The 144,179-nt window shown below is 41.0% G+C and overlaps 1 pseudogene across 3 annotated transcripts; it reads left to right on the forward strand.

The window, feature by feature from the left end:
- The first annotated feature begins 21,018 nt into the window (after positions 1-21,018).
- LOC307217352 (heparan sulfate glucosamine 3-O-sulfotransferase 1 pseudogene) lies at positions 21,019-102,975 on the forward strand (annotated as a pseudogene). Of its 3 annotated transcripts, XR_013844016.1 has the most exons (4): positions 21,019-21,570; positions 41,129-41,209; positions 65,821-65,952; positions 101,085-102,975. The product of XR_013844016.1 is annotated as a heparan sulfate glucosamine 3-O-sulfotransferase 1 pseudogene (transcript). The 3 variants fall into 3 exon arrangements; XR_013844018.1 differs by lacking the exon at positions 41,129-41,209; XR_013844019.1 differs by lacking the exons at positions 21,019-21,570; positions 41,129-41,209; positions 65,821-65,952 and adding an exon at positions 77,081-77,258.
- The last annotated feature ends 41,204 nt before the right edge of the window (positions 102,976-144,179 follow it).

Here is a 144,179-nt window from a genome sequence, read left to right on the forward strand (position 1 = left end):
AAACCACAGACCCTAGGACTTGCCGATCAGAAGGTTGGTTCGAATCCCCGCGACGGGGTGAGCTTCCGTTGCTCGGTCCCTGCTCCTGCCAACCTAGCATGTCAAAGTGCAAGTAGATAAATAGGTACCGCTCCAGCGGGAAGGTAAACGGTGTTTCCGTGCGCTGCTCTGGTTTGCCAGAAGCAGCTTAGTCATGCTGGCCACATGACCCAGAAGCTGTATGCCAGCTCCCTCGGCCAATAAAGCGAGATGAGCACCTCAACCCCAGAGTCGGTCACGACTGGACCTAATGGTCAGGGGTCCCTTTACCTTTATAACAGACGCACTGGACAGAAAAGAAAACCCAAATGGGGCCTGCAACAAAATGTTGCTGTTCACTCCTCCACAATACTACATGTGAGTCCTCCTCCCGTCCTTCCTTTCCCATTCTCACATCATCAGTCTATGTCAGTGATGATTCTGGAAGGCTGTGATTACCTTTCAAGAGCCATTCATGTGGTCATGGAAAACCACTGCAAGCCACCTGGCCATTAAATAGGCCAGTGGTCTGATGCAGTTCAGCAGCAGCTTCATATGACTGTATGATTCAGATTTGGTTTGTTGAGTTACAAACGGGAGCTGCAACAAGCTGCTGTAGTGTGGGGAGTGTGGCTGCTAAGGTTTCCAAGCACTCCGTCACCCCACTCCCATTTCTATGTTTGATTCCCCGACAGTCAGTAGTCCATAGCTACTAAGCAGTCCTCACTGGGCTGTTTTCAGATGGCCCTCTATGGTTTTGTCCCCTAAAGATTGGCTTGTACCCGGTGTACAGCTAAGTAACCATCCCATCAATGCAAGGATTGGTGCTTGTGCAACGGGGCTTCACCTCTTCTCCTTGCCCTATTCCATGGTACCTCGGGTTATAGATGCTTCAGGTTACAGGTGCTTCAGGCTACAGACTCCGCTAACCCAGAAATAGTACCTCGGGTTAAGAACTTTGCTTCAGGATGAGAACAGAAATTGCGCCGCCACGGCGGGAGGCCCCATCAGCTAAAGTGGTACCTCAGGTTAAGAACAGTTTCAGGTTAAGAACGGACCTACAGAACGAATTAAGTTCTTATCCTGAGTTACCACTGTATGCTATTTTGGGGTTTTCCCCCAACCCTGCAGAGCAGATTTGGGAGAGAGTGTTGGGCAGCAATCCTTGTACTGATTGAATGTTTACTTTGTAGTACAATGGAAACAAGCATTTTTTTTTTGTATTTCAGGTTCTCTCATGCTTGCTGATATCTCCCTCTTGCACGTGGATGGTGCCATTTTCGCTACATAAGCAATGATGCGCACGTCCAAAACGTTGGAATTATATGGGGTGATTTCTGAACCTCTTCCTGCTCACCTCTCAAGGCAGAAACTTTCGTCTATGTTATGAAGAGATTTCCCCTGTGTTCAGTTGATCGGTATCTTTTCCATTGTTGATACAAATGACTAATAAATACAAAACAAGGTATGTTTTGCAGCATAACTTTATAACTTCCCACAGCCTTGTTATCTTGAGTGTTCAGCCACCATTATCAGTTAACCTACATTTTTTCGAGCATCAGCGCTGAAATCCCTGTGACTATTTGCTTATAAGTGGCACATATTTAATATTTAAGCACTTTCAGCAAATCTTTGAGACAATTATCTGATAATGAGCAGCCCACATGCCAGCAAGCTAGTCTACAGTACTTCACAAATGCATGAAAATATTAACCTTTAACAAGGAAGAAAAAAGGCCACGCAAGCATCATCTCACCCAAAGTACTTTCAACAACTGAATGTATTATATTTACAGAAATGTCTTAGGCAAAGGTGCTGTTTCTATAAAAAGTACCAAGTAGCTTTGCTACAATGGAATTTGCTTTGAAAACAAAAATAAATGAAGAAGAATCATGTTTCTAGAATAGTTACGGACACAGATAAGCACACATGTAATTCCAAAATCATGCCAGGTCATCTGTGTTCTTGTATTTTGAATTCCAGCAAATTAAGCCATTTTTATTTTTGTGGCGTTTGAACTCATTCATGCAAAAAATAAATTCATGCATATGAACCATGGTTTATGTAGTCTTAAATCCAAGAAAACCTATGCTACACTGCAGCTGTAACTATAAAAACATGTGTGCCCTTATACAGAAAGGAAGTGAAGAGGGAAAGCTGTGCCTGCTAAATTTCTGCCTGTTACACAAGCTGTTAAAGGCACAAAACATCTGTCTGGCAGAAAAGCACTGCTGTATGCCCTTCTGAAAGCCGAGGGATTTAGGGGCCCATCCAGGGCTGGAAGATTTGCCAGTATAAATATGTCACTCTCACCTTGTCATGTAATTGATCAGAAAAACCTCCAGGTGACCAGCGTTGCATCCTCTTGTCTCAGCAGGCAACACAGGCAATCTATTTTAAAGTGTAATAACTGGCTGTTGTCTACCATTTCAAATAGTAGTATAGGTGTTTGTTATCCTGCATAATGGCAAAGCTTTGGTACAAAAAAGAGAGATGGATTTAGACTCGTTGACATAAAATCTTACTGATGCCGTTGAAAGATTCATAGGTACAGGCTACTTTGAACTGTTGAATAGACAGGCATGACTGTGATCTGATGAATCCTATCCTTTAATGTAGAGGTGTGGGAATAAAGCCCAGAGGAAGAAATATTTTTAAAGAGGGGGTACACTGGGACATAAAAAGTATTACTGATTTAGATTATAAACACAAGTTTAAGAAAGCACAAGAATTCAGGGAGGAACTGCCTATAAAGTGACTATTACTGATTCTCCTGGGGACCAGCACCAATGGCTTACTCTAGAAATATTAAGGGCAAGTTGTGACAAGACTAAGGCTGCACTACAAATCCCCAATCTGCCATATTAGGGCTGGGGTTGGGGGGCGTCTGCCTGCAGAGTGATGATTGGGGCCCAATCCTAGCAGAGCATGATTTTGCCCTCCCTCGCTACCCCCTCCCCAGCCAGCATGAGGGGTGCAGGTGTGGATGTCGCAGTAGCTATCCTGCTCCATCACACCCCAGTGCTGTCCAGCTGGGGTTAGGATGGCTCTGTAAGGCTGAAAGCTTATACAAACCTACCTAGGTGTGAGGCTTTCTCTTCTGGGATGAAGCCTAGCAGCTGCTGTTCCTTCTCTGAACAGTTAGCCAGCCACTTGCTCCAATCGGCAGGAGAAAAGAGAAGGGAAGTTGGAAGGGCCTAACATGGCTTCATCCGCCATCTTCCCTTCCCCAGTTGCCCAGGCGGGCCTGTTCTGCCTTCCTTCTCCCCCTCTTCCAATTGACCTAAAAAGGAAGGAGAGCACTATAGGTGTGGGAGAGGTGTAGCAGGAGTGGGGGCATGGAAGTAGGTGCACTTCATTGATCACTGGCTGGCCTGCTGACTCGCTAACTCCGACAGCAGCAGGAGTAATGAAGAAGAAGAAGAAGAAGAAGAAGAAGAAGAAGAAGAAGAAGAGTAGTTTGGATTTGATATCCTGCTTTATCACTACCCTAAGGAGTCTCAAAGTGGCTAACATTCTCCTTTCCCTTCCTCCCCCACAACAAACACTCTGTGAGGTGAGTGGTGCTGAGAGACTTCAAAGAGGTGTGACTAGCCCAAGGTCACCCAGCAGCTGAATGTGGAGGAGTGGAGACGCGAACCCGGGTCCCCAGATTACGAGTCTACTGCTCTTAACCACTACACCACACTGCCTCTGGTGTTGAGCAGCTGGGGTGTTGAGTTGCCATACTGTGGGAGCACATCAACTTGCTTTCCATTTCCATCCTAGGGGTACCGAAATGGCGGTGACGGGGGCTAGAGGAAGGGGGATGTCCCTTCCCACCTACCATGTAAACCATGTTTTCTGTGAGCCATCACCTCACCTCAGTGACACAGCAGGTAGAGGCCTACCCAGCAGAAGTAGCAGCAGGTAAGGAGGTGGAAAAATAGGGAAGTAAGGAGACATGATGTACATAGGTGTGTGCATGTCAATGGATTAATCGGTATGTGTGTGAGAGTGAGTGAGTGAGGGGTGTGCTTCTCTAGAGTATAACTTACCTTGTGACTGGTTCCACCCCCACCTCACCACCATTTTGTGACTAGCTCTGTTCTGAACCACCATTTTAATTGTGTGAAAGTTCAGCGCTCCCAAGTGACCCCTCGCACCACAAAGTTTGAGAACCCCTGCTACCAAATAGAACAGTTTGGCAGAACAATGTGGATTAAGTCTTTATTTTCTATTTTACTGCATTTCTGAGTCGGCAAGCCTTCTATTTTTCTTTGAACAAAAGGCAATTGATTTTGCATATTAAAAAAAACTCCCATTGAGTTCAGCAGAAACTCACACACAAAATCTATGCAACCTTGAAGGTTACATAGATTTTTTTTTTAAGTTTGGAAATTTTTTTAAGATGCCATTTGGACAGAAGGTTTTACAGAGGACAGCTGAAATAACAAACATTTAAGCAAAAATCCAAGGATATACAACTAGCATAATGGCTAACAGTGCAATCCGATGTAAGTCCAATTGAATGCAGTGGACTTTGTTTCCAGAAAAGTGCATAAAAGATTGCAGTCTAAGAGCCTGCGGTATGAAAAGGAAGCTCCTGGTTTAAATCTCCTATTGTGGATTCACTGCATTTGAGCATTTCAAGCCACTCTATTTTAGCCTTGGATTCCCATCTGAGGCATCAGAATAAAAGCTGTGAACTGCTTTACAGGGTCAGTGTAAGAAATGCAAAAATATAATGCACATGAATCACTTTGAAAGTGGTCTAATTGCTAAGCATTGTCATTTACTTCAGAGTGAAGGAACACGTAGCTCTTTGTTTGACTCCACAGTCCAAGGCAGTAATGCTTCTGAATATCAGTTGGAAACTATGGCAAGGAAGAGCAGTTTTGTCCTTGCGTCCTGCCTGAAGGTTTCCCACTGGCATCAGGTTGGCCACTGTGAGAATAGGATGCTGGACTAGATGGGGCATTGGCCCTGTTAATATTTTCATTCTCCATTGCTGTTGGATCTCGTGATCCACCATTTACATTCCATTGTAATAGGAGTAAGAACAGAAGACAGACACTGTACTCCCATCCTATGTGCTTTTGTACCTGCTCTCCTTGTTCGTTGCTTTTGGACAGAGCAGACGTTTGTGAAGCTGCTGCTCACGCTAGCCAAGAAGGCTTTTCCAATGCTCTCATGTTCTTACATTCCAACTCCCATCAGGCCAAGCCAGCACGGTTAATACAGTCGAACCTTGGAAGTTGAACGGAATCCACTTCGGAAATTTGTTCCACTTCCAAAACATTCAGAAACCAAGGTGCGGCTTCTGATTGGCTGCAGGTAGCTCCTGCAGCCAATCAGAAACTATGGAACCCGCGCCAGACATTTGAGTTCCAAAGAATGTTCGCAAACCGGAACACTTACTTCCAGGTTTGTGGTGTTCAGGAATCAAACGTTCGACTCGCAAGGCGTTCAACTTCTGAGGTATGACTGTAGTCAGGGATGGTGGGAGTTGGAGTCCAACTACAACATCTGGAGAGCCATAGGTTCCCACATCCCTGATTTAGTTGACACAAGACATGTCTGCCAAAAATATTCAGGTTAAGTTCACATAGCATGCTGCCTAATAGATGTTTGTGGAGGTTTAATCACTGGCTACCTGAAGTGTTAGTGAGAGATGAGAGGAGCTGATAAAAGCTGGGGTCTCCTAGGTTATAGACCTGGAGAGAGAATTCAACCTCTTGTTGCAGACATGTATGGCCTTTACATTTGTCATTAAGGATGTCAGCTTTCACAGCATTCCTATCATGTGTGTGCCTGTGTGAAAGTGGATGGAAAATTATATGATTGTTTAACTCTCTGACATCTGCTGGGAGCTTATTCCACAGGGCGGGTGCGACTGTTGAAAAGGCCTTATGCCTGGTTCCCTGTAGTTTCATATATTGCAGTGAGGGAAGCACCAGAAGGCCCTTGGTGCTAGACCTCTGTCTGGGCTGAATGACAGGGGTAGAGATGCTCCTTCAGGCATACACGGCTGAAGCCATGTAGGGCTTTAAAGGTCAGCACCAACACTTTGAATTGTGCTTGGAAAAGATTTATATACCACTGTTCCAATGCATTCAGATTGCTCACAGCACCTTATAACAGACATGAAAATAGTGGCTTAATTTTGGGAGGTGAAAACAGGACTTTAAACCCAGCATTTGCAAAACCTACCATGATCTGTCGTGAACATGCCCTGACACACCCCTTTCTCCCTTCTATCACCGTTGACAAAGGGGGAAACTTCCATGGCTGCACAAAGAAGTGTCCATGGGCAGATATCCTGCTCTGTTCACAGAGCTCCATCTGCACCAGCAGTGGGAGGAAGAGGGATCAACAAAGTCCTATGGCCTTGAAAACACCATCCCATCATAGTGTTCCTGCAATTAGTGTTTTAATTAGTACTAAACACAAGAGAGAAACTTTGGGTTTTTAAAAAGTAATAGTTCACCTTTTTTAGGTCAGTAATGTAGTTTTGTTAGAACTTCAGCACCACCCCCCAGCCCACCCGCAAATGTTGATGTCTTGTTGAAGGTGTTAGCAGCCCCAGCTTCTATTTCCAGATCCAGAGAATGAAGCAGATGGAGAAGGGGAGAGAGAAAGGCAGGAAAAGAAGAACAAGTGAGGTGAGGTGTTGCTTCACAGCGGGGAGGATTATAACAGATAAAAGAACTGATGCAAATGTTAGACAAGCAGGAAGGTCACAGCTAGTCACACAGGTAATAAACACCTTTATTTATTTATTTATTTATTTATTTATTTATTTATTTAAAATATCAAGGTAAGCATTCCACATTATTCCAACATTTCTAGGGTCTGCTTTCATGTCTAGAATTTCCAACCCACGGCAACCTCCTTGGTTCCCAGTGAGGCCTCTCCGCATCCCAATTTTTTTAAAAGATGAAATTGTGTTGTTGTTGTTGTTGTTTGTGGAAGGCGCAAGGGATGCCTGGTTACTGTTATTTAATATGAATTTGCAAAAATCCAAATATCTATTTGCATATGTAAATCAATTTAATCATGTGCAAATTTCATAAAATTGATGGTTTTTAGCACTGCTGTTGAGATGAAATAACAATCACCATTTATGGAGGGGACACACACACACACACAACCTGCTCTCACTCTCGCTCTGAATATATATATATATATATATATATATTTAAATTAGGACATTTGAAGCCTTTCATGTAGCAATCATAGCTGTGAGATATTTTTCTCATTATCAACTTTCAAAGAAGCAATCCATGTGTTTCCTTGCAGGCAGCTTTGAACCTCATGACCTGTATTAATATATGGTTTGTTTTTCAGTCGGAAACTCAATATAGCTCAGTTAAGCTAAACTTGTTCTCTTGCAATCTAGCATGTGAAAAGACTCCGTTGCCATATCCTTTTGCAGCAATGAAAGCTGTTTGTGGTTTGGGCTGCCAGGGCTAAAGCCTATAGGACAGCTTTTACCAAGCTGGTGCCCTCCAAATGTTGCAGTGTATGACTCCCATCAGCCCTAGCCGACTGTACTGCCAGGGACTGATGGGAATTGTAGTCCAAAACAAGGTTGGGTCGATGGTGGAGGGTGCCACAGGGAGGTGATTTAAATTTTTGTATCACCTTGTATCAGGTAGGACAGGATGCAAATGTCAATCAGTAAAGTATACCATCATGCAAAGAAGACCTTTTGCACAACAACTGACATGTGTACATTTCATGTAGAAATCAGGCAATATATTTTCATATATTTTTAAGGGGATAGGATTGGATGGGTGGTCACTTACTATAAAGGACACTCCTTAAATCTCTTTTTTTTCCAAAATACATTTGAAAGTCTCCCAAAAGATGTTCCGCCAAGTCCTGTCAAATTGCCAGCAGTTTTTAAAAGAGTGGTAGAATAATCTGAGTCTCCAGTTCTGGGCGCTGAAACTAATTCCATCCCAAGGACATATATTGTTTTCAGAATCAAAGTATAGCCAGATTGGTGCATGATGCATGCTTAGTTACTGTGAAGATGTATGTTGATCTGCTTCCTTCTCAAAGTGAAAGGACAAAGTTATTACGTAAAGGCATGTACTAATTTTGCAGGAAGGCCTTAAAATGACACTGATTTCAGTAAACTAACTAACTAACTAACTAACCCATTCATTGTCATTATTTTCCCTCCCATCATAGTATATTCATAACACTTCACAATTTCTCACATTCCTTTAAATTAAAATGGGTATATTTGTGCAGGAAGCAAAGATAAAGCCTTTGATCTAATGGAGCCTACCATTTACCTTTTGATATGCATTATTATTATTATTATTATTATTATTATTATTATTATTTTAGGAAAGAGATTTCTTTCAAAATATACTTCTTCTACATATCCAGTCCTGTTGCCAGGATCTCCCAAATGCTACCACAAATAAATTCAAGTCTTAAGCATGCCAATCAAATCCCAATTTTTACCTTTAAAAAAAATTAAACGATGGTAACCCAATCATGAAGATAAAATGGGAAATCAAAATGGTGTTCTGTTTTTTCATGTGGGAACTTTCCTACACGTGCTAAGATTAAGCAAACAAAAGTCAAAACAAATAAGTTGAAGGGACAGTATATTAGCAGATTCAAAAATATAATCTTTTATCAGTCAGCCTCTAGCCTACCTCACTGACTGATGGGGCTCCACATTCTCTTTTCGAAAGCAGTAATGCCAGCAAGATTTCCCTTTGTTCTCCACATTTCTTTCTTCTGCAAGTATCCTTGTCATCTGTTACACCATAATGAATCTTTTACTTGATAAAGAGGATAATGATCATTCCCCAATGCCTGGATAAATAAGATTCCCAGCTTCAATTTTCTCAGCACCAAAAAATTAATGTGGAACAATTTTTTAAAATAAGGTATCTCTTCCATAACCCTCTCACACAAAGATGGAAATATGTGTCTCCTTCATGTCATTATACATACAGTCAGTCTTGGACTTAAATTAGCTCTTGTGAGACAAGGTGACCTCTGGAGAATCTGGAACAGCAGAACTACCAGTGGACTCAAAGGCAACTGAGTCCCCTGGATGGTGGGCTTGGGGAAAGTATAAATAAAAATGTGTTTCCTTATTGGAAGCATGTTTACCCCACTCACAGAGGAACTTACAAACATCAGTAAGAAGACAGCCGTCAGACTTCCAATCGAAAAGGGAAGGCACAAAAGGGAAAGGTTTGGGGAAGGAGGAAGGAAGGAAAAAGCAACCTTAAAACGCTAGTTCTTACAATAAACTTTGCAACAAATAACTAGTGTTTGCTTTCTTCCTGTCTCCCAAATCCCTTTTTTTCCCTTACCCATAAAGAATGTAACAGGCAAGCAAACACAATTACACTGAAGAACTGAAGTGTGCTGCTAACCCTGGTTGTCCTGCTTGGAAAGATATGCCTAGATAACTGCAACAGCCCAGCCTAACAATGCAAAGGATGCTGCTATGATAATATAGGTCATCTCTCAGTGTGACTTGAAGCAAATCCCTCTCTGGCCTCTTAGTAACATGATAAAGTATAGCCTGGGTATGTAAACAAGACCAGCTCCTCAAGGCCCAACAGACAGACCCTAAGAACTTTGCTCCCTTTGCAAATCCTCAAAGTCTACAGTACTAATGTTCACAGTCCCATTACTTTTTACCAAGAGAGTTCATGTCCCTTCTTGCGGTTTCTCCTACCTTCCTGAGTCATATTCTCCGATCAGGCCAACTGTTCAATCAGGACATGCAATTTTTGTTAAGGAGATGTGTTTCCTTTGTGCTTTCTTAAGATCCAGGCTGCAAAATACATCCCCAAGAGATATTTTGAAAGGCAGGAAAATAAGGGTTTTGGGTTAGGAGGAGAAAGAACTCTTGCTCTACTCCTGAGTCTTTCCACAAAAAACGAAAAATTGGGGGGGGGGGGGAATCACCTCCAGCCAGGGGAAGTGCTTTGCCAACAAGACTGGATAATAATCCTTCAAGGCCTGCATTTGAGACCCTTCCTTTAAAGTTGCTATTACACTGCAATTATTGTATGATCTCCAGCCCCTTTCTATGAAATGCCCACAAATGTATCCCACCTACACACCTCTGTCACTTAGCAGCATTAGTGACCGAGAATTTTGAAGTCTTATCATCACCCACTCCTTATCCAGGACATGCACATTGCTGCTTACCTCTTCATAAGGCTAATCACCATTCAAGTGATCATATATATAGTACTATATCACTCATATGAATTGATATATACAGTATTTGATAGAGCCAAGAGGTGTCAAGGGCCCAACTATGTATCAATAGGATATGGACCTGAATATATAATTGGTGGTCAGACACAAGGTATGAGACCATGGTTTTGCTGCTCTGTTTCCTGTTCTGAATTCAATGAGCTCAGAACTGGGCTGGATCTAGACGCATCAATGAAACATTTCAGTTTAAAGCGTTGTGAATTTAAACAGGGAAAACAGGTAGAGAAAAACAGGACTCCACACCGCCATCTGGTGGCACATACAACACATATAAATCGCTTTTTCTTTACCAACACTGCTTCCTCACTTACCATGACTAGAGGATAAGGACAATAAAGAGTACAGCTCATGCACCGAATATCCTTTCATTTTTAAAAAGTAGTTTTAGAACAGAAATACCATGTAATTGTGATTTTCTAAAGAGATGAGCAGGGGATCTTACAGACTGATATTATAGTACAGCATACACCAGCCTGGACTACAATTTTCATCAGTCTAGTTGTAGACTAAATTTTAGACCCTAAAACATCTGGAGGGCACTGGGTTGGCCAAGGTTGGCCTATTACACCACATTACCATGGGAAAGTGCTTCTTGCCAGAATACACAAAGAGGGTTATAGATTGATGTAACATTTAAACCAAATCCTAATGTAGATGGAACCTCTGGGCAGCACTCCAAGAGCTTCTTCTCGCTACTATTATTCCGTTTGTTCTGGACAGCAATTAAACAGCTGCTACTGTGGCAAATCTTCCAGTGCTAAGCAACCATCCCTCTTCTATGTGTCCAGAGAGTGTTTAATGCCTTGTTTTCATATGCAAACAAAATTCTATGAGCTGTTACGCAAGGACTATCTAGGAGAAATTTGCTTGGTTTGCATTTCAGGGAAAACCTACTTAAGTATATGTGTTTTCCACACAGACCAAACAGCAGCTATCCTCTGAAATCCACACGTCTCCAAATTCTGCTCTGCAAGTTCTCCAACCAAAAATGCATACAGAAATGTGTGAAAATGCACACAATAGTAAAAAACAATGTACACAATAGGAAACCTAAATACACGAAAAGCATGCTTATGAGAATTGTGCACAAAAAAATTGCAAACCAATGTGGAAACGGGGCAAATGGAATTTAAGAGTGAAAAAGAGAGAGAAGCCGCAACTGATAGATTCTTCACTCCTAGTGTATATGTGCTGTGTTACATCATTAGCTTGGTGTGTATGTAGCTAACACAAAGTGATGGACTGGATCAGGAATATGGTGTGGAAGCAGGGGGCTTTAACCCTTTGCCATCTGCTGGATGGCTGGAATCCTGCCCACCTCTGCTATTTACAACAGGAGGTAAGCCTCTCATTGGTGCCAGAGAGAGCTTTTCTCTCGTTCTAAATAGCAGAAGTGTGCAGGAAACCCTTACCCACTATGGTACATAAAAGGCTCTCCCCTTGCCAACTTTCCTTTAAAAGATGTTGTGTGCTAGGGCATCCCATGTGGCAAATATCTTCTCTAGTTTGGACCTAATTCACTGGGGAAATCTACTCAGTAGCATGGTTAATTTCAGCAAATTGCACTGTACCAGTTCTTGCCTTCTTCCTTTGCTTATGAATAAATTAAGAGCAACAGAGCCACAAACAGGAAAGAAAACATAAGGCATCATAATGATACAACAATTGGCAAGAACATAGCCTGACATTCAGTACAGTTGGGATTCTTCCTTGCCAGTTACATTGAGTAAGCTTCAGGCACCTGATGCCATCTAGTCTGATCTTGTATTGCAAAGGCCAGTTCAGTTTCCCCTTGTTATTGAGATGTCAATGAGCAATGAAGAGACAGCAGAATTCTGCCTATCATAAAAGACAAAATCCAACCATATCTCATTGCAGGAGATAGATATATTCAAAACTGCCTGATGCTGAGCATTATTAACAGAATCTTTTATCCTTTAAATTGGTGTTTTGCAAAACCATCAGACCAGTTTAAAACCAAAGAGTTGGCACATCTGTTAACAAGTCAAGTTCATCCTCTTACCCTCCTTGCTTTTCTCCTCCTTCTCTTCCCTTTTCCACCCTTTATTTTATTCTCTCTCTGCCTGTGTTTGTTAGGCAGTTAAATTTTCAAATAGCTACCCTCTTTTGAAGTGCTAATGTCAGCACTGCTGTTTCTGTTGCATTTAACTTTGCCGGCTGTCAGGTTTCACTATGACTCTTTTGTTTTGTGTTTGTTATTTTTTAATTATCAGGAGAAAAGCAACACAACAAAAAAGAAACTCTAATTAAGATTTGTGAATAAATGCTAAATCCCAGCAGCCCTACTACCTCAGGCTATGATCTTTTCAGATCTCACACGCAAGGAAGGTTGTGCCCAGCTAAGTAATTGGATTGGAGGCCTTACAGGGAAACCAAGGGCATTTGATGTGGAGCTGAAGATTTGAAACTTGTTAGCAGATATCATGTAGTCACTATGAGTGGGAGTCCCTGAGTCCCTGATTCAAATCCCACCTTAGCCATTTAATGGGGCAGGGATCACAGCTCAATGGTAGAGCACATCCTTTGCATGAAGAAGGTTCAATCCTTGGCATTGCCCATGAACAAGCAGCAGGTGATGGCAATGGCCACCACCACCTGCAAAATATGGAGAATAATGCTGCCCTCAGCATTTAAAAGGTAAAGGGACCCCCTGACAATTAGGTCTAGTTGCGGATGACTCTGGGGTTGCGGTGCTCATCTTGCTTTATTGGCCAAGGGAGCCGGCGTACAGCTTCTGGGTCATGTGGCCAGCATGACTAAGCCGCTTCTGGCGAACCAGAGCAGCGCACGGAAACACTGTTTACCTTCCCATTGGAGTAGTACCTATTTATCTACTTGTACTTTGATGTGCTTTTGAACTGCTAGGTTGGCAGGAGCATGGACCGAGCAACGGGAGCTTACCCTATCATGGGGATTCGAACCGCCGACCTTCTGATTGGCAAGTCCTAGGCCACTGTAGTATTATTAAGCTAAGCCTTAGAAACATAAGGATACTGTGACTGAGCTATCCCCACTGATGTTAATAGATTGAATTTTTGCTGAGCTGTTCTCTATTGAAATGATGAATGTGTATATTGTGATTCTCTCTCTTTCTCTCTGTGAGTGCAATAAATATCCCAATTTTTAAGACGTGTGAGTGTAAATCACTGGGTAAATTTGCCAAGACATGCTATTGCCAATGTCTAAAGATTGTAATTCACAAATCTCCTAGAACATGTGTATGTAAAACGTATGTCTACTGAAGTTTGCTAACAGAATCCCACCTGCACTGGGGTGCAAGGGAACAGAATCCTCACATATGCACTATGTTCAAGGGTCCTTACCTGGGGAAGCAGAAGCAGCACAGACCCTCTAAGCACCCCTATTTTCCAGGGGCAGTCCCAGATTTGCAGAAGCTGTCCCAGTTTCTGATTTGATTCTTGAATGTCCTGCATTTCCTTAGGATGGGGAAGCAGGAGCAGCACAGACCCTCTAAGCACCCCTATTTTCCAGGGGCAGTCCCAGATTTGCAGAAGCTGTCCCAGTTTCTGATTTGATTCTTGAATGTCCTGCATTTCCTTAGGATGTCCCTATTTTCATCGGAGAAATGTTGGAAGGTATGGCAGTGAAATGCCATTTTTATAACTTTTCTGTTACCTCTGCATAGATTTGCTTCTGCTGTACTACCAGTAACAACTATGCTGTAGGGTTTACATAGCTAAACAATACATCACCTGCGGTATTCAATAAAATCAGTGACATTTGGACATCGAAATAAGACCTTAGCCCCTAATCCAGCCAACACTTGGAGTTAATTTTGCTGTTGTGGTAGAGCATTTATATTCACACTCAACAACAGCATAACTCTTTGAGCAGACTATTCTTCCAGCAGAAAGGCTATACAATAGTTATTTATATGTTAATGTGTATAGCACTTTTGGGACTTATGGATTAACTATAAACATGTGGTTTTATTAAAGCAACTATCATAGTATAAAGTTACTACATTAATCCACATTGGCAGGGAGTGCAAAGGTTGTGGTAGGAGCTGCATTCTAGCAAAGCAAGCAATGTAATTCATGACTGTGCTATGCTGCTAATTTTCAGCAGCACAGAAGAATCTGCTCAGTAAAATGGAAAGCCTATGATTGTGCTGTGAGCAATTTATCAGGGAGCAGCTACAATTCTCATTTGTTAATATTGTATGCTTTACAGCCCCACAGTAATCATATTGCAGAACTTCAGCATTTTCCAGTCTCTTCAAATTTTAATTTATTATGGAAGTTTAATCAGTTAGCTTGGTGCAATGATTTCACAGAGGAACTGGGTGAAAAAGGTCATACGAGATACTTTCAGATCTTGTGACATTTTCTCAGGCTATATGGGAACCCACAGAAGTGGAGATACAACCACCTTATATGACTGAAGACCAGGATCATTCATGGGGTGCATATTCTTCCCACATAAGGAACTGAGATTTGCAAAAAATTGTCTTGGAATGCATTGTAGGATTGCAACTAGGACTGATCAACTGCAGGCTAATTGAAATGTACATCTTCAATCCCTTTGCTAATGATCCATGAATGAGAATCATAGGTCATGTTAAAACAACCATTTTTTTGAGAAAAGGCCAGGTGTTATCTGCATTTGGTGCCCTGTCTTGTATCTCTTGTTTTCTTTTACTTCAATTGTTTCCCTCTAATAGCAAACTTGGCTTCGTGTGTGTGTGTGTGTGTCTGTATGTGTATGTGTATGTGTATGTAAACAGGGAACTTAAGGGTTCAAAACAATGACAAAACCAGCACAATGAGAATTGGACATTCTTAGTAGCCACCAAATGTTGAGTGTCAGGTCACATCCACACCAGATATTAAAGCACTCTTATACCACTGTAACAGTCATGGCTTCCCCCAAGGAATCCTGGGAACTGTGGTTTCCTAAGGATGCTGACCTCACAGAACTACAGTTCCCAGCACCCTTAAACTACATTTCCCAGGGTTCTCCATAAGTGTTAAGGTGATATTTGAATGCTTTAAATGTATAGAGTGGATGTGACCTCAGATGGGGGGGGGGCAGAGGAGAAAGTGGAAGTGGAAGGAGGGTGAGTGGAATGCCCTGCTTCATCCCCTTATATCTTATGGGAACCAAGCAGAGGCTGTAGCTTACCAGGCTCTTACCAAGAGCCAGTGGTGTAGCGTGGGTTGCCAGCACCCGGGGCTGCATGGAGAGGGGAGTACACATGTGCATTCAACTGCCCCTAATGACATACAAGTCACCCAGGAGATCACAGTCACAGAAATAAGAAAAGAGTCGTTCTGTTGTCTTGAGAGGTCACTCAATACAGCTGCACTGTATTGAGGTAGCACTGGGTTTTGAAATTTTGCATCCCTAACAACCAGCCGTATGGACCTCCACTCACTGCTATGTCACTGCCTAGAGCACATGTTTCAGGATAGATTTTACACTGCAGATTCCAAAAAAATAATAATCCTTAATTTCTTACTTGACTCAACATTGAAAATCTTGCAAGGATAATTTTCCTTTAACGTTTTGCACTTGGGTGTGGATATCCACATATGTGACAAGACTGGCACATGGAAAATTTCCATTTGATTGGAAATGTGCAGAACTTGGCATGTGCAGCAGCTGTCATTAAATAATTTACACACACATGCAGTTTGATCAGCATATATCAGGCTACCACCGATAATATAAGATTGCATTTTCTCTATCCATCTAAGCGGCCCAGGAATGCCAGTTGGCATTGAGAGTACACAGTTTGTTTATTTAATTATTGTACAACTAAATAAAAATAAAGCTGTTCAAAGTAGACTACGAGTTACAGAAGAAATGTAGGTTGGGTTACCCACCTTAAAACCTACTGAAGCAATTGTATGTCCATTTTTATGGCACACACTTAGCCATTGAACTACATTCTCAGTGCAAATTGGATGTGAATTTGTAAAATCGGGAAGGATCTCTTTTTTTGAAAAAAAAAGTGGGAAGCAGAGTAATTGAAGAACTGTGTGACAATTCTGAAATTGTCCCTAATTTGACAGGGAATGTCAAATTTTATATCATTAACATTAACCATTCAAGACAGGCATAAATCAACTCAGAATATATGTTTTTACTGGCATGCTCCCAGTATTTCCAGTCTGTCACTTTAATATTCATAAGACTTTCTAACTGGCTGCATGTCTTCTGTGGAAAACATTATTTCACTATAATTAAGAGGTCAAGGATTATAGTGCTTAATTACTAAAGAAACATTATACAAAATGTATTTCTCTGGAGGTGTTAAAAGGTTAGTGTTGTGTAAATGCCAACCTCCTGGGTTCTGATATTGTAAAGTTCATCTGTCTTTTACAAAATCTACACACAATATTTAGATATCAGCTTGAAGATACAGAGCTGTGCTTTAGGAAACCTAGGCCAATACAGTGTAAATTCCACCAGCTCCCATTAGATTACATCAAAAATTAATTCCAAAGGAACACCCACATTAGGGTCTGTCACAAGATTATCTTGAGCAATTATCTTTTCTGCTCAAAGTCCATACCAACTGAAGGGTTAACAAGGCTGATTTCACAGTCTTGTGCATGTCTATTCAAAGGTTCACTGGAATTTATTTATGGATATGTATGCACAGAGCTGCAGTCTCAGCTTATCTAGTCCCTTAAACTTTAGAAGAACATCTTACTAAAGCAGGCAGCATGAGGTATTGGGGAAAACACCTCCTGAAACTAACATGTTGGTAGTGTGGCCAGCAGTATTATAAGACTTAGAGATGTGGGAACATAAAAATTCATTTAAAAGAAAAATATATGAGGAAGGAATATTTGAGAGGGATTTTTTCTTTCTTTCTTTTTCACCACTGAATAATGTTTGGAAGGCACTTGATGATAAGGTAGGGTTGGGAATTTGCAGCTCTGCAGATGTTGTTGGACTACAACTCCCATTATTCCTGACCATCGGCTATGCTAGATGGAGCTGATGGGAGATGGAATCCAGCACCATTTGGAGAGCCATAGATTATCCATCCCTGTTATAAGGAAACTAAAATCCTTCCCCACTTGTTTGAGAGTACCGTAAGTCCCACTCAATATAACAAAGCTTACTTCTGAGTAGAAATTGTTAGTTAGCAAAAGCCCAACCCAGTAGGCTGTAAATCTGTATCTAAATAAATCATATTCCCAACCACCAGTAGTTCAGTCTTATCTGGTTTAAGTTTCAGCTTAATCATCCTTATCCAGCCATACTGTTGGTCTCTGATGCTGCTCAGAATTTAGTCTGTTGCACCAGATAAAATATATTCTGTGGTGCCTTTGGTACTAGAGCATCAACTGTATCAATTCCAGGTGACAAGATGCATCAAAAATGAATTATTCCTGTTTTCTTCTGGAACTAGATTTAATAAGTCATAGTTCATTTCCCAACCTAGGAATTTATTTAAAAGATTTTTACACTGCTTTTCCAAATAATTCAAAATGAATCACAGCATGAAATAACAAAAGAAAGATACCTTCCCTCTTGGTTAGTTCCCTGTAGCTGAATTAGACTGGTTTTCAGGGACCATCAACACATTATTTCCACAATCATAGGTGTCTGGATGTCTGGAACTTTTCATACTGTGGTAATTCATCTTTCCAATGCTTCTTCATTGTCATGTGTGGTCAGTATTTAGAAACCAAATCTCTCCTGCTACCCAAGCAAGGAACTCATATGGTTTGTAGTCTATAAGGTTCACTTTCAGCTGTGAAAATATAGTTTTATGTGCAGAAGACATAGATTTCCATATGCAAAAGAGGACAGGACTCCAGCAGCTGTAATGGAAGAGGGAATTTCAGCATATGGCCACCTTATTGCTGTGCTTGCCTAACAGCATAAGCCTATCCACATCAATTCAGGTGTAAGGTCCATTGAATTCAACATGGCGTATTTCCAAACAGGCCAAGTGGGGTTTACTTTGAGTAAACATGCATGCAGACATATACAGCTGTGTATGGGATGTAGGGATGAGAAACATGTGGCCCTCCAGATGTTATTTGTCTGCAACACTCACCATTGGCCTCATTGGTTGCCCCTTAAGAGAGATAGAGTCCAACAACATCAGGAGGCCACAGGTTCCCCACTCCTGTTCTAAAAACTCCTCCTAGGAACTTGGTTCTGCTGAAAGCAATGGAAGATATATCCAGATGAAGGTTTTCATTAATGTGTTTGGTTTAGGGTGTGACTAAAGTGTATTACTGTATATGTATGCTTAATGTCTACAGCCATATTTATTCAGTTTTCTATCTCAGTTAACTTCATGGCTTGTAGATTTGTCGGACATCGGCTGCAACAAGAGGAAATTAAAGCAAAAATGTTAGGGTGGGGTGGGGAGTAAAAAAACTCCCCAACAAATTATACTTTTTTAAAGTGGATCATTTAAAACCTTCTTCTCTATCTACAAGAATTTAATTGTCCTCGGAATAACTGCTTTCTCAAACTGGGTTTAAATTTAAGCTTTCAAGCATGAAATAATGAAATATAGAGTTTTGAATTTAACAATACAAGTAGAAGTGAAATTTGACTCTAGGATTTCAAGCCATAGCTGTCTTTTCTACAGGAAACAAATAAAAATTTATATTAAAGGGTGTGGGAGAAAGAAATGAGAGAAAACTATAAAAAGCTAATAAATACTGTAGAGGCAAAAATCCTCTGAGAGCAGTCCCTCCCCTCCTCCCCACATCTATTTTGTGTTGTTTTGCTACCGTCTTACAATGGAATTTAAATATGCAATCATTAAAAGTACTTCACATGTTGCTAGACTCCAGCTTCCATCATCCCTGACCACTGGTTGCGCTGTCTGGGACTTAAGGGTGTTGGGAGCTCAGCAAACATAAGGAAGACCACAGGTTCCCTGTCCTTGGCCAAGGTTGAATAGTGATTGGTTTGGGGGAGGGGGGAGGACAGCTGACAGTTACTGCAGGTGCAGGTGGCACTGTGGTCTAAACCACAGAGCCTAGGGCTTGCCAATCAGAAGGTCGAGGTTTGAATCCTCGCGACGGGGTGAGCTCCTGTTGCTCGGTCCCAGCTCCTGCCAATCTAGCAGTTCGAAAACATGACAAAGTGCAAGTAAATAGGTACTGCTCTGGCAGGAAGGTAAACGGCATTTCCATGCGCTGCTCTGGTTCACCAGAAGCGGCTTAGTCATGCTGGCCACATGACCTGGAAGCTGTACGCCGGCTCCCACGGCCAATAAAGCGAGATGAGCATCGCAACCCCAGAGTTGTTTGCGACTGGACCTAACGGTCAGGGGTACCTTTACCTTTACCTAAGTGCACTGCAACAGTTTTATAGCTCAGTCGTATGCAAGTCTACTCAGAACTAAGCCCCACAGACTGTAGTGGGAAGGGTGTATAGGGTTGTAGCTTAGGTCAACCAAAGTTGCAGAGACGGCAGAATGCCAATGGTATAGGAGCTAAGACAATGGGACCTGCTTGCTGGATACCCCACACACAACCTACAAAAAGAAAAAGAAAATATTTTCGGGAAGACCAGCATCTTAACTAAGCACCAAAGACCAGCAAGGATGTAGCTAGCAGAGAGCTTTTTCACAGTGTGGGTGCCACAGTGTCGGGTGTCCACCATAGACAATGCTCTTCTCTCATAGATGGGACATGGAGGACCATCTTTTCCATGTATCTGAGACAGAAGAAGGTGGTATCCATGGAGAAGGTGTACCTTAAGGTTCACATGGCCCAAACTATGTAGGGCCTTAAATCACATCACCAGCACTTCAACTGTGCTCACAGCAATAAAATGCTGAAAGACATGTTTGGCCATTGTTGTTGGGAACAGGGCCCAATCATCACTTTTGGGGGACGGGGAACAATCTTGCAACATGGCCACCCTCCCACACACATTCTGCAACCCCATCCCATAATACACTCATGATTCTTAAAAGTTTCTATTTCTGTTCTGAAATTTGGTTTTTTACATTTCTGAAATGAAATCGCACATTGGGTCCAATGGAGCTCCCGTATGTGTGGGATTATAGTTTAAGTAATACTGCTACCTATTGACATCAGGCAGGTGCCTTCATTGTACTTATTCTTTCTGGTACCTGCTGAAACATTTTTGTTTAGGAAAGCCAATCCAAACCCATCAAACGTGTTTTAATCTGGTTTTCAGTTTTATCTTTAATTTCATTTTAAAAAATGTTTTAAATAACTGTTCTAACTTTTTATTTTACTGAGAATTTTATTCTTTTTGTAAACCGCTTTGAGGTTTTATTTCAATTAAGTGAGGGACGCAGCGTATTCTTATTTTATGCCACGGTGCCTGAGGGCGGGAAAGAGAGATGGGAGAACCTGTGGCTCTCCAAGTGTGGTGACCACTGGCCATGCAGGCTGATACTGAGGGGAGCCGGAGTCCAGCAACATCTGGAGGGCCGCTTCACTTCCAAGCACCCTAACACTCCGCGCTCCTTCCTCGCTGACCGCGATCCTGCCTCTGATTGGCCGCCCAATTTCGCTTCACCCCCTTGACGAACCTTGGTCAAATCCGCGCTTGCATCGCGTGCGAGACGCTGCCCTCTTTATCTTTCTTTCTCTCTCCCCCCACCCGCCCCGCAAGAGCCAAGCTCTGCGCTCTTTTCCCAGGAGGAGCCGAGGGCGCCTGCGAGGGAGTCACCTGCCCCCGAAGCTCCTCCCCTTTTCCCAGCCCGGTCCCGCCCTAGCCTTAGCCGGGCAAAGGAAGAGGCGAGGCGCCCCTGTGTGCGTGCGTGTGTGTGGCACGCGCCGGGCGCCGGCCGTCAAGTGCCGCGCGCTCCAGCTGGCTGGCGAAGCGCGAGGGCAGCAGCCGGCACGCTCTTCCCCTCCCGCTGAGCGCCAAGGCGGGAGAATGCGAGAGTCATGAATCCATTAATGAACTCCGCGCGCGTCGGAGTTCCAGCGGGGACCACGCTCGCGTTTCCTCCGAGCCCTTCGCTTTCTCTCTCTCTCTCTCTTCTGGTCCCCCCCCCCCCTTTTCCCCAACCCCAGCACCCGCCGCTTTCTGTGGTTCTGGTCACTGGGACTGATTAATGAATCATGAGGTGGCTGCTGTTAATGCATTTATCTGGGACAGACTGTACCGCAGCCTTCAGCCTTCACACGGCGGGGTGAAGCGAGCGCGCGAGAGAGCGAGGCTCCCGCTTCCTCGGCGGGCTCCGACACCTGCAGCCGACCCCGCTGCTCTCCTCGCCCGCCTGCCTCCCGCCATAGAGAGAGAGGAGCTGAAGAACCGCCGCTCTCCATGGCTCCTGAGGAGGTAAGAACGTCAAGGGTCTTTCTTTTTTGGGGTCTCTTCCCCATCCGACGCCCCCGAAAGAAGCCAGTTTTCTCTTCCAGGGAAGGAAGAACCTGGAATTTCGAGGGGAAGCCACGGAAGGGGTGCTTGGCATGGGGGGCGTCGTCGACGCCAACTGCTTCCCTCAGGGTTTGGCTGCCTCAAGTCACGGGGAGGGAGAGGAGTCCACGTGTAAATGGGTCGCGCGGGTGTGTGAAAACGATGTCCGCCCCCCCCCCCTCACAAAAAAATAATAATCCCTCCGCGGAGCCGTGAGAACCCGCCTTTGCCTGGCGCAGGCTGAGTTTCGACTTCTCTCCGCTGGTGCTGACAGGGGACAAAAATACCTTGTCCCTTTGAATAAGGGATGGGGAAACCCAGGGCAAACTTGCGGGTCATTGGGCGATGGCATCGGGGTGGGTGGGTGGCTAGGAAGTGTACTAAACGCAGCTGAGGCTCTCTGACTTCCTGTTCCCTTCCTTACACAAGAGTAACGAAGGCTTGCCAATGAATTTACATACTGGGAATTGGCTTGGAAGAAAGAGGGAAATGCCAGTTCACCTCTCCATCCCATAAGAATGACACCCTCTAGAATCATAGTGAATACATTTTATTTTTGGCGGTGATGCTTTAGCCCCCTCTCCCGCCCTGCATATAGCAGATCTCCGGAGAACTGTGTTAAAATTCCTACTTGGGGGAAAAAAGAGTGGTGCCGTTTGAAGTGGTGTCAATTGCAGGCTAACTAATTTAGTTTGCAGTAAGCTGCAGTCATTTGTTGCAAGCCTGGAGTGAGCGAGAGTTGTCTTTTCTAATCTAAGCACAGATAATTTACTTCACTTGCTTAATTTATAAGAGGTCAACTGCCCCCGGGGTTCATACCTGCCTAGTTGTTGTGCATCCTGATCCAGTAGCTCAACTGCTTCCTTCCAGATGTGTTGAGGATGCTGCTGCTGGTTCTGCAGCTTGGGAAAGGAACTCTGCATGTGCTCAGATGTGTGCTATGCTTAGTGCTTCATGTGTTCCATGACTGAGCCCCAGCACTGAAAACAGTTTCTCTATTTGAGCTATGCTCTTCATTGAGCACTGATTCACATGCATTAGTCAATGTAAAATGGGCTGCTACTTTTTAAAGAAGTGAAATCTGTGTCAGACTTAAACTATAGCATGATTGTCATTAAATAGGCGATGTGTTGAATTTCAATTGGTTCTTTAAAAGGTAATCATGTATATTCAAGCGCTCTATTCAGTATAATGGGTAAGAACTTGTAGACACTCCTAGAAGTGCTGTCTTGTAAAGCTGCCATATATTGTTCAATATCATCCTATCCATTTAATAGGTCACACTCCTTGTGTGTGTGTTTTTTTATCATGCATTCTTCATTCAGTTTGTGATTAAACTAAAATGAATGATTTTGGCAGTGCATTTTGCTTATGGTTAAGCTATGGGTTCTTTTGGTGGTCTGACTTTTTGACCTGGTCATTCCCTTAAAATCTGTTTTACAAAGCCCATTGTATGGGGAAGGGATGGAATGTACCGTAATTGAACATCAGCAAAACTTGCGTTTGTCGTAATGGCATATTTTACAGAGAAATCTGCAAAGCATCTGTTAAAAGCAATGGCATAAAACCTGTCTAAAATGAGCAATGTCAGTTCAAGTTTGGTTGTGCAGCTTTGCAATATCCAGTATTTATGCGGACACCTGAGAGAAGAGACTCTGAAAGTTCTTCCCTAGTGTTACAAAATCAGCCTTTATCTTGGAACCAAATATGACAGCCAGTTCCTTGGTGTGACAGCAAAACCCATCCTGTCACCTTAAGAAGAAAAACTTATTCAACATGATCCATCTGATATGTCACCTTTGGTTGTGGCCATTTCTAATTCTTGAAAGGGAACCATGAAAGATGAACATAAATAACTGAACATGTCAGACAGTGTAATTCTTCCTAATTTCAAGAAGCTAGCTGCTAAATTATGAGCACCATGTGTAACTACCTTCCTGAGAGTAAATTCATTTGCTCCAGTGGACTTTATTGCTTGGTAAATGTGGTTAGGATCAAGTTACAGAGTCTATTGTACAGTGCTAAACCTCCTTTCAGTTTGTGTCTGTTTAGATAGACAGCTCCCAGCTGTTTACAGCTGTAACTTCACCAAGAGGCAAAATTACAAATACTGTAGTTTCCCCAAAGGACATTTTCAGGTTGCTCTTGATGCATTAAATATGCCACTATTACCTATTCATTGTAGACAATCCAGAATCTCCTTTCAATGTTTGCAGAGACAACACATTTCCCCATTGGTGGATGTGATGTGCTTTATAGCTGGGGAAATGCAGTTCTTCTTCCACCTTGCAAAAGCTTTGCTTGTGGCATCTGTTAGCTGTGGTCTATGTTGCCATAAACAATGGCTGCACACAACTTTCCCCTTCATGTGCCTATCATTTTGTGAACTCCAATTTTTCAGTCTTAAAAATGACCCCAGTGACTATGAACTGGTATGCTACTAAAGAACGTGTGAAGAGCCCTACTGGACCAGAACAAAGGCCCATCTAGCCCAGCATCCTGTGCTCACAGTGGCCAACCAGATGCCTATGGGAAGACCCAAAGCAGGACATGAGTACACTGGCATTCTCCTGCACTTTATTTCCAGTGGTTGGTATTCAGTGTCATACTTTGGTGTTGGAATGCTCATCCAGTGGTGCTTTGAAAGGGTAAACTGCTGTATTTCTGCTAACTGCCCCCATTGTTTCTATTTTAACTGTAAGCCACCTTAAGTCAATTTCAGGGGGAAAGGCTGGATATAAATAAATAACATAATAATCGTTTATGTTACTGTTCTTGGCTTGGATTTTTCATTGTTCGTTTATGGCTGAAGTCTTTATGGGGGTGCTGAAGTCTTTATGGGGTGTGTGTGTGTGTGTTTAAAGTTCCAGACAGCATGACAGTTTCCCCCTTTCCTTGCAACAAGGGTGGGTGGTCCCCATTCCAATCCATCATGTGGGAATGAAGTGCTGTGCATGTTCTGCTAGATAGGGGTTAGTGTTAACGACAGCAAAAATAAAAATGTGATAATCACCTAGTTATGCCACTACTGGTATGCCAGCTTTACTGTTATTTTACAGCAGGGGTGGGAAATTGGAACTGACCAGAGGACTGGATTCACAGCTGGCCAACCCTCTGTGAGCTACATTGATCAGTGGGTGGGGCTTCCCAACTGTCAATCACCTGATGTCATGTGGCTGCAGTTCCCAACCTCTGCGGCTACAAAGGAAGATTCTTTACAGTGAGCCCAATAAACAAGTACACAATTCTCCTCTGTTTCCCAGCTTTCAACAGTCAGAGGTTTAGCAATACCTTTAGCACCATTATTAACATTCACTTTTAGAAAGTGAAGGAGGTTATTATTTCACATATATTGGCCATGCTGAGATGTGAGTTTCTGGAAGCCCTGCTCACATTTTTCTGTCAAGAAGGGAGACAAATCTTGTGGCAGTGGGGGCATCGTGGAACTTTATCACCGAGAGAGGTGTTGTGGCAATGACATGTATGTTGCTACCTTCCTGTGGCTGCAGTGATGGGACCACTCTATGTGGGATTTTTTTAAAAAAAATGGGCCAGGGCTGTGTCAATCCAGGAATGTTGGGGTTCTTGTGACCTAGAAGACTGTGCGCGGGAAAGTTGCTAAACTCAAAACTCTGAATGATACCTGCAAAAGTCTTCCATTCATGTCTGAGGCATGATCTAGGCCAGCGGATGGAAGGAACCTGTGGCCCTATAGATGTTGCTGAACTACAACTTCTATCATCCCTGATGATTGGCCATGCTAGCTGGGGCTGATGGGAGCTGGAGTTCAGTGATGGAGTTCAGAGGGCTATAGGGTTCCAACTTCTAATCTAGACAAACAGTTAATTGTGTGATAAAACTGGACCAGGGATTTTCTCTTGGGTGCACTTCTTGAAGTTCGCCTTCAATGTGTGGTGTAGCTACTTAGGTTAGTAGCAAAAGGAACCATGTTCAGAATGGTAATCATAAATCCCACTGCACATGTAGAAGCTCACCACATGGTCCCTCAAATCATAACAGGGTATTTTTAAAAATAAAACCACAAGTGATGATTTTGTAGAATGTGCCCTTCGTTACTACTAATTTCCCCTATCTAACAGTGGTGCAGTTCAGAGCATTGAAACAACATGGCAGATCACATGGAGTATAACAGATGTGAGGTTTGTGATTTGTTGTAAGCCAGTTATAATGAAAAAGTTCCACTTTTGATGTCGCTGTGAGTTTTGCACTTAAAAAAAAAAGAGTCAGGATTTCATATTCACACACAATATAATGAATGTTCTTAAAGAATGAGGCAGACCACCCTACAGAGACACAAGTTTCTTCTTGTTTACCTCCACCCATTTCTTTCGTATCTCATAAATGGGTTAGAATACAAACTGCAGTTCTCCCTCTCTCTGCTGCCATATTCTAATAACATGATTGTTGGTTTGACTGTTCCCGTTTATTATGGTATTTAAAAGTTATTGGAACCCACTGGAAAAACTGGCCCTGTTTATGCTTGCTTGACTCTCTCTCTCTCTCTCTCTCTCTCTCTCTCTCACTCACTCACTCTGTTTCTTCCCTTTTGCTGCTCTCCCTGCCCTAATGTCTGGCATGAGAATATACTTGACTCATTTGAGTTTTGTCTTGGTTATATTTGTGAAAGGATCAAAACCCATTAATTTCTTGCCTTTGGGGAAATTTGCTGTGACAGTGTTGGAGAACTTTGTAGCTATTGAGCTTTTCAATAGACTGGAATTTAGTCTGTGAATTAAGTTGAGTGTGACTGGCATATACTGTACTAATATGCCAGGATAGGGAAACTTAGTGAGTTTCTGATACAAAAAGGGGGCTGAAAATTTATTTTTCTTATAGTAACAGAACAGAAAAGCAAACATGACTAGTTGGCTAATTAGTGTGCTTTTATTTTAGTGTTGTTTCTCACCTTTTGTTTTCCATGCAAGTTAGAGCTCATTGGACAACAAGTATAGTTGAATATATTACCTTTTGTATTGCTGATCAATCCATATCAATACCTTTCTGTAATGATGTGTGACAAAACAGTTCTATCTTGCTTTATCAACTCTTGCAGTTTTGTTTGTCTTTTTAAATCTTAAAAACCTGGTGCTACATGTTTGCAGATGATTCATGGTTTAAAAGGAGCTGAGCAGAGTGAAACTAGCCACAACATTGCTCAACAAACTGTAAATGATACACAATTCACCTTAAGACTACCGGTCTGTTTGGGTGATGATATGAGCATGTTCTCTCTAGCTATCTAGTTTTGAGTTGAACATTATTCACTGGTGCTTGGCATCATAAATTGTACGTCAGTATGTTTAGAGATTAACATGTCAGTAATATGTTTCTCAGGGGTCAGCTGCAACCATACATTTTTTAAGAATTGTGTGTGCACAGAACCTTACTAGATGGCATCATCTGTCTTCAAACTGCAAACCTGACAGTTCAGGAGTGCTTAGCTGAGCTATTTACTCTTTGATAGCTTTTCTTTTTACTGTCTTACAGGTTAGAACAACCATTTCAACTTCTGTTGCAAAACAAAGTTGTCTGCTATTGCAAACATTTCTTACAAAAACATATTAAGTCTGTGAGCATGTTAACTGTACAGAGTGCTCATTTGTAGGCCAGCAAGTCTGCACATGGGTTAGGGAGAAAATACTTTGAAACTTGCAATTTAAGTGATCTCTCTCTTTTCCTTAGCTGCTGGTGCCTGCTTTTACTGGCGCAATCTCCAAACCCTTGTTCACATTCATTCCCTTTGATCATCATAATCCTGTGTTTTTAAAAAGGTTGAAATGCTTTAAGTAACATAAGTTATAGAAGCAGAATGTATACAAGATACTCAGATTTTATATATAAAAAAATTATTATTCTTATTAGAAAGTAGGATTTTCATAACTTGTGGAGATTTTATAACTATATAGGTAAGCCTTCTTAGCAGTTAATGTCTATGCAACATTCTTTCTGTGTTTGTGTAACATTTTAAAACGGTTCTAGATTCAGGTAGGTAGCTGTGTTGGTCTGATGCAGTAGAAATATATATATATATATATATATAGTGTGTGTGTGTATATATATACACACACATATATATATATATATACAGTATATATATATACACATACACATGCGCACACACACACACATATATAAAATAAATTGTCCAGCAGCACCTTAGAGACCAGAACGGTAGACTCGTAATCTGGGGAACCGGGTTCGAGTCTCCGTTCCTCCACATGCAGCTGCTGGGTGACCTTGGGCCAGTCACACTTCTTTGAAGTCTCTCAGCCTCACTCACCTCACAGAGTGTTTGTTGTGGGGGAGGAAGGGAAAGGAGAATGTTAGCCGCTTTGAGACTCCTGAAGGGGAGTGAAAGGCGGGATATCAAATCCAAACTCCTCCTCTTCTTCTTCTTCTTCTTCTTCTTCTTCTTCTTCTTCTTCTTGGTATGAGCTTTCGTGTGCATGCATGCTTATGGTGTTTCCTGTCATTTAGTGGGTTGAGGCAGGGAGACCCAGCCGTAAAGTTTCCTAGTACAGTACTGTATTCATAACAAACCATGAAACAACCGTAAGTTATAATAAGCTGTTCCTGAGCAAGCATCATAAAAAATCAAAGCAGTTTACAACAACTGTGTATGAGTTATAAAAGCCACATAAAAAAATGTAAAACGTATCACCAGCTATTATAGAAACTTTGTAGCCTAATTGTCTGCATAAGACTGGCAGCAAAGGGAAGTTTTCAGCAAATGTTTAAAGGTCAATATAGAAGACAACTGCTGAGTCACTATTGGGAGACCATTCCGCAGGACTGTGCCAATGACACTAAAGGCTCTATTTCTTGTCAGTGTCAAATGAACCTTACTAACTCAGGGTTAAATGGAGATCATTCACTGTGGTGTGGCTCATAGAGTGTTGAATCAGGAAGCCTGCTATAAAGCTCCCTCAAGGACCTTGGGACTTTTTTGCAGGCTGATCTATTTCATATGGTGATTTTGTATGTGTGTGTAGATATAGGGATTGCATTCAGTGCTGAACCAGTGGGGTTACGCTGAACCAGTGGGACTTCCATTCCCTCTCTTCTACTGTGTGCCACCAAAATCTACTCCAAAGGGTGAAGTTTCCAAAGCTGATTGTGAGAGTGCATGAGAGACTGGAAGGGACAGAGGATGTCCCATTGCAGGCACAGAAGTCACTTGAACCAGCAGAGTTGCAGCCTTGGATCCCTAGATATAGATCAGTGATGGCCAAACTTGGCCCTCCAGCTGTTTTGAAACTACAATTCCCATCATCCCTGACCACTGGTCCTGTTATCTAGGGATGATGGGAGTTGTAGTCTCAAAACAGCTGGAGAGCCAAGTTTGGCCATCACTGATATAGATGATGGGGCAGAAGAGAATACCATATACACAGCTGTGAAATATCCCAGATGGCCCAGCTTGTATTTAGCCATTTAATGGAGAACTCTCCAAATAGAGAAGTCTCCAAAGAGGATCAAGGGAAAGCCACTTTGGTATCCATTTATGGACAAGTGATGTGATGGAAATTTTTGGGAGGCTGCTAAGTTTAAGTGTTATCATGGTGCCTGATGTAAAAACCTTCAGCTCAGCCTGGCTTTCCTTGCATAGCTGAGCTCCTGGCTGAAATAGGGGTGGGAGAGAGAAAAGGGGCAAAAAAAGATATGTGTGGGTTAGTTCTCTGTTTATCTGCCTGCTTGTTTTAATATTAAGTTGTTGGGAATGGATTGTATTTTTATGGACTATTGATTTTTGATCCATCCTTACGCTTGACTTTTTGATCCATCCTGTTTTATTAATATACAAGAAAATATATTTTTATAATAAAAGGCTAAAATAAGGAGAACAGCTCCTGTTCTTAACTGTCTTGGCAGTGCTCTTTATTTATAGACTCAGCCTGCTTGAACTAATGACTAATTAGCCCTGGGAATTTGGAAGCTAGTAATGCTACTGGCTTCCCACCTTCCATGGGAAAGCTATCATTTGGATAAGAAGCCTCGGCCTCTGACACAGCCCTTGGAGCAAGGCAGCACAATACGATTTATAGTAGTGAATATAGGCAGTTTTCAACATATAAGTCACTGTGCCCATTTTCCAGGTATTTCGTCTCTGTTGTTTCTCAGTCAGAGCAATGCTGGTGCTGGCGCCTTTCTACATTACCAGCTTTTCAGGCTCTGTGGGCAGAAACACACCTTCTAAGTTGAGATACCCATAATATGTAGCTCTCCACCCCCCCCCCCGAGATGTATGCTTGGACCTCCTCTTTCATCACTTCCGCTCTGTTTAAGTAAATTGTGGATATACGATTCTTAATTTTATTTATGAATTGCTTTCTGCAAAGCATATCAAAGCCATTTCACAATAAAACAATCACATATATAAAAACAGCTAAAGCAATTACATGTTTTAAAACAATTTAAAATTCAGTACAGTTACTGACTGTGATAAGAAAATTATCCACTTAGAAGGTTTGTTGAAAAGAAGAAAATATTTGACAGGCACCGTAAGGACAACAAAGGCAGTGGCTGTCTGATGTAAAGGGAAAGAGCTCCAAAGGGCAGCTGCCACCACACCAAAGGCCTGATTCCTACATTCTGCAGCATGGACTTCTTGTTAAGATGATATGGTTTTAGGGCTCCCTCTCCTGCAGAGTGCAGTGGTCAGCTGGGTATATAAAGGATGAAACTCTCTTTTAGGTGTCCTGGTCTCAAGCTGTAAAGGCCTTTGTACATCAGCACCTTGAAGTTAGCTCAGTGGCTACTTGGCAGGGCCATGTAATTCTTATAGCAGCGGCATAACATTTTGACAGTATTCTGCTCTTTGAGCCCCAATTTGTTGTTGGCTCCAAATTAACTGCTTTGTTTGCTGCTGGTTTGATTGTTCTTGTTATATGATTTCATTATTGGTGTTAGCCACCTTGAGTACTGCCTAGGAACACGAAGAGCACTTAAAGATGGTGATAAAAATGGCTACCAAGGTAGAGTAAAAAGTATGTGGGTAGAAAGAACTTAAGATGGAGCTCACCTATTCTACTTGTCCCTTCCATGACCCTCTGGGCCCAAAAGAAAAAAATAAAGTCACATGAGTCCTCTGGAATCAGTTTGATGAGATAGAAGATAATCTTGCTGCAGGTTGGCTACCTTTTGGCTAACCAATTTCCTCAAGGTAGCTAGCTTTTGTGCAGGAAGAAAGATAGAAGAGTACTTGAAAATTGAAAGGGGAATCTGCAATTCTTATTCAAACAGAATGGGATATTTGAATGAAAGCCATTGTTTTTAGCATAGATCAATGTATATACCAATTTATAAGTTTAAAGTATAATATTGAAGATTGGTAGAGAAGAAAATACGACAAATATTAAACCTGGGATTTTGTTCTTCCATTTTTTTTTATTTTGCAGTATAGAAGTTGTTTAGTATACATTTCAGCAGGTGTGCTTCTACAGCATTAACCTTTGCAAAATAAGCTTTCTTCTAACTTCCATGAAATTATTTTCTTAGCTATAGCAGGAACTGTTTTGAAGACTTGCAAGAATAGCTATTGTTCTCCCCATTGCTCTTTAAAATGTATACTTATTGCAGCTGCTCTCAGCTTTGTCTTCATGGAGTGATGCTGAAAGTGCTTCAGTACTTTGATAGACTTTTGTATGACAGCAGGTGAAAACAGAATAGTCTCAGTCAGTTCTTTTTCTGAGGCTTTGAGAAGGAACTTTGTGCAGCAGCGAGAGAGCCTTTGTTCTACACACCCAGGAAGACAGTGCTGTCCTTTGTATTTCCAAGATTAACTTTCCAGCCATAACACAATCTTTCATAAATTATACTCTGTGAAAATAAGTGAAGTAGGTTTTGTTGATACAAGCAAATGAGTGAGCTTTTGAAATGCTGACTAACGCTGACTACATAGAGAAATGTTACTTAAGTCTGCTTGTAATGTCTCTTCACAGAATTAATGCACAGATTCCTAATTTAGATTTTACAGATCACTCATTCTTTCTTGCTATATATGATTGCAATGTTCAAACCTCTCTGACAACAATGAGACGTGATCTAGGACAGGAGAAGTCCTGGTCCAGTGTGTGCTCTGAACCAAAGGAAATAAGTCACATTCATATATTGTAGGGACACATTTGAGTCCAGATTAAAATCATATCAATTAATAATCCCAAATAACAAGCCCCAGTTGAGCAGTTGCAACTCATTAGTTAAATATCAAGGTGAAAGAGAGCCTTGTATACATTAATGAACTTGCAGGACCTGAGGCATCAACTCCTACAAGGGTTGTTCATGTACAGTATTTTTTAAAAAGAATAGCTATATGGTCATCACAGGATAGATAGCCTTATAAAAACTATTAAGTTGTACATAGTGTATATTGTCAATGGACAACATGGAATCTGTACCTTGTGCATCCAAATGTCACTTTTAACTTCGTTGTCAGAGACCTGGCATAGTATATTTATAATCCATAGGCTCTCAACTGGTGCATGAAGTAATATGCAATGTGGGAAGTCTATTCTTTCCTTGACATGTAAGGAAACAAAAATAATTGGGACTGAAATGGAGGATAGCAATTTTTTTGAGGAAATTTAGAGAATGCTGACAAATGCAAGAGCACATGAATATGAATTGGAACTGGAAGGCGAAGGTGACAAGGATACAAAAAAACTCACAGTTGGATATGCCACAGGAAGAAAATGGTGAAAGGCAATGTACTTTTACTACAAGACCTAATAGAAGAAAACAGGAGTTATATAGCTATTAATTCCATGGTGGCAACCGCAGTTAAGAAAATTACTTGGCAAATCTACCTTTTAAATCTTATTATTGTCTTCTTTGCCTTCATGTTTATTAGAGAATGTTTTACAGTAGTTCTCTTAAGACTACAATCTCAGGCAAGTTTATCCTGAAGAAAACTGCATCAAGACAGATGAGCCTTTCTTTCTAGTCCCATTACATAGGCTTCCATCACTCTCTTTCTCTCTTACTGTATTTATACAGTCCTTTTCAACTGCTTCCATTCTCTGCACTGTTTGAACCTTCTACATTGCTGTTTGCATTCTCTTCCCATTTGACAATACACCTTCAAAAGTTTTTGTTACTTTAATTTTGGAAACATTTATAGTTCTACCCCAGTACACACACTCTTTTGTGTGTATTGTACTATAATTGCTTTTTCATAACTGTACTTAAATCCAGGACTGTTTTCCTTCTTCCTTGCTCACTGCTTTTGCTTTAGATTTAGCACTTAGCATGCTAAAAAAAAAACCCTAAACCCTTCTTTTCCTCATTGAATTTGTCATAAAGAAGCATATTTATTTAGAAAGAAAATACCACTGCGTTTAATGGTGCATATTCCCTACAGTCTGCTTAGAAAGTTAAGCCCACAATCCTCAATTGTCAGTGTTCCCCTTTCTTCAGTGATAAAGACTCCCCCCCCCCAATTTTTTTATTATCAAGGTATCATTTTTGTGTGTATGAATGTTGTGGGGAATGAGAGTGAAGGTTGAACAGAGTGAAGGGGTTTACTTCTTCAACTCCTTCCCTATTATTGAATCCAGATAAGTTTTCCTGTTCACTCCAGAGCTTTTTTAAAAAGCAAATTTGTACCAAAACCTCCAAGTCCCCTTCTCTATCACAAGTCTTCAGTCCCACACTCTTTGTTGGTTCATTTTGTTGCTAGCTGATTCATGCATGGAACACCCATTTTACTAATTTGGGGTGGGGGGCAATAAATTAATGCATGCTTTCTGAACAAGTCCTTCAAACACCACAGATCATTTACACACAAGTTACTTTATTTATTTGCTTATTAAATTTGTATGCCGCCCTTCATCCGAAGATCACAGGGCAGTTCACAACATAAAAATACAAAATGAGAAGACACAATACATAATAAAACAAAAACAAAGCAATACCCCCCCCATACATTTAAAAGGCCATAGACTGTTAATCAGCCAAAGGCCTGGTTATAGACAAACGTTTTTACCTGGTGCCTCAAGTTATACAATGAAGGTGCCAGGCAAGACTCCCTGGGTGCATAAATGCCAATCTGCACCTTGAGTGCCTGTTATAATAACCATATGTTATTAGTCAATGTTACCAATAAGCTTGGATTAATCGGAACTCTTCATGTGCCCCAAGACTCTGTATGTAATTTAGCTTTGCTTGGAGCAGTGAGTGCAAGGATAGTGTAATTGTGGTCAAATCAGAGACAGCAGGTATAGTCTAAGCCAAGTGTGATCCTGACAGGATGATGGTAAGCCACAGGCATGAGAAGGTCTTCATAAACCTAATTAACCCCCCAGAACATTGTGCCATATCCAATGCAAGGAATTCCCAAGTCCAGTAATTAATAATCTCTAGTAAATGATGGCTTCCTTCCAGCAAGCATACACCTAGCTAATTAAAGTAAGCACCCTAGCTAGCTTCTTCTGAAAAATCAAAGCTCAGTCCTTACCAGGATCACAGGGATACCTGCTAAACACAACCTGATTTGTTACAATGTCCATGTAACTCCTCCACAACTCTTTGGCAGGAAACACAATTGCTATAACTCATAACCATACAGGGTAGCTCATTAATCATGTCTCTGTTATTTAATGTTGCACATGCCCAGCTTAGACACTAATGAGATCAGTTTGCAAATTTAGATTTCTGCCTGTAGATAAACCGTATCCTATAACTAGACACCCTGAGTTTTTTCAACTTTTAGGACACATCCCTAGGTTGCTTTATACTTCTCCTTTTGAGATGCTCTGACACTGTTAATTGTGGCAGGAACATCCCTCTTTTTTTCTCCAGCTTTAGTTAGCATTATCACCCTCTCCCTTGCCTTTTAGTCCATGTTTGTTGTTTTCCCCAGGACTAGTCAGTTTATGGTATAGAGGGCTCCAGCCAGTGTCTTTCTACAAGGAAGTTGCCCCGTTTCCCCCCCTAACTATTTAGGACTCCAGAGGCTTTTCAGCTGCCCCTTCCAGGACTTTGGCAAGGAGAAGGATTATTTTAACTTTAGAGTCTCATACAACACATCCTGCTGACATTTTCAAGTCAGCTGTAGCCATCTATGAATTGTGTACAGTAAAAACATAAAAACCTGAGTCTAACCTCTTCCTTCTTCTCCCATCTTCTCAATAGACAAGTAACCATTGTGTTCCATCCATCTCACTTCTGTCTGTGTTTGTGATTTCACAAGTCTTGCTCTAGTGAGAACCAAAGCTGAACTATTTGCATGTGAACTTTTAGCCTTCCTTGTTTATTTAATCTCCTGTTACAGAAATGCATGTCAGGCACATCTCTGCTTACAAACTGCTTAACTGTATGGTCTGGGCAGTGTGGGGTGGGTGTCCTTTACAATATGTAACAAATAATCTTTTTATTCTTTCATATTTTTGTACTTGCACTTCAAGTCACAAAGCTGTCTTTATTTCCTGTCAGTCATTTGGTGTAAATATATATTGTGGTTCGAGGACCCGACCCCCGCGAAGTAAAATGAAGACACAGGGACACGTGATATAAGGTTAATGGGCTAGAAAAGGCCACAACTTTATTGATTACAGCAATGAAAAGGTATTGGCTTAGGCATTGGATCGCGAAACAAGTGGGTTTATTCACCAGGGGTTCATCACCTGTTGATGCTAATCCAACTATAGGCTCACCCCTGCTGTCACCGAGGGTCGTGCCATGGCCTCCCGCCAAGCAGGCTTCGGACGGAATACACGACCGCCAGATTCCATTAACGGAATACCCCTAGAAATTGAAGGCATAGGCGATGGCCACACCTAGCACTTCGACACACCACAACACATTATTCCAATGCCTAACCTACCCACCAATACCACCAAAAAGTTGTGACGATTGCTACGAGGTAGGCGAAAAAACCAAAAAGCCTAATGCCAAATGGAAAAACTCCTACCAGGCCCCCCGGGCAACCGGGGCGACCAACCTAAGGTCCATAGCAAGGCCAATGACCTAAGCCCTAACTCAAAGGGAGTGGAGGGTGGGTGACTCGCCCAGGACGACAAAGAGAAATGAGGCCAGGGGGGAGGCTGGCACTGCAGCATAAAGGCTGCTGGACACGCCCCCCATGGCACCTGGTTGGACAGCCACTGGGGGGGGCGTGAGTGCCAGCCAGGTGTGCTGGAGGCAGGGGGCAACGCCCCCTGCTAGGAGCGGTGCTCGGGCTCCCGTCCACAACCACTCCCCTCTCTTTCAGGGAGGAGAGTCTTTGTGGTTCGAGGACCCGACCCCCGCGAAGTAAAATGAAGACACAGGGACACGTGATATAAGGTTAATGGGCTAGAAAAGGCCACAACTTTATTGATTACAGCAATGAAAAGGTATTGGCTTAGGCATTGGATCGCGAAACAAGTGGGTTTATTCACCAGGGGTTCATCACCTGTTGATGCTAATTCAACTATAGGCTCACCCCTGATGTCACCGAGGGTCGTGCCATGGCCTCCCGCCAAGCAGGCTTCGGACGGAATACACGACCGCCAGATTCCATTAACGGAATACCCCTAGAAATTGAAGGCATAGGCGATGGCCACACCTAGCACTTCGACACACCACAACACATTATTCCAATGCCTAACCGCCACCCGAGCTAAAGGCTCGCCGCCAATACCTTCAAAGCTGCAACCAATCCCAGATGCTTTTGCTGACACTAGCTAACCAAATGTCGTTCCCCAGATCCGATAAGTGGATGCCGTCATTCCGGTATGAGGCCAGGGGGGAGGCTGGCACTGCAGCATAAAGGCTGCTGGACACGCCCCCCATGGCACCTGGTTGGACAGCCACTGGGGGGGGCGTGAGTGCCAGCCAGGTGTGCTGGAGGCAGGGGGCAACGCCCCCTGCTAGGAGCGGTGCTCGGGCTCCCGTCCACAACCACTCCCCTCTCTTTCAGGGAGGAGAGTCTTTACACTAATAAAAAATTAGGTAGTTCTTGTTAATTCCCTTTGCTTATTCCCCATAGCTTGTAAAATAACATTGGCATTTATTGATCACAGTCTAACTCTCCAAGTTTGACCATTATGATACTGGTATATTTTGAAGTAATCTTAGGCTGTGCAGTAACGTCAACTACAGGAGAGGCCCCCAAATTAGTACTTCGATGTGTAAGACATGGGTCCACAGAGAGAGTAGGAGAGAGAGCACTCTGGTAACATCAGGGATTTTCCAGTTAATTGTTTCAACAGGGAGAAAAGCTTTTGGTGATCTGTGTAGTGTACATTTGTATGCACACATGAGATTATTTTACGTTTCAAGCAAAGAAAGGAAGGAAACGGTGTTTTGCTGCTCAGATCAGAAAGAGTAGCCTTTCATTTCTGAAGATCATGGATATCTCAGTCAGTTCCTTTGTAAGGAAGAGAAAATAATTAAAATAAGAGGACCAGATGCATACCCTTCCAGAATATGTGAAACTAGAGAGATTTTGACAGCTGTTTTTTCTCCCTCATCTGTATTATTTTTTTGGTCATTGTATACCCTTTTAAAAAAGTGATAATAACCATATTTGAAGCCCAAGTGTTATTGTTCCAGTTCATTTCTCAGAGACTGTGAAATCTCTTCATGAATAAGCTGGAGCAGAGCTTCCGATTCTTCACTTCAATATCATTTTGTTTAAATGTCTGGGAACTGGTGCATAGTCCTTTGGGGAGAACAAAGAGTGTTGGTGTATTTGCTCTTTACAGCAGACAAATCTCTTTGGAACGTTGAAACGTGAAGAATTGGGGAGAAATGACTATAAGGTTGACAGCAATGGCAATCAAGTCTGAACTGAAGCACCACTAACGGTATAGAACAAAGCAACTTCCAGTCTTTGATCTTTAGCCTTATTTTTCCAAACTAGAAAAAATATCTTCCCAAAATCTTATGAATGCATCTTGACAATGCTGCATTTGATAAAAGAAAATGCAGTAGTTTTCATCTGTTTCTTAAACAGAGATGTTTGGTTGTGCATAAAAATAATAACCATGATAGTGTAGCATCTGTATCTTTGGCAGGAGTCAATGGCTGTCAGTTGGCCTTGTTGGCAAAGCCAAAATTTGTGGTTGTTAGTGCCCCTCCCCATATTTCTTGGGAAAGGCTGGACAGGGCAATTCAGGCATGGCTGGTCACTGCTTCGCGAAGGTGAATAGAGCAACACCCAATGCCTGTGGTCTTTCCTTAGAGAAAAGTGGGTAAAGGGGGAGCCTGAGGAAAAGGCTTTGTAGAGGTAAGCATGCATTATTGGCACTGCTGGCCAAAGGCGGACTGGGTAGCACCCTTAGCATCTTCCCCACCTGCCACTCCAACTTTTTATTGGAGGGAGGGTTATTGATTTGTCTCTATGTGGTTAAGTAATGATGCCTTCACCATATACCTGCTTAGCAACCTCCCTAGCCTTCCTCTCAACCTGGGAGTTGGCAGGGATTGCTACATAGCAGCTCAGATGATTCCACCCATCTTTGCATCTCTAGTGTTTAGGGGAAGGACAGTTAATCCCATTTAGAGGGTAGTGGCTTATTTGCCATGACAGAGTTATTTGTTGAATCCTGGTCCCTTGATTACTATAGGGAAAGTGCAATATTTAAGCTCCTACACAGCTACTGGTTTTCAGCAAGATGCAGGTAAATATGAAGTGAAACTAAACTTCATCCTTTTCCAATTTTTAAAGTTGAACTGCCTTGGTATAGGGACCTGTCCCCCTCATTATATACCTGGATGGTTCTATATAAGTAGTAATAAATCATTTCAGCAGATGTTTGACCTACTTGTTCAAGAGTAGCAGCATGTGTTTCTGCTTGGACATTATGCAAGTGATAGGCATTTGCTTATGTTGTATCACAGCACTGCACTTCATAAATTACTTATTAAAAGGCATGTGTGATTATAAGAGTCAACTGCATAATTTCAGTTGCCACTAGCAGACAGTATGAGGCTTACAAAATTGTCAAGGTTGCAGAGGATAGGGTGAGTTGCCTATGTGTTTTTTTCCTTGCTGTGCTTGGAAGAGTGAAAGATCGATGCAACTCAGTAGTGCCTCATTGAAGCTTCCACCTTGGAAACACATTGAGGACATTGGGAAAGAAACATTTCTCATGACTGAGATATGAGAATTCTGTGTCTGGGGTAAATCATATATGCCTCCTATGGAGTGAAGTAGTGAGAATTGGAGTGTGGGGTCAAGTTTGTCTTTCATGGTCAGATTTGGAAGATGATGAAGTTGAGTGGAAACTTTGAAGCAGTTCTGATGGTGTACAGCTTTGATGGCACTCAGCAAATCATAACCATCTATAAGAAGCACAGTAATGTCACTAGGTTGTGTATTCTGCCATCACAACTTAGTTCTAAATATTATGGCACTGGATTTAAGAAAATATGGAAGGATAGAGACCCAAGAAGGCTTGGTGGAATATATTGATGCTGGCTGTAGTTCTTGAGGTACAGCCTCAAGCAGGGTTATGTACAGGCAAGTCACTCCATCTTTGCTGCTGTTTGCTTCTTCTCACCAGCCTGGTGAGAACTGCTGGGGAAAATATCTGGTTCTATAGCTTTCTCACCTATTTATCATCACCCATCATTCACTGGCCCTTTCTGGGAAGGGCAGACAAGCAGGTTCTTAGCAGTATTAAACCACAGTACTAGGGGCAGAGTGCTCACCTGTAGGGGTAGAGGCCTTGCTGAATGGCCAGCTAAACCAACCCTGCCATCAACCCTGCCAAATGTGTAGGAAGTGCATGAGTTGGGTTTATATGGTGGGTGTGGACAATCCCTGAATATTTAACTTCCACTGAAGGCTATTGAGCCATAAGTAGGACTGATTGTGATGTTCTAGTATGCCATGTTATTTCAATTGTTTCCCCTAGTTAAGACTCTAGAATCAAGTCCTCAGTATTATCAATGTGCATTATATTTTGTTCAAAAAAACAGTGCCAGGAGTAAAGAACACTGTATATTTGTATTCAAGGTCTTCAATTCTAGGAAAGCTTTCACATTTTAAAGTACATGAATCACAGGTGGTCTTTTGGGGTATCAGGATTTATTCTTAAACTAAAGTATGTGTTTAAATTACCCTGGCTGAATATAGCAAGTATGCCTATTGTTTAAAACTGAAATATGAAGTGACACAGTTTTATTAGAACAATGGAACTTTACTGCCAATGCAAATCCTGTTTTCCTCTTCATTTCAGTGAGACATGCTGGTCCATTCTATTCTGGAGGATTACCCTAGTTCTGCTGAATCTCAGAGCAGTTGCTTCCTAGCCATAGAATCATAGAATTGTAGAGCTGGAAGGACCCCCAGGGGTCATCTAGTCCAACGCCCTGCAATGCAGGAATCTCAGCTAAAGCATCCATGATACATTTATGAATAGCTAATCTGAGTTTACTTGTTTTTACATCTATAGTAATAATATATATTCCTAACTTTATTATTGGGTCCCTTTTATTTCATAACTTTTTAACAAATAAAGGGCCCCGGTTATATCCAAATAGTACCTGTACCATACCAATATAAATTTTCAGTCATGTACAAAATTGCTAAATAGCAAAGAGTACCAACAAGAGATCACCAGTAAAACGTCAATTTCACCAAGTTACTCCAAATGAATGGTAACTTCTAAATCCTTTGGGGAGAAGCTCACAATGAGAAATCTGTTTGAATGAACGATGAAGAACACTAGTCTTTCAGGACAGTTTGTTAGATGACATTCTTCCCGTTTTCTGTGTCATCTTCTGTAACACTGTTGTTTACAATGTAGTGTATAAAAACAAAAATGTAAAAATGAAATTACACACACATTTACTGATTACCAGCTGTGCTTTAAACCAAGTTGTCTGAAGCACTGTCTTTACTCTACAAGTCCAAGGAAAGACTGAATTCACTGAAGATCTCTTCTCAGCTGATAACTGCAGCAGTCTTCAGCAACCCATCTCTAGGGGCAATGTCTCATTTGTGTCATAATTGCATTATAATCATAAACATCCCACATATGTAAAAGAGACTTTGCTACTTGGACAGTTTCTAAAGCTGAAACACAATTGTTTACATTCAGACATACATATCCAATACGGGAACATATATACACAAGATTTTAAACAACTTTTTTTTAAGGAAATCATTAAGAGGGCTAAGTATTTGGCTGCAGGAGCTTCCTGCAGCCAATCAGAAGCCATGCTTTGGTTTCTGAATGTTTTGGAAGTTGAATGGACTTCTGGAACACATTCCATTCGACTTCCAAGGTACGACTGTATTGTACTAAATTCTGGCACTTAATACAAAATATTCTAAGACACTGGTATTTACCTATTATAGGATATTGGTGGGCATCTGCACAAAGTACTACATTTAGATATAGCTTACAATAAGAAGGGCCCCTCTAGTTACTAAAGGCTGTTTAAAATGTGGTATATGCTTATGTTACTTGCAGTCTTTACAAAGCAGTTAATTAATCCTAAGTAAGCTAACATTTTTGCTTTGCAGAACATCATGGCAAATGTAACTTATATGATCCTATGCCCTTGCCCAGATGTATGTGCCAGGCACACAAATAAGGCTTTAAAGGTAAGATCAAAGCTAACTTACTTGAAGCTCCATTAATTCTGTATTTTTAGAATGTAGTCATTTACCCGAGAATTTTGTCAGCCGTTCTGATGCACTGTGCACGCCGGTGCAATCCTGTATAATCAAAACCTATTGAAAAAGGCTGCAAAGACCCTGTTCTCCCCCCGCCCCACCCTTTTAGTGACATTTCAGTGACATCTTTGTGATGTTTCTAGGTCCCTTCCAAGTTCGGCACAATTCACGTATACATGGTTACACACATATTGAATGGGGACTGCCTGTGTCGAGAAATACAGCTCCAAGGCCCAATTCTGGGTGATGAAGTAGAAATTCCAAAGTACCTGAATGTCATCTTAGTGATGCCACTGCCTACACAATCAAATTACTGAAGTAATCTAATAATTTGAATCATTGCTTGTGATATTCATGTCTGTTTAGCACATCTGTAGTAGATATAATGTAATAATATGTCATTGGTAGCAGAAAGAAATTTCAAAGCTTTATACCCTAGCCTTGGGGAAAATAGAGGAAAAAATATTAGGAGTCTCCTGCATTCGGAAACTTTTCTAGATAAGCCAATCATTCTAAATCTCATCAAAATATTAATAAAATCCAATTTTGATGGCTGTGTATGTAGAAAATGGTATTGTACCTTTCTTATACTTTCATGGTGCTGCACTTAGAAAATTGTCCTTCGATCCCATAGGGAATTGTTCTACTTTGCTCCTATAATGAAGCAGTTCCTTTAATCAAGTGAAAGCCAATGGGGATAAAAAAACATCTAGCATGGTTTTATTTTGCCCAGTGGGGTACATTTTGGATTAACTCTGTCATGTACAACCAAGAAATGCAGTAAAAGCATTTTTAAAAATCAAAGTTGTAGAGCATATAGAGCTGTACCCCCCAAACCCTCCCAGAAATTCAGCTGAACTCTTTTAATCTAATCTTGAGCAGTGTTTGTGCTAAAATTAAAAAGTATTATTATTTTCCCCTGGAATACAGAATTAAAGGCAGTAGCAACAGCAAGTCTCATCCCTACCTCCGGGAACCTTAAAACCTCCTTTCACATGCTGGAGAATGAATGGTAAAATCCAAAGTTCGATTTGGAACTCCAACCCATTCTCCATTGCAATACTGTATTGCTGTATGGTTTCAGACATCAGCTTAACTTTGCATAGTAGTGCAAGGGTGACTATGTTTTGTGGTCTGTGAGTGTATTGGCATATTGAAGAAACTAAGGTCAGCACTACAACACTCACTGCAACCAAGCACAACCCAAGCCTGATCTATTGGCTACAGCTGAATGTTTCTATCAAGCCTATTTTCAGCAAGCGGATGGGGAGAAAGCCTATGCAAGGGTATATGTGCCCTTCAATACCATGTTGGTGACCCCCATAGTAGGATATCTATTCTGTGGCAAATGTTGCTTCCTTGAAGCCATTCAGGTATTTCACAATTGTGGAATATCAAGGAAAGCAATTGTGAACGCTGAAAGGATATGGTTTTCCTTATTTTCAAATAATATGATAATACTATTCTGCTGTATGCTCTCTCTGTCATCCTCCTCCTGGGCCATTAGTAGGCTTTTCTGCTATGGCTATTTCACTTAGGCTGCAATCCTATACAGACTGAAGAGTACCATTAAACTAAATGAGATTTATTTCTGAGTAGACATGTATAGAATTGCATTGTAAGCGTCACTGAGTTTTATTCAGTCCTACACCAGTGGGGTTCTGCTGGTGCAATGGGACTTCTATGTCTTCTCGTCTTCCCAAATCTGCTCTGTGGGGGGGGGGGAGGTCCCCCCAACCCCTTGGAGCCAATCATGAGGGCATGTGAGAGGATGAAGGAGACAGGTGTCATGGGCTGTCAAAGTCAGGTTGCATCTCGAGGCCCCAAGACCCACCCCCAAAATAAATACACACGGACACTTATATTAGTTTAAGTTTTGAGGCAAAAATTTTGGCCACATCTTTATTGAAATACAATCACATGAGCGGTATTGGCTTAGGCATTGACTCCCCACTATAACTGGCCCCACCTCTCAGGGTGATCGTCAAATGGGGTAAACCAAAGGAGGGAGCTAGGTCGATGAAGACCAACCTAAGCTCACCCCGGTGTTCCTGTGGTCCTGGCATGGCCCTAGCCCCTCAAGCGGACTTCAGACGAGATCCAGGACCCCCATATTCCTTTAACGGAATACCCAGTTCCTGGAGGGGCAGGTGATGGCCGCACCTCCCCTCCCCACAATCCAACTGAGCCAATGCCTAACCGCCACCTTACAAGTTGTGATGATTTGCTAAGGGGTAGGCAAAAACCAAATGGCTAAAGCCAATCTGCCAAATGGAAAAACTCCTGCCCAGCTCCTGTTCCAAAACAGGCGACCCAAACCAAAGCAAGGCCAAGCGACTCTGCCTAAACTAGGGAGGGTGGGCGGGTGTTCAACAGTGTGAAGCTCCTTGCATCACACTGCTGTTTTTAAATCCCCTGGGATCACGCCACTCACTGGCTATTGGCTAAAATCGCCTGGTGTGATCCCAGGGGAATGGCCAGGACTTCTTGCTCCTCCCCCCATTTTAACCCTATCAGGTGAGCTCTTGGGTCCCGTGAGCAACCAGGACCCTCTGTTATGAGGATCCCATATGACTGAGCCAGCCCATGACAATAGGAGAGAGCAAGGAAGTTCTATTGCACATATTTTATTTTATTTATTTATTCCATTTCTATATCACCCTTCATTTGGGGATCACTAGAATACATATTTTACATGTTTATACATATTTTACATAGTAATAAACAAAAACAATAGCCCCCCCATCACAGTTTAAAAGGCCCCATATTGTTAAATTAGCCAACGGCCTGTGAGAAGAGGAATGTTTTTGCCTGGTGCCTAGAGATATGTAACAGAGACAAAAGGTGAGCCTCCTTGGGGAAAGCACTCCACAAATGGGGAGCCACCACAGAAAAGGCCCATTCTTCTGTTGCCAGCCTCTGGAACTCTCATGGAGCAAGCACATAAAGAAGGGCCTCAGATGATGATCGCACGGTGCGGGTCAGTTCATATGGGAAGAAGCAGTCCTTGAGGTATTTGGAAGTCCCTTTTGCCATCAGAACTGCAGTGTTGGATAATAGACTATTGTATTCAGCATTCTTATGGCCTTATTTATTTCTTCTTGGGCTCTAGCCATGACACCCATCCCATTTTCTGTTCCTGCTTTGCCAGCAGTCACGTGGTTTCTGTGGAATAACCTCTTGGGTTGACTCTTGTCTGTTCTGACATGATTTCTGTTCATTACTCTGACTCGCTGCTGTGCCTTGCAGATGTCCTTCCCAGCTAAGATATCTGGACTAGCTGACTGAGATACTTCTTAATGTATTCTGACTCAAAAATTGAAGGTTCAGATAGAAGGATTGAGAGTTTCAAATATAGACATCCTGGTTAATGTGTAAAATGTAGAAATCTGGGGAGACTTTAAAAAGGTATATATCACACCTAAAAAGGAAGCTTAGTGACTTAAAACAGGATCAATAAATCCTTTTTAGATAGAAAGGGAAGATGCTACTAAAGTTGCATAGGGAAAGCTTTTGTCTTTTTTATGGTGTTAGGCTTGTGGTACTGAAAGAGAGGCTTCCACGTTTGCAAATTCTCCTAAATTAGAAGGAGCAATGTAGTCACATTTCGAGTTGAAGAACTTCAGTTCAGGTTAATAGCTGCCATATGCAGTCTAATATGTAATGGCTCTTGGGGGTAAAGATTAAAGTGAAATATGTGCTTAATGGAAAGGAATGAGAATTGGATAGAAATGGAATATGAAAGATTGTGTTTTTTATATTTAAAACCCCCCATAATATGCATTATAATTGCCCTACCCAGTATGACTGTGAGTATATTATAGGTTATGATTCGCATTCGTGCCTCCTGAAGATTTACTTAGATTAGTCAGATTGTTACAAACTTAACCTGCATGGTTTATGGTTTGTGCCTTCACGTTAGTCAATTACTTCACACAAAAGAACCTTTTCCTCAAGAGATATTCTGCCTATCAATCACTACTAGTTGCATGGGCTTGGCTAGGATTTTTGTTGGGGGGGGGCAGGACTGATGTGATTGGTCAGTTAGTTAAGTATTTCTATTGTTTTACTTGACCTGGGGGGCAGGTGCCCCCCACCCCCCACCCTTGGCTATACCCATGACTAGTTGTGATGTCTTATTCTGTCTCCAGGATCAGAGGCAGCAGACCTCTGAATAATAAATGGTTGGGAACCACAGCTGCAACATAGGTATCTGCCCTGGTCAGACCATTGTCCCATCTAGCTCACTACTGTTGACACTGACTGACAGTGACTCTCCAGGGTTTCAGTCAGGAAGTTTTTCACAGCCCTACTTGGAGATACTGTGGAATGAACTTAGGTACCTTCTGCATGCGAAATGTGTGCTTTACTACTAACCCATGGACCTTTCCCAATGGGAGAGTGCCGCTGCATTCATGTACTGGCTTGTGGGTTTCCCATAAACATAAACTTGACCAGCGTGTAAAGCAGGATGTTGGACTAGACATAGGCCTCTGATCTGATCTAGGAGAATTGATCTTATGATATTTTAAGGAAATTAAATGAAAAGCCTTTAGATAGAAATGTAAGTCAGTATCTAAAGAGCTGTATAACTGGTTCTTGTGGGTGGTAGGATATTGAAAACATGACAAAATACAACAAAATATAAATTGAATAAAGTTGAAACCAATCCACAGATGTTGTTGGTGTCTACCTATCTCAGGTGACAATGGAGTGCACCTCCAGGGGTGAAGTCAAACCACTGGAGAATCACAATACCTGCTGTGTTTGCAGAGACCGGTAACTCATAATTGCTGTTTCCCATGTTGTTTATGCTGTGTTAGCAGAACCAAAGTGACATCTCGGAGGTGCGCGCTTTCGCAGTGTATATGGAAGTACTAGGCTGCCCAAATGGCAAGACCGTTCTCTTAACCTTGCTGATGTGATCCAAAGGAAAGCAGAGCAATACATTTGGCACCAGCTTGGCTCCAGCAGTTGTCAGAAGGAGGCATACAAGACACCATCCAACCTCCTTAGGGACTCTACTCCAGATTTGTGTGATATTTACCCCTTAGCCTTTTCTTCCCCTGAAGATGTCCCACAAGGCAGTGGGTATGGATTTTTCCTGGGGTTTGCTCCATGGATCAGTATAGCCACAAGGCAGTGAGAGTTTGGATTTGATTTTCCTTCTCCTAAATGGGCTACCTTCCCAGGTAAATCCACATATAGTTATCCTAATACCATAGCAATGCTCATTCTCTGAGGCTGCAATCTTATAGAAACTGGAAGTCCCATTGAACTCAATGGTGCTTACTTGATTTGATTTTGATTAGACTCACATATCACTTTATACTTCAAAAAAACTCAGTGATTTGCAATTTGTATAGTACAACAAATTGCAAATCACTCTGAGACTTTTTTGAATGTATAATACAACAAAGGATGTGGGTGGCGCTGTGGTCTAAACAACAGTGCCTAGGACTTGCCAATCAGACGGTTGGTGGTCCAAATCCCCGTGACAGGGTGAGCTCCCGTTGCTCGGTCCCTGCTCCTGCCAACCTAGCAGTTTGAAAGCATGTTAAAGCGCAAGTAGATAAATAGGTACCGCTCTGGCAGGAAGGTAAACGGCGTTTCCGTGTGCAGCTCTGGTTCGCCAGAAGCGGCTTAGTCATGCTGGCCACATGACCCGGAAGCTGTATGCCAGCTCCCTCTGCCAGTAAAGCAAGATGAGCGCCGCAACCCCAGAGTCGTTCGCGACTGGAGCTAACGGTCAGGGGTACATTTACCTTTATAGTACAACAAAACACAATAAAAACATTAAATAATGCACATTATCAATACAGTAAACTTTAGAATAATGCATACTCAAACCCAAGTTAAATAACTTTAGCAATATCATTAATGTTGCCCATATTCCCATGTGAATAAAACATTTTTACCTGGCATAGAAATTAGTAAAGTATGCGTCCCTGAGAGAGTGTTCCAAGGGTAGAATTGCACAGTAACTTTTTCTGTTTGCCTCTTCCTACTGAGGATATAATAAAAGGATTCTATTGTTCTAGGAATGAATAAGTCTTGTTGTCCTAGAGGCTTTTTTTTGTATGTAAGCTCATTCATTACTCTGATGTGTCATAGTTTCCTGGTGCATGCATCAATTGTAGGTAATTATCTATTTACCAGTATTTTTAAAAAAATCTGTACAACTAATTCTGTGCATCCCACAGAAATTCCACCTTAGGTTTTGGGGGTTGTTCGTTTTGACAGCATCACGCCACCTTCTCCAATGTGAACTTCCATGATGCATGATGATATATTGTAGGAGTCTTCATTTCAAAGAAGAAAATGCTGAATCCCTCTAGGCATTCAATGGCACTAAAGAAGCTCTTTAGTTTAAACCACTAAGAAGAGGATAAGACTAGTCCACAAAAATGGTAGGAACTCTTCCAATGAGCCTTAATTGTAACATGGAGTTGTCTTCTAGGCTGCTGCTGCTTTTTCAAAATATTGACTTATACAAAATGGTCCCCACCTAGACTTCTGTATAGCTTGATAGCTGAAGGTACTTTGTTGCAACATTAGGATGTAGAAGGAAAATTTAAGTACCACATGTCTCCAGAGGAACTGGTCATGTCAAGTGCTGCACTGAAACTACTTACTGCTCATGTTAGTGGGGAGTTCACATTTTTTGCTCTCTTCCACACATAAGTAGTAAAGAGATATATATATATATATATATATATATATATATATATATGCGCAGCCTTTTCTGGTTATATTTTCCTTTGATGGATATATCAGAAATGACCTGTGGTACCCTTGTAATATGCTATTTGGACAAGACAGTCCTGGCTATGAATAGTCATTAGAGTTCACTAGCAGCAAAATGTATTTCTGAATTCATAAGACCTTTCCTCTAAACTATTTGGAGCTCTAAAGCAGGCATAGGCAAACTCAGCCCTCCAGATGTTTTGGGACTATAACTCCCATCATCCCTAGCTAACAGGACCAGTGGTCAGGGATAATGGGAATTGTAGTCCCAAAACATCTGGAGGACCAAGTTTGGGGATGCCTGCTCTAAAACATCTCTTCCACCATTCTCCCTCGCCACCTTAAGAACTGCTTGGTTTGGGGTTTTTTAATGGAGATTAACTCAATATTTTTGCTATATTAAACACACACACACACACACACACAACCACCACAAGAGTAGAACAATAGAATTAACACTTGTATAGGATAATGATTAATCTTGCATTACTGTAAGAATTGTTTTAGTGTAGAGAGGAAAGGGGAAATTAAATAAGATTAGAGAAGAGCAGGATATGTTTTAAAGCTAACTTTGAAGTAATTTGATCTTCCCACACACACATTATGCAGAATAAAACTGACAGGGATCATAGCACCCTTTTCGTAGAGATTTTTTAAAAGATGAAATCTACACCACCTACGTTGCAGATCTGAGATGCTCCTGCTTGTTATACAAGAACTACCTAAATCCTTTTAAAGTCTTATCTTCAGCATTGTCTTACCCATAAATATATACATATAATTATTGAACAATAACACAATATGCATATATGTCAGTCATTAAAACAAATTGGAATGCACCTGTTTTACCATACAAAGAACCAGATTGGGTGGTAGAATAGTCTTTATTGGCTATCTACTTATTTTGCTGAAGAAGTAAATCTTCAGTGCAGTTATGTATTAGTAGTTTGCATCACAAACAGCAATTCCACAGATAGTTTATTCCCCTCCCCTCCAAAAAAAAAAAAAAGTTTACAAGAATAGGAGGTAAACTTTTTGGTGTGCTCAACCTGGTTGTCAGGTCTGAGGCTGTAGCTGGACAAGCCACAACTGGGGTGGGGGGAAGCCTGATTCTGTTACAAGCAGCAAGGCCAGAGACAGAAGGCATGGTCATAGTCTGGCTGATGATCAGGTTACAGGGGATTTAGATAGGAATCACAAGGGACAGAAGCAGAAACATAGCTGAAGTCAGGCCAAAAGTCAGGCTCAGGAAATATGGTCTATATTACCAGTTGTAGTAACAAATGGTTCATACTAGCAAACAGGCTTGACCTCAGGGGTTTTATATGTTCTAGGGCAGTGTTTTCCAACCTTGGGCCTACAGCTGTTTTTGAACTACAACTCCCATCATCCCTGACTAGCAAGACCAGTGGCAAGGGATGATGGGAATTGTAGTCCAAAAACAGCTGGAGGCCCAAGGTTGGGAAATACTGTTCTAGGGTATGACATTGTGAAAGCAGGGCAAGGTTTCTGTCAGCTAATGCATTTTTGGGTGGAATTCTGAGGCACCTGAATATTGCTGTCCCAGGAGCTAAGATGCAAGAGATTGGCTGCTGGAAACCCTGTCTCAAGATCTACCCCCTCACCTTATAGTAGGACCTGCTGAGGTATTTTTTTACTAATACTTGGGGTGTGGTATGGATAGAGTTTGATAGAATTGTTTTCTGGTGGATTGCTTCACTGTTCATTCCACAGCATCACAAATTCAGGATCTTATACTAGTCCATGAAGATAGTGTTCTCCATATGTATGAAAGGGAATGCAATTTTTTTTTCATTTTTCAAGTGATGCAGTGCAGCATTGTGTCTTGCCCCATAGGCATCACTTCACCACATTCAGAAACTAATTTAATAAAGCCTGTTGAAGTGATATTATTCTTAGTTTCTGTGGATCTGCAACAAAGCTCATTGCATTTTGTTTGGCTTCATATCGATATTACAGTACTCGCATTATGTAAATGTCTCTTCCCCCTTTCCCCATTATATTACTTATATAAAGTATGCAAAATTATCAAATCTTATAATTCTTTTATGAGAATGTATTAAGTTTTTCCTGTCTTTCCCTTCTCATAGTCATAAACTTGGCATACTGCTAATCCCTTTTCATATAAAAGCATTAAACCTGTTTGAGCCATCTGACTGCAGAGCAACCTCATTCAACCAAATGACCTTGAGGGCATTCAAGTCATGGATGCTCTTGAGAATTCCTTTCCTCATCTCCCTTCCAGCCTCTGAAGCTGCATCTTTCACTGGTTCTTAAATACACGCTTGGCATGTGCTGCCTGTAATCCATAACTTGCTAAGCTTCTGCTTTTAATTATTCTGCTAATGTGGGCAAACAGAAACATTCTCTTTTAGCAGGAATGATGCAGTATGAGATAATTTGAATGTCTACATGGCAAATAGGAATGAATTGGATATCAAATTGGAGGATGGGTACACATTAAGTGGCATCAGTTATGAAATCAGTTTTATATCACTGATGATTTTTTCCACAAAACAATTTATCACATTTTATAGGACTATCATAATTTTCTGCTGAGAATGCTTTATGCCCTTTTAATCCATTTTTGGTAGGTATTGGTGGAGGGCTTTGGGAATATACCATATTTTTTGCTCTATAAGACTCACTCTTTCCCTCCTAAAAAGTAAGGGGAAATGTGTGTGCGTCTTATGGAGTGAATGCAGGCTGCGCAGCTATTCCAAAAGCCAGAACAGCAAGAGGGATTGCTGCTTTCGCTGCGCAGCGATCCCTCTTGTTGTTTTGGCTTCTGAGATTCAGAATATTTTTTTCTTGTTCTCCTCCTCCAAAAACTAGGTGCGTCTTTTGGTCTGGTGCGTCTTATAGAGCGAAAACTACAGTATATTGTACTATATATTTTGGAAACATGTTTGCTCACCTTGCAGTTGGACAGCACTTAAGATATAATAACCAGTTTTGCATTATGGTTCCTAAGATCAAGGAGCAGATTTTTGTTTCTTGGGAGAATATTTAACATCATTTTGAATAAAGATTGTGCATTGATTCTTTCACAACTACACTGATTTCAAGCACTGCTTCCCAAACTGCACTGCTTCTTAGAATTATCATGCACCAGATACAAGGCTGCTAGTATTTTCATAAGAAAAGATTTGCTAGTCTTTTCTAGCAGGAAAATCTTGCCTTGAATTTCTCTACCAAGGTAACAAATAACCAGACTGGAATAATATTCAGGTAGCTTTATTATAAGCATCCATACGTACAGTGGTACCTCGGGTTAAGAACTTAATTCGTTCTGGAAGTCTGTTCTTAACCTGAAACTGTTCTTAACCTGAGATACCACTTTAGCTAATGGGGCCTCCCGCTGCTGCCGCACCACGATTTCTGTTCTCATCCTGAAGCAAAGTTCTTAACCCGAGGTACTATTTCTGGGTTAGCGGAGTCTGTAACCTGAAGCGTCTGTAACCTGAAGCATCTGTAACCCGAGATACCACTGTACAGTGAATTACACAGGGTGGCGCTGTGGTCTAAACTGCTGAGCCTCTTGGGCTTGCCAATCGCAAAGTCAGCAGTTTGAATCTGCACAACAGGGTGAGCTCCCGTTGCTCTGTCCCAGGTTCTGCCAACCTAGCATACCGGTGCAAGTAGATGGATAGGCACCACTGCAGTGGGAAGGTAAACGGCTTTTCCATGCACTCTGGCACTTGTCATGGTCCTCCGTGTGCTAGAAGTGGTTTAGTCATGCTGGCCACATGACCTGGAAATCTGTCTGCAGACAAACGCTGGCTCCCTCGGACTGAAGGCGGAGATGAGCTCCACACAACAAAGTTGAATTCAACTGGACTTAACCATCTAGGGGTCCTTTATCTTTACCTTTTGCTTCTTGCAGATTCTTGCATCTAAAACAAATGGTTTTCATCTTTTATTTAGTTATTGTCTTTCAGGCTACAGTTTTTATAGGTAAACTCAAACATGGATTGTATGAGAACAAATATTATTCTAAGTACACCTAAATAGTATGAAAAATTGACACACAACCTTGTTTGTGCACTGTTTGTATGGCTTTCACCTCACTGTGAACCTTATAATGTAAGCTAAAACACTTGGTTCAGGCTTTCAGAATTCTCTTACGGAATGTCTAGTTTTCTCCACTCTACAGCTAACCTTTGGCTGTCCAGGTGTTTATATACTTTGGCTGAAACGGGCACCTGTTGAGATGTTGGTGCAGCACAGGTTAACTAACCCTGCCCTACTTAAATCCCTGGGTTTCCCTCCCCATCTATACATATAGTTTTTCTCTGCCCTTTGGTGATTTCATTATGTTCCATGGTTTACAAATGGTGCTGACTGTCAAAGTCTATTTTCCTGTTTCTGACGTATTTTGCCTTATGTTCATTTCCACTGCTTTTGTGTCTTGTAGGTTTCATTGTGCCAAGACCCTCTCCTTGAGCCGTTACACCTTTACTATTTTTAAAGTTATTCTTTAAATCCCACTTTTCCAGCAAAGCCTTTCCTTATTATCCCTAGATCTACCCAAATTGTGCTTCTGCTACCGCTTGATCCCCCATCCCATGGATACTATTGGGTTGTCAGTTTCTTGGGAATTGTCTTTCAGCTATAACCACTCTGAAGAGGATTGTGTTACTCCTTTAAAATACAGGTTGCTGATAAATATATTTTTTTAAAAAAACCAACCAGAAATGGTATCTCTGCTGCTCATCCTTGTGGTGAGCAAAGAGAAATTCTCCAGAGTTACCGGTACTTCACTGTACAAGCTGCCCCTTGCCAAGCATGCATGAAAGTTCTTATTCTGGAGAGCTACTGAGCAGTAGTAAATGCTGGTTCTTGTACACCTTCGTTCGTGGCTTAAAGGATAAGAAATGAAATTGAGGGATATCCCAAATGTTCAGTCTCATTGCTATAATCGTGTTAGCTGGGGATTTTTATTCACATTTATAAGGTACAAAAAGATATAGTCTGGCAGGACTTCCTGATGATAGTATGTCTTCTGGCAAGGATTCATTCCAAAATATAGGCTTTTGAAAGCAGATTGTCATTCCCTGCTTTGAGGGGAAATGTGCCCACAACAGAGTTACTAGGACAGTGTTTTGTGGTCATAAAATCAGAGAGGGAGAGGGAGAGAGAGAGAGAGAGAGAGAGAGAGAGAGAGGGAGGGAGAGAGAGAGAGAGAGAGAGAGAGAGAGAGAGAGAGAGAGAACCCTTTCAGAAAAGAAGCTTTTAATCCTTGATTAGTTGGCTAGGAAAATTGCAGACAGTTAATCTGCTGCCACCATTAAAAATTATGTCGGTTCTGACCTTTCATTTTCCTTTAGGGTAACTAGAACCATGAAAATTGGCTTGTCACACAGAGCTGCCTCCCTGGCCAAAGAGTAATACCCGTCAGTTTCCTTTAGGGATATGAATTTTTTCATTACAAAACGGAGTTACTGTGTACAGTTGTAGACAATGTTTTTAGTTTATAATTTCTTTGTACAATGCAAGTTTAGTTTTGTGCACAGTCAATGCAAAGGAAAAATAATAATTATATGGTTGTGCTGTTTACATTATCTAGATCATGAGCAAAGCACAAATTCCCCTTATAAGGAACATCCACTCAGCATCCATTGTAACACTGAGCCAATGATGTTTCAAGGACTAGAGAGGAAATTTTGCCCTCAGTAACTTCAAGTGTCAAAAATGTACTAGATGTAAGATTGCATCTAGGACACAAATTTCTACTTGGCATTCTTCCTCTTCTTTGTTATGTTTTCAGATGACTTAATATCAGATTTGAGCCTTGTTTTGTTGTAATTTGATTTGATGTGACATATATACATGAGGAAAAGAAGCAATTCACATTCTGTATACCTTGATAATACATTTAAAATAGATATTAGGAAAACATTAGGGGGGAAATGGAAGGGCATGCTGCAATATTCTGGATCTTATTCTGTATAGCTGATTCTAGATTAGAAATATTTATAGTGTAGGCTGCCTTTAGGAGATGTAGGCCTGACTTCATCAATCATTAAGAAAGATTCTGTACTTGCAGGTCACAACTATGGTGATGGAATCTTTCTAAAATAATATTCAAATAAGGAAAATAACGAGTCAGCATTGATTTATCTGTGATACTAGATGGCATAATTTCTTTTTCAAGAATAGCTATATGAAGAGGAAATTGTGACCTTAAGACTATCATTTCCATGTGTGCTACTAATTTTTTACTATCATTTCCTTATACACAAACATGATTTCAGTGTAGAATCCAAAGAGTGACTACAATGATGCACCCTATGCTATACTATCTCTTAATGGTTCTGTGATTCTATCCATGCAGAGTAGGTTCTCTTTCTACAATTTATTTGCACATGTCTCTCGCCTTTAAATTTGCAGGCTAGTTCACACATAAGTGTTCGTTACTTGATGACTGCAATTTCAGGTGGTGTCAAGCCTTGACTTAGCTCCAAGGCAGGATGCAACTAGAGTTCAGGCTTAGGTTGGAAAGAGCTGGCAGGGCATTAAATTGAGTACAGGAGGTCAAGCACTGGCTCAAGAAGATGTGGGTCAAAGGGTACAGAGTCAGAGACAGGTGAAAAGTTGAATTTCAAGGTAGCAGTAGATGGTTAGAGGGGCAAGAAGGAGATAGAAGATCAAAAGGCAAAAAGGGGTCATGAAAAGCAAGGCAACACAAACAAAACAGCAGTCGCTATGTAGTTTTTTTAGCACCTTTTACATTAGGCATAAATCTAGTCAGATTTAATCATATATATTCTTCTGCTTGTCTTAAATCATGTCCAGTATACAGAATGAAAATTCATATAGTACCATTTGTTAGGACAGTTGTCAGAAGCAGAACCATTTTAGCTTTGGTAATTCATTTCGAAAAGCAAAATCCTTTTGTGGTTGGCAAGAAAACTGAAAAATGTGTGAATTTTGTGCCCTGAGCAATGATTCTCTCAGATGCAGCATTCAGGATGTAGTTGTTAGACACAGAAGATAGACAATAAACTTAAAATATAAATCTGATTGTAGTTTGGTCTACTGACATAGACTTTCGTAGAGAGATATACATGTGATATAGGATTGTCAAATATTTAGTAAATTAGTTGATTAACTACACTCAATCTTGTTACTTCTGCTGCTCTGACAAAGCCCAGCTTCTCCCTCCTTAGAACTTTTTCTTAGTCTGTGTAGTTTCTATTCTATCCATCCCTGTACTGTTTTCTGCCTACTGCTTGTTGCTTCTGCCATCATGGCACCTACATGCATCCTTCCCAAATCCCACCCTTATTTACTGGCTCCCTTTTCCTGCTTCTTGTGAAACTGCTCCTCTTTCATCAAGAAAGTAATTGTCCTCCATTATATTTTCATCTCTTGATCTCCATCTATTTGTTCTCACCAAAATTCAACTCTTCCCCTTTAGATATTGCTTCTTCTGCCAGGCCCCTTGCTTTGAAGACCACTGCAGTGGCAGCAAAAGCCATTACTGTCTTTCTAAATTGTAATAGTTCCAGCCCCTTTTCAGCCTCTAGAGTTTATTCTATACGAATCTACTCCTCCTTGTTGCAGTCATTCACTCTACTCCATATTACAGTCTTACCTTGCCTCATAACCACATCTCTTATCAGATCTAATAAAAGGATGGTGATACTTTTTTACAATACTTTCAAGTGTCCAAAGCACTTTACGTGCATTATTTAGTTACAACACAACAGTGATAAGGTATCATTCCTTATATTGCTGATTGAGTGTGAGAGAAGACAGAGAGAATGGCATGGCAGAGGTAAGATTTGAACTGAGAACATTGTTTCATAGTTCAGCCTCTTAGCCTCTATGACACACTAACTCTCATCTGGATGCTTGACTCACCTTTTTCTTTTTTGACAAGACCCCCCATTTGTTACTTCATTATTTTAAGATTCTTCTCTGATCAAACTGCTCCTCAACCTTTGCCATGACTCATCTCATTGTCTTGAATTTTCACAAGGAACTGCTTGGCCTCTGTCTGATTCCTCATCTCCACATTAGTATAACAGTATTATACTCCCCACACTCTGCTGCTGGTAAAGTGGCCCTCAGTGGACTATAACCTTCACGGTACTAGGACAACTAGGATATGGTATTTTTGCCATGCCTATAATCAGTAAAATTTTGAACTTACCTCATAGATGCAAATTTTAAATATCCAGGATGTATTCAGTTGCTCCCTGACAGGGCTATCAAAATTATGATTCTTCCACAATGCATAAAAAGTTGTAATTTGATACAAATAGTCCAACAGATCCTGATTATTAGTAAACAGGATAAGTTTACTTCTCTCCCTGACATGAAGTGAGTCTCATAACAGTGACCAACAGATTGTTACAGGACGATCTAAAGCACAAAGAAGAAATAAATGTGCAAAGAAGCTAGGAGTATAAGTATTTTTTAAAAAAAACATATATGACTCGCCACTTCAAATTCATTAACAATATTCATTTTGGAGGAAGGCGGATTCTGTAGCATCCTGTACCATATTAAAATATAAGTTTCACTTATTAGTATACAATAAAACAGCAATCATACCATATCTCTAGAATAAAATATGTGGAATTTTAACAGCTTTTGCTGGGTTTTAATATCCATGCAATTATATCAATAATGTATGCAAGTTGTAAATGCCATCAAAGAAAAAACTCATGCTTTTGCATTTTCTTCTAACTTTTATCTCCGAAGAAAACTAATGTTAACAATTGTTTCTGAAACATCTTGAAGAAAGGAAGATCATAGAATCATAGAATCATAGTTGGAAGAGACCACAAGGGCCATCGAGTCCAGCCCCCTGCCAAGCAGGAAACACCATCAGAGCACTCCTGACATATGGTTGTCAAGCCTCTGCTTAAAGACCTCCAAAGAAGGAGACTCCACCACACTCCTTGGCAGCAAATTCCACTGTTGAACAGCTCTTACTGTCAGGAAGTTCTTCCTAATGTTTAGGTGGAATCTTTTTTCTTGTAGTTTGGAACCATTGCTCCGTGTCCGCTTCTCTGGAGCAGCAGAAAACAACCTTTCTCCCTCCTCTATGTGACATCCTTTTATATATTTGAACATGGCTATCATATCACCCCTTAACCTCCTCTTCTCCAGGCTAAACATGCCCAGCTCCCTTAGCCGTTCCTCATAAGGCATCGTTTCCAGGCCTTTGACCATTTTGGTTGCCCTCCTCTGGACACGTTCCAGTTTGTCAGTGTCCTTCTTGAACTGTGGTGCCCAGAACTGGACACAGTACTCCAGGTGAGGTCTGACCAGAGCAGAATACAGTGGCACTATTACTTCCCTTGATCTAGATGCTATACTCCTATTGATGCAGCCCAGAATTGCATTGGCTTTTTTAGCTGCCGCGTCACACTGTTGGCTCATGTCAAGTTTGCGGTCAACCAAGACTCCTAGATCCTTTTCACATGTACTGCTCTCAAGCCAGGTGTCACCCATCTTGTATTTGTGCCTCTCATTTTTTTTGCCCAAGTGCAATACTTTACATTTCTCCCTGTTAAAATTCATTTTGTTTGTTTTGGCCCAGTTTTCTAATCTCTCAAGGTCGTTTTGAACTGTCCTCTGGGGTGTTAGCCACCCCTTCCAGTTTGGTGTCATCTGCAAATTTGATCAGGATGCCCTTGAGTCCATCATCCAAGTCGTTGATAAAGATGCTGAATAAGATGGGGCCCAAGACAGAACCCTGTGGCACCCCACTAGTCACTCTTCTCCAGGATGAAGAGGAACCATTGATGAGCACCCTTTGGGTTCGGTCAGTCAGCCAGTTACAAATCCACTGAGTGGTAGCATAGTCAAGTCCACATTTTACCAGCTTCTTTACAAGAATATCATGGGGCACCTTGTCAAATGCCTTGCTGAAATCAAGGTAGGCTACATCCACTGCGTTCCCTTCATCTACCAGGCTTGTAATTTTGTCAAAAAACGAGATCAGGTTACTCTGACATGACTTATTTTTCAGAAATCCATGCTGACTATTGGTGATCACAGCATTCCTTTCTAGGTGCTCACAGACTGTTTGCTTAATGATCTGCTCCAGAATCTTCCCTGGTATTGATGTCAGACTGACTGGGTGGTAATTATTTGGGTCCTCTCTTTTCCCCTTTTTGAAAATAGGGACAACATTTGCCCTCCTCCAGTCTGCTGGGACTTCGCCTGTTCTCCAGGAATTCTCAAAGATGACTGCCAGTGGTTCTGAGATCACATCTGCCAGTTCTTTTAATACTCTTGGATGCAGTTCATCTGGCCCTGGAGACTTGAATACATCTAAACTAGCCAAGTATTCTTGTACTATCTCCTTAGTTATTCTGGGCTGTGTTTCCTCTGCTGAATCATTTGCTCCAAATTCTTCAGGTCGGGCATTGTTTTCTTTATCGGAGAAGACTGAGGCAAAGAAGGCATTGAGGAGTTCAGCCCTTTCTGTGTCCCCTGTTTGCATTTCACCATCTTCTCCTCTGAGAGAAGATCCAAATCAACCATCAAAGAAGGCTAGAAAACAGTGTTACTTAGTCATATGAAAATGTTGCTGGATTTATTGCAGAAATTCTAAACTTACACATCAGGTGTTACCAGTTAAAAGATATCTTTCCATTTGTTAAACACTGAAAACCAGTAGTTCTAAATCAGATTTAAGGGTCCACCATTAAACTCTTTCATCATTTTTTAAATGCTATTAGAGTTTATAACACCAGCGTGGTGTAGTGGTTAAGAGCGGTGGACTCGTAATCTGGTGAACTGGGTTCGTGTCCCCACTTCTCCACACGCAGCTGCTGGGTGACCTTGGACTAGTCACAACTTTCTGAAGTCTCTCAGCCTCATTCACCTCACAGAGTGTTTGTTGTGGGGGAGGAAGGGAAAGGAGATTGTTAGTCGCTTTGAGACTCCTTAAGGGGAGTGAAAGGTGGGATATCAAGTCCAAACTCCTCCTCCTCCTCTTCTAATATACAGATCAGCAACTGTTTGTTAAAGGTTCAAGCCTTACCCTCAGAGGAGTGCTACTTAGCTCAAAGGTTGGGAGCCTGTGGCCCTCCCGATATTGATGGATTCCTATATCATTTTATTCCTCAGAGTGGCTGGGGAAACCCAACCGGATGGGTGGGGTATAAATAATAATGGCGATGATGATGATGATTAATATTTATTATCATCCCATTTTCTGACAGGAGAGAATTTGGATACTGATATTAGATATTGCATTCCATGGCAGATTGGTAGTATTGGAACATTCAGATAACATTATGTATGAAAGAGGGATATTGGAGTGAAAACACATGAAAATAGTCCAATCTGAAACACAAAGCACTGGAAAACTTAGAGGATATTGTCCCTTTTCAAAATGCTTAACAAGTGAGGAAGGACTCTTTTGGCCAAATTGTCTGAAATATGGCAAGGATGATGCAGTAAAACAGCACCTGAAAATTCAGTGTTATAAGGATGGAAAACTTTGAGGGTGGGCATCAGAAGAAAGGCTGGGTCTTCCCTGTAATCAAAGTGGAAACAAAATAAATGAGAAACAAACAACAATAACAAATGAAATGATAATGGAAGTAAAACAAAACAAACGAGAACTATAATAAATGAAAGACAAAACAAATGGGAGTGTCACAAATAAAATGATAAATGAAACAAAAATGGTTTTACTTGAGGTGCATTTCCCTACAGCTGTCTCTGCTAAACTCTTTCTTTACCTGTTTGCTTTTCCACTCTAAAACTGCATCAGCATCCTGTATGGTCCAAATACATATTTGTAAACATGTATTTGGAAGCCTGTGGTGAGGTGGGGGGGTGACTTGGGGATTCAGGTTACAGACGTAGCAAAGTAAAATATTTAAATATTTTCTGTCCTGCCTCTACTTATGCACAACAAATCAACCCTTCCTGAGGGGTGAGGGAATAGTTAGGTCTTTAGGAACAGCTGGTCAGGTTACATTATGACATCTACTTAGTACTGTACGTACTGGACAGTTCTCAAAATCTAGAACTATTATCAGTTGTCTTTTGCTTCTTCAATCTTTATGCTGTGGTGTAATTGGCTGGATTCGGAGAATACCCTGTGGAAATTTTGCTTAATAAAGGCAAATGAATTATACTAGATTATAACGTACCTTCCTTGCCTGTCTTATTTGCTTGTGTAAGATTTTGAAATCACCAAATATCTACAAGTTGGCTCTTCACTAAGCCCACCCATATGTTATGATGGTGTTGACAATGTGAAAATTGTGTTCCCTAGCAGATATGTCTCCCTCTCATGCTTTCTTATCTGTAATAGAAAAGAAATACAGCATTTGTCCATGAGAGAGAGGGGAGAATGTAGAAACTTAGTGGTAATTGCTACTGATCAGCTATTGTAACCTACTACTCATCCAAAAAATTTTTATATAGCAATGTTATCAGTTGTCAGGAAATTATGAATAAGAATGTTTCTGGAATACTTTCCAGAAGATTTTGCTGTGCTGTATCAATCAAAGCAGATCTAGTGTGTCATGCTTAGTTGATTTATATATACCGGTATATATATATATTAAAAAAGAAAGCATGTCATGTTGATTTAAAATGGCCTATACAACATATTAAAATTTTCTACAAGCTAGCAAGAAGTAAGTGAACTAGAATATATGAATATATAGGGAAATCAACACCTGTGTAGTTTTAACTTTCAAACAAATTCAACGTTTTATGTAGGAATTCCAAGTTGTACTGTAATAGTTCTAAATATCTTGTAAATAATGACTTAGCAGTAGGACTTCTGTGCTGGGCATCTTTTCTATATTTTAAAGAAACCATCTACTTTTTTCTGAACTGGATTAAATGTGCAGAAATGATAACTCTTTCCAAGGGGTTGAATACTGCCAGCATTTAAAAGGGTGGTGGTTTTCCCTTACACTATGGGGATAGTTCTAAAAAGTATTCACTTAGTTCCTTCTTTTGTTTTTTGGGTGGTTTTAATTTCAGAAAAAGAGGTGCGTGGGTGGTGCATATGTTCTAGGAGCCTTTATTTGGGGGTGGGGTGACCTAAACAGGATTACATGTATTCCTTCATCATTACTAATCATTTGAAGAAACAATAAATTTCTGAAAATTGAATTATTTTTTGTAGAAAATCAAGCAGTGGGTTTTGTTTAGTTTTTTGAAAATGCGTCACCCTGTATTACTGAAATAAACACACCTGGGATAGCAATTAATTGTTTTGCATTTTATCAGTTTTTATGTCTGACTGTTTTCCCCTACTAAAACAAATCTCTATTGAATTTTGCCTCTGCGATTCACACTTTTGCGTTAAACTCATGCAAGCCTCCTGCTGCTTGGCCTTTACTTACTTGAGATAATAGACTGTAGGAGTTGATCAGGACAATTTGAAAGATCTGTGTTCAGCATAGTAGGGGGTGGCATAGACACTGAGGAACATATGAAACTAATGTTGTACATTCAGTTTCTTCTCTTCACATTCTGTCCTGCATTAACATTCACAGTTGGCACAACTAGCATGACAGAGCCTCAAAGGCAATTTTTATTTTCTGAGTTCAAGCAGCTGCATGAAACTGGGTTAAGCTATTACAGTTCTCTTGTTCTGCAACTCACCCCAAGGCTGGAAAGGCAATAATGGGATGACTTTGCTGGTCCAATTTCTGGTTCTGTCACAAGATTTCTTAAATCACCAGGACTATCGCTACATAAATTTTGGGAATACAAATACGCTGCCGTAGAATTTCCTCTGACAGTGAATGATAGAGCAAAATGAAAAATGAGGCTGTGCAATGACCATGAAGTCCCACACTGTACAATCAGAATGGCATGCTACAGTTCTTGGTTGCAAGTGACATGGGGAGTGGCAGATGCCTGTTTGAATGCTTCAGCATTTAAGCAGTTTCCTGCATATCGAAAAGTAACCAGAGGGACAGAGGGATTACATGCAAACACACCTGGCATAAGTAATCTGCCTAAGATGAAAGGTGGCAAAATATTTAGCCAAGTTTGGAAAGATCCTACCTCCATGCTGTGATTTCTGATACAGCAATTTAAGTGCCTTCTTCTTCTTGCACTGAAACATAACATTATCGATAACCAATTGGAAGCGCATAAGAACAGATGGAACGATCAATATGAGGATGGTTTAGAATAAAAATAGGCATTTGGGGACTATTTTCATTTGGACAGCAGCAGTTTTCCCTTAAAACCGACAAATTTTTATTTTACCATTTCTTCAGATATTTCTTGATCTGTTTTGTCGGTGGCAAAATGTGAAAAAATTGTTGAGATTGGGGGGACTTGAACTCCCAAGTAACAAAAGCATTTATGGCAAATGGGTATCTTATGTCAGATACAAATCTATTCTGTGTTCTCAGGCGTGGGTTAATGATCATTTCAGATCTTAAACAGTATGGAGGTTTGCCACTGGTTCAAAGCCAGGAGTTCTTCATTGAGCTTAAGGAGCACTGCAATTGAATCACAGAACATTAGGGCCACATCTGTGTATAAATTCAACTGGTGCACAATGACCTTCACCTGACAGTGATGCCTTAAAGGTATTTCTGGTGGGCAGGAGAAAGAGATAACCAACCTGATTTGTGCCACAGTGCAACCATGGTTTTCTGTCCAGGGCAATAGTCTATATAGTGGACCTTTTCGCATACAGTTGAGCTGAAGCTTATACAGAATGCCTTCCCAAATAATACACTTCCAGGGTTTAAAAAAGATAGCCCCACTCTAATGTATCAAAGGCTTTAAAGGTATCTAATAACAAAGTTACCAAAGGATTTTCGAATGCTTGCTATGGTGGATAAGTATGAGCACAATATCAAAATTTGGCAGCCAGGGACTGTTCTGATCTGCAAGGCCAAAGGAGGGTCTGGGTGTGTGGTCTGAAGCAGGGATACCCAAGGAGGATGCTATTATAGTAATAGCATCAACTCTTAGCTTTTCTGTCAAGTAGAATTTTGAGAATTTCCGTACCAGTTTATATAGTTTACAACTGCCATACCAGATTATGTAATTGTTTTAGAATATGTTTTACTAATTCTAAACAATTTTACTTTATAATTACATTTTATGCAGATTAATAATCCTTAAGACTAATGTACAGATGCCAGCTTGGTGTCATAGATTACCATATATAACCAAAAGAGATGCAGTTTGGTCCCCAGTTACCACTTACTAGAGTCAGCTTAAATTATCTAGGTATATCTAGGTATATATCAAATTATCTAGGTATCATCTGTTTAACAAAAGTGTATTTATTCTCTCACATATAGAAAAATAGCATCTCAAGTTCAAAGTACATTTAGAGAAGTAATTACAATAAATACACTTTTGATTGTTAAAAGCGTAGCTTAAATATAGGTATACCTCTGTTTGATCTATATTGTGATGACCTTGAATTTTAACAAATTCATTTGTGCAACATTTTATTGACACATGAAGTTTTAGTAGAAATGATTGGTTTCTAAGTAAAAATAATATTATTCATATATGATTATAAAGCATCTGCTTTCTTAAGCTTATCTATTAAAGAAAATTTAGTTTACAATCATCTTAGTGATAATTGAAGGACAACCACGATTTGGTGTGTAAAGCAAACATTCCCAAGTTTTTTTGTAGCCATGCTTGCATAAGAAAGATAGCTAATGACCTGGGCATAAGGAACATAGTTTTCTTTTGTTATCAGCTTTCCCAAACTAATTGGAAATTTGGAATGGACTAGTAGGTTAAGGTCTGGCTCAGCAGCACCATAGAGTTCTCCCCGTAAAGGTGGGCATTGTTTCATTTATGATCTAACCCCAACATAGCTCCTGGAAAGGAAAGCAAAAGTCCTGTGAAGAAGACTTTAAAATACCCTGTTGAATAGCAAGCACCAATGTTACATTTCAAACTTCACTTTTGCAACTCTGTTAAATTTATAAAAGATTTGCCATGTGGGTGGAAAAGAGGGTTACTTTTCAAAACTAATGAGTTAAAAACCCCACTTGTCTTGCCTAGCTTAGTCCCATAGTGAACAGTTATCTGGAATGTGGCCTATGCCTTGAAAATATCACCAATGTCATTTTACTCCCTGGCATTTACATAGGAGCAATTGATATTTAAACCACACTTTAATATAAAAAGTGCTGTATTAGACCTTGCCACTACTGAGGTTCATTGTTCAAAAACATCCAGGAGCATGTCAGACATGAAGCAAATAAAGTTCAGTGTGACATTGGGGAGCTGCCTTTAGGTCAGTTCTGGCATTATGAAGTACTCGAAAAAGCATTACTTGTTAATACTTTTCACAGGTGCAAGTGACTAATGTAGATTCACCTACCAAACATTTATTTTGGCTTCCAAAAAAACCATAAAGGAACATTTCACATGGAAGCAGCTTAAATAGCTTTGCATTTATTTACTGTGCAAATACAGTATTGTAATACAAATTTCCAGGAAAATCTGCCTTTGATAGTCTTTGAAACCTTTTGAGCAGCTCTCTCTCTCTCTTTCTCTCTTTCTCTCTCTCTCTCTCCCCCCCCCCCTTGATTCTTTGAACTTTTGGCACAGCCACACATTCCAGCAATGCAACAAAGTTATGTGATTTGTGAGTTATGCTCCCATTTTCCTAAATAAATCAATCAATAAAATCTCCCCTGCAGTGCGATAGAAAGCAAGTGTTCACTCAGAGATTAGGGTCTTTTGATGATATGATGATGTATCTGATGTTCTGTTGTTGTTGTTGTTGTTGTTGTTGTTGTTGTTGTTGTTGTTGTTGTTGTTGTTGTTATACGCTTGAATGGTGGTATTGAAATTTTAATCCTGAATGGCTATTGTCATGCTTAATTAACAAGCACATCATAACAGAATCTACTTCTCCACCAACTGCTACCAGCAGATATTGACAAGAAAGCCATGTAAACTCTACAGATGACTGCTGATATCCTTAAAGGAGCAGAAAAGCATGCTCTTTTTCAGCATCCCACAGGGTGGGGTGGCTTTGTATATTAGACTGCAAGTTTTTCTGAAAGATGCAGTTAGGAGATTGCTGAAATCTATTGCTAATGCTCTAACTGCTATTGTAAAAAGTATCCTATCAACCCCATGTTGTCAGTACTTCAAAATTGCTATTATTTAAAAAGGAATAATTTCTAGGAAACTCCAAGATGCGAAAAAGAAACTTACTGGTACATTGAATGATTCTGAGGAAATAGTGTGCATTTATAATCCTACTGTTGTGCAGATGATTTTTCATGCATCATGGCTGTACCCTTGAAACCGCCGTTTTCTCATAATAGCAAGATTCTTTCTTGCCTACCTCAGTTGAAATTTTAATTGGCCTACTAAAACTTTCTCATGGGTAGAGGGAAACATATTTTTTTTGTATTCTAGTAATCCTACTTAGTCTTGATCACCCACTAAAATATAATGTGGCCCATATATAAACTTCAGAATGCATACACACACACACACACTTTTTTTTCTAAACCCTACACAAGGAAATGCTTAACATTTTTATCTTCTTCAATGCCTGTGTGTTAATATCCCAAGGCATATTTTAGCATATTCTTGCTCAGCCAGGATGCACTGTGCATTAAGACAATGGGCGTTGCTCACTGAAAACAAAAGTTGCTAAATCAGATGTTCACATATTGTTGCTAAGCACATCACCTGGAGGATTTCCTCTGACCCAGAATTCTATTAAAGATTACCTTGCCCAGTAGGTGAGGTTTTTGTGGGGTATGTTGCTGTGTTATAAGACATTAATGTGTATATTTTCCTTACAGGTCTTAATAAATTCAGAAAGAAACATTACTCTATGGGTTGATGATGTGATTTCCTCCTGTCACAGTACAGTTGCTGGAACAATTCTCTATCATTTCCAAGAGTTTCTAACAATTGCTACACAATAAATCCAGGTAAGCACACTTTTGAGCTGTCCAAATAGTTTTTTCCCCATAGATTCACAATAATTATCAATAAAGTGTTAATTAAAAAAATCTCTCACACAGTGACATAACTGTTCCATATATTCTTTGTCCCCTGAATGGATGTTGTGTTATATCAGGGAAATGCCGTATGTAAAGCAGACACAATCAAGGATTGGTCTCTTAGTTCATACTTAGATTGTTCTCATCTGCAAGTGTCATGAGTTCTGTGGAGACGTCTTGGAGCAGGTGGTCAACTGTGAAAGATGACCGGGGGAAGATGGGGCAGTTTGAGCTGGATTACCTGAGGAATGACCTAGCACAGTGGTGGCCAAACTTGGCCCTCCAGCTGTTTTGGGACTACAATTCCCATCATCCCTGACCACTGGTCCTGTTAGCTAGGGATGATGGGAGTTGTAGTCCAAAAACAGCTGGAGGGCCAAGTTTGGCCACCACTGACCTAGCAGGTTGTGGGAGGAAAGACTGGAATCCCAGAAGTTGTCTGGCCCTGAAGAGAGGCCCAGTGGCCTGGGAGGTAGAGGTTCAGATCTTGGGGAGGGGCCAAGCCTAAAACCACCTGCAGTGGAATTGCCTCTGTTGGCACCTCCTGTCAGTGAAGAGTCCCTTCTGGGTAGGCAAGACTTGGACTGCTTGCCTTGCAAATAGCTGTGCCCACCCTGCACTTTGAAAGGAAGATGCAGGGGAGAGATTACTCATTGGATCAATGTCTTAGCTTCCACTTATCCACATATTTTAACCTCTACTGTAGCATGGAACCAAGGCATTGTAACCTGACTTATGTATAGCTCATTAAGTATTGGGCAGTTGATCTTAAAGAGTTCCCATTCTTTGTCCTGTATTGATAACCAGGGCAGAAGTTTAGAGTATCCATGCAGTTTCATAGCAAGCTACTATAGCAGCATGTTGATTGCTTTGTGTTGCCATTTTTGCCACGGTAATTTGCTATCCTGCATCTCCACTTCCACAAACATATAAAGACGGGCTGTTTCCTTTCCTTCACTATGTGTCCAGTGCCCTATTGCCCTTGTCTACATCACTGCAATTAACTAATTAAAATCCTATTGTGCAATAATAGTAACCTTCGTCAAATTATATGCTTTGTCCTCTGCTTTTCTCCTGTTGTGCATTCATATGTTTATTTGAAATACAGCTCAGGAATAATGTCTCTTTTTTAAAACAAAAAACAAAAACCTCAAACTACTCAACCATCTAAATGTTAGATTATCATGCTGTTAGTGTGTGGGCACAATGCAAACCAAACATAATTGGTTTTTTAAAAAAACCTAGAACTGATACATTAAGAAAAATATTCTTTCTTATTTAAATAAGAATGGTATGGGGGCGGAATAGGGATTCAGATTCTAAATCCACTTGAATGCAAAGGATTCCAAGAGAAAACTCTCATAGAAATTGGCCCTTCACAATAAATAGTTAAGAAACTGAAAGCATTGCAGAATCTTAGCTCATTCAATCTCTGACTTAATTATATGATCAGAGGGTGACACTGAGATGGAAGTGAATTAGCAGCATGGAGAAGATAAGACCAATCGCTTTTCAAGGCTCTGTTAAGGTCTCATTCTTTATGCCAGTCGCTCCCCAACTCCCCCCCACCACCACTTGAAAATTGCTGAAGGTCTGGGAAGACCACTAAATTATGTTTTTTGCCTGTTGTAGTAATTGTAATGTTCTGTGCTAAGTGATGTAATACAGTGGTACCTCCAGTTGAGCATGGGGTCCGTTCCGGAGCTCCAGTTGGATCCTGAGGAATTTGCAACCAGAGGTGCTGCTTCTGCGCATGCACATGGCATGATAAAGCGCTTCTGCACATGCATGCGCGGCGAAACCCAGAAAAATACTTCCGGGTTTGCCGGGTTTGCATCCTGAAGGATACGCAACCAGAGGTGTGCATATCCAGAGGTGCCACTGTACAATAAAATGCAATATATAAAAAAATCATACAATATGAATTCCATAGAGCTTTACACTGTTCTTCGCAGACAGACATACTGTAGACCACCTGAATGAAGCTCACAGATCACTGGTAGTCTGTGGGCCACAGTTTGGGAACCCTGCTATAAGCTGCACAAGCAGCTTTTATAAATTGATACCTAGGACACCAGAGATCATATAAGGTGCACAGCAATCATGGAATTAATTGTAGTAACACAGAATTTGGTTAACTAAACCGGGTTGCTATCATATATTTTCGTATCAGAAGAATCGTAAATAAATAAATACTTTAATAATCTGGTTTAAACAGTATCTGAGGTGTCATTTGATGGTTTGTTGAAAAATGATCTATTGATGCTTACTGATTTATAGAATATGCAATCATTGCCTCATAAAGTATTTTTATTCAGAAAATTCTCATTCCTTCAATCCTTACAAGTAAGATGTTATATGCAAAGAAGATACTGGTTTTTAATTTAAACAGGACACCCTTTGAAGGCCTTATAAATAACAATTGAATAATTAGTGGTATCTAAAACATATAAATAATTAATGGTTGCTAACGCTATAGAAGCATTGAAACAAAAGGGAACATGGATACACATTTCATATTTATTGAAGCATAAATTATGAAAAGATATTCATAAATATGCCCATAAATTTTATAATTTTAACAGTGGTCTAAATTCTGGCAGTTTAAATGCTTTGGAGTATAGGCTAATTGAAATCAAGAAATTATTTTTCAAAAAGGGTTGATGAAGAGTTATGCAGACATTGTGGAAGAAACAGATAAATAACATATTCCTTTATTTCAGTATTTACAAATCAGACATAAATAAGTATGGTTCTTAAGTTTGCACAATTTTTGAAGTGGTGATATGATATAACTCAGCTAAGAAAATCTTGATATGGTACATGGTGTAGTGCAAGCATATTTTTTATTTGGAGTAATCTCATCAGCTGCTGTTTATGTTACACTCAAGTTAAGGATACTTAGCATTTTAATTATTGTATGCTGCATGTTTTCCTTTGTACATATACTTATTCTATATTATTTTTGTTTGTTTATTATGGAATGGTTGTTTAATAACTAAATATGGCCTTAATACCAATTCTAGGGAATTTTTAAATAAAACATTATCATCATATTCCTTAAAAATTAAGTTCTATATTTAAGATGTAAATGATTTAACAGTACTTTCTTCCACATTTGGTAGTATTGCGGTGTTTACAATTGGGAGATAGCATTAAAGATGTTATTTGTAGAAAATACTATTTTAGTTTCTATTTGCTATAGTGGGCTATCTGAAGGATAATAAATTGAAGCTAAACCTTGATAAAGAGATGCTGTGGCTGGACAATTTCTGGGTTTGGAAATTAGGAAACAGCCTGGTCTTTATAGGGTTGCACTATACTTGTAGGAGCTGCTGTGTAGTCTGGGATTGCTCATTTACTGAAGGCCGAGGTACCTGCAATGGTTCAGAGTACTGTTTCCCAGCTATTTCTAATTCCAGGCATGGATAGCCTGGCCACAATAAGGCACACTCAGATAACTTCCCATTTGTAATGTGCTGTACATAAGGCTTCTCTGAAACAGGAGCTGACCCAAACTGTGATGGCTCAACTTCTAAGTGAATTCTAGAGCACCATTGCACCACTCAATCTCCTCTTTACCAGGCTAGGTAAAGGTAAAGGGACCCCTGACCATTAGGTCCAGTCGTGGCCGACTCTGGGGTTGCGGTGCTCATCTTGCTTTATTGGCCGAGGTAGGCGGCGTACAGCTTCCGGGTCATGTGGCCAGCATGACTAAGCCACTTCTGGTGAACCAGAGCAGCGCACGGAAACACCATTTACCTTCCTGCCGGAGCGGTACCTCTTTATCTACTTGCACTTTGATGTGTTTTCGAACTGCTAGGTTGGCAGGAGCAGGGACCGAGCAACGGGAGCTCACCCCGTCGCGGGGATTCGAACCGCTGACCTTCTGATCAGCAAGTCCTAGGCTCTGTGGTTTAACCCACAACGCCACCCGCGTCCCTCTTTACCAGGCTACATATATCCAATTCCCTCAAAAGGTTTGGTTTCCAAACACTTTATCATCTTGACCGCCCTCCTCTGCACACGTTTCTGCTTGTCAATATCCTCTTAAATTGTGATTTGCGGAACTGGACACAGTACTCCAGGTGTGGTCAGACCAAGGCAGAATAAAGCACTACTATGACTTCCTTTGATCTATACACTATACTTCCGTTGATGCCACCTTAGAATAGCTTTAGCCGTTTTTGCTGCTGCATCGCACTGTTGACTCCTGTTAAGTTCGTGGTCTGCTAAGACTCTTAGATCCTTTTCACACATAATACTGACAATCCAGGTATCCCCAAATTTATATTTGGGCAGCTGGTTCTTCCTGCCTAGGTGTTGAAGCTTACATTTGTCCCTATTGAAATTCATTTTCTTAGTTTGAAATGAGTTCTCCAATATGTTACTGTTATTTTGAATCCTGAATCTGTCTTTTGTGGCATTAGCTATCCTTCCTAGTTTGGTGTCATCTGCAAATTTGATGAGAATCCCATCAATTCCTTCAGCCAAGTCATTTATAAAGATGTTGAACAACAACGGGCCCAGGACAGAACCCTGCAGGACCCTGCTTGTCATTTTTTCCCCAGGATGTCAAGGATCAGTTAGTGAGCACTCTTTAGGTTTGGTCAGTCAACCAGTTACAAATCCATCAAACGGATACCTCACCCAGTCCACATTTTACCAGTATCTTCACAAGACTGCCATGGGGGGGCTTTGTCAAAAGCCTTGCTGAAATCAGGATACATTATGTCCACGGTATTTCCCTGATCCACCAAGCTTGTATATTAAAAAAAGAGAGATTTGTCTGGCATTACTTCAAGTTAGGGGGCCTAAATAAATAAATAAATAAATTTATCAATACATTTCCTTTTCTCTACCTACCATATGTTATTAACATGTGTGTTAAAACACAGAGTTGATACACTGACTACAGTTGACTCTGTGTTTATGCTTTACTATTATAATTAACTGAATGTATTCAAGTATCTGCTTACCTTTCTTTTTTAAAAAAAATCCTTTTCCATTTATTGCAAATTTCAGTGTAAATAAAGGTGCTCGACTCATTATACTCATTAAAACTGAGTATACTCATTAAAACTGAAATTTACTAGTTTGAGAATTTACTAGTTTGTAAAAAGGAAAAAAAAATGTAATTGTAACAACTCTATCTCAGCATAGTTTGCCAATAGATTATTTTAATATTGTGCAATCAGATTGTCACAGTTGTGGCACAGAATAGATCCAGGACATATTTCTTTAGTGTTCAGAATAACAATCAAAACTGAGATACCACTCTAAGCCCTAATTTAAGAACCTAGGTGTTTAGACTAATCCCCTTACTTTACAGATGCTGGTTCCCTCTGTAAAAGCAGGTTTGGAGACAGGCTTCAAGAAATCTGCAATATATAAAAAGGAATTCTGCAGTCAGAACTACAGAAATTGGCATATTTCTGGACTCTTAGCAATAGGAATGTAAGAGGGCAAACTGGAGGACACTTCTCAAGTATTTGGAATATAATGAAAGTAGATAGAAAGAAGCTTTTGTCCCAGGCCCATCCATTGAAGATGAACATTGGGAGATTAAGTACAGACAAAAGGAAATATTCCTTCACATAGCACATACCTAGCTAAACTATGGAATTAAATACTACATGGCCTAGTGATGGCCACCAACTTGGATGAATTTAAAAGAGGACCAGACAAATTCATGGAGGATAACACTATCAATGACTACTAGTTGCAATGGCTGTGTACTACTTCCAGTATTAGAGGCAGTACGTCTCTGAATGTCAGTTCTGGGGAGTATGTGTGGGAAGTGCTGCTGTCCTTACCTTCTGCTTGTGTGTGGTTGGCCACTCTTGAGAACAGGAAGCTGGACTAAATAGGCATTTTGGTCAGATCCAACAGAGTGATTCTTAGCTTACACACTAGGGACAAGCAAGCATCCCCAGTCATTGGCTGTGCCAACTGGGCTGATGAAACCTGGGAACAACTGGAGTGCCACGAGAAGCATAACCAGGCATTCAGTTGCCCATTATAGCCTGAGCTCCATGCAGAAGTGGCAAAACAGGGAAATTCTTTCTGTCATGCCCCATGGGAATCCCACAGTAGGCTAGCAAATAATATGTCCGTGGTGGACTGGGTGATCTTTACAAAATATAATTTATAAAGTAGCTCTGCATTACGAAGACCAAGTATGTAAAAGCGGCCAAACCCCACCCCACCCCAGATCAAAAAAACATACCGGGTTCTTCATTTTCAAGCATTTGTAGTGCTTTTCTTAGAATGGATACCTGCAAATGTAATGGCCCACATTTTCTCATTTATTCTTAACTTTGAATTATGTCATGTATTTATAACACAGTAGCTTATTTTAAGAAACTACTAAAATTGAGTTAATTAACTTCTCTTTCAGTGCTAGCCTTTCGTAGGTGACAATTCTGTGTGATAGATAAATGATGAAACAATTCGCAATATTAATTAAAAAGTGACCAAATGCTGAAAATTGCAAACATGTCATGTATATTGTAAGGAATATTAATCAAGGTCTGACAAGTTCAGCAGTGGTGAAGTATCACATTTGGAACATAGAATTAAAACAGCCTCTCGGTGATTTTGTTGTACAACTGACAAGAATATGTTGAAATAATTAATATATATGCCTTTTTTTCCCTTCGAGGAACAGAAACCACTTACTGAAATAAGAAAGATCTGTCCATTTGGTACAGTAGTACTGTGAATTTGAAGAAACCTAACGGCACATGGTGCAATTTATATCTTTAGGTCTTTGTACAATTGCCTGTGTTTTGTTTTTGTTTTGTTTTTTTAAAAGTCTGGAGTTTAAATTTAGTATTGTACTCAAAAATGCACAGGAACAATTGAGCTACATATGATAAGCATACTTATCATTGTAATAAATAATATTGTAAGATGTAATAAGAACTGTTGGGGGTATTTAAAAACTATAGAAGCTGATGGAAAAATAAAGCACCATCCATCCCTTCTTTGTGTACGAGAGGGGATCCCCATAACATCTGAACGTGCTGCTACTGGGTTAGGTTCATTGCAGCTCACCTGCTTAGCTGTGAGAAGTGCATGCTTTTTATGATGGTAGCCTGCAAGCCAATGCTTGAAGATGACTGGGACCTCTGGATACATCTATAAAAGGCTTGGTATACTTGGTATTTGGAAAGGGTTGAATTGTACCCCATATTTGTATATTATCTTGAATTATTATACGGAGTTGTAAGGTTAAAATACGAGGTGGCCTTAGGAAATAGATTTAAAGGACAGTGTACTGTATACTAATGAAGATGCCTAGATAAAATAATGCAGTATTCTTCATAATTTCAAGATAAAATATTGAGCCAGTAATTTCATTTAGGCTGTTCATTTCACTTGAATCTTCTGTCATGCTTGGCATCATAGTTTTGAACATCAGCCTGTTTTTGCCTGGGGGAGGGTCTTTTTAATTGTTAACCACTTAAAACATACAGATATTTAAAAGTGTGCTCAGGAAAAAAAGGAAATTAAATTGTGGTGGTGTGTAAGTTGTGTCATTTTGAAAAGATGCTGCCCAAGATTGAAGTTGTTTTGTTGAGTGCATTCTCCCCTGTCATGTTCCTTTGTAAAGCAAAAAAACAAAACACTAGTTTATCACAGTGGCTGGTTCCTGGCTAGGTCTGAAGAACAGACAACGTAATTTCAGTAATCATCAACTAATTGGCCCTTGTTCTTTAAACATTTATAATTACAGAAGTATTTTCTTCCTTCAATCCCTGAAGTGGTCTGTTGTCTCCCGCATGGATTATGAACATTTAACTATTATCTTGTAGATTATCAATACATAATTAAAATGCTATTGGAGATAAAGCACCATTCATTTCCCCCCCAAAGGGTAAACACAGTGGGGAAACAGATCATTCTGTTAACTGCAAGTTAAGTTTAAAAAAAGAATATCAAAACAATTTATGCCAGGGAAGGGCGGGGTGGTGATGATGATGATGGAACACCTCTGGAAATGATGGAACTATCTAGTTAATATGCTTGATAATTTTTCATTTCATTTCACTTTTAATTTGTATACCACCTAGGTGGTTTGTAACCACAGAATATAAGAATCACACACCTTATAATAATCTGATCCAATACAAAAAAGTTGTAATATAATAAAAACATAACTTTAAAATAAAAAACTCATATGAAATAAAGTAATGTTCAGTAATCCATTTCCTCCATTGCCTCGCTGACAATTCCATTTCCCAGAAGGTGGAAGAAGCAACAAGGGGTTCATCAACAAGGGTCTTGGACCTGGTCCTCACTAACTGATCAGGAACTCATTAATGAAGTTGAAGAATTGGGAAACTTGGGAGGAAGTGACAGTAAGAGCTGTTGAATAGTGGAACAGACTCTCTTGGATAGGGTTGCCATATTCTGAAGAGCAAAAAAGAGGACACATGTGCCAACTTCTACCTTAAACTATGGATCATTATGACAACTCTACCCATGAAAAAAGAGGACGTGTCCTAGAAAAAGAGGACATATGGCCACCCTACAGATGGCAGCATTAGAGGTTTCATGGTTTTCTGTCACTGATGTTTTAGTTGGGTCCCTTCCAACTCTGCAATTCTATTATTCTATAATACAATAGTACACAGTAAAAGTAAATATAAAAATATTAGCAAATAGCTATACAGAAATTCAGTCTTAACAATTACAATAAATAATTACTAAACTATAATCAATAAAAAACAGCAAGTCGCAATGCATGAAATACCACAATACATACAAAACCATGTAGAAGAATTAAATTGAGAAACTATACACAACTATTTTTTAAAAAAATGTATCCTAAACTCTTCTCCCTTCCCAGCTTCTGTTGTTCTTAAAGCAATGACTTGGGAGAGGCTATTGCTCAGATAGACTTGATTGAGGGTACAGGAGGTGAGGCTCTTTTGCCCTTCTTTGCCTTTCCTTACTGAGGGAGCAAGGTGGCAGCATGCTGGGGCAGAAGTACCGGTAGATGTTAAAGGTGTCATTTCTCTTAAGTAGCCCTTTCTTCTTCTCATCTCTGTTTCTGCTCCCTATTCACTCATCATGTCAAACTAGTTGAAACCTCAATATAATGCACAGGGCAGCAACTCTGTTCTGAAGGTTCCTCAGGCTGGGGGTGGGGGCTGCACAGGTGAAACCAGTCACCCCATGAGAACAGACAGTGTCTCACACCCCTTACAGTTCTTCCTTTGGAAATACCCCCCCCCCAAGGTTCCTGGGGCTGGAGTGTAGGGCAATGGAAGTGGGGAAAACCATGGCCAGCACAAAGTCTCTTGCCCCTCGCAGAATAAATGTTCCATTTCTTCCATTAAGAGCCTTCTACAGTGAACCCATTGACACTATTATATTTTAATATATTCTAAAATTCAGTTTGATCTAATTATTAAGCCTGGTCCTGAATAGTAAATATAGCTTTACAACACTTTGAACTACACATTAGAAAATGCTGGTTCTCAACATTCTTCTCACGTGATATTTTGTACTTCAGATTCAGATTCCTTGCATCTATTGTAACTAGTGTACTTGCGGTTAAACATCTGCTTTTATCTGCCAAAAAAACTGGTGACAATTGAAACAGGATCAAGCCTCAGCTGGGATTTTTGCTGAGAACTAGCCTTTTAAGCAAATGTGTACAATTCACGTTGACACAGGACATATGTGTTAAACATCATTGGAAACCCCCTATCTGTCAAGCCTGCTTTGTTCCTGCATAATTTGATAGACAAAAAGGCACAAGATGCACTCTTCAGAGAACTAATTCTATTTCTAATGCTGGCTGTTCTGTTGGTCATTGGATCAAACTAGGAAAATAGTGCTGAAATAGTCAACTCCACCAAGGACGCATTTAGAAAAAATGTAGGATAATCTGATGATGGGGAAAAAAAATTACATACCAAGGAAGACAAACCTATGACCAAGGCTGCCCTGCAAATTACCCCATTACTTGTTTACTGTTTTGAAAGAGGCACTTTATAACCATCAAATGTACAGTACATTTTATTCAAGTTCTATAGTTCATTTGAATTATATGATGAGCAGCTAGTACAGCATATTTTAATTAGATTGTTAGATGAAGGAAACAAGTTACTCTTAGAGAACCAAAGAGGAGAGACAGTGAATTCTGTCTAGGGTACATATATGCAGATTGGAGTAATAATACAGAGCCATTGTCCCTAACAACTCCTGCTAATATGATTCTGATGAGTGAAAGGTTTGGTGGATAAATTTTGGCTAACATAGACATGTTACATGTGAGCAGCTACACATAACTGAAGAGAAAAAGAGGTGCCAGTACTCACCATGATGTTGTTAAAGTTAAGTGCCACACTTTTTAACAACAAAAAAAAAAGGACCAGCACTGCATACCTTTGCATACCCCCTGAAGAAGAAGAAAAGTACTGCAGAAGAGCATTCTGGAAAGCTCATGCTTGATCCAGCCAAAACAGGCATATTAGTTTAAGAACTGACTTCTCTTACCTCTTTGTCTGTGGTAGTGAACAGTACAAAGAAAGTTATGAATTGGAAAATAGTTCGCTTGCATTCATGCAAATTGCTGCTCTGGGTCACAACCTTTTTCTCTGTAGGGAGCTCTACCACACATAAACATTCCGTATATGATACACTGTTGGGTTTATGATATAGTTCATGATCTAATTTATACACCCTAAAGGCTGCTTTGTTTCCTTTCTTTGGCCCCTAAATATAGCATCAACGTTTCTATAGTCTTCTCATAACTAATATTCAGAGAATTGTAATTAATGATTAAGTACAGTCTTTATGGATCTTGCTGCCTACTCAGTCACATAAAGAGACTTGCTCTGAAACCCATAAGCAGCTATATAATATGCAACTGTAATGTGAATAATTATTCCTCTGAAAGTCCTATAATTATGGTTCCTGAAGCAGTCTTATTATTAAGTCATCTTAATAGAAACTCAAAGCAAAATTGCCTTGACTTTTGTGATGATATAAATATTGTTCACTGAAAACTTGAGTGCTTTGTCTCTCTTTACAATGCAGCAGAATAAATGCGTGGTTGCAGGGATTTCATAGAAAACTTCCAGTGTGGTCTTTTGCCCAGCTTAAACCCACTAAGGCAGGACAGAACTACCACTATGATGGAGGACAACACCCCAACTAACTGAGGAGTACAAATCTGTCTTGCCCAGAGATTCACTGGTGGAGCATGATCAAGGGTGAGACCTCATTAGCTCAGTGTTACCCTAACCCTTCTTGTTTCCCTTGTTGGTTATGCTCCTAGGACAGGCTGGGTAGCCAGTTGGGATGATGCTTGAAAGAGGACATGCAATGGAGGTTTTACTGGAACAATGACCAGAAGACACTGGCTGTTGATCAAATGTTTATAGGAGAAGTGTGTCTGCAAAGAGTGAAGGGAGGATGTTGAAGGAAAGGTGCCGTGGAGTATGACTGAGTCATGAGTCAGCTAATTACCTGCATTGGTCTTTTCATTCATGCACTTACATTTCTGGCTACCTAGATTCAGGGTTATGTTTTTCTTCCTAGTCTTAGTTCCTAATAGCCCATAAAGGCTGGGGTGTTTTCTGTGCTAAATATGTGCTTTCTCACACATCCGCAGCTGCTTATTGACCATGCATGGGACTGAGAGGAGGGATAAAGAAAGGGGTGCTAAAGGAATTTTTGGAAACTTTTAAAGCAGGTTAAACGGTAATGAAATTAAAGACAGACACTTTTTAAAGTGTCTTTTGGAAAGGATGGTTCAACCATCAGTTCATTTGCAATTCTAGTGTTAAACAAAAAGGTAGATAATTGGGGCACATTCCTGATCCTTAAAGCATGGAGGATTAGAAAAGTTAGGTTTGAACTTCCCCAGTAAGTTATGTGTTGTATTTTTATATTATTGTGGGCTTCATACTGATTCCAGGGATTAGCAGGTCTTCACAGGAGCTAGTATGATCATCTACTCTTTCTTTTATATCCTCTTCCAGCTGCCTGAGTTTTACAATGTGGAAAAAAGGGGCCATTCTTGACATAGATATATAGAGGAGTCAAACATTTTTGCCCCATTTGAAGGCCTCAACAGATTATCAAGATGGGGAGGGTAGAGGGTGCACAGGGGCCGAACTTTTCTGCAAGAAACTGTTCCCCTTTTTAGTTTGTCTTTACTATTGAGTTTCAAACCACTATGCTTTGCATATTAGCTAATCCTGATACTAGGTTCATGTTAAATGTTAAATCTCAGCAAGGGGGATACTCTGGTGGTTCCTTTGTCATTCCTCTCTAGCATTCCTGGCCCTTCAGAGATCTTAGGCAATATTTCCTGCTGCTTCGTTAAGATAAATCTGCTGGATTTCTGTTGCCCTATGGCTCCCACACATTTGCATGTGCCAGAGGAAAGTGGGAGTACTTACACTTAAAACAGTTCATGGTTCCTGAATTTTCAGTTGATGCAGTTCTTGACAGCAGATAGCTTATTGAACTTGTAAATAAATTGCTTCTCCCAACAAATGTCCTGAAGCAATTTACAAGAATAATTTGCAAAATAAAATAAAATACAGTAATAACTTTTTAAAAAATACATAGGCATGAAAGTAAAAAAATCATCGGTGCTGCCCAAATGCCTGGGAAAACGAAAGGATCTTTGCCCATGCCCAAATGATGACAAAGTTGGTGCCAGGCAGGCCTCACTGGAGACAGCATTCTATAGACAGGAAACTACTACAAAAAAGGCCCATTCTCACCACTTATCAGCAATGAGGTGCAAGAACAAAAATGGTCACCAGTACCCGTCCTTAGAAACTAAAATTCAACCATTAACCACAGACCAGATAGCACTCTGGATGCTTCTGGAACCAGGGGTGCCAACTTTAATAAAATATTGGGGTGGGGGAAGGTAAGCCCCACCCCACATAATTTATTGATCACAAGATGGAGCGCGCGCGTACACACACACACACTATTTGAATGGCAGTGCCCATCAACTATGAGGGGGGACGGCCCCCTCAAATATTTTTTTGGGGGGTGAAGGAACTTTGTTGTCCTCTAGGAGTTGGCTCCTATGCCCGGAACATTACCTGCTACAGTAGCACACTCCAAGCCCCTATGAAGCTCCTCTTTATTTTTATTATCATTGTTGACAATGTATCCTTTAGTCAGTTTTGCATTTGTTTAATTTAATTACTCTTTCGCATACACACTCTGAATAGCAAACAGGACCTAACCATGAAACTGGTTTTACTTAGTAAATGTAAATGCTACCACCACAATGTATCTTGCAATGATAATACAACATTAGAAAGAATAGCACAACATACAAAAGTTAAGGTTTTGAGAGAAGGAAACTGCTCTGTCTTCTTAAATGTATTTTTGGGAAATATCCATATATATACACACTGTATTCAGAAAGAGCTGCCATCATTAACTGATAGCCTGCATTCTTCAATTTCATTGCTTTCTTAGTGAGTTATAAACAAAAATAACTCTTTCTGTTTATTGTATAACTTACAGTTCAATTTCAAATTTGGATTTATTGTCCCCTGTATGTATGTTTCTGAGGCATGGAGATTTCACATTTTATAAATAATTCTGAAAAAGAGAGTTGATAATGACAAAAATCAACATAGCATCATTTTAAAAGAATGATTACTGGAGAGGGAGATAGGCTACAAAATATATAGCAAGTTTTGCCGATCATAAGCACAAAGGGAATAAAAAAACAAAATGTAAGAGGTAGTCAGATAATATGATCAAATATGATCAATTTCTAAACAGACGTTTTTACCAAAATAGTTTTCACATTTGTCTTTTTAATGTTTAATGATTGCTATAACCCTGGTCTTTTGATCCAAGAAAGATATGAAGAACCTATGGAAACTACAGTGTTTGAACATATATTTAGCTGACCACTAAGCCTTTAATCCCTACATTTTTATGTTCAGATAAAGAGGCACAAAAAAGCAATTTTAGCCCAGAAAGGAATACTGAAAATAAGTGTTGAAAGGAATAGTATGGTAAATCAATCAGCACTAAATCAGTTCTGAAGTCATTGGATTAAAAGAAGTGTCTGTATGGCCTGTTAACTGAAGGACAGCATGTTACCTTCTTGAATGACCACAAGGGCACTTCATGATAATAGTTAAGTTATCATTCACTGCAACACTTTTCATTAATCTCATAAAATGAAATATAGTAGTGAAAAGGCCAGTGGTCATCAACAAAGAGAGCCAAGCACGAGCATTTGCAGATCAGCCCTAAAGATCTATGGAGTGACAGATGTCACAGCCAGATTTCATTCGCTTTTATAAACCTAAAACAGTATACTGTCAAGGTGGGTTAAAAAAAAAAAATCCAAATTATATTACAGTATTAAAGTTTAGATAATTTGCAGTTCTAAAAATCAATATGTTTTTAACTTGCTCTTGGATTGGATTGTTTGTTTTTTATTGTTTATATTGTAAAGACCTTTGACTACAAACAACAAAGCTCAGACAGAGATGTGCTCTTGCATTTAAACTCCCTTGAAGCCTTTAGCTTTTCTTGCCTCTTCCTTCCTTTTGCAATTGTCATTATATGGGAAGAAAGGCTAATTTTACTTTTACTTATTTATTAGCCACCAGTGTGGTGTGGCACTGTGAGGCCATACTCATTATATTGGGATAAGACAAGGCCATGGCCCAAGCAGCTTGGATGTATCATTCCAGATGTACACCCCAGGTTCCCTTGAAATGTTTTGAATGATACTGAGATGCAGCTTTTGAAGCAAGCGTAGTCATGTGAAACCTGGGAAGGATGCTCAGTCATCTGGGGTATATCTGGGAAATTCTGGGGTATATCTTTCATATTGCACACTGCTTCACTGGTGCCCTTAACACTATTAAAAAAACACAGAAGCTAGGACCAATTAAAATGTCACCGACTAATAGGCAAGTGATTGATTTCTGCTAAGCGGGAATGTTAAGCAAAACAACAGTGGCTGGGGAGCTAGGCATGATGTTGAAGCCCCTAAGTCAGCAGATTATTTTAAATCTTATAATGGAGCACAGGAGGTGTTATGCAGACTTAACAGTGCAGTTCCATGCAAGTCTGCTCAGAAATAGTTCTTAACTGAGTTCAATGGGACTTACTCCCGGGCAAATGTTCACATAAACTGCAGCCTTAATTAGATCAGACCCTGCTAGGTGCTAAACTGAGACATACTGGGAGAAGGAAAATATAAACACTAATAAGTGCTTTGATCCGTCTCCAGCACTCAGCAGAACCCACAAGCTATGACCTTTGCTAAGGCAGAAAAAAAGAAATATGGCATCAGCAAAGCTGGATACTAATTTTAGGTGGTACACTAAGTTAAGAATTAATAAAAGACAAATTAGGTGCATTTTTGTGTGTGTCCACTGCCAATGCTTAGCCTTTTCTTTTCTCCCACCCTTATCATTTTACTGAACTTCATGTCAGAAGAAGAGTTCTGGAGAACCTGAAAGCTCACTAGTTTGTGGTTTTTACTTGGTCCTAGTAAAGGTATCATGCTACTGAGGATATTCTGGATTTTTTTTGTTCCTAATAGACCAACACAGCCACTTACAATTTATGTGTTCTTTGCTTTTGGGCTGCCTGTGGCAAGGTAGAGATTTTAAGTCATTTTGACTTGCTCTCTTTTATAAATGTATGGTTGTTCTAGTTTACTCAGTTGTACATGGGTGCCAAGTTTATTTTACTGTTAGACTGTTACCTGTTTAAGCACTGGTGCATATGACCAGGTAGCTACACAGAGACCATTGAAAATGCAACAGTTTGTGTGACACAACTTGAAAAGCAAAGAAATGTTCTGTCTCTTCATCATCATTAAACCGTGCTTTAGTTCATACAGTTGTAAAATGATGCTAGCATGAAGCATGCCAGCTGCTATTTCAGTACAGCTACAATAATGGAATTTAATGCCAGCTCCTTCGGTATGCATCCCTATATGTCAAGCGTTTACATCAGCCTTCTCTGTCTGATCCTCAAGACTCTCCCAAAGTTGTACCTCCTCCTCAGCCATGCCCATTATCCCCAGGCCACACCCTCAATGAACCCTCCCTTGTATTGGACCCTGAATATGTCTCTTGCCTGCCTGGGTGAAGGATTGTATGTGCAAATCTATTCTGATGTATGGAGGTAAAATTTACCTTCCTTGCTCTGCCCACATTTTCCTCTGGCCCTGCCCACCACTGGGATACAGCTCCTAAAAGGCTGCCCACAAAAGTATGCATCCCTCAGGCTGAAAAGTTTTCTCCATTCCTGGTTTACATGGTTGTGTATTTGTGTGTGGTGGTGGAATTTGTCAATATAATCCAAGGATAAAATAGCTCCTTTGTCCTCCAGATGGCTTGTCGAAGACTTTGTTAAGGGGTACATCAAGTAGTAACACATTCTGAATTAATCTTTATTGCTTCCGTTTCCTATGTTCACATGAAGAATGTAAGCCCATTGCTCTGCATTATGTTCCTTGTGTATCTGATTGAGCTGGTGCCATGTAATTTTTGTTAATGAAAATGTATTTCTGATCTCAGCCTGTTGCCTTTCAGCATCAGCATTAACTTCTGTGTTTTCTCTCCAGAAAGGCAGTAGTCAGTTTGTATTAGAGCATCTATGGCATGTGCTTTTGTTTGACTTGGCTGCTTTTCTTCCACTTGTCATCTTTCCTCCAGCTTCTAGATTAAATTGTCTTATATCACATGTATCACTTTCCTTAGCAAAACAAAAAAAACCCTGAGTGCATGTTAGTTGAGGTGGATTACAATCAAGATTGTTCTTTTCCTGATGTGTTGCATACAAGAAAAGAAATTAAATGACTCTAAATGATTTGTTTGTCTGCTGGCCTAAATTATGAGATCAGAGGCATTTTATGACAAAGTTTCAGTGTAACCAACCTAATTAATCGAAATGAAATAATCTTAAACATTTTTTCATGCATGTACACAGGTTCTTTTTTAGTGTTTACAAATGAGTTCCTAGCCTGGAATTGCCATTTGAAGATTTGGCAATTGTCATGAATTGTTGGTTTCATACTTCAATGTAGTAAATGAGCAGTTCACATTTATTTTTTAATAATATTGTTACCCATTTCTCAATATGAGGGCCCTGGGTGGGTTACAACAATTTAAAAACCAAACAAAAATGAAATCAGTTAGAACATGTCACAGATGAAAGAATTTGAGTGAGCCCTAAAATATTTACCTCAGGTGTCAAGGGTCTTTAATTCCCCAAATTATGATCTAACCATATTATAGCCAGGGCAAAAATGTGAATTCGAAGACTAAAGAAGTTAGTTCCAAGTGCTAGACATGTTACCTCATGAAAACTAGGTTCCCAGTGCAGTGTTTCTAGAAAAACAGGAAGGCATGGGAACATTTTCAGGAAGGAAGGACAAAAGTGGGAGTGGCTTTCCTTCACCTCTGCCCAAGACCAATTGCCAACTGTGGGAACCTAACTAGGGGAAACTGGGAGTAAAATGGATGGGGAGGAAAGAATGCAGGAGAAAAGGAAGAGCTGTAGCTCAGTGGAAGTGTGCATGTTCTGCATACCAAATGTCCCAGTTTTGGTCACTGGCATCTCCAATTACAACTGGCTAAATTGTCACAGGGCCACTGCCAATTGGAGCAAACTTCAAATTACAGCCCATTTGTTCTTCTTGTTGTTGTGTTTGCTGAAGTAAAGTACTGCTCTGCCCTAAAGTGCCACCACAACCATGATTGTGATAAAAATGTAACTTTTTAAAATGGACAATCGGATATTTAAGACTATTGATATGACATATATGATTCCAAATTCACAACACTTGAAATCATTAGTCAGATGTTCTACAGAACCAAATCTACACTTTGTTTAAAAGTATAAATCTCTCAGGACAGACCTGCCTTTGTTCCAAACTACACTAAGGTCAACTGTCTAAACTCCAAAAAGAGACCACTGACCCATGTATCTTCAAGGAGATCAAACGTGTAAATACAAATAGAATAGTTACATACAAATGGATAATGACTGTTGTGACATTTCTGTGTCCATAGTTTTTAGGAGCACTAATCTGTCTCCTTAACTGAAATGTCACATTGAAGACTTTCTAGGCAATCGGGCAGAAAATTCCTATTTTTCATGACTTACCCTTGCTTCATAGGAGAGGCATGGCAGATAAACTTTCAGCTATCCTTTTTATATAATGTCAATGAAAAACCAAGGCCCTTCTATAATGGAGACTTGTACCCTTTTAAATGCCCATTTGTGAGGATGAATTGAGATTTAAAAAATTGTAAAACCCTTTGCATCCTAGAAGTCCTTAAACACATACCCAAAATGTTGGTTTGTAGTCGCAGAGTGAAAGGAGCCTTTTTTGCATGTCAAGTCACTGTAGATAAATAGTTCTCCACAGGAGGGCAGTCCTACAGTGTAGACAATAGTTAGCTAGATGGACCTTTGTCTGAGTTGGTACAAGACATCTTCCTTCCAAACAAAAATAAATAAATGGTGCATTAAGAAAAAAGACCAAAAAAAATTATGGCAATGGATCTCAGGGACCAGATGCAGGCAGGGAAGGAGACAGAAAAGGAGAAAGTACTGATAGGGGAACAAAGAGACACTATGGGTAGAGGAGAGAAAGGAATTGTCTCAGGTACAGAATGTCTAAGTACAATCGCATACATGTTTCTTCCATGATAGTACATATTTGATTTACATGTGATTATCACTGCTGCTCCTTTCTACTGATAACTACATCAAATTATACTTTTTGTAACTATTTATTTACTACATCCATTTAGAGAAGCATTCCCTAAGTGGATACATGCCATTAAGTTTCTAGGCACATTCAAAGTAATGTTCGCTATTTTAAATATGATGAATGTGGATTTCCTCCTATTGGTTCTTGAGATTAGTGTGCATTATTGTATTATTTGTATATACTTGCATTATTGTAACAGAGTGGGATTGCAACCCAACGTGTCTACAAGAGTGCTTTTCTTCCCTTTCCCCAAAACTTTAGTTAACATCTAAGAGTTTGAACATCAACAATCCTAATGTGGTCCAGTGCTAATCTGCAGAAACATTGTAGTAAAATGTTACTGGAGTGTATTGATTCTTAGGTTGGTTTCTACCAATATGATTTTAGCAACAAGAAAAACAACTACACAGGTGTGGAAAGTTACTAAAGTATTACTGCTGCTTTGTCCAGCTCCCAATTTCACTCCAGATTCTCCTAGCTCAATGTTAAGATGTATCAGTGTCAGCAGAATTATTTGTCACAGCTAAAACTTTTCCAAGCTCTAATTATATTGCACGCCATGGATTTCATGCAGCTAGAGGCCTTTTTATCATTTTATAAACTCAATTTCTGAATAGTTTTAAAATTCCACCATATTAATTCAGATTGAACTGAAATTCAGCACTGAAAGTAGTTCAGCTGACAGTGTTGTAAAGTGAGAGAAAACTCCTGTAAATAATACAGGTGTCATTGCTATATGCAAGCCCTTAATTACAATTTAAATCTGAAGTGGGCAGAACACCAATGTAGTTGATCTTTGGATGATATGCAGAAGAGCACCAAGGATTTCTGATTCTCAGTTTTTAAAAAATGTAAATAACCTTTTTCCAAATTAAATTGCTGGAACACATGGCTTGGGGTTTTTGGGGTGTGGTGAGGGGCAGGATCAAGAATGCATTTTGAGTGAAAGGATTGTGACCTCAGTACCTATACAAAATCCTGTGCTAAGATTCCTTAATTCTAAGTGGATGTCTGCCCCTTGTCCTAAGCCACTAGTTTGTCTCCAGCTGGTGGATCTTGGGGTCTAGCAAAATAGATCTCTCAAGCTTGAAGTTCATCTGCCTCTGCTCTAGAGTGCTTGTTTTTTGTTTGTTTTTTAGCAGTGGCTTCTGAACCAGGGTACCCCATAGCATTTCAGGGCTTGTCCTAGGTGAGACAGGGTTTCTACAAGGTCCCATAAGTTGAAGTGGGGAATCCCAAAAGCTTGGTTCTATTCTGATGACTTGGTTGCAACCCACCCACCTACCCATTGCTATCATTTTTTGTGTGACAAAGGAAACCAAGTTTACAAGAAATGCCCTTCATTGAGTGGGAAAGTGTGGGCAGAGAGGGAAGAAGGGATAGGCCATTTTGACTGAGAGGTTTAGAATTTAACAGGGCTGTCCAATCTTCATGAGAGAGAAGTTGAGAGAAACATATGTGTATTTGTCTCAAATGCTCATTGTTCTTTAGCAAGTTTTCTCTCCTGAGCAGACATAGAAGAGTTCTGCTGAATTAGGTGGTATCCCTCTTCCTACTGACTATACTTCTGAATCATTTTCAGTCTACCAGAAATAACGCATTACATCTACCACCTTTATTTTCATTCTGGTTTTTTCTGTTCCAGTACTTCTGCACAATTTTTTTATTATTGTGCAGTCTTATCCCTCTTTTCTCCCACTTTCAGTTTTAGGGCTGGTATTCATGTGTGATGTTCAGTTTGTTCTTCCTGTATTTTCCTTTTTAGTAGAGTTTTTATCCTTGCCCCACTCTAGATCTGGGACTTCGCATGTGAATCTTTTTCAATTAAACTGAGCTATTTTATCTTATTTTTCACTCTGCTTGTTTCTCTCATGCACTCAGGCCCAGCCCCCAGTTGTGTGCGTGCCTTTCTCTGACTCTGCCAGAATGAAATTGTTAATTTAAGCCCCTTTTAAGCACCACACACACACACACCCTCTTATTCATGAGAGGCACATGCACCTGGCAACCCATGGGGTGCCCTAGCCCCCAACCCTACTGATAGGTTTAGACAAATGACTGGTGGGTCTGGTAATGGCAGTAGCAGAAGTATTAGCATCAGCAGCACTGTGTGTTCTGAATTCTCTCAAACTCAAACACTGATGTAGGCAAGAGGAGCAATACTCAGCTTCTTTCTGAAGCTGGCATGAACAGTAGTGGGAGCAAGAGGCAGAGTATATTCTAGCATTGCTTTGAATTGGCAGTGGATCTGAAGGCATGCCGTCTGCTTGCGTTACAGGAAACAGCTTGCAGGAAACTAATGGTTTAATATGTCACAAATATACTATAGATAGTAGCCATAGGACAAAGGCCCCAGGTAAAAGGGACTGTTGAATTGAAAAAGTTTGGCATAGAATAAATCACATAATGATCTCGGTGCAGTAAAGGTTTCAGCTGGTGCAGGCATAGCAGAGGCTTGTGAAAGAACAAAGGAAGACAGTTGAGAGGAAGTACATAAACAGGAACCCAAGACTGTACAACTACAGCACATGAATCAAACTTGCGGTTAGCGCAAGTGGTGTGTTGAAATTTCTCAGTAGTTTTCCTATCCTGCAAAAGAGGCTTCAACAATAGAGATGGTAAAAGTTGGTTCTTCCTGAGGCAGAGTGGGATCCGGACCCTGAGTCAAACCAGGAAGACTATGAAGCACCTCAGGATGATACGAGCTGCTTCCCAAAGTGCAATATTGGTATCTGAACTGAATCCTGATGTTGGTGCTCCCCCCTGGCAACTGTTGATTTGAGGGCTAATTATGCTCAATGCAAATACTTCCATATTGGACGTGCCTGCCAGCCTTCAAGCTAAAAAGACCTAGAGTTTTCTAAAATTACTATTAAAGATATACTGAAAACTGTTTATTCAATGTGATACTTTTTTATTTTCAGTACATCAGACACTTGGCATAAATATGTTCTTATACTGTGATTGGAATATAGACTTTTCCTTTTAAAAAAACAACAACCACCAAAAAGCCTAATTATATTTAAGATTCATTATGCACTTTAGCACTAAGATCCTGAGGTGTTTGGTGTGTGATTTTTTTTGTTTTTTGCTCAGTACTTTCATTAACCCTTCTTGTTTCATGCAGTCAAAAGATTTCAGGGATGCAACACAGTTTTAGAAATATTGATTTCAGACTTCTGAAATAAAGTCCTGTGTATTCTCTTGTCTATTTCCTTGCACTCTCTGTGGTACATATCAGCAACTACTTAATCTTAGTCAGTTAAAGCTGACAGTTGACTGATAGGCAAGAGCTCTGTTCAGAGAAAAATCCAATCAGAAAAGCCTCTGTGGAGGCATCAAGTCTAGTTTAGGAGCCAAATGTTATTCTACAGCAATTCCATGGAGCACAAATGTAAAGGTTTGCCAATAGTCCATGGATCTGATTAGAGAAAGAAGTGAGGCATCCATCAATTGCCTTGTACTAAAGATGGGTCAAGACAAGAGTATTATGCTAGTCCAACCTTTTATGCTCAAAGAAATCTCAAACTTAGGAAACATGTTGAGATGGAAAGTACCAGAGCACTAAGGCCAGTCAAATAAAATTTCATTTTGAGGAGGAGAGCCTTATCTAAAGGAAGTATGCAAGCCACAGCTCATCTTGGCAGAACTGGACTGTCTGCAAACAAATGTAAGCCATAGTGCAGGCAATATATTTGATTCCTTTGTAAATGTGATAGGAAAACATTAATAAAGAATTGCGGGAGGGTCAGGCAAAAATGAATCTGTGCAGTGTACTATCCTCACCATTCCAAATTAGGCAGGAATACATGTGATTTCTCTACCTTATATTGGTACTCTACTTATACAGTGGGAATTGTGCGCTGTGCTAGTGTTAGGTAATAGTTGAAATAACTTTCCCATCACATATACACCTGTGATTTGGAGGTCACAGTTAATTACACCATAGATGTCACCCAGGAGGCAGAAAAATGGCACCCCCTCTGGGATCTGCAACCTGAATTGAAGAACTTGAAAGCTTGCCACATACTTCTCCTGATAAAGGTATTGCCCAACTGCAGATTTGGAAGTTGTTGTTTTTCCTTACGGAGCAACACAGTTTTCTTCTTTTTTCATATGCCTGAAATGAGCTGTTCCACGTTTGCTTGATGTGCTAAGGTGCTAGCCCTTACTGTGAGAAAAAGCCGAATGTATTAATATAGCGATATTAGCTAGATGTTTTATTATTTTATCTATTTAACCATCTGTTCATTTCTTGCATTCAGTACTGAAAATATGCAATGTGCTTGGCCAAAAAGACCCAAGAATAGATGGCATCAACATGGATTTAAGTACTTGTTAAATTATTGGCTCTTTGGCTTTTTTTCTCTCTCTTGACATTTCCCCGCTCCCTTTGCTAATGGAAAATGATTCATAATCATTTCACAGATGACAGGATTTCTATCTTTTAAGTGCAGAATGCTCAGCAGTATCTGCCAGAGTTGAAGGTTTTTTTTATTTCTGAGGACTTGAGGACCACCCTTTCAAGAATCTGTTGAATTGTCTAACGGCCCAGTCTGTGAAACCCTTAAAGAACCCAGCACTTTTATTGCAGGAAAGACAGCTTCAGCCTGCTTAAATATGGGAAACTGCATTAGCAGAATGTGAGAATTAGCAGCAGAGCACCTGAGTCTCCTGGCAGCAGGTTTCCTGGCTATACCTTCCTTTTGCTAGAAAAGCCCATTAGTTACTGGGTGAGCCAGGACAACTCCCAACACTCACATTCCAATTGGTTGGGCCAACATAGTATGAAGATCTGGGTCAGGCCGTGTAGGAAAAGCCATGCAAATCTTGCTGGTCTTTCTTCCCTTGAAGTACAGTAGGGTTTTAAAGACTCCTACTTTATCTTAAATAATTTTTTTTTAAGTTGAAAAAGGGGGGGAAATAGTGTGTCTTTTTATCTTTCCCCAAATCCCTTCAGTTACAGAACCTGTTGTAGATCTGTATAATTTACAGCTGCTGTATATAGCCTTTATTGCAATAATATACGACATGTTTTGAAACTGGCGTCGTTTAGAGGACTGAATCTCATTAAACCAATTTAGCTTTTCTAGAATGTGACCTGTACAGGGGAAAGTTCCCTTTCAAATGGCTTCAATTATCATTTGTTCTTTGTTGATTGCTTGGAAACCACAAATCAATATTGAAAGAATGATTGATGTACAACCATCACACTTGGTCTTTTGAATTTGATACACAACTCTGTGGGTGTATACATGCATTTATTTTGTGACAAGGTGGCAGAGAAAATGAAGATAATTTCCTCAAAGCTATACTTTTTCATCAGGGAATTTTACACCTAAAGTTATCAGGAATAGGGAGGGGGGAATAATTCTAGCCTTGGGAAAAATAAATCTTTCTAAAATGCCTATCTAAAAACATCACCTGCTAACCATTTAATGTACTTATAGTTTATGCCTTCCATAGCATTACTTTTTAATCTATTCTAGTCTGTGTACCTGGTAAGAAGGAAGCCTGGAGCCAATTGCAATTGCTTTGCAACTCATATCTTTAGCCACCAAGTTGTTGGCTTTTTTCCCTTCCCTTTATTCCTCAAGGTTCCTGACTCTTGAGCTTTTAATGGAAATGATGCCTCATTAACACAAGTACCAACCATGTAGCTTCACTGCAGACTTTGGGTGCTTGAGTTTACCACTTCACTATCCTTTATTGTATCTGTAATGCTCTCTGGCAAATGTCTAAATAAAAGGGGAAAGCCTTTAAAAGAAAAATAAAATAAGGAATTGAAATGTACATTAAGAGACCTTAGCAATGTTCCAAAGAGCCATGCACATGCGGTATCTGAACTTTTTTCTTTGAGCAGCAGATATGTATGTACGCAAACACGCCTTATTATTATCATATAATTATTATTGTTATCATTATACCTCTTTTCTGAGCAGGAATTTATCCAAAGTGGGTTACAAAATTGGGGGGGGGGGGACAGAAGAAAAAAAAAAACAATTTTAAAATGATAATGTGGCATTGCTCTACTTAAAAATGCATTAACATAGCCAGAAAGAACACAATTCAACCTGACCATCTCCCACCTAATAAACATGCTTGGAAGGCCAGTTGGGAGTTTTCGGTGCCGTCTGAAAAGCCTGTAAAGTATCAACTTGCCATATATTCAGTCAGGGATGCCAACTTGAATAAAATATTTGGGGATCGCGTGTAAGCCCCACCCCAAATAATCAATCACATGATGTGATACAGGTACACCATTTGAATTACCTTTGGGAGGCAGGCCCTTCAAATACGTTATTGAGGAAGCCAAAGGGACTCCCATAGCATGTTTGTAGTTCTGATCATAGAATCACAGAATTGTAGTGTTGGAAGGGACTCCGAGGGTCACCTAGCCCAACCCCGAGTAAAACAGAAATCTCAACTAAAGCATCCATGACAGATGGCCATCCAACCTCTGCTTAAAAACCTCCAATGAAGAAGAGTCCACAAACTCCCAAGGAAGTCTGTTCCACTGCTGAACTGTCAGGAAATTCATCTTGATGTTTTGTCAGAATTTCCCTTCTTGTAACTTGAAGCCATTGGTTCGAGTCATACCCTCCAGAGCAGGAAAAAGCAAGCTTGCTCCATCTTCCATGTCACAGCCCTTTAGATGTCTGAAGATGGCTAGCATATTTCCTCTCAGTTTAGCCTCTTTTGCAGGCTAAACATACCCAACTACCTCAGCAGTTCCTCATAAGGTTGGGTTAGCAGACCCTTGATCATCTTGGTTGCCCTCCTCTGCTCATGTTCCAGGTTGTCAATATCCTTCTTAGACTGTGGCACCCAGAAGTGGACACAGTACTCCAGGTGTGATCTGACCAAGGCAGAATAGAGTGGCACTATGACTTGCCTTGATCATGACACAATACTTTTGTCAATGCCGCCAGAATAGCATTAGCTTTTTTTGCTGCTGCATCACACTGGTGACTCATGTTAAGCTTGTGGTCTTCTAAGACACCTAGATCCTTTTCACATGTACTATTAGTAAGCCAGGTATCCTCCACCTTATATTTGTGGAACTGGTTCTTCCTGCCTCAGTTCAGAACCTGACATTTGTCCCTACTGAAATTCATTTTCTTAGTTTGAGATAAGTTCTCCAATCTGTTAAGGTCATATTGAATCCTGATTCTGTCTTCTACAGCATTAGCTACCCCTCCTAGTTTGGTGTCATCTGCAAATTTGATGAGCATCCCCTCAAGTTCTTTGTGCAACTCATTTATAAAGATGCTGAACAACAACAGGCCTTGGTAAGATTTGAAGAAAGTGTTGTAAGCACTTATTAGCTATTGCAGCTTCAAGGTTCAGTGAATTTATCAGAATACAATTCTGGTTTCCAGACTGAAAACTCACCAGCAGTGCGTCTTTGCCTTAGAGCAGATTATAACACGTAGATTAACATGTGTGCTGAGAACAAATATATTTAAATGAATTATGCCAAAACAAATGAATCACCGTATTTTTCGCTCCATAAGACGCACCAGACCATAAGACGCACCTAGTTTTTGGAGGAGGAAAACAAGAAAAAAAATATTCTGAATCCCAGAAACCAGAACAGCAAGAGGGATTGCTGCGCAGCGAAAGCAGTGATCCCTCTTGCTGTGCTGGCTTATGGGATAGCTGCACAGCCTGCATTCGCTCCATAAGATGCACACACATTTCCCCTTACTTTTTAGGAGGGAAAAAGTGAGTCTTATAGAGCAAAAAATACGGTATGTTTTATGTTTATGCGGTAATATATTGGTACATTCCTGAAGACACACTTTGATGTTACTTTTCTATCAGCATTAGCTAATGTTAGCCATACTAACTACATGGGTATAGTCAGTGTTAGTCATGCTCAGTGCAGACCCTTCAATGGCTAAATAGCAGTTCTATTCATTCCAGTAGGTTTATTCAAGAACATTGGGAAATCCATTATACTGAGTCAAGTTATTGGTCCATCTAGCTCAATATTGTCTTTACAGACTGGCAGTAGCCTGCTCTTTGTATAGAGACTGAAGAGATCATTTTCTGAAATCTGTGTTCACACAAGCAACCAGGGACAGTCCAGTAGAAATAGCTCAATTTCTTTTGAGTGACAATAATAGTTTCATAACACACAGAGTGACCCTCTATGCACTGGCTGCAACAAAGGGGGTGTGAGAATCAGGAAAAAGAAATTAAATAAAATCGCTATAAATTGTTGTGCTGATTCAGAGGTTTAATCTGAAATTAAGCTGGATTTGGGGTTGTTGGCATCTCTGGTAACATTTCTCTTACATCGTGGTTTTTCTTCCATTGGGGATGTTGGTTCATATTATGGATGTATGATCTGTATTTTATTCATACTGTTGCTGTGGGTTTGTCATGGCCATGGCTAGAACAACAAAACTTACATTGAATGGTGGAATGGATATTTGAATATTTTCAAACTGCAATGGCTGCCTATTGCACCCTTGTGCAAAAGGCAGATGACATTCAGCATTTATTTATGAAAGCGAAGTAAGTTCTAGTGATCTTAGCCAAGCGCCCTCAATTCTTTCCTCCACAATTTCTGTTTTCTGTGCTCAGTTTTGTTTGGCCTTCTATGTGAATATTCATTTAACTCATGAGACCATTGCAAGGAAATAGGGTTTGGCACAGCAATAAAAAAAAAGTGTCTGCATATAAACATTTATTAGAGGCCCACAAACTTCGATGCAGCAAAATCTAAACTATGAGATCTACCAAACTAAAGGGTTCCACGGTGCAAATTTAAATTGATTCAGCTTCTGTTGTCTATGTAGTTAAGATCATTTGTTAGGCCTCATTCTTACAAACATTGTGATTAAAATTTCCTGCAGTTCAAAATATCTTGCCATCTTTCATTCATGAGCCTTGGTTTCTTAATATGTGTTGCTTTTTCTTTTTGCCTAATGTACACAATATCGTTTTGTATCTAAGCAACAACATTACCAAATAATAGAAAAACATAACATGTAATATAGTGCTATAATTCTGATGCTGTACTAGGGAGCTGGGGGGTGGGAGAGACAGAACTAATTTTTTAATTATGCACCATGGAGCTATTGCAAATGTACTGTGAGATAGGGAGAATGTGCAGTGTTGCAATTTCAAATCCATTGTTTTTATTATACAAACTCATTCATATTGCCTTCTGAAACTGTGCATTTAATTCCACCAAGATGATAAAATACAGATATTATTTAGATAACACATTTCAATTAGCTGCTCTAACAGCACAGTCCTAGACATGTCTACTCAGAAGTAAGCCCCATTGAGTTCAATGGGACTTACTCCTAAGTAATAGGATTGTAATCTAAATCTAGTTTAAACCGTCTTTATAGTCACATATCAATTATAACATAACCACAGGAACTAACATCTCTGAGCTTCATCAAAATCAATCAATTCTCTTAGGCTGAATCTGGAATGGTTGTTTCAATGGAATTGCTCCCACAGGCAGTTTTGATCCATTTAGTCTTCAGCTCTATAATGCATTCCGAATCAGATTATCCCTCATAATATATTCCTACGTAATGTTTTATTTCAGCAGCAACTTTTGCCATATAGAATAATAAATGAATCTGCAAACTCGCTAGAGCTGTCTGCGACAAAGGTGTAATCTACACACACATAAAAACTGCTGTGAAAATACTTTTTTAAAAAAAAAACGTTTTGAAAAATACACTGAATTTGGCATAGCTTCACTGTCACCATCTATTCTCACATTTGTATATTGCACCTTACAAAACATTTAAAATGTTTTATTTGCAGCTGTATAGCTGAGTCCAAGGACTGAATGTATTTCATACTTCCATGGTTAGCCTATGGAAGCACAAAACATACTGGGAATCGCAGTTTATATATATATATATATATAGACTTTATTTGCGTAGCCGACAGGCCATAGCATCAAAGGACAAACACCAACAAAAATACATTACGAATATAGTTACCATAAAATCTTATGACCTATTAAAACCCTAGATAGATGCTGGATTATCATTCATCCATGACCTTCTGTCCCATGGGTGGCGGCCTTTTCTCTGGTAGATTGTTCCAGGTCGGTTAAGTGAATAGACCAGCTAAATTGAAAGATTATAAATATAAATATAACCTTGGAGGGATGGTCAGGACAGGGAGAAAGATAATAATAACCAGATGCAGATAAATTAATAATCTCAGTACTTAAAACTTGGCAGAGGTAATAAAATAATAATAATAAAACGTAAAGATAATAATAAGATCCTAGGCGAGGAATCCGGGTGACGACACTAATGTCATTCAGATAGCAGCTCTCAGTCTCATTGCTCTCTCGATAAATTTGGCAACCTTCTCTGCTGTCGAGCTGTTCTGGTCGGCTAGGAGTGAGAACAATTTGGCTTCACAAGAGCGGCCCGGAATGGCAGATAGGAGCGGCGTGATGGTCTCGTCCCTGAGATCTTTATATAGGGAGCAAGACAAGAGAACGTGTGACACAGTCTCTACGTAGCCAGCTCCACAGGGGCAGAGCCGGTTCTCGAATGAAATTTTTTGATATCTACCTTCAAGAACAGCTGAGGGTAACATATTTAGTCTGGCCAGTGTAAAGGCCCGTCTGAGTTTTGGAATGGTTAAGGTAGACAAATAAGGTGCCCGAAAATCAAAGTGGGAGGGGGGCAGATAAGCGTACCAAGCACTAAATTTCTTAATATAGGCCAGATTATTCTGCTGCTCAATATCCTTCATGCGCTGGTCAATAAGGGTTTTTGCCTTGGGGAGACCCATTTTCAGGAGATGCTGTGCTTGGAGGCCACATGTTTTTGATGCACTATTTTGGACCACCGACTTCTATGAGCATCTCGTGCTACTAGAGGTAGTAGTCCGGATGGGTTTAAATTTAAGCGAAGCCAATAGTTGAATGTTCTTAACCAGGTCCGGGTTTCGACGGAGAGGAGGCCGTAGGGCCGCATTTGGTGCGCATGGTGGAATGGCTAGAATCTGTCTTAAAAATTTAGACTGGACCGTTTCAAGTGTGCGGCAATGATTTCCCGTCCAGATTTGGGCCCCGTAGAGTAATTGTGCCAAGGGTTTTGCTTTGAAAGACCTCCAGAGCTGCTGGGATATGTCTGCCCCCCTTCGTAAAGTAAAAGCGAGACAGTATTTTGGCGCTTTGAGATGCTTTTTCCCTAGCATATTTATGATGGGCCTCCCAGACCCCTGTTGACTAGAAAACTACTCCAAGGTATTTGAAAATTTTGACCTGTTCTATTGGCTGATTGTCCATCTCCCATCTGTGAAGTCTGTGTCTCCTAGCGAAGACCATGACTTTGTTTTTTTGGTGATTAACCACCAGTTGATCTCTCCTGCAGTAGACTGAGAATTCTCTTAGTAGCCTTTTGAGGCCTACTTTAGTTCGTGATAAGAGAACTGCGTCGTCCGCATAGAGGAACGCTGAAATTGATTTTTCGGCCAATTTAGGGGCATGAAACTCCAGGGATGTTAGGTATTTGACCATGTCATTTATATATAAGTTGAATAAGGCCGGGGCTAAAATACAGCCCTGCTTGACTCCTTTGGTGGCTGGTACAGGGCCAATTAGTTGCCCATTTACTGAGGTTCTTACATATAACTTAGAGTCTTTATATAGGCTTTTTATCAAGAATAGTAATCTTTTGTCAATGTTGGTAGCATTGAGTTTAGCCCAAAGTTTGACTCGTGAGATCGAGTCAAAGGCCGCCTTCAGGTCAATAAATGCTGCGTATAAAATCCCACGTGTTTTATTGATGTATTTGTCAATGAGGTGTGCTAATACGAAGCAATGGTCTATTGTTGTTCTGCCCTGTCTGATGCCGGCTTGCTCCTCTGCCAGAACTGCCTCAGTTTCCATCCAGTCAATTAGTTTGATGTGGAGGTGTTTGGCATACAGTTTGCTGGGGATAGTAAGGAGGCTAATGGGTCTATAGCTCGCTGGATCTGCCATAGGACCCTTTTTATAGATTGGAATAATTACTGCCTCTGTCCAGCAACCAGGTATTATGCCTGTTGAATCGATGTATGTAAATATTGACGCCATTATAGGAGCCCACCAACTGATATTGTTCTTCATGAGCTCTGCTGGAATGTGGTCTATGCCCGGCGCTTTGTTGTTTTTCAGTTGGGCAATTAGTTTCCCCACCTCCTCTATGGAGACAGGAGGCCAATATGGTAAATTCTCGGAGTAGACACTTGGATCATTGTGCTGAGCTTTGTCGTCATAGAAGAGGGTTTGAAAATATTTCATCCACTCCTGGGGTTCTACAGTACATGTGGGACCAATCCGCTCCTGGCCCAGGAGGCCCGTAATGGTACGCCAGAAGGAGGTTGAGTCTTTCTCATTCGAGGCCTTCATTAAATTACAACCGGGCCAATCTCTCAGCTTTGAAACTTCGACACAGAGTTATAGGCGAATCTTGATATCAGAATATAGTCTATCACACTTCCTCCCATCTTTGAAAAATGGGTATACTCCCCTGGGCGATCCTCTTCCTTATTACCGTTTAATATCATCAGCTCCCTTCTTTTTGTAATCTGGGTTACAAAGAAACTGCAAGTGGGTCATGGTCTGAGAACCATCTTGTTGGTCTAGGTCTGGTCAGAGCCTGGATGGGAACCCCATGCATTCTGCCTTAAATTTCATTATGGAAGAAAGGCAGGATATAAATAAAGTCATCCTTTATTTATTTGCATTACTGTTCTGCTCTTCCAGAAAATCTTATCTGGACAATGCAGATAGAAGTGAAAAACTAGAAGTATAAAAATAAAGCATGGACATAAAATACCATATAAACTCTGTGTGTGTGTGTTTAATTACAATAAAAGAACATCAAAATAAAACCAGCAACAAAAAACAATAGTGCAGAAAACTTTAAAACAACTAAAAATGATAAAAACACCTATAAAATATTAAATAATAAAACACCACTATATGACTCCCAGTGCTTTTCTGAGCACAATTCAAAGTGTTGGTGCTGACCTTTAAAGCCCTAAATGACCTCATCCCAGAATACCTGAAGGAGCATCTCCACCCCCATCACTCTGGCCAGACACTGAGGTCCTTCTCCAGGGGTCTTCTGCTAGTTCTCTCAATGTGAGAAGCGAAGTTACAGGGAACCAGGCAGAGGGCCTTCTCAATAGTGGTGCCATCCCTGTGGAACACCCTCCCTTCAGATGTCAAAGAAACAAACAACTATTTGACTTCTAGAAGACATCTGAATGCAGCCCTGTTTAGGGAAGTTTTTAATGTTTGATGTTTTATTGTGTTTTTATTTTTCTGCAAGGAACCGCCCAGATAAGCTGGGGAAACCCAGCCAGATGGATAGGGTATAAATAATAAAATTATTATTTTTATTCCTGTCCAGATAGGGGTGCAGCTGGGCCCATTGGTGTTCGTGTGAGAGGGGGTGCAGAGGCAGCTGCTTCAGGCACAAAAATTATTAGGGGCGTAACCCAAGCTACAGCACTGCACTGCAGCGGTCCCAAATGTGCTGCAAAACTGGGAGGGAGATGTATCCCTTTCCTAGTCCAGCAACACAGTATGAGCATCTCTCAGGCAGCCAGGTATCTCGCTGCCCACTCCTTTCAGCACCTTAGTTCCACATCCTTTGCCCAGAGGCACCATGCACCACATTCTTCTCACATGCTATGGCTGCCACCACTGCCGTGCACCCTGGGTTGCTTCTCTGCCAGTTGGCCCTCTTAGCTCTCTCATGCTCCCACTTTGGGACAAAGGCAAACAGGGCCCCTCTGGCATCACAGAGCCCCCAGTCCAGGCCTCTGTATGGGAGCAGGCAGTTGCAGTGGTGTCGGGACACTGCCAGAGTTTCAGCTGTGTGAACCTTGACTGACAGTGCACCAGCTCTTAGGCTGCACTGGCGAAGCTTCCTGTGAATATCCTATAGAGAGTTGAAATGGCTGGTGCAGGGTGAGCCACAGCAATGGATTGGCTCCAGTTGGGCAGTTGGAGTCTGCGTCCAGCACCACCTGGGAGAGCCCACATCTCAGAGGTTGTGCTAAAAATTGGGGGAGGAGGATCCACCGCGATGTGCTAGCCCCCTTTCCCATGGTGATGCCGCCCCCTTTTGCGTCTTGTCCTGGGCACTGGCAACTCACGCTATGCCACTTCTGGGCCACCAGCCAAAACTGATGAAAGGTATATCATAGCTGTGTGCGCGCTCAGTACTGTAAGGTGTGTGTGTGTGAGAGAGAGGAATTTCAGATAAGACGCAAAGCTGTTCTCAAGCACAGTGTGTTTACAGACGACACTTGCAGTCAATATTTTGTATCAGTACCCTTATGATTGTGAGTAAACATTTTGTGTTAACATTCATGATGATGTTCAGTAAATAATAATTTGAGTTTCTAAAATGTGTGTTACAGCCTGTGGAGTGGAAGTAAAATATTCTTTATTACAGCAAGAATACTTGCTTAGTCTGACTAAGAATCATTTTATTTCCATAGTGCTAGATATTGAAAGGGAACTGTTTTCCCATGTGTAATGATTTGCCTTTCCATAGACTTAATTAGGACATTGTGAATCAATATGAAACCAGATCTTGTTTACACTTAAAGTCAATGATTGAACATTGTTTTCAATGGCATTTCCATCTTCCTTTGGAAAATTGTCATTATTTTTTTAAAACATGGCATTTATTTCCATTTCAAAGAAGTGCCTTTCATTTTGCATAAATATACAAATTTTCAAGCTGCACAGACAAAAGATTCACTGCTTGACAGCTGGCATTATCTTTGGACTATTGTTCAGGTAGTTGGAACCAAGTTAGCTTTTACCTATTGCTATTTTATCATTTGCTTCACACCTTCAACAGAGCTACAGTCTCAACCTGACCTGCTGAAATTGAAAATGTAACCTTCCCAAAATAACAGATGAGGGATTCTTTGTGTTGACATTTTGTGTGGGTCTTATTCTCTGAGCCTGTGACCTACCACATGGAGAAACTTCTAAAAACTACCAACTTGCAATGCCAAAGACAGTTATATCCTCCTGGGGGCCTACATCCATTGAACTTCTATTGCAATGTTAACTCTAATGATCATAGAGGTTGAAAATAATAGGAGAAATGAACAATAGAATACAGCCAACTCTCCTAAAGAGTATTGTCTTGACAGTTCAAGGTGCTCATAACTTTGTTCATACACTGCAAGTCTAAATTTCAATAAGGGGTGGAAATAATTCCCCAGGGATTTCTAGCATAGTAGGGAACAAAAAATTGGTGAACGGATTAACTGTACAAAACAATAGAACACAAAACAAATATGTCTATAACTTTCATATGTTGAACATATTTAGTAGGAAACATGTGAATATATGAAAGGACTCAGTTGCTGAACATCAAACTGGATGATAAACTTTGTAATTACAAACTCTGGATGGGGACTGCACAACTAGTTCAACACATCCAAGGGAGCTTGAGCTTGTTTCTTAAATGGCAGCCTCCCTCATTCCACAGAGCAAATGAATTTTAATATTTTGGAGATGATTGAAAGCTGTTTGTGATATGATATGGAGGTCTCCCATTAGATCCAAAAGGAAAAAAATAATTACTCTGGTCTCTTTTTGGGGGGAGGAAGTTTTTTTTGGAGGAAGACTAAGTAAGACTTGCTGAACAGCTCCACTTCAACCTGTTTACAGGGTTCTTGATTTCCCAACAAATGAATAATTTTATTTTTCACCTTTTTTCATTTTGTGAGCTGCTCAGGGCCCAGGGACCAAACTTGGCCCTCAGGTTCTCTCTATCTGGCCTCAGAACTCTCTCTCTAGGCCACAGAAACCCTGTTTCACATCCCAAATACTTTTGCCTGACTGGCCTGTGTCCTTGAACATTAATAACGCCTCTTGCTTGTTTCAATGTAGCCAAGAAAGTGGTTTGTGAGTGTGTGTAGAAACTAGCTTACTGTAGAATGATAAAAATTTACATTTATTGCTGTAACCCTGACTTTTGGCCCTCAGAAAGCTGCCCAGAAGGGAATGTGGCACTTGGGCTGAGAAGGTCTCCCAATCCCTGGTCTGTGAAGTGGTGCTATTTAGAACAAAGTGACCAAGCCTCACTTGCCTTCAAAACTTGCAGGTGAAAGCACAAGCCTCACTATTTCTATATTTATTTATTTATGTTTGTTTGTTTTTTCTGTCATGGCTTTTTAGAGGTGCCAGGTTCCATATGCAAGACTTTTGCTATAGAGTTCAAGTAAACAAGCTGCTGATTGCTGTCCTGTTCTTTCTGACCCACAGATGCTTGAGAAATTTGTTGCTGCTTTGGCCCCAGTTCCATCAGCTGCCTCCTTGCGGAGACACGTGCTCATTGTTTCATCAGACCAGCACAACTGCATTTTGCACTGAGAGTTCCTTCTTCTCCACATGGCCTTTCTACTGGTGTCAGCATACCTTCTGCTGACTCATGCCCATGGCGCTCCAGTTGAGAACGGGGCTCTCATGGAGACGCTGAAGTCCCAAGTGATGCTGTTCAGCAATAAGAGTGAACACTATTCAGCACAAGTGAGACCTCCTGGAACGAGCAGACGAATACCTCACACAATCATCATCGGAGTTCGCAAAGGAGGGACCAGGGCCTTACTTGAAATGTTGGATGTTCACCCAAACATTGTGGTAGCGGCTACTGAAGTTCACTTCTTCGACTGGGATGAGAATTACGTGAAAGGAATTGACTGGTACAGGGGCCTGATGCCATTTTCATATGAAAATCAAATAACTATTGAGAAAACACCAGGCTATTTTACCTCGCCACAGGCTCCCGAAAGGATTCATGATATGAATAGTTCCATTAAACTGCTGCTTATTCTAAGAGACCCCACAGAGAGAGTTATCTCTGATTATACCCAAGTCTATTACAACAGGCTGGAAAGCCACAAGCCTGTTCAGCTCTTTGAAGACATTGTTATTAAAAATGGAGCACTTAATACCAAATACAAGGCTATCCAGCGAAGCCTGTATGACATCCACATGGAGAGGTGGCTTAAACATTTCCATTTGGATCAGATTCACATAGTAGATGGAAATACCTTGATCAAGGACCCTCTTCCTGAATTACAAAAAGTGGAAAGATTTCTGAACCTGCCATCCAGAATTATGTCTTCAAATTTTTATTTTAACCAGACCAAGGGTTTCTATTGCATTAGGAGTGATGGAAGAGAGAGATGTTTACATGAATCAAAAGGACGGCCACATCCTGTTGTCAACAGTACTGTTTTAGAGCAACTTTACTCCTACTTCAGAGAGCACAATGCAAATTTTTACAGAATGATTAATCATTCCTTTGACTGGCATTAGTAACTTGCGGGGGGAGGCAGTTTGTTTGTTTTCTAATGTCCTGCAGTAATTTATTTTCAAGCACTTCTCATAAACTCTGAGTTGCATCCAACATGATATGAAGACCAGAGTTTTCTTCCCTGGGTTTAACACTAGAAGTCAATTGCGTTAATGGCGGACACTCTTTAGTGTACTTGGGGGCAATAGGCTTAGTGTTGGCTTTTAACTACAATAATGAACTTGATTGCACCAGTCCAAGTCCACTGACTTAAATGGAGTTATTTCAGATTTACACTTGTATAGCCGAGATGACTCATTTGTCTCTCTTTATTCAAAGTTATAAGCAAATGGAGTTTCACAGAAAACCATTCCTTAACCGATGTATAACAAAAAAAAAAAGGGGTTGTGTAACTGAAATGGTATTATTCTAACCTTCAGTTTTTGTTGACTGCTTTTATTTTTCTATCTAGCTCCATGACAGTGGGATTGATTTCTATAACTTTTCATACAGTGAAATAATTATATATTAGAAGAAAAGATGACTTGAAGTGGTCCCATTATATAATTTAAAATCTTTTTTGTGAAATAATGATTGTAAAAAGTATATCTCACTTAAATGAGCCTCAAGGCTGCTCCCTGTTATGGCTCCCTCTATGTAGGGTCTTTATATTAAGTAAGACATTCATCATGTGCATGGGTATAAAGCCGTTTAACCTGTTCATACAAGTGTTAAGCGTTTCATATCTCCAATGCAAACAAATGAGGGCTCTAAAATAATCCCATTTTACACAGTAGACATCAAAAAGTACACAAGTGTCCATTTAATCACAAAAATCATGAGCCACTTACTTTTTTTTATAAAAAAATACCCTTCATCAATACACAATTATTGGTCTTGTTTGTATTTTGTAACCATTTGTTCCAATAGTTTATATAACTAATTTGGCACAAAGTTTATTGCAAAAAAAAAAAAAAGTTTAATTGCCTGCTCTCCAAAGTGTGGAGTAACTTTTGTAATATCTATTTGCAAATCATAAGATGTACTCAGAGTGCAAAGTAACTTCATGTGGTATTGTATACTATACACACAATATTCAAAATATCAAGTATGGGTTTCTGGTTTATCTATAAAACTATACATCTACATGAATGCATTAGAATTTGTTTGTTTATAATATATTTTTACTTGATAAAGTAATGGTCGTCTCTCTTTTTAAATACGCTACTTTTCATACCCACCCATCCACCAAAATGAAGATTATTATGCTCTGGACTTTATATTTATAGAATTGCAGGCATGGCTCCATATTAGGGCTGCCATATGTTCAGATTTTCCTGGTCATTACCAGGATTTCAAAGGCGGAATTTACGTTGGGGGGGAATTTCTGTTCTTCTGGTGTCCTGGTTTTTACTATTTGAAATATGGCCACCCTACTCCAGATGGAGCAGACTAATGTAAATAACAACTTACATGTTCACTTGCTTGGTCTCCCACCACAGGGCCCAAGCAAGAAAACCTTACAAAAGTTGGTTCTCTTTAAATGGCTGACACAAATAGGTGTAAAGGAAGCTGGCTAGTAAAATTTAATTGGTTACTTTAGTGGATTTGATAGGTGCATATAAATGCCAATTGTTGCAAGGGACTTGGTGATAGCTTTAACTAAGACACATGCGTTGTTATGCTATCCGAATATGAATATGGTTGACTAGCTTCTGGGCAGAGCATCAGACAGAAATCTTAAGATATGTTTTAGTAAAAAAAGAAATGTTTGAAGTATGATTGTTACCACCAGTGGTGAAAGAGTTTTTTAATAACTTGTCGAAATATGTCAAAACTATGAACATGAATAAGATCGCCAAGAATGGGTAATGCAAGGTGCCAAAGGAAGTTGGAAAGATGAGAAAGAGAGAGAAAGAAGTCCGGACAAAGACATGGAAAGGAGGCTCGTACTACAGACTCACTACATCAGCTATACCAAGATGGACTCTACACACAATTTAAAAAACGCTGTGAAAATGCTTTTTTTTTTTTAACATTTTGAAAAATACATTGAATTTTGCATAGCCCACTGTCACCATCTGGTGTCACATTGCACTTTGCAACACTTAAAACGTTCTATTTGCAGCTGTGTAGATGAGTCCAAACATAATGTCTACATAATGTCAATTGATCCTGTGCACTGCCAGCAGCTAGGCAAACCAGTCAAACAATGCCAGTTGAAACAAGTGATAATGGCAGGTATGCATGGAAGGAACCAATCAATGAATGCATGGTGACAGAAGAACAAACTCAGGCCATCACCCTGCACACCACATATGCAAAACAGAATGCAACAGTTAAAAGACACCATAATACTCCTTAGGATAGACCTCCGTGGTATAGCAAACAGGAGCTATGCAACTAACAGACTTTAGGGCTATGTGCATACAGGGGTTCAAATCACCTGGCTGCAAAAACACAGTCAGAAAATAGCAATCATTCCCCAAGGCAAACAGGTGGCTTTTTCCAATCTCCTTCCACACACATGCTCCAGATTTGTATTTTGTATTTTTTGGACTCCACATTATTTGTGATCATTGGCCTGATGGCTGGAGCTGATGAGGGTGGTAGTCTAAGATCTCTGGGGTGCTTCAGTTTGAGGAAGGCTGATATTGAAAAACTTGCATGCCTTTTCTCTGTCAGGAAGAAGCATGATTGTAAACCCCCTTGGTGCTGCAGAGAATGGCTGGAGTCCTGTTGTAGAAGTGAGGCTGTCAGGGAAACACTTCAAACAATAGCATTGCACTGGGGAGCAAGCTTCTGCCAGATGACAATAGCAAAGCTAAGCAGGGTTTGGTATGGTTTCAAATTGGATGTGGGGCTATGTGTTGTGATTCCTGCTTTGTGGGGGTTGGGGGGACTAGATGAAACTCAAACTCCCTTCCAACTCTACAGTTCTATGATTCTGTGATGTACTAGGAAGAGCAGAACTATGCTAAGAAGCTGCGGGACATACCGGTACCTGCCATGGGAAAACATTGAACTGACCACCTTTTGGCTGCCTAGCAATAACAACCAACAGTGCTACTGGATACAAAAAAATAGGTTGGAGGCAAAGGCTAATGCCTATACAGTATAGTGAAACCTTGGTTTTCGAATGTAATCCATTCGACTTCCGAAACGTTTGAAAACTGAGGATCAAAGAGAGGCTGGCAAATCTATTTTTTAAAAAATGAGAAATGTGCCTCACATTCAAAAACGGAAGCAGTCACTTCCAGGTTGTCGGTGTTCAGCTGCCGAGACGTTCAACATCTGAGGTTTGACTGTACTTGATTCACTGCACATCAATGGCCTGCTACAGGAACAAGCAAGTAGAAGACATATGTATGGACTTTATAATCCCCCAAATCACAATTTAGCTGCATAGACCAGGACTCAATGGGCTTTGTATGGAGCAGTAGCCAGCAGTGTTGTGATAAACCAACTTGTCCTGGTTGTCCTCACTCTTGCTTTAAATAAAAAGAAGCAGCTGGGAATTTCACTTCCTCCTTCCTGTTCCACAGCACCAACTTGTGTCCTGAGTGTCTGGGAATTTTTAACTGTTCCCTGAAGGAAGTTCTGATGGGTACCATATATCCTAATGACTGAACTATGGCATCAGCTATGCATTGGACTCTTCCTGGCAGCAAGTAGAAGGGGCATAGAATGGCTTAAGGGGCATCATCCAGGCATTTTTGTATGTTGCTGCTTATTGATTAGTGCAACCATCATCAGGAGCAACATCATGGCGTGTAGGTGGTGGCAGAATTGATAGAAACCCTATCAAGTCTATCATGGGCTGCTCTGTTAGCTCTGTTTTCTACTTCTATTATCATGCTATTGACAAGGGGTGAGAAGCTTGTGGTTCTCTGAATGTTGTTGGACTCATCAGCCCCAGCCAGCATAGCCAGTGGTCAGGGATGATGGGAGTTGTAGTTCAGCACCATCTGGAGGAACCCAGGTTCCCCATCCATGCTTTTGACAGTGCCACTAGGAACACATAGGATCCGAACCAGATATACTACTTTAAGCTGCAAAGAAAGCAACAGCCATATCAGCTGATCCCTAGATTTGCACTGCCTGGTGCAGCAACACCAGTTGCCAAAAAAAAAAAAAAAAAAAAAACCTTGTGTGCAACTGTGAATATGTTAAGTGTCTGATTTTTCTTTTTAAAAAACCCATTTCAAGGAATGCTGATCTGGATGGTTTACTAATACATAAATCTACCAGACTTGTCAGCCGAGCCTTCATCCATTATTTGCTCAGCAGTTCTGGGGAAACTGCTGAGAGAATGAACTCAATTAAATAACAGACTAATACTGGAGACTGCTCTATTGGGCTTAGTATAACTGCACCAGCCACCTTTTAAAAATAACAACCTGTTCCTTAGGCTGCATTTTTGAATCCAATTCCACAGCAGCATAAGAACGTTAGAAGATGGCTGCTAGATTAAGGCCAAAGGCCCATCAAGCCCAGCAGCCCTATTCCTACAGTGGCCAACCAAGCTCTAAATTGGGAAAGTTACACTGGGTTAGGTGTATTGGGAAAGTTAGGTGTATTGGGAAAGTAACACTGGATTAGGGTATTGTAGGAATGAGAATCAGTTTCTACATGTAAATGTTATCCTCATTTTCCCTGGATTTTTGTCCATGATGTGTGTCCATTAGGGATGTCAGAGAATTCTGATGGAAACGGGAGTGGAAAATCCAGGTGCTTGCTTATTCGTTTCATGTCCAGAACAGAAACCGATCCAGAAAATATGCAAACAATGCGTAATTAATTACATTTTCCCCCAGTTGCTTTGTGTTTCCTTTGCAATGAAGTGGGAGAATTTGAAGTTTTCTATGGCTGAGACAATTTTAATCATTTCTGAATTTGAACTTTTCAGCCATTTCCCTATAATTCATTTCACAACAAAGACATCCGAGCAGCAAAATGGAGAGCTGACATTTTTGCTAACACTACAAGCCTATATAATCCCTCTGGTATTGTGGTATGTCCCCCCACCCCACCCCACCAAGCAGGACTAGAATTCGCCTCCCTTCTCTTTTGGATTGTTGACAAGATTGTTTCCCCTTTGATCTGATCTGATTTTATTCATTATTCTTGTCAGCGACATATACACTTTTGGGCATGAGGCCCAAGCTACACCCAAACAATCTTCACAAATGATGCTCTGAAATATCTGAAACAGGATGCCAGTGGAAGAGGAACCACTGCATGCCACATGCAGCCAGCCAGCAGTAGCAAAATTAATTTTGAAACTGTACCAGAGATGCCAACTGCATGGGAGTCAAAAGCATTGAGCTACTGCAGAGGGAAAGTGAACCTGCAGCCTTCCACATGTTACTAGTTACTGAAGGTTCACCATCTCTGCTCTAGCACAACAAGACAATTCAATTTGGGTTTTATGAACTGAAATCTACTGAAAACTTTTATCAAAGAATGTTTTAGATAGGGGAGAATTACTACACACACACACACAAAAGGAAAACACAGTTTTGAATTAGTGTACAGTTCTAAAAGAGTGTTTGACCATAAGACATTGCTGAACATATAGACTCGCCCTAAGAATCAGGTATGTAAAGTGAGGAGGATATGCTCTTGAGATCAGAGAGAGGGGAATGGTTCACCATACTGTATTCATTCTAAGGACACAAAGGAGTGGTTTAAAATAGAAGATGGCAAAATGAGGTTAAGTATCGTGGACAAGCTTCCCTCCTGCAAGAATAAATCAGCACCATAATTACCTGCCTGTGGGAAGCATGTGCAGAACCACCTTCCTTGGAGGGGGATAAAGAAAAGCTGGAAAAAGGCACCTGTCCAGGAATGATGCAGGTGTAGATTTTTTTCTGATCAGGAGAGAAGTTCTCACCTAATCACCCTTGGGCTCCCTTTCAGCTTAAGCTTCCACAAAGAAGAAATGTATTTCTAAGCTTCTGCCTTCAAGAAGTCTCTGGCACACTGAAAATTTAAGCTGTTGCTTATTAAAAATTAATTTGATCCCCTTTCTCGTTGCTAAGATACAGCCATCAAGATGCTGCTTGCCTTTTTCACTCAGTTTGCAGAAAACTGGCCGCGGCGATAATAAAATGATCTCTTTTCCCTTGTGCGCCTATGTTCCCTGCAGACAGACTTGAGGAGCAGCCTAATTTAACACTCAAGGGGCCATTCTCACAACTTCCAAGTAGCTTTCATTCCCATCGGTTGCTGCAAAAAGCAGTTGCTTAATTTTCCCTTGGAATGCAACAGTCTTGGCTACTATTGATTAGCACTTCTGAATATTTTATTGGGAGTCTTGTGCTATTTGCCTTCCTTGAAAAATTAAGGTTGCAGTCCTATGCATCCACACACTTACCTGGAAGTAAGCTGCACTAGAAACAATGAGATTTCCCTACAGATTGCACTGTGAAACGCCTTTTTAAGCCTTTGTAATTAAAAACGGGTTCAAAACAAATATAAACCTCTAGATTCTACAGCACGTAAGAATGGTACTTTCACTAGGAACTTGGCAGACATGATCTACCTGATGAGGTAGAGCTAAAAATGTGCCAAATTTCAAAATGATTAAATAAAAATTGCCACAGCTACCACAAGTTTTAAAATGCCCAACATGGATATGTTTTTTATTCCAATATGAGTCCAATAACCTTTGGGCACCCACAGGCTCCGCATCTCTGCCATACACCAAAGATATTTGCAGTTGTGCACTGCCATGTGGAAAGTCCCTAGGGATCCTTTTCCACAGAGGACATGGAGATGGGAGCTGTTCCAGTCCTTTTCTGTGCTGTTGCAGCAATATGGGATGCTCAGGCACTGACTCCTTATAGCACTGCTGTCCTAGCTTCTTAACAGGCAATGCTAGCCTAGGGAGAAGCCACAGAATTGTTTTTCCCACATGACAGCCACTCCTGCAGGTGTGCTGCAGGGAATTAAAGTTGCTACAGTGACATTCTTATAGTTGGATCAGAAGAGACAATGGGGTGCAGTGGTTAGGGTGCTGGATTCCAACCTGGGAGACCAGGGTTCAAAGTCCCACTCAGTCATGAAGTCCACAGACTGGGTGACTTTGGGCCAGTCACTGTCTCTCAGTCTAATCGACCTCACAGGGTTGTTGAGAGGATAAAACTGAGTGGGCTTGAACTTTCTTTGGACAAAAGGTGGGATATAATTAGTAGGATAACATAAGAAAGAGGCTTAAGTCTTTTTTGAGGGGGTAGAGTTTTGTCACTGAAATTTGGACTGTATTTTTCCTTCATTGAACACAGCCCCAAAGAATTTTATTTGCATCAGGTGAAAAAAAAAACACCACAGCCGCTTTCAAATTAATTCCAGTAAGTAATCCATTAAATAAATTACTCCCAGTGGCTAACATCTGAATGATTGGCCAAACACTTTTATCTCTTAGTTATTTGGAACAGTAAATGCACTTGATTTTCATTTTGCTCTTCTATAGTCCAATTCCAAGAGTAATTTTTTTTTTTTTTTTGGTGCATAAAAAAAGGAGCAAAATGGTCCATTTTGAATTGTTTCATTTCAGGGCTGTGAATGATATTATTTCATACCACCTTCTGTTATGCCAACCCATTTATTTTTATAAAAATGTATGTTAAGTATAAATTATAGAAATAGCGGCACATTTTAAGTGATCTCACAATATGTATTAGGCTTGCACAAAGGAAGCTTCGTCAGGTATCTGGTTCTTAAGCAAGCCGCCTTCATGCATTCATGATATAAAGTGAGTTCCATAAAAGTAAGAGGCAATACACCTTTGCCAGTGGCTCAGCTTCCCCACTGCTTCCATACACTGAGGATCAATGTTTGGGAAAAGGAAGCTCACATGCATATATCTCTACAAGATCAAGAACCATGCGTGATTGAGGTTCCATATCTTGGGGAAGCCTACCCATTTGGAGGTTGTCCACACATAGCCTTTCCTTTTGCCAATGTCCATGTATTCAACACATGGTCAAGGCAGGAAGAGGGCTAGAAGCTGAACATCGGAAGATTCAGGACAGCTAAAAGTTTATCATCACACAGCACATAGTTAAACTATGGCACTTTCTCCCACAGGAGGCAGCAATGGCCACCAACTTGGATCACTTTAAAAGAGGAATAGACAAATTCATGGCGGGGAAGACCCTCAATGCCAATACATGATCTAGACAGCATCTTAAAAAGCAGAGACATCACCTTCCCAACAAAGGTCTGTATAGTTAAAGCTATGGTTTTCCCAGTAGTGATGTATGGAAATGAGAGCTGGACCATAAAGAAGGCTGATCGCCAAAGAATTGACGCTTTTCAATTATGGTGCTGGAGGAGACTCTTGAGGGTCCCATGGACTGCAAGAAGATCAAATGTATCCATTCTTAAGGAAATCAGCCCTGAGTGCTCACTGGAAGGACAGATCCTGAAGCTTTGGCCACCTCATGAGAAAAAAAGATTCCATGGAAAAGACCCTGATGTTGGGAAAGATTGAGGGCACAAGGAGAAGGGGACGGCAGAGGACGAGATGGTTGGACAGTGTTCTCGAAGCTACCAGCATGAGTTTGACCAAACTGCGGGAGGCAATGGAAGACAGGAGTGCCTGGCGTGCTCTGGTCCATGGGGTCACGAAGAGTCGGACACGACTAAACGACTAAACAACCACAACATGCTCTGCCCCCACGACTTGAGGCAGCAGTGCTTCTGGGCACCAGTTGCTAGAAACCACAGGAGGGAAAAGTGCTCTTATGTTTGAATCCTGCTTGGGTTGGGTTGGCCACTGTGAGAACAGGATGCTAGGACATTGGCAAGATCCAGCTGGCTCTTAGGTTCTTAGTAGTGCAGCACTGCTGCCTCTTGTACTCACGAAACTCCTTTCATATGAAGAACACAGGAAGTGCATCCTCAAGCAGTGGGCTGAACAGAAGAAAACTGTTTGTGAGAGCAGAAACCAAACAAATAAAATGGCCTTATACCAAGGCAAGGCCATTGGTCAATCTAGCTCAGTATTCTCCACTCTGACATTTCTTCTTTGTCAGATTTTTTTGGGGGGTAATGGTGTTGTTCTGAGCAGCAGAAACATAGACTAACAGCTTTAAGCAATTCTTTTCTTTACTCCACATGCAAGGAAAGATGTGATGAGAACTGTACTTTGCAGACAAAGTATATATATACGAACATCAACCAGTTAACTTCCATGTGCAGTTTCCCTTCGAATAAAGGGGCTGAGTGGTGTGTGAGGGGCTTTCCCATAATGCCCTCTGATGGGTCTGCCCTGCATTGCTACCCACTAGGGATCTTGGCAGGCTTAGCCTGTGGTAGGCAGTGCCAGCAACAAGGGTACCAATACACAGGCTATGTTTTGGTGTGCACTTTGGTAGATTGGAAAAACCATTTGAATTTTCTACTGCGTGCTGCAGCATCTCCAACATTTGATGCAAAGTGAATAGCAGGTTCTCACTGGCCACAGTCATTGAAGCATCAGAACCGAAGGCTACCATGCAGGTGTAAAGGGGGTAGGGGGTTCTTGGTGGTTGCCCAATGATGCCAGATGCCAACAGCAGCCCTGCCTGTGAGGGCCTGTCTTCAGAAAAATATCCCAGGCCTGTTATGTCAGGGGTATTTAAATAGCACCTGACATTTATATAACATGTTACAAGAAAGGAGATTCTAACTAAACATCAGGAAAGCTTTCTGATAGTAAGAGCTGTTCAACATGGAAATGATCTCCCTCAGAAGGTAGGGGATTCTCTTCCTTGGAGGTTTTTAAGCAGAAGTTGTATGGCCATCTGTCATGGATGCTTTATTTGAGATTCCTGCTTTGCAGGTGGTTGGACTAGATGACCCTTGGGGTCCCTTCCAACTCTACAGTTCTGTGATTCATAGAAGTAAGATTGCAATTTGGTACACTGGTTTGCTGTTATTATTTTATTCCACGTTATATATATATATGTGTGTGTGTGTATATATATATATATATATATATATATATATATATATATAATTAAATTTTGCAGGTTCTTCCTTTTCTCTTTTTTTAAAGGGAAAAATAAGTCTCTAGCACTACCTGGGGAGATAAAAGGGAAATCATGCAGGCAGTATCCTACTCAGCTGTTCCTTCTGAAGAAACACACTTAAAACCTATTAGGCCACTGTGTTTAAAATAACTGAAGATGTATTAATTTGCATATATTTATGTTAGGACTCTTTGGCAGTGTTTCTGCATCCCACCCACTCCCTGGAGGCCCTCCTGCCAAAGGATATCTGGCTATCAGCTTGCCTGAGATGCTCTTTGGGAAACTCTCTTAATCAGGTCTGTTTTAGAGCACAAGGCCCTGCTGGCCCGTAATGGATTCCTTTATTCAGAACCCAGCTGTGCAGCACAGACACCTCTGCTCCAAGACAGCTCCTTATTTTTGAAATTTTGATCTGGTAACCCTTCTGCGCATTCTGATCAAAGGAAGCAGGATTCCTCTCCTCAGCTTTAATACTGGAGCCCAAGGTGTTTATTTTACATAAACACATCTTCACTGTCACTCAATGCTTGGCTTTGATTTGTCTCCCTTTACAGGGCCTTTTTGAAATTTTGAATTAATTCTGACTTTACTAATTCATGAAATGGAGAGAATTGACCTTAAAATGCTTCTCCCAAAGCTGAGAGGATGAAAACAAAAACAAGCCCCCATTAACCACACCACTTCTGCTCTCACTTGTAACTGAAAGTTTTTTCCCCCCTAGCTGCCTTGTTGTATTAACGTTGCTGGCAGTCAGACTTCACAGTTTCCTCCACACAATTAAAAGTCTCCTAATATCACAGCAGCAGTGTCCCTCTAAATGCTTGGCCCTACAGATGCTGCTGGACTACAACTCCCATCATCCCTAACTTTTGGCTGGAGCCAATAGGAGTTGTACAACAATGCCCAGAGAGCCACAGGTTCCCCCACTCTAAGTGGGTCCTGTAACGAAATGTGGCAGTGTTAGCCTCACCTTCCATTAGGAGCATTCCCTTTCAGAAATCCAGCTAGCTACACCCTACTCCGGGGATGGGGGACCTCCGGCCCAGGAGGGCAAATTTGGCCCTCCAAACTTCTCTGTCTGGCCCTCTGGAATCTCCCAGAGATGCACATAGAGACCTATACACATAGAGCCAGTGTGGTGTAGTGGTTAAGAGCGGTAGACTCATAATCTGGGGACCCGGGTTCGCGTCTCTGCTCCTCCACATGCAGCTGCTGGGTGACCTTGGGCCAGTCACACTTCTCTGAAGTCTCTCAGCCCCACTCACCTCACAGAGTGTTTATTGTGGGGGACGAAGGGAAAGGAGAATGTTAGCCGCTTTGAGACTCCTTCAGGTAGTGATAAAGTGGGATATCAAATCCAAACTACTACTACTACTACTCTTCTTCTTCTTCTTCTTCTTCTTCTTCTTCTTCTTCTTCTTCTTCTTCTTCTATAAACTCAGCTAACTAGCCAGTCTAGAGGCCTTGTGCCTTGTCTTGTGCTAGGAGCAGCTTTAGTCCCAAGGTTGTAAACAAAATTCCTAAGTGTCTACATTTGACAATGAGATGTGCTATGCTCAAATGTGCTAACCCCCTCAGGTAGAAAGGAATGCAAAGAGACCACGTGTAGCAGGGGCTGCTTAGAGAGAGAGTCCTTTGTTTCCTTGCCTAATGAATAAGTAGTGAAGGAAAGACCATACATGGTATAATTAGTATTGTGTTGTAACTTTAGATTGGAGGAAGTTTATGCATATGTATTGCTTTAACAGGCAACAGCTATGTATATTAAGCAGGCCCCACTCTTTTGGGCTGGCTCAGCTTTTGGAGAGTGATCCCACTGAGCCTTTATTGCTAGCAATAAACACCCTTTGTTTTCTCACCGCTGCATGGAGATTTCCTTCAGCCTCAAACGATGATTTTTTGCTACACCAGGGGACACTACCAAACCTTCCTAAGCCACAACCCTCAGCACCCACTTTCCTTGGGTGGCTTTGCCTGGCTGGAATGTATTCCTGTTTGCCTGGATGGAGGATAGGAAGGGTCCTGTAAGTGTGAAGAATTTAGCCAACTGTACAATAGTAAAAAAAATCACATTTGTTTGGGACGCAGGTGGCGCTGTGGGTTAAAGCCTCAGCGCCTAGGACTTGCTGATCGAAAGGTCGGCGGTTCGAATCCCTGCGGCGGGGTGCGCTCCCGCTGCTCGGTCCCAGCGCCTGCCAACCTAGCAGTTCGAAAGCACCTCCAGGTGCAAGTAGATAAATAGGGACCGCTTACCAGCGGGAAGGTAAACGGCGTTTCCGTGTGCGGCTCTGGCTTGTCAGAGCAGCGATGTCACGCTGGCCACGTGACCCGGAAGTGTCTCCGGACAGCGCTGGCCCCTGGCCTCTTAAGTGAGATGGGCGCACAACCCCAGAGTCTGTCAAGACTGGCCCGTACGGGCAGGGGTACCTTTACCTTTAGCACTCCATGACTGCTTAGCCCGTTCACCCAAGCACAAGGCCACAGAGGAGGGACTCCTATTGTGGTTCCCCTCCTTGGTCTTGGTTGACCTAGTATGTGTTAGAAGAGGAGCATTGCTGGCATAGGGAGGAACCACCATGTGGGTTCCTGACATTATCTTCACAGCATGAGGGAAAAGTCACACAAAAGACATGTGAGAAGGGGACTGCAGTCAGCCTTTACAACCTTTACAATAGTAAAAAAAATCACATTTGTTGTTCTGTCCACCTTTGCATCTGACAATGCACTGTTTCTCTCTGGCCCATTCACCACTAGCATGTAGCCCTTGGAAGGCCACCCAGAAAGGAATTTGCCCACCCCCCCAGGATAAAAGAGCTTCCTCACCCCTGCAGTACTCCATACCCACTCCATCCTTTTTCTTCCCCAACTTAGCACTCCATGACTGCTTAGCCCGTTCACCCAAGCACAAGGCCACAGAGGAGGGACTCCTATTGTGGTTCCCCTCCTTGGTCTTGGTTGACCTAGTATGTGTTAGAAGAGGAGCATTGCTGGCATAGGGAGGAACCACCATGTGGGTTCCTGACATTATCTTCACAGCATGAGGGAAAAGTCACACAAAAGACATGTGAGAAGGGGACTGCAGTCAGCCTACTTAGGAAACAATGATATGCATTAGCAGACCCTCCAAGTGTCCCCACTTTCCAGGATTTACAGAAGCCATCCTGGTTTCTGATTTGATCCCAGAAGGACCCACTTTTCCTTAGGACGTCCCTATTTTCATCAGAGCAATATTGGAGGGTATGGAGTTATCCGACCCCCAAGCCAAGGAGATAACTCTACAACCTTTAGAAGACCTATGGAGGCAGCCCTGTATAGGGACTTTTTATATAATGCTTTATTTTGTTTTTCTATATGTTATATATAGAAATTATTATTATTATTAAGTAGTACGTCCCTATTTTCATTGGAGAATGGCATAGCATGGTGGTAGAGGATCCAATTTGCCTTCAGAAGATCCTAGGTTCAGGCACCTCCACATATGGTAGAGACACTTTTCTGAAACGCTAGAGAGCTGTTGCTGGTCAGCATAGTTGGTTCTGAGCTAGATGCACCAGTAGTCTTGACTTTGCATAAGGCAATGTCTGAAGTTACCCTTCACCCCAAGTAGCCCCCACTCTGAAAGCTACTTTTCTTTCTTTCATCGAAGAGAGAGAATTCCACATTGCAATCCATGATTATTCACAATCAGTCGCCAGCAAGAACGTCTTGGCTTTCCATAACAAGCACGGTTTTTAGCATTCGCATATGAATTAAACATCTGATAGTAATGTTCCTAATAATGGGTAATCCGTTTTTCTCTCAATTAGGTCTTCAGCAGAAATCAGAGTTCAGTGAGTTAGCAAATGACAAGCGAGGAAGTTGCGGTTGTTGTTGTTTTTTAAACTTGGAATATAAATGACAACATTTACTGCGAGGAGGAAAGAGTTGCTGTTATTTGCTTCTCTGTCCTTGTTCTGTCAACATCTCACACAGATTTCTGGATACACACAGTGATGCATTCTGGCAGGGCAAGGAAGGGCTTTCCATTTCCTGCTGTCTCTTTTAACTTAATAATCATAGGCTGATGCTTCTGGCATATCTAAAATAAATTAATATTGAATTAATTTGAGTCAATTTTTTTAAGACACACACACACACACACTGAAGGAACCATTAATGCTATCTTGAAATTTTACTTTTAAAAAAGCCATTATGCTTAAATATAATTGCCTAAAGCTGAACTAAATATTACAAATGATTCTTGTGCTCTGTCCTCCCCTCCACTTGTAAAATGCTTCTTCACCCATTTTGACAATACTGCAAGATTCACAGCTGTCAAGCTAATTTGTTTTATTGATACATAAAAAATGATCTTTTTTTGATTTAAAAAAAGATCCATTTTTACTGACAGTTTTCAACATAAAATGCAATAAAAACCAACTGATCTAAAGAAATTAATAGAAGAGAAGCAAGAGATGAGAATAAAGAAATAGAAAAGGAAGCAAAGAAGAAAAAATATCTTGATCTGTTTGACAAAATAATTTATTGCACCTTTGTGTTTAAAATCTTGCTACTAGGAATTCATTTTGGGCTGTTTAATGTAGATCATGTTTAAACCGTTGTGTTTTTTTTAAAAGGGAATGTCAATTTCAAAGTTGTCATATCTGCAAAAGTGACAGCAGTTGGTCTTATGATAAAGACGGTTTGCTAAACAACATTATTCCCAGAACATGAGCTCTTTGCTTTTCTTCTTTTCTCCTCAATTTATAGTCCACTTCCGAACATGACAAATGAAAATGTACTTCTTAACACAATGTGTAATTAACTTGCAGAAAACACAAAAACGTCATGTGGTGAGGGCCGCTATTTTATATGGCTTTCCAAAAGATTTGACAAAGTCATGCAGGATGATTTGGGAAGCAGTCTTAAACATGACAGTTAAATTGAACAGAGACAGTTTAGCTCTCATTAGCAGAGAGTTACCCTGGCAAGGGTAGGGGGGTGGCATGTGAAATAAGGGGTGGCTATCACCACTGCAATATGCCTGTGAGCTCTGAAAGGAATCTGGCTAGTCACTTTTGGAGACTGAATGCTAGACTACTTCCAGCCAGTTGAAACCTTTAGACTAGCCTGTCTCAACCTTGGATCCCCAGATGTTGTTGGACTACAACTCCCATCATCCCCGACCACTGGTCCTGCTGGCTAGGGATGATGGGAGTTGTAGTCCAACAACGTCTGGTGACCCAAAGTTGAAAAAGGCTGTCAGTGAGGGGCTCAATAAACTTGCTTGTTTTCACTCACTGTCTGGAACTATAAACACATGTGTCTGTCAAGCATCTAAGATAAAGGGACCCCTGACCATTAGGTTCAGTCATAGATGACTCTGGGGTTGCGGCGCTCATCTTGCTTTACTGGCCGAGGGAGCCGGCGTACAGCTTCCGGGTCATGTGGCCAGCATGACTAAGCCGCTTCTGGTGAACCATAGCAGCGCACGGAAACGCCGTTTATCTTCCTGCTGAAGCGGTACCTATTTATCTACAGTGGTACCTCGGGTTAAGAACTTAATTCATGCTGGAGGTCTGTTCTTAATGTGAAAGTGTTCTTAACCTGAGGTACGAGGTACAACTTTAGCTAATGGGTCCTCCCACTGTCGCCGCGCCGCTGCTGCACGATTTCTGTTCTCATCCTGAAGCAAAGTTCTTAACCCAAGGTATTATTTCTGGGTTAGCGGAGTCTGTATCCTGAACATCTGTAACCTGAAGCATCTGTAACCTGAGGTACCACTGTACTTGCACTTTGACGTGCTTTCGAACTGCTAGGTTGGCAGGAGCAGGGACTGAGCAATGGGAGCTCACCCCCTCAAGGGGATTCAAACTGCTGACCTTCTGATTGGCAAGCCCTAGGCTCTGTGGTTTAACCCACAGCACCACCCGTGTTGAGCATCTAGCAGGGCACAATAAGGACTGCTTTATCCCCTATGTCCCAGGGTGATCACTAAGATCATCTGGGGAAGTACTATTAGTTGTTCCCCATGGACCAGAAGCACAACTCGGGTCAGCAAGGAGCCATGCCTTCGGTGTAGTGGACCCCAAACTAGAAATCAGGTACACACATAACTAAGTTTCGGGTGCCAGGGAGGGGCAGATGGCATACAGCTGGTTTCCACATCTCACCTCCAAAGGAAGCTGACAGCAACAAAAGACAAATGTCAGGGAAGGCAATGATGGTCAGTCTCTTCCCCCATCTTCTTGGAAGTATCGTCTGCTGGTATAGGTCTTATTGCATTTCAAAAACACCTTAGCAACCTGGTTTAAATGCAGTTCAAAGGGGAGGGGTCCTCTCACCAGGCTAGAGGACCATGGCATACAGGCTAGAGGACCATGGCATACAGTGTGGGATGGCTGCCTGCAACAGGATGAGGAGGAACGTCTAGGGCTCTCTGCCTGCAGCAGCTGTCTCACTTCCAGCCCCAGCACAGAGGTAAGCTATGGGTTGAGGAGGGCTTGGCAGCCCCACCACCTTCCTGCTTTTTGATCTTTTAGATTAGCCCCCCCTCACCCCTTTTTTATATCTGATTGAGGCAGCCCCACCTTTCACAGGGTTTCCTGCCCTCACTTCTTAGTTTGAACCTTGATCTCAGGTGTTCAGTCGAGAGGCCTTTGAACACAGTGATTAAGTGCCAAAAGTAATGTGCACCTGTATGTAAATCTTATGTCGGAGCTGCTCCATTTCTCAGTTAAGAGGGAAGCAGGTGCCAGGTACAACTGCTATTTATAGAGCACTCTGGAGACAACCGTGCAAGATAAATGGAACATTTTCCACCAGCAATTTCTGCTGGAATAACTGAGAAAATGGTAGAATCTCTTCAGTTTATCCCTTATATGCAACACAATCCTGAACTTTATCTTGATATTTCAGAATTTCTTTATTTAGATATCACGTCACACAGACTCTCTCCAAAGCATAAAGACTCTCGTTGTTTACTTTCCAAGTCTGCTGCTGTAATTGATCCTGTATGTTTGGCATTTATAGATGTATTCTTTCCAAAAGTAATGAGGACTCATGCTTCACTTATCTATTCTTTACCACCTCAATGTGATTTTTGGAATGTTTTGATTGCTTTACAGTGGTACCTTGGGTTAAGTACTTAATTCGTTCCAGAGGGCTATTCTTAACCTGAAACTGTTCTTAACCTGAAGCACCACTTTAGCTAATGGGGCCTCCTGCTGCCACTGTGCCGACAGAACATGATTTCTGTTCTCATCCTGAAGAAAAGTTCTTAACCTGAAGCATTATTTCTGGGTTAGCGGAGTCTGTAACCTGAAGCGTATGTAACCCAAGGTACCACTGTATATTGGTTTGCTTGTTTCAATCATTTGTCTTTAATAAAAATGGTGTGGTTGCGGGGGGTTAATAAAAAAGAACCCTGTTAACTTTCACTACCTTAATAAGCAGAAGGTCCTTCCTTAGACTAGAAGATTGGTGATGCCTTCTGGTTTTAAGGGTATTTCAGACATGACGAGAACAGTGAAAGAGAGGAAGCACAGAGGACTTGCACTTCCTCTCCCATCAGAAATTGATCCTGCAGGTTTTTCTCAACATGGCCTCTACATTCTTCCAAAGGGAGAAGTTTGCATATGTCAGGAGTGAGGATTCTTATCTGTCTTCAGGTGTTGCTGGACTAAAACTCCCTAAGTTTTGGAGATGCCATCTAATGCCATCTAAGACTGATGGGACTTGGAGTACAACAGCCACAACCACTATCAGCAGGGCAGAGGTTCGTCATCACGGATGTACACAATTCTCCTTTCATTTCCCCACGTCTGAGATGTTTCCTAGTCCAAATTCACTCTTCAGATTAATGCTTCGGTCCTCCTCCTAAGCAAAGTGGCTTAAACCTTGTCTTGCCCAGGCATCCACAAAAATCTATTTGCCAGGGCCAAGTGCCTCAGACCAAAAGGTGAGAAGGCTGGCCAGCGGTAGCCATTCCCTCTCCCAAGCTCTCCCTTCCACACACTTTGCAGAAGATAAGAGGCAGCTTGAGCATAGGTGATAGACTCATGCTGTTCCCTACCTTGTACAAATCTCAAAGGAAATGAGAGAAATCTTTGGCTTTCCCTCAATCCTCCTATCCATGCTAGAGGGCTTGAAACAGAAGCCAGATCTCATCTCACTTTCACAGAGGTCTGGATAAAATAAAATAACAGCAGGAATCTCTCCAGAAATCTCTGCATTTTCCCCTGAGCCCTCTGCACATGCCCAGAAAAGTTGGAAAAGAGCCGGTGACGAGCACAGAGGCTAACTAGATAAATTTGATTTGATTCACATTTAAAGGCAAATTTGCCTAATTTGCACTTTCAGGAACAACAGGCAAACTGAAACCCAGCTATCCTTTGAAATGCACACTTCTTAAAAATATGTAGTGCAGTTATGCAGCCAAATAATGTGTACAGAAATGCATACACCAGGGTAAAGTGTGCTTGTAAATGTATGTATTAGTGAAAATAACAGATAATAATGCATTATATTAGGGAACATTCCTTTGCATGTGATGTATATTCACAAAGTTGCATACCAAAAAATATTGTACACCAGGATAAATTCATACTAAAATGCTGATGGATATTCAGGTGGACTTTAAAAACTCCCAAATTGATGTCGAGAACATATCTACTAGCATCTAAGCAAATATTTATCAATTCTCAAAACCACCAGAAACTGGGATCCAAGAAACTGCCCTCCAGCTCTGAGTGGACCTAAACTGATTCAGAAATGTGACTAAGGGACCTTAAACCCAGAAAAATGAGACACTGAAATTGATAGATTTGTCCATCCCTATTTTGGACTGGGCTACAAAAAAACAGTCAAACAATAACCGAGCCACATTCTTTCCAAACAGGCTGCAGATATCTCTAGCTGAAAGTGTCACAAGTCCGTCTTCTCAAATATATGACACTTCTCATTTTGGAAGAGGACAGAGAGTTCTTGAAGCCGGTGTTTGTCCTCAGAAAGCCTTCAGGGCCTGCTCTCCGTGTCGGACACAATGTCTCAAATGCAGATGATGCAACACTCGGGCACCCAAAATAGGAACGAGTCCCCGCAACCAGATGCTATTCTTCGGGAAGCTGAAAGGATTTCCAAAACAGAGCGCTTGTGGCAAATTTGTACTCCAGAGCATCCTTTGACCTCTGCTGAATTGGGATGAAGGCAGCCATGTATAACAATTAAACCTAATTAGGCCGGAGCACATTAGCTGTGTGAAATGTAAAATGTTTTATGTTGCTGAGTGCGGGCATCATCCGCCGGTCACTGCTGGTATCAAAGACCCGTGGAAACAAACGGGAAAATTGCAAAAAAAGGCATCGTTTGGAGGGTATGCAGTGAAAGCTTCCATTGAAGTTATTCCAATCTGTCCCAGCTTGCGACTGCCAGTGAAGGCTTGTATAATTAATAAAAGGATTAAAATTACCATAAGTTCAGGAAAGGATGTCACACGAAAGCTGTGATTTTCAGCATGCCACCCCAACCTCACTGTCTGTTCCATTCTAGGTTGCGAAGGGATACAGGGTGCCCCCTTTTATTTCCCCCCATATGAATGAATGGCTATTGGGGAACCTGTAGCTGGGGAACAATACTGCACTGGGAACAAAATATGTCTACCACTCCAATGCCAAAAGGGACCACATGGACTACCATGCCTCTCCTACACACACACACACACACACACACACACACACACACACACACTTTGTGACAGCTCCAGGAATCTTCACTGTCACTCAATGCTTGGCTTTGATTTGTCTCCCTTTTCAAAATTTTGAATTAATTCTGACTTTACTAATCCATGAAATGGAGAGAAATGACCTTAAAATGTTTAACCCAAAGCTGAGAGGATGAAAACGAAAACAAGCCCTCAGCTATCTTTTCTACATCCCTTGTCAGACCACCTCAGAGGTCCAGTGAGGCCCAGTCCACTTCCAGCTTCTGAGGCTCCTAAGACCAAGTAAAAGTTAAAATGACCACACCTCTGAAACAAACGGAAGCACTAAAAATAGAGTGAGGCATAATTTGAATTTTGTGTTTCTTTAACAAATGCTTTCCTGGACTTTCCTGAGAGCCTGTGACACATTTTGGTGAGGTGCCTAAAACTGCAAGACTTTATCAACTGCAGATTTCTTGCACACACACACACACACACACACACACACACACACACACAGGATGCAGCACAGGACAAGAGGGAGTTCTCCTTTACTGAGAGGACTTGCAGCTCCTTCTGCCTCTCAGCTGCGAGTCTGGGTGTAGCTGGACTGCTGTGGCCACAGGTACGTCTTCTGAGTTGGATGGTGCTGAGTGTTTCTAAAGTATGAGAAACAAAAGCGGGTTTTGTGCATTTTTAGCCCACTCATAAGTTTTATACATTGTATGTACTGGCTTCTTGAGTTTTGTATGTGTGTGAGAGTGAATGTTCAGGGTGCTGAATATACCTGCATGTACTGCAGTTTGCGATCTTAAGCAAAGCAAAGCAGCATGGGATAGGAACCGGTTCTCTTCCTCCTCAGGCTGCAGAGCAGGCCCTTGGATTCGTTCTGCAGCAGGTGGGTCTGGGCCTAAGAGTGAAGCAAGATGCCCAGTCCCTGTAGTCCTTCAATAGCAGAGCTCAGCTGGGTTAACCCAAGCGTTTGAACTGATCGTCACATGCATCCGAGCCTCCTTTTGAGCTTGAGGCCCTTCTGAGCCCTCTGACAGGCCCTGCTCCTTACTCCCTGGATTCAAGAGGAAAGAGACGATATACAGGGTTGCAGCTTTACCTACTGTTATCCTGAACAGGCAGTTGAAAACTGCAAGTGGGATCCGCAACAAAATGTTGCAGTTTCTGTTCAGTGCCATCCTCCAAGCTATTCGATTCCCCCATTCACCTGCTTTCGTATCTATCCCTCTCAAACAACAGTCAGTGCCCACCTATTCATTTTTCAGATTCCCCTACGGCAAGCCTGCTGATATCCAATTCTTGTGTAATAATAATAATTAATTATAATTGTCTTATTATTTCACCCAGACCATCTGGATGGCTGCAGCTGCTTTAGCGGAAATGATCCCTTGCCCTGTCAAACCTTCTCTCAGGGAACTGAAGCAAGACCAAATGTGGAAAGAACAGGCATAGCTGAATTTCTTCCTCTGCCTTTGGCAATACACTTAATGATGAATGAGAGGAGTGAGAGGAGACAGGGCTGAATTTCTGACTAGTTGGGACTCTCATATTTGCAGGCAGGGCTCCAAAGAAATGAATGGGAAAATCAGTGTACAGTACAGCCTTTCCATTGTACTTGATTGTCTTTACAGTAATAGATTTTTAAAAGCAGTTTTGATTCTTTTACTACTTTTTCATCTGATTACTGCAAGCTTGTTTGAAAAGAATAATAGAAAACATATATAATAAATATATGCATTCTAAAATATAAAATAACCTGAAATACTCTCTTGGAAAAAAAATCAAGTTTCCATTCTTTAATAGGAAACTGTCGTGCCGCAAGATTTAAAATAGTTAGGTGTGGCACTGTACTCATTCAGAAAGCCTCCTATGACAACTAAACTGGCTGCAATCCTATGTACACTTATTTGTGTTCCTTTTTCTTTTTTGTTGTTGTTTAGTCGTTTAGTCATGTCCGACTCTTCGTGACCCCATGGACCAGAGCACGCCAGGCACTCCTGTCTTCCACTGCCTCCCACAGTTTGATCAGACTCATGTTCGTAGCTTCGAGAACACTGTCCAACCATCTTGTCTTCTGTCGTCCCCTTCCCCTTGTGCCCTCAATCTTTCCCAGCATCAGGGTCTTTTCCAGGTAGTCTTCTCTTCTCATGAGGTGGCCAAAGTATTGGAGCCTCAGCTTCACGATCTGTCCTTCCAGTGAACACTCAGGGCTGATTTCCTTAAGAATGGATACGTTTGTTGAAAATAAAACCCCACGGTGGTTGTCACCAATGGAAGCGAAGGCTCAGAAAAAGCTCAATATGGAGGCCAATTGGCCGAAATATTGGGACATTTTGGAACAAGAGGGAGACAGATTAAAACTGCAGAGTTTTGAAAAGCTAAAAAATAGAGTGCGAGACTGGCTCCATTATTATCAGATAATGGAGGCATATAATTTGGACAAAAAAAATGGCTTCCAGGTGGAAAAATCAAAATTGGAAACAGAACTGCTAGATCCTAAAATTAAGAATTTGTCAAGAATGTATAACTTGCTGTTGAAATGGAACACTCAGGATGAAACGGTGAAATCAGCTATGATTAAATGGGCACAAGATGTTGGACATAATCTTATGATGGCTGACTGGGAACAGTTATGGACCACAGGTATGAAGTTCACCGCATGTAATGCCTTAAGAGAGAATATAATGAAAATGATCTACAGGTGGTACATGACACCAGTCAAGCTTGCAAAAATTTATCATTTGCCCGAAAATAAATGTTGGAAATGCAAAGAGACTGAAGGTACATTCTTTCACCTTTGGTGGACATGCCCAAGGATTAAGACTTTCTGGGAGATGATCTATAATGAAATGAAAAAGGTATTTAAATATACCTTTCTGAAGAAACCAGAGGCCTTTCTCCTGGGCATGGTCGGCCAATTGGTGTCAAAGAAGGATAGAACTTTATGTATGCTACAACAGCAGCAAGAATACTTATTGCAAAGTACTGGAAGACACAAGATCTACCCACCCGGGAAGAATGGCAGATGAAGGTGATGGACTACATGGAACTGGCGGAAATGACTGGCAGAATCCGAGACCAGGGAGAAGAGTCGGTGGAGGAAGATTGGAAGAAATTTAAAGACTATTTACAGAAACATTGTAAAATTAATGAATGTTAGAAGGATGTTGGAATGAAGTTATGTGGTTTTAGCAGAAATGTTATAAGGGTTTAGGAAAAAATAGACTGTTAATTGGTGAAAGGAGGGAAAGTAAAGTTACATCATATTGAGATAAATTACAGAACAAAAATTGGAAAAGATGGAAAGGATTTGCTGAAATAGTTAACCGAATTAGAATACAAAAAAGGGAGGTGTGAGGAGGTCAAGGAAACAAGCAAATGAAAGATAAGTTATGGGAAGATTAGTTGTGTTTTTTTTCTTTTTTTCTTTTTTCCTTATTGTGATGTGTTGTTTTGTTTTTGTTTAAAATGGTGTTATTACTTTTACTTTTGCTTTTTGTAACCCTTAAAATTTTTAATAAATATTATTTAAAGAGAAAGAAAGAATGGATACGTTTGATCTTTTTGCAGTCCATGGGACTCTCAAGAGTCTCCTCCAGCACCATAATTCAAAAGCATCAATTCTTCGGCGATCAGCCTTCTTAATGGTCCAGCTCTCACTTCCATACATCACTACTGGGAAAACCATGGCTTTAACTATACGGACTTTTGTTGGTAAGGTGATGTCTCTACTTTTTAAGATGCTGTCTAGGTTTGCCATTGCCTTTTTCCCAAGGAGCAGGCGTCTTTTAATTTCTTTTTTTTTTATATAAATATTTATTAAAAGTTTTTGAATACAAATGCAAATGTAATCAACAATATAGATATCATGACAAATTTTCAAAACCTCTTTGGACTCCCTCACATCTCCCGCTCCCATTTACATCTTCTTAAATTTTAACCAGCAAATTATCATCTTATTTATATTACTAGGTCCCATTCTTTTAAACCTGGTCTACTCATTCTCCAAATGATTTCTATTTCCCTCAATCTACTTGTTGTCCTAATTCCATCTAATTTAATGGTGGTCAATTATTTATGATCTAGCTTCCTTCTTAACATTCAACCAAATTACAATGCTTTTTTAAATAAATCTTAAATTTCTTCCAGTCTTCTTCAACCTTCTCTTCTCCCAGGTCTCGGATTCTGCCAGTCATCTTGGCTAGTTCCATATAGTCGATCAGCTGCATCTGCCATTCTTCCAGTGTGGGTAAATCTTGGGTTTTCCAGTGCTTAGCAATAAGTATCCTTGCTGCTGTTGTTGCATACATAAAAAATGTTTGGTCCTTCCTTAACACCTTCTGGCCGACAATACCCAAAAGGAAGGCCTCTGGTTTCTTAGTGAAGGTATACTTAAATACCTTTTTCAGCTCATTATATATCATTTCCCAGAAAGCCTTCACTCTAGGGCAAGTCCACCAGAGGTGAAAGAATGTTCCTTCACTTTCTTTACATTTCCAGCATTTATTATCAGACAAATGGTATATTTTGGCAAGTTTTACTGGGGTCATGTACCATCTATATATCATTTTCATTACATTTTCCTTCAAAGCGTTACATGCAGTGAAGTTCAACCCAATGGTCCACAACCTTTCCCAGTCCTCAAACATAATATTATGCCCAATGTCCTGTGCCCATTTTATCATAACCGATTTAACCATTTCGTCTTGTGTATTCCATTTTAACAGCAAGTTGTACATTCTTGAGAGTGTCTTAGTCTTAGGTTCTAACAGTTCTGTTTCCAATTTCGATTTCTCCACCTGGAAGCCTAACTTTCTATCATTTTTAAAAACTTCGTTAATCTGAGCGTAATGTAACCAGTCTCGCACTTTATCTTTAATTTTCTCCAAACTCTGCAATTTCCAATTGTCTCCATCTTTTTCTAATATTTCCCAATATTTTGGCCATTTGGCCTCCATATTGGGTCTTTTTCGGGCCTTAGCTTCCAGCAGTGAAAGCCACCTTGGAGTTTTATTTTCCAATAAGTCTTTGTATTTTGTCCAGACATCAAACACTGCTTTTCTGACAATATGGTTCTTAAAGGCCTTATTGATCTTAACCTTGTCATACCATAGATATGCATGCCAACCAAAAGCATTGTTAAAACCTTCCAAATCCAGAACGTCAGTGTCCTCGAGAAGTAGCCAATCTTTTAGCCAGCAGAAAGCTGCGGCCTCATAGTACAACTTTAGGTCTGGCAGGGCAAAGCCCCCTCTTTCTTTCGCGTCAGTTAATATCTTAAACTTAATTCTGGGCTTTTTAGCAGGCGTCTTTTAATTTCGTGACTGCTGTCACCATCTGCAGTGATCATGGAGCCCAAGAAAGTAAAATCTCTCACTGCCTCCATTTTTTCCCCTTCTATTTGCCAGGAGGTGATGGGACCAGTGCCCATGATCTTTGTTTTTTTGATGTTGAGCTTCAAACCATATTTTGTGCTCTCCTCTTTCACCCTCATTAAAAGATTCTTTAATTTCTCCTCACTTTCGGCCATCAATGTTGTGTCATCTGCATATCTGAGGTTCTTGATATTTCTTCCGGCAATCTTAATTCCGTCTTGTGATTCATCCAGCCCAGCCTTTCGCATGATGAATTCTGCATATAAGTTAAATAAGCAGGGGGACAATATACAGCCTTGCCGTACTCCTTTCCCAATTTTGAACCAATCAGTTGTTCCATATCCAGTTTTAACTGTAGCTTCTTGTCCCACATAGAGATTTCTCAAGAGACAGATGAGGTGATCAGGCACTCCCATTTCTTTAAGAACTTGCCATAGTTTGCTGTGGTCGACACAGTCAAAGGATTTTGCATAGTCAATGAAGCAGAAGTAGATGTCTTTCTGGAACTCTCTAGCTTTCTTCATACTCCAGCGCATGTTTGCAATTTGGTCTCTGGTTCCTCTGCCTCTTCTAAATCCAGCTTGCACTTCTGGAAGTTCTCAGTCCACGTACTGCTTAAGCCTGCCTTGTAGAATTTTAAGCATAACCTTGCTAGTGTGTGAAATGAGTGCAATTGTGCGGTAGTTGGAGCATTCTTTGGCACTGCCCTTCTTTGGGATTGGGATGTAGACTGATCTTCTCCAATCCTCTGGCCACTGCTGAGTTTTCCAAATTTGCTGGCATATTGAGTGTAGCACCTTAACAGCATCATCTTTTGAAGTTTTAAATAGTTCAGCTGGAATATCATCACTTCCACTGGCCTTGTTATTAGCAATGCTTTCTAAGGCCCATTTGACTTCACTCTCCTGGATGTCTGGCTCAAGGTCAGCAACCACACTACCTGGGGTATACGAGACATCCATTTCTCTCTGGTATAGTTCCTCTGTGTATTCTTGCCATCTCTTCTTGATGTCTTCAGCTTCTGTTAGGTCCTTTCCACTTTTGTCTTTTATTATGGAAATCTTTGTACGAAATGTTCCTTTTCATATCTCCAATTTTCTTGAACAGATCTCTGGTTTTCCCCATTCTATTGTTTTCCTCTATTTCTTTGCATTGCTTGTTTAAGAAGGCCTTCTTGTCTCTCCTTGCTATTTTTTGGAAATCTGCATTCAATTTCCTGTATCTTTCACTATCACCCTCGCATTTTGCTTGCCTTCTCTCCCCCGCTATTTGTAAGGCCTCGTTGGACAGCCACTTTGCTTTCTTGCATTTCCTTTTCATTGGGATGGTTTTAGTTGCTGCCTCTTGTATAATGTTACGAGCCTCCATCCATAGTTCTTCAGGCACTCTGTCCACCAAATCTAGATCCTTAAACCTGTTCCTCACTTCCACTGTGTATTCATAAGGGATTTGATTTAGATTGTATCTTACCGGCCCAGTGGTTTTTCCTACTTTCTTCAGTCTAAGCTTGAATTTTGCTATAAGAAGCTGATGATCTGAGCCACAGTCAGCTCCAGGTCTTGTTTTTGCTGACTGTATTGAGCTTCTCCATCTTTGGCTGCAGAGAATATAATCAATCTGATTCCGATGCTGCCCATCTGGTGATGTCCATGTGTAGAGTCGTCTCTTGTGTTGTTGGAAAAGAGTGTTTGTGATGACCAGCTTGTTCTCTTGGCAGAACTCTATTAGCCTTTGCCCTGCTTCGTTTTGAACTCCAAGGCCAAACTTGCCAGTTGTTCCTTTTATCTCTTGACTCCCTACTTTAGCATTCCAATCCCCTATAATGAGAAGAACATCCTTCTTTGGTGTCATATCTATAAGGTGTTGTAAGTCTTCATAGAATTGGTCAATTTCAGTTTCTTCAGCACCAGTGGTTGGTGCATAAACTTGGATTACTGTGATGTTGAAAGGTCTGCCTTGGATTCGTATCGAGATCATTCTATCATTTTTGAGATTGCATCCCAGTACAGCTTTTGCCACTCTTTTGTTGACTATGAGGGCCACTCCATTTCTTTTACGGGTTTCTTGCCCACAGTAGTAGATATGATGGTCGTCCGAACTGAATTCGCCCATTCCCGTCCATTTTAGTTCACTGATGCCAATATTTATTCTTGCCATCTCATTTTTGACCACATCCAACTTACCAAGGTTCATGGTTCTTACATTCCAGGTTCCTATGCAATATTTTTCTTTACAGCATTGGACTTTCCTTTCGCTTCCAGGCATATCCGCAACTGAGCGTCCTTTCGGCTTTGGCCCAGCCGCTTAATCAGCTCTGAATCTACTTGTACTTGTCATCCGCTCTTCCTCAGTAGCATGTTGGACGCCTTCCGACCTGAGGGGCTCATCTTCCAGCGTCATAACTTTTATATGCCTGTTGTCTTTGTCCATGGAGTTTTCTTGGCAGGAATACTGGAGTGGCTTGCCGGTTCCTGCTCCAGGTGGATCACGTTTGGTCAAAACTCTCCACTATGACCTGTCCATCTTGGGTGGCCCTGCACGGTATAGCTCATAGCTTCTCTGAGTTATTCAAGCCCCTTCGCCACGGCAAGGCAGTGATCCATGAAGGGGCCTTTTTCTTTAAAGCAATTTTAAAAACCCTATTACAATGGTACCTCGGGTTAAGTACTTAATTCGTTCCAGAGGGCCATTCTTAACCTGACACTGTTCTTAACCTGAAGCACAACTTTAGCTAATGGGGCCTCCTGCTGCCGCCGCACCTCCGGAGCCCGATTTCTGTTCTTATCCTGAAGCAAAGTTCTTAACCTGAAGCACTATTTCTGGGTTAGCAGAGTGTGTAACCTGAAGAGTATGTAACCTGAAGAGTATGTAACCCGAGGTACCACTGTATATTGCTCATTAGTCTCCTATATGTTGCTGAACTGCAACTCCCATCAGCCCTAACAAGCATGGCCAATGGCCAGGAATGATGGGAATTGTAGTTCAGCAGTATCTGGCGAGACAAACGTTTCCCATGCCTGATATAGCATGTAGTTTGGTCAGAGATTTTTCAAACAGAGAAACAGAAGAACTGAGATTACAATGCATCAGTCTATTAGACAATATATTCAATTTGCCAATTAGTGTAAGTTTAGATTATTAAATTATTATCTGGCAACAGTTTATATGGCAGTATAATGTTATATTAGGACTCAATTGTCCACCTCTTTTCTTTTTATCACTGAGTACCAACATTTTCATTCTAGTTCTGTCTCCTTCCCCCAATTCCTGATCAATTTCAGAAAGAGTTGCTGCCATCTGTTAAACTACTGTACCAAAAATTTAATAGTGAGAAACTGAAATGGAAGTTTGTCTTAGGCATCAGTGTCATTTAAACTAGAGTAATTCTCTGTCAAAGAGTGATAGATATACCTGTAATTTTCCTACTACTTAATTAATAACACGCATTATTTAACTAATGAATCATAATTATTCCTATATATTTCTGTATAGATCATTCAGCTTCCTTGTTGGATTTATCCCTAAATGTCTTGTTGGTTTGTCTTCCAAGGATATTTAAGTTTTTCATTATTAAAAATATATTCTTTGTTGTATTGATTCCTATAGTAATTTATGGGGATTTTTTCTTTAATTCATTTGAATCATAAAATTCACAGAATTGTAGAGTTGGAAGGGATCCTGGGAAGAGGTTCCCAAACCTGCTCCCCCCTTTTCAGAAAAAAAGAAAACTCAGCGCTCCCCTGGAAATCCACCTTCTCAGGCTCAGTCAGATCTTCCCCAGGGGTGGGCCCAGTGCTGCAGCCCACCTGCCATTGGCCATATAGGCAGGCAAGTTGCGATCCACTTCCCAATCCCAGGTGAAGGCAAAAAGGGTTGACCCAAGCTTGGAGAAAACCCCTCACCTTCAGCACAACTGCCAGATCCAGGGAAGGCATTGTCACCATCTCGCCATGGTGCCTTACATGGCGGTAAGCATCATTACACAACAGATGAGACATGTACAAACGTGTGTCCCCCCCCCCATTCTCTTCTTTCTTAATGCTTCCACCACCCTCTTATTTTTTATTCAACGCCCACCAATTGCACTCAAGGCTACTGCCTCCCCCCCCCAGATCATTCCAGCACCGTCCAGGGGGCAGTATCACCCACTTTCGGAAACGCTGATCTTCTGCAACTCCCTGCAATGAAGAAAGCTTCACTAGATCACACATGACAGGTGGCCGTTCAGCTTCTGCTTTGTTAAAACCAGGAATACAGAGGCAGGTAAGTGACTTCCAAAATCCCAAGTCCCCACCACTGCCTCTAACTAAGGCCAGGACAACGACCATTGACACAGGCACCAAGCATACACAACAGCAAAGAGGCTCAGAAAAACAGTCTATAAAATTGTAGCAATAAGCGGATACCATGTATCCTACTGTTTCCTTTGAATACCAATACAGTGGTACCTCAGGTTAAGAACTTAATTCGTCCCGGAGGTCCGTTCTTAACCTGAAACTGTTCTTAACCTGAAGCACCACTGTAGCTAATGGGGCCTCCCGCTGCTGCTGCAATATCGCCGTGCGATTTCTGTTCTCATCCTGAAGCAAAGTTCTTAAGCCGAGGTACTATTTCTGGGTTAGCGGAGTCTGTAACCTGAAGCGTATGTAACCTGAAGAGTATGTAACCCGAGGTACCACTGTATACAGTAATGCCTCATGTTACGTTTGCTTCATGTTACGTTTTTTCAGCTTGCGTCCCGTGGCAACCCGAAAGTACCAGAAAGGGTTACTTCTGGGTTTCACCACTTGCGCATGTGCAGAAGCACTAAATCGCACTTCGTGCATGTGCACAAGTGCCAAATCACACTGCGCATCTGCACAGTTACGGCGCTTCAGGTTGCGGGCTTTTCAGGTTGCAAACAGGCCTCCAGAACGGATCCCGTTCGCAACCAGAATCACTTTAGAATCAAATAACCACCAACATTCAACGGTTTGACGGATTTCCTTGGTTCCAACGGCTAATGACTCCTCTGGAAGAGGGGAATCCAGGTCTCCCCCTGTCTCCATAATCCCTTAAGCATAAGGTCACATACTCCTTCCCCCTCCACAAGGTGTGAACTTAGCCACACAAATAGAGGCGGAGCCAGCCTCTCCGTCACCTGGGTGCGGGGCAGGGTGAGCTGCCCACTAGGGCAGGCCAGAGAGCATCCCACGGGGTGGTGGGGTGAGCGCTGAGCATCCCAGGGGGGTGCCGCAGCAAGCAGTGAGCGTCCTAGGGGGGCACCGCTCATGGCGATGTCACCCCCCTCAGGGATGACACCCAAGGCGAGCCACATGCCCCGCACCCCCTTCCTCTGCCAGGAGGCAATCAAGGGCAGCACATATCCCAGACAGAAGCCCATCAGGTTGGTGGATTGAATCCTGATACTTTCAAAGGAGAAGCACAGGAAAGCCTTGCAGCTAGGGGGATGTGTAAATACTCTTACTGTTTTTGGGGGAAGAGGGTAGTTAAAAGGTATTGGGAACCGGGGTTCTTGACAGGGGTGAGTGATGGGCTCATGTTTCTACATGCCAAACACTCCTACTTTGTGACATATTTGTGATGTATCGATGATGCTGTTGAAAAATGTATTATGGGAAATGGGGAGAGGTCTTAAAAGTTCACGCAACCCCATGCTCGGGGTTCCTACTCTTTGTGCATTTGAACCTTGTTGCAACAAACAAAGATCAGGTCTACTGACCGCTGTTTGCTTCTTTAACTTGGCTGGAGACTCCTTCTTTTGCTGACCGGAGAGAACCACAGGGAGTGCCACCCCGACGAGCTGGGCAGTGAAGTAAATCCACACCCCAGGATTTTTCCTTATCATCTTAAAAACCAAATTATTGTTGACTTGCAAGGGACTTTGTAACTGTTAAAGTTAAACCTCCTCCCCACCATTATATTGTCATTTCCCCATTAATACAAATATGCAGTATTGTTTTTCATGTTAATATGTAACACTCAGTATTCAACATAAATCCTCACTTGACTGCACTGGCTACCACTTACTGGTAGTTTCCAGCTTCCATTAAAATCGATGGTTTTGTCCCTCAAGGACCACCTCTCCCCGTGGATACTGTGTGCTCTAACCACTACATTATTTTACACTGGCTTGTGTTTCATCTGCTGCTGTTTCAGAAGCAATTAAGATTATTGCCTATCCCGTCGCCACATCCCATTTTAGATTTAGGAGTGAATTTTAAATGGATGCGATAGAATGCTGTCCCAACAACAGAGAAGAAATGTTTGCATATCTGTGATGCCTTAGGAATCACAGTGTATCTCCACAATGAATAGACACTATCCAGCCAAAAGTCGCATTGATGGGAGAGTTGATGACATGCTTTAGGGAACAATCCTAAAACTGGCTGAAACTGGCATAATAGCCACTTTGCCAATGAAGAGGAAGGTCAACCTGAGGGATGGCACTTATAGCACCAGAGTACACACAACACCCGTATGCCCAGAGAGAGCTTTGCAGCCATAGAAGTCCCACCAGCAGTGGGGGCCAGAATTGGGCAAGGAGGGCCTTCTGTGTCCCCTGCCATCTCCCAAAAAGGGATTCCCTTCTGTCTACAGTAAGCCAGAAGGGCTTTGGTTATGGCAATTGCTCCATTATGGAATCTCACCAACTATATGGACTCATCTCATGGTCTTTCACAATTACATCAATGGGACTTCCAAGTACTTTACTTTTCCTGGATGCTGCAATATGATAATGTACTAGTTAGCTGATAGGTATCTACTTCAAATGGTGAGTCAGTCTCATAAGCCAGTTCCTGGTGGAATTCATCCTACTGCCATAATTATTCAAATTTCTTATAAAGATTCACAATTAATAAATAAAAAGGAAGAACAGGGGCAAACAGAATGCTTGCTGGTTTCCTCAAACCATTTTGCATGAATTAACATGTTCTCTTGGCAAAATATAAGAGCAAATGGTGTGGCCGGCCTGCCATGGAATGTGTCGCCATTGGTTACTTTGCTGTGATGTCACAAAGATCACAATAAGTGCTAAGGCGGCAGAGAGATAAGCAAAGTTGGGAATTCAAGAGAGGGAGCAAGAACTGAAAGCTGTTCCAGATTCACTGGAAGGCATTTTTGAATTCATGCATTGTGTATTTTATTTTGAAAAACTCATTTGTGTATTGCATTTTAGATGCCTCACAGTATTTTTATTCCATACTTGATATACTTTAATGTAGCTTTTCTGCATGTTTATGAGAATGACTCAAACATATGCATTAAATAAAAAAAAAGCTAGAAAATTAAAGGAAGTTCTTGGACCTAGCATCTGAGAGATCTTTCTCACATGTAATATTTGAGATCATTGGGAATCTGTTTTCATGCGACCAAGAACAAATATTAGCAGCCTTCTTTCTGATAAACTTTCTTGTTCCTTTCATCATGAATACTTCTCATATTTGCTCAGTTGCAGAGTAACAGTAACAGAAGACTACTACTCCATACACACTCAGAAGACATATTAACTGTGTTGTTGCCTGGCCTTCGGGACTGGGTCCCATAACAACAATCTCCTTTCGCCAAAATGGATTTGCATGTGTGAATTATATTTAATTTCTCCAGCACAGGCACCCTTGACCTAAAGGAAATAGGTGCTATCAAATCCAATGGAACCAGTATTATCTTATACAGCAGAAAGTCCTGTTGTACTTTCATTTCTTTGGACAAGTCCATTATCTCTTCAAAATGTCTGATGGAGCTGGAATCCAGAAATGAGAGTGGGAAACATAATGTTAGGAAATGCTGGCCAAGCATTTGAATATCAGTTGCTGGGGGATGACAGTGGAACCCATGAGACCTGGGAGAAGAACTGGTGGAGGAAGACTGGAAGAAATTCAAGGACTATCTACAAAAATATTGTAAATTGTATGATTGCTAAGAAAGATGTAAGATTAGCAAAAACATGGCTTCAACAAATTAGTTATAAAGAATATAAATTTAAATTCAATTGGAAGATGAAAAGATAAATTTGGGATAATTAATATTTTATGATTAAGCTTCAATAAGAGTATGTTAAACCCCAAAATTTGAGACATTAAATATTGGAAAATTATATTATACGAATTAAATCAAGTTAATAACTTGCTGGTAAAATTTATGTTTAGAAAGCAGGAACAAGAGATGTGAGGAAGTCCAAAGTGGAGAATGAGATGTGGATAATGGAAAATATTATGTTATTATGAATGTCTTTTATTGGTTACATAAAATTTAATAAATATTATTATAAAAAAAGACAGTGGAACCCATGAGCATCTGTAGAGGCACTGTAAGAAACAGAAAGCTAGAATAGGTGGGCCTTTGATCTGATCCAGTAGGCCTCTTCTTGTGATTTCCATAAATGCATTGACCATTAATTAAGCTGCTTGGCTTTGGTTTGGTTATAAAAGCTCACAAAAACTTCATAGAGGATTTGTTTTTTTAGCGATTTAATACAGAATATTTTAATCAGTTAAAATATTCAGATAAGAACTTTTATCTAATATTCAGTTTAGCTCTAAACTGTCTCTCTCTCTCTCTCTCTCTCTCTCTGTGTGTGTATATATATATTAATCTCTTTTAATAAAGAATTAATCAAATATGTAGATTTCAAATCATACAGACTTTGTTTTTCATTCTGTTTGTTAGAAATTTATGTTAATAAAACCTTTTTAAAACTTTTAATTAGTCAAATGAAGTAAGCGTGTATGCATATTTGAAAGGCTTGGAAAATTAGCGTAGCGTTTCTTTTTCCTGGATATAGAAAATTAAAGGATATAAACTTTCTTTCAAATGTTATCCATCTGCCTCTCCCAGTACAGAGGGATTCGTTCATTCATACCATTTCATTTCATTTTTTTAATTATTTTTTTAAATCTTAATAAATCTTCTCTTGCCAACTTCTTTAACTGAAACTCATTAACATATTAGAAGATAATTTATCAGCCGTGTCACATATATTGTTCCTCATATATCAATTTGTCATTCTTCTGCTCCTGTTCCCTTTTTAGAATATTAGGAATTATTTCAAATATGTATTAATGAGTATCTCCATGTGAATGTTAACTGTTGAGATTCATTCAAGTCCTTAAGATTAACTAAGGGGCAATTCTGCTTCTTTATCCTTAGGGGATATGTTGATGATTATGCTCTACTCTATCTCAATGGGACATGGGTGGCACTGTCGGTTAAACCACAGAGCCTAGGACTTGCTGGTCAGAAGGTCGGCGGTTCGAATCCCCGCAACGGGGTGAGCTCCCGTTGCTCGGTCCCTGCTCCTGCCAACCTTGCAGTTCGAAAGCACATCAAAGTGCAAGTAGATAAATAGGTACCGCTCCGGTGGGAAGCTAAACGGCGTTTCCATGCACTGCTCTGGTTTGCCAGAAGCAGCTTAGTCATACTGGCCACATGACCCGGAAGCTGTACGCCAGCTCCCTCAGCCAATAAAGCGAGATGAGTGCCGCAACCTCAGAATCGGTCATGACTGGACCTAATGGTCAGGGGTCCCCTTTACCCTTTATCTCAATAGTCAGAAGCAGAAATGCTTCTGAATACCAGTTCCCAGAAACTGCAGGAGCGAAGAGTGCTCTTGTGCTCAGGTCCTAAAGGTAAAGGACCGCTGGAAGGTTAAGTCCAGTCAAAGGCGACTATGGGGTTGTGGCGCTCATCTCGCTTTCAGGCTGAGGGAACTGGCATTTGTCCACAGACAGCTTTTCAGGTCATGTGGCCAGCATGAAAAAAACACTTCTGATGCAACAGGACACTGTGACGGAAGCCAGAGCACATGGAAACGCCGTTTACCTTACCACTGCAGCAGTACCTATTTATCTACTTGCACTGGTATGCTTTCAAACTGCTAGGTTGGCAGGAGCTGTGACAGAGCTCGCCCCATTGCATGGATTCGAACCGCCAACCTTCTGATCAGCAAGCCCAAGAGGCTCAGTGGTTTAGACCATAGCGCCACCCGCTCCCATGCTCAGGTCCTGCTTGTGAGTTTCCCACTAGTATCTGGCTGGCCACTGTGCGACAGGGTGCTGGACTAGATGGGCCATTGGCTGGCTCCAGCAGGCTCTTCTTATGTTCTTAACATCTGGTGCTCAGCAGATGCCATTGTGCTGGTACCAGCAATGGACCCCAAACTCAACACACTAGCAAAGTAGTCTCTCGAAGCTGAACTACTGTAGTGCAGTGGAAGGGAAAGGCAGGGGAGCACAGCCCTGGGACTTCTTTTTTCAGAGCAGCAGCAATGATAGCTGCTGGAACACCAAGGTAATTGATGGATCTTCCTTACTCTGGCAAGAGAATGATAAGATAAAGAGTCATTCAGGGTCTGCTAAATTTTGGGGGGGTAAGAGATTAGCATAGAGGAAGCCAGACAATGAGGGAATCAACTAAGCAGAGACTGGATATTTCTTTTCTTTGATAGGGTTCTTCATACTAGCAGTTTAAAATGGCAACATTTCTTTGCAATATTGTTTGTATTTTTAGCATAGGATTGCATCCACTCTGATACAGTGGTACCTTGGTTCTCAAATTTAATCTGTTCCGGAAGTCCATTCCAAAACCAAAGCGTTCCAAAACCAAGGTGTGCTTTCCCATAGAAAGTAATGCGGAATGGATTAATCCGTTCCAGACTTTTAAAAACAACTCCTAAAACAGCAATTTAACATGAATTTTACTATCTAATGAGACCACTGATCCATAAAATGAAATAAACAATGTACTGCAGTCACACAATGAATCAGTAGCTGAACTGGGTTCCACACAGTTACAAAAACAAGACAAAAAAGAGCTGCAAAAACGCAAAATGAATAGCAAAAACAGACAGACCTCAGTGTAACACTCAAAACGAAAATGTGGCACTCAAAACGGAGCATGTTCAGCTTCCGAAAAAAGTTTGCAAACCGGAGGACTTACATCCCGGTTTGCAGTGTTTGGGTTCCAAGTTGTTTGAGTACTAAGGCGTTTGAGAACCAAGGTACCACTGTACTAATAAAGTGGAAATTATGTAATATAATGCTGTTATTGGGGAGGCCAAACAGACTCTCCCTGAGGGTGCTGCTACTGGAGATGCCATAGGTATCCTCTTACTAATAGCAGTCTAAGGCGCAGGGGTGGGAAGAGAACATAATCCCCTTGCATGTGTTCATCATGTGAAGGAGGAAGGTGCTCAGATGCCAGCACTTTTAACGGAATATAGTTCCCAAGATGCTTTGGGGGAAATCATGGCTCTTTAAAGTGGTATGTTTAAAGTGGGACGCAGGTGGCGCTGTGGTCTAAACCACTGAGCCTCTTGCGCTTGCCGATTGGAAGGTTGGCGGTTTGAATCCCCGCAATGGAGTGAGCTCCCGTTGCTCTGTCCCAGCTCCTGCCAACATAGCAGTTTGAAAGCATGCCAGTGCAAGTAGATAAATAGGTACCACTGCAGGGGAAAGGTAAACGGCATTTCTGTGCACTCTGGCACTTGTTACAGCCCTCCGTGCACCAGTAACGGTTTAGTCATGAAGGCCATGTGACCCAGAAAACTGTCTGTGGACAAACGCCGGCTCCCTCGGCCTGAAAGCGAGATGAGCACCGCACCCCAAAGTCACTTTTGACTGGACTGAACCGTCCAGGGGTCCTTTTACCTTATTACCTAAAGTGGTATGATACTGCTTTATTAAATGAATAGTGCAAATGAGGCCCAACATCTTGGTTCACAGCTCTGTGCTTCAGCTCAATCCTAGGCCTGTTTCCTCAGAAGTAAGGCTCATAGGCCCAGGAATGCATGCACAGGAAAACTACAGCAGCCATCACAATGCTGTTCTCCCTCCCTCTCCCTTCACTTCCTCATGCACTGAGGCATAATGTGAAAAGGTAAATCGGCTCTTCCTAAGCGCTTCACAACCTTCTTCACCTCAATCAATCCCTACTCCCCCCCCCCTTACACTCAATTATCCTGGGCTTGTGTCTCTTAGTTTTTCTTATGGTAATACAGTCACATTTCTCCTTTCCGTTCTCCCCCCACCCCCACCCCCACCCCCATTCCTGGAGGCTTTCACTGTTTTCTCTATCTGTCTTCCGCAGCTGTTAAAAACTCATTGGAATCATATATGCTTGACAAAATTGCTCATAAAGACAGCAATGTGAGTGACAGCCGCTCGCTGTGGGCTCCCAGCCACACATGTGAGATGGCGCACTCAGTCATGCCGTAAACCATTTCAACAAAAGCCAGTATGTTCTTGTATTAACGTAGATGCTCACGGAGCGCTCAGCCAGTCACAGATTTTCATGCAAGCCTAAGTCTGTGAAAGTTTCAAATGACAAAGCAACCGGGCCTTGCCATCTTTTTAGAAACGCAGAGCAATTCGAGGATAAAGGTCTACAAGCGCAGGAGGGATAATATTATCCATAGAAAATGCTTTCCCTCTTCATAGAGGTGCTGTGCATGTAGCAAGGCAGAGCCTAGCAGGAGCAGGTGTAATAAGTCAGATGGAGCTGTGGGTTGAATCCAGAAAGTCATTGCATAAGTGGAATAACAACGGCTCGCTCCCATTCCTTATTCTCCCAGCATGCACTTCTTGCCCCCAAATCTGCTCTTGGGGGCAGGTTGGGAAAACCTTCAGAGAATATTGCGGGGGGGCTAGGGGCGTGCAGGGAGAGGAGATGAATTTGCCTGTCCAAGCTGAAATTAAACCTGTTAGAGGCAACTTTCGGTTTTGGGACAGCCAGGCCGAAAGTCTGAAACCAATATAGACTGGATGTGCTCCAAAGGCCAAATTTAAAAGAGCATGAGACTGTGGAAATTTTTTTAAAAATAGTTGAAACTATTTTATTCCACATTTCAAAATAAGGAAGATTTGGTTCAGCACACGACTAAATGCTAGTCTGCCATCTTCTTGTGGGGTTACATAAACCCCACAATGAGTGTACAGCAGTCATCATGTAGCAGATTGGCCTCTATAGCTATGGTACAAGACAAGAGTGGTTTGCCCATGTGTGTCTCCTAAGTAATGGCTTATATGTGAGATAAAACCTTGATGGCATCACATGACATTTATCAGGTTTTTTCTTGAGCTGCTAGTCAAGAATAACTTGAGGAAACTCAAGTTATACATTTGTGGAATCAGTCCATGGGCTGCCACCATATCTAATTTCAGATACCATGAGGAGTGTCCACCTTGTTTGCTCCAGTCCAACCCAGCCCCTGTGGTCAGCTGGAGAGTCTTACTACGGTCTGAGGGAGGGGAATCTATTTGGCAGCACCCAGATTAAGGAAACCCAAGAGTGTTGGCTAGGATAGCCATGGGTTCTGTTTAAGGGGCTGTCCACTCAAAAACCAGTTTAAAAATAAAGTAAGAAGGGAGAGCTGGAGCCCCTCCCTCACTAGCACCTGGAAAGCTGGCTGAGCAGGGACACCAGGTTACCTGATCAGTATTCTCCACTATGGTGAGATGCACTGTATTGCTCCTGATATTTTTAAAATAATTATTTCTAAATTTACATATTTTAATTTGCAAATTTTATGCAAATCTGAATCCTCTTGACCTTTTGGGGTGAGGCATCTCTTCCTTTCTTGTGATACATAAGTACCTCCTGAAACATGATCCTTTATTATTGTTGTTGTTGTTGTTGTTGTTGTTAGTAGTAGTAGTAGTAGTAGTAGTAGTATTTAGTCACTTTGCCCATAATTTTTTTTTTCAATTATTGCAATTTTCAGCATCAGATGAAGACGTTTCTTGTTGCTGTTTCTTAGGTAACCATTTGGGCTTTATCCCCCCCCCTCCCTTTTCAGACAGTTTGTTATGCTTTTGGCTGAATTTTGCTCTGTTCTGTCCTAATTTATTTCATTGATTGTTTCAGTCTGAGTGTGTTGCTTTGGAATATTGCAAGTCATCGCAATCATACCTCTGGGAGAAGGAAAGCAGGGTTAAAACCCCATAAATAAAAATAAAGATAATTTGGCCTTAAAATGTGAGGTTCATTAACAGGTATTATTAGAATTCACTCAAACAACCATTAAAAATAGTCTTCCCTTCCTCTGAAGGAAATTGTAAGATTTAGGACACAGTGAACAGATAATGCACTCAGAAGTATTTCCCCCCTTACTGTGGCTTTATAAAGTCAGTTTCTGGATTGAAAGGTCAGAATGTTGGTGACTCTGTCTCTCATACCTTGGAGAGAGTTTAAGGAACCTCAATCTGAGTCGCTTGAGGTCTGATTCAAATACAGATTGCACCCTGTTAGGTATTTGACCATTCCAGGGATTGAAGTTTAAAAAAGCTCTTTTCCTTTAGCATGGTGTTAGCCCTGACTTAACCCGAACCAGTGCTTCTATTCTAAATATAGTTAGAAGTTAATTGGTGCCAGGGTTCAGGCCAGATTGGATGCTGAACTGTCTCTCGACAAGGTGCTTACCTCTTCAGTCACAACTGTGGATTGAGCAGGCAAGGGCTATTCAACTGTAAAGTGAAAACATTCTGCACATGGTCAGGGGCCACCTGTTCACTGTGATTCCTTCATGGGGCCCAGGGTTCTATTCTGAAACTGAAAGAGATTTTCAGACTAAAAACTGGTAAAGATTTAGAGCTGTGTCACAGAAGAGTTTCTACACAGAAATCAAAAACTTTGAACCTATTTGCATTTAATGCTAGGCCAAACCATTGCTTAGTGCAAATGAATGAGTTGCTGGAGAGCAGCTTGCTCTTTCCCCAATCCTGCTGCTGCTGTAAACTAAGCTATGGTTTGTCTTAGCATGCCATTCAAACCTGGGCTTGTGGATTATCCCACTTTGCTCTGGCTTCACAGCTCATGGTGCACCATGAGACCAGGTTGGGATGACACACAGAGCCAAACTATGGGTTTAAATCTCAGCAGCAAAACCACCAGATGACCAGAGGAGCAAAGTGACCACAATCTCCTATCTGGAGCTGACACACCTACACATTTGTGCTATGCCATATTTCATTTTAGCATTACAGATGGACTGTGCCAGCATGTATGTAGATAGATAGATCACAATAGGATTAGAATTTGGAGAGGGCAAAAAGCAAAAAATGTCAGCCCCTGTTGTATAAATGGGTGCAGGATGTATGGTCATTCCCCATGGAGAAATACACTTATGTGCACACAAGATATAGAGAACAGCTTATTGGTTTATTATTGTGCTCTTGAGATATTGGTGCTGTCAGAGCTGCCTCTAGGTCCCAGCTCACAGAGGACCAACGCTAGGCTGTAGTAATGTACAAAAGTCTTTATTGAAGTTCAGTTTCCATTTCAAAGCCACAGCGTGCAGCCCTACGTCTTAAACCCTAGATCGGCGAAGTCCCGTCTGAGTCTCCTCCCCTATGACACCAGTTTAAGATCCTAGCCCTGCTCCACCTTTTACGCTGCTCTCTCCTCTTCTGGGTCCTCCTGGGGCATTGCCCTTTCTGGACTCTTCCGACGCTGAGTCGCTTAGCTCCTCCCCCTCCCTCCGGCGGGCTTTAGGACCCGGTTCCCAATCCTCATTCTCTGCTGTCCCGCGCTCCTGTACATTTGAACTTGCCTCTCGCGCCAGCCCAGTGACCTTTCTCCTAACTGTTACAGTACTTCGGTCACTGCTTCCCTCTTCCGGGACACTGGCCGGATCTGACCTCTCCTCCATTGTCCGACTTTCTGATGGAGGCGTGGTCAGCCCTGCCTTATCTTCTCTCCCTGGTGGGGAATGCACTGGCCCCGATCCTTGGGACTCTTCCCCCCCACTCTGCTCTGGTGGGGAAGCTGGTCCTGATTTCCAGCTACTGCTCTGGGAGTCCCTGCTGCCCCCTTGCTCCTGGGGCATTCCCCTTGGGAACCCCCTACCCCTGGCCACTGGCGCCCCCTTCTGTGAATCTTCCGATTCGCTGGAGAGGCTCATGGAATCTCTCGGTCCACTGTCCTCTTCTCCTACGCTCCCCTCGGATTCTTCCCCTTCGCTCTCCATCTCCTCTCTTCCCTGTGCCTCTGCTCCTGAGCCCCTGACAGGTGCTGATACTGTTTCTTGACTTATATTGATTGAAATAGTTACAGGTAGGTAGTCGTGTTGGTCTGCCGTAGTCGAAACAAAATAAAAAAAATCCTTCCAGTAGCAGCTTAGAGACCAACTAAGTTTGTTATTGGTATGAGCTTTCGTATGCATGCACACGTCTTCAGATACTGATATGCTACTGGAAGGAATTTTTTTATTTGGTATTGATTGAAAAGTTATTTATATGCTGTTAGAACTACAGACCCTCCAAATGCCCCTATTTTCCAGGCATGTCACTGATTTAGATAAGCTGTCCCTGTTTCTGATTTGATCCTGGAATGTACCTCTTTTCTTTAGGATGTCCCTATTTTCATTGGAGAAATGTTGGAGGGTATGGAGTTATCTGACCCTCAAGCCATCTGAAAGCAATACTGTATAGGGAAGGGTTTTTTAAAAAATGTTTAATGTTTTATTATGTTTTTATATGTGTTGAAAGCTGCCCAGAGTGGCTGGGGCAAGATGGGCAGAGTCTAAATAGTAAAATAGTAAATAGTAAAATTGTCATTATGGAATGTGACATCTCTATTTTCATCAGAAAAATGTTGGAGGTTGTGCAACTACAGCTTTGAAGCACAACCTGACTGTGGAAAAAACGGAATGCAAATATGAAATGAAATCTAAGGATACAGGCACTCAATTTAAAATAATTCAGATTGGCTTGTTCTTGATACGGCATGAATGCTTTGTACATTTGGCATCTTGTGACCATGGGGATTGTATAGATAGTTTGATTTAAAGTAATCCTGGCTCCTTCAGCGAAGAGTGATTAAAGCCCATCTTTTGCCTTTATCACTGTGGTAGCTGAAAATAACAAAGTGTCATTTGATGAAGTGTGATGAAAACCGTTACTAAAAGATATCAACAAGAGAAAGTGAAATCTCTTCAGTTTTCAGTAACCACGGTAATGATGATGCATGGATTGTAGC

This window comes from Podarcis cretensis (genome assembly GCF_951804945.1).
Source record: "Podarcis cretensis genome assembly, chromosome: 5".
In the NCBI taxonomy this organism is placed as follows: domain Eukaryota; kingdom Metazoa; phylum Chordata; class Lepidosauria; order Squamata; family Lacertidae; genus Podarcis; species Podarcis cretensis.